This window comes from Canis lupus, chromosome 26 (assembly GCF_011100685.1).
Source record: "Canis lupus familiaris isolate Mischka breed German Shepherd chromosome 26, alternate assembly UU_Cfam_GSD_1.0, whole genome shotgun sequence".
Classification (NCBI taxonomy): domain Eukaryota; kingdom Metazoa; phylum Chordata; class Mammalia; order Carnivora; family Canidae; genus Canis; species Canis lupus.
The window spans coordinates 1,058,016-1,201,140 of record NC_049247.1 but is presented as its reverse complement, the minus strand read 5'-3'; the positions used below and the strand labels follow the sequence as shown (position 1 = coordinate 1,201,140).

At 50.4% G+C, this 143,125-nt stretch overlaps 1 protein-coding gene, 1 long non-coding RNA gene and 1 pseudogene across 4 annotated transcripts in view; 2 read left to right on the top strand and 1 right to left on the bottom strand.

Annotated features, from left to right (window-relative positions):
- Window positions 1–7,296, bottom strand: part of LOC111092602 — an 11,324-nt gene extending 4,028 nt beyond the window's left edge. Inside the window, exons 1-2 of one of the 2 annotated variants that reach the window (XR_005379070.1) lie at window positions 7,031–7,296; window positions 5,303–5,554 (exon numbers count right to left, since the gene is read on the bottom strand). This is a non-coding gene — a long non-coding RNA (uncharacterized LOC111092602). The remainder of the gene's footprint in view (window positions 1–5,302; window positions 5,555–7,030) is intronic. The other variant, XR_005379069.1, reaches the window with a different exon arrangement.
- Window positions 7,297–19,156: 11,860 nt separating this feature from the next.
- On the top strand, window positions 19,157–19,261 carry LOC119866283 (annotated as a pseudogene).
- Window positions 19,262–73,137: 53,876 nt separating this feature from the next.
- SFSWAP (splicing factor SWAP) lies at window positions 73,138–142,923 on the top strand. 2 transcript variants are annotated; one of them, XM_038574708.1, is made up of 18 exons: window positions 73,138–73,516; window positions 75,998–76,167; window positions 76,748–76,879; window positions 80,963–81,048; window positions 86,632–86,857; window positions 87,821–87,927; window positions 88,345–88,477; window positions 103,358–103,595; window positions 104,691–104,822; window positions 105,606–105,699; window positions 106,799–106,967; window positions 112,587–112,817; window positions 113,853–114,043; window positions 123,911–124,176; window positions 130,786–130,911; window positions 141,146–141,310; window positions 142,387–142,459; window positions 142,597–142,923. In XM_038574708.1, the coding sequence occupies exons 1-18, from the start codon at window positions 73,299–73,301 to the stop codon at window positions 142,660–142,662; spliced, it is 2,823 nt and encodes a 940-aa protein (XP_038430636.1). In that variant the 5' UTR covers window positions 73,138–73,298; the 3' UTR covers window positions 142,663–142,923. The 2 variants fall into 2 exon arrangements, with proteins under 2 accessions (XP_038430636.1, XP_038430637.1); XM_038574709.1 differs by having other exon boundaries at window positions 73,377–73,516; window positions 75,998–76,120.
- Window positions 142,924–143,125: the final 202 nt, after the last annotated feature.

The following is a 143,125-nucleotide window of genomic DNA, read 5'->3' as shown; positions in this document are numbered from 1 at the left end:
AGACTAGAGGGATCCCTGGGTGGCGCAGCGGTTTGGCGCCTGCCTTTGGCCCAGGGCGCGATCCTGGAGACCCGGGATCGAATCCCACATCGGGCTCCCGGTGCATGGAGCCTGCTTCTCCCTCTGCCTGTGTCTCTGCCTCTCTCTCTCTCTCTGTGACTATCATGAATAAATAAATAAAATCTTTAAAAAAAAATAGAGACTAGAAAAAATAAAAATGATCAATGAAAGAACAAGCTGGTTTTTTTAAAAGATAAACAGAATTGATAAAACTTGATCTAGACTAAGAAAAAAAGGGGAGAATACTTAGAATCGGAAATAAGAGACATGAGAACTGATAGCGCAGAAATACAAAGGATCCTAACAAATTACTACAAGCAATTATACACCAACAAATTGGATAATCCAGAAGAAATGGATAAATTGCTAGAAATGTTCAACATACCAAGACAGAATCAGGAAGGAATAGAAAATATGAACAGACCAATAAGTGAGGAGATTGAATGAATAGTCAAAAGCATCCCAACAAACGAAAGCCCAGGACCAGGTGGCCCACTGGTGAATTCTACCAATCATTTAAAGAATTAATGCCAATACTTCTCAAACTTTCCCAAAAAAACTGAAGAGGAAAGAATATTCAAGTTCTGTTTATGAGGCCAGTATTACTCTGATCCCAAAGCCCACTAAGGACAGACACTATAAGAAAACTACTGGCCAATATCCTTGATGAATATAAACACAAAGATTCTCAACAAAGTATTAACAAACTGAATTCAATATTACATTAAAATGATCACACACCATGATCAAGTGGGATTTATCCCTGGGATGCTAAGAAGATCTCACATACGCAAATCATACACATGATACACCACATTAATAGAAGGAAAGATAAAGATCAGACCATTTCACTAGACTCAGAAAAAACATTTGAAAAAAATACAACATCCTTTCATGATAAAAGCTCTCAATACATTGGGTATAGAAGGAACGTACATCCTCACAAGGAAGCCCACACATGACAAGCCCACTGCTCACATGCTCAACTATGAACGGTTGAGAGCCTTTCCTCTAAGGTCGGAACAAGACAAGGATGTCCACTCCAGCCACTCCTATTCAACACAGCACTGGAAGTCCCAGCCAGAGCAATCAGGCATGACAAAGAAACAAAATATATCCAAATCAGAAAGGATGAAGTAAAACTATTGTTATTTGCAGATGATAGGACCTTATATATAGAAAATCCTAAAGATTCCAGTGAGAATCTGTTACAATTAATCAATGATGCAGTTATGTTGCAGGATACAAAATCAGCACATAGAAACCAGTTGCCCTTTTATACACAAACAATGAAACTTTAGAGGGAAAAAAATAAACATTCACAATAGCACCAAAAACAATAAGGTATTTGGGAATAAATCTAACCAAAAAAGTGAAAAATCTGTATACTAAAAATTACAAGACCTTGATGAGAGAAACTGAAGAAGACACAAATGGAAAGCTATCCCATGCCCATGGAATAGAAGAATAAATAGGTTTAAAATGTTCATACTACCCAAAGGCATCTATAGATTCAACATAATCTCTATCAAAATTCCAATGACATTGTTCACAGAAATAGAAGAAAAAATCCTAAAGTTTGTATGGAACCACAAAAGACCCTGGATGGTTAAAGAAATACTGAAAAGGAAGAAAGCTGGAGGCATCATACTTCCTGATTTGAAACTATATTAAAATTACAGTCAAAACAGTATGGTACTAGCTTAAAAACAGATACAGAACAGAATCAAAAGCCCAGAAGTGAACCCATCCATATAAGACTACAACAAACTTTTAAAGAAGCAGGCTACACCAAACTATAAAGCCTCTCCACAGCAAAGAAAACCATCCACAAAATGAAAAGGCAACGTACAGAACGGGAGAACATGTGTGCAAACCATCTATCTTGTAAGGGGTTAATAGCCAAAATACATCAGGAAGAAAGAGGGTGGAGGGAGAGAGAGACCACCAAAAAAATCCCAAACAAAACCCAAATAAATCCATTTTTAAAAATGGTCAGAGGACCTGAATAACATTTTCCAAAGAGAACATACAAATGGCCAACACATACATGAAAAGACACTCTACTAATTATCAAGAAAATGCAAATCAAAACCACAGTGAGACATCCCCTCACACCTGTCAGAATGGCTATCGTCCAAAAGACAAGAAATAACAGGTGTTGGCGAGGATGTGGAGAAAAAGAAACCCTCATGCACTGCTGGTGGGAATGCAAAGTGGTGCAGCCACTGTGAAAAACCTTATGGAGAGTCCTCAAAAAGATAAAAATGGAGACATCAATACAATTTGGCAATCCTTCTGGGTGTATATTTAATGGAAATGAAATCAGGATCTTGGTGTTCAGTTTACCTATTCACATTAGGCAAGACATGGGAACAACATAAATGTCCATCTACAGAAGAAGGGACAAAGAGGTTGAGTATTCACAGACATACACACACACACACACACACACACACACACACACATTATTCAGCCAGAAGAAAGAAGAAAAAGTGTCCATTGGAGACAACATGGATGCAACTTGAGTGCATGATGCTCAGTGAAGTAAGTTAGAGAAAAACTCTGTGTGATCTCAGTTACAAGTAATCTAAAAAACCCAAACCCAGAAACAGAGGGTAGGATGGTGGTGGCCCAGGGCTGGGGGTAAACGGGAGCTGTTGGTCCAAGGGCACAAGCTTCTTGTCACAAGACCAATAAATTCTGGGGCTCTACCATACGGCATGGTGACCACAGTTCACAATGCTGTGTTGTGTACTTGAAAGTTGCTGAGAGAGATCTTAATTGTACAAAAAAGAAGAAACCAGTGATTATGTGACATGATGGAGGTGTTAACTAACCTAATTGTAATCATTTTGCAATATAGGCTTCTGTCAAATTACCACTTTGTACGTCTTAAATACACAGTGTTCAATGTCAGTTATAACTCAAACCTAGGTGGGAAACCAGAACATCTGTGTATTTCCTTTAAGAAATTAATATTTATTCAAAATAAAATAATATTGATTTATGGTTGCATTTGAAGAGAAACTAAGGGAATAAATAATCCATAAGTCTTTAAATGCATTGTCCTTAGGCAGAAACATCTGGTTTGATTTTCATGCTTCCTACTGAACTATTTAAATTAACTTTCTTGGGTTGTTAGGAAATGTACTTACTTATAACCATCTTAGCAATCTTTTTTATTAACATTAAATTTGTATGCAAAATATAAGAATTTAATGTTCTGCTGAAAGTTTAGTAAACTCTAGGCAAATGATATTTTTAAGTAACTTTTGAATGATATAGCAAAGCTGTATGTGAAATCACCAAATCTGACAGAGGGCAGAATAACAAATGCTTCTTCCCCAGCTGAGGGGTCCCTGGGACCTGCAGGTGCCTGGGCCCAGAGAGGGTGGGCAGATGGTGGTCTGAGGGCTGTGCACTTGGAACACCTTGGGACATTTACTGAAGTAGCAGACAGGGTGTTTGGGGCTTAAACCCCGGTTCCTAGTGGGGTCTGAGGAGCCGCCTGAGGTCTTCTCTGCAAACCCCAAGTCTAGCGCCCCAGCCCCTCAACTGGGTGGGGGCTCTCACAGGTAGCACTGGGCAGGAGGCAGGTGGGACACAGCTTCCACCCCCCCCCCCAGGAGAGTCAGTTCCTGGGGCATGAAGCGCAGGTGACCCTCGAGGGCTCCCAGGCAGGCCCCCAAGGGTGTTCTGGGGCCCCCACCTGAGAACTCTCCCCAGACCCCCTCTCCCCACCCCTGTGGGGCCTCTTCCAAGCTGGAGCGCTCCTGGCCTGGTCAACGGAGCTCACAGATCATCCCAGCCTCTATGCTGCCCTGGGGTCACCGTGAGCAGCCGGGAGTGGGTGCTGGGATCACTTCCTGGAGGCATCTGGGGCTCCCTCCTTGCCTCGGCCTCCAGGTGGATGGGCTCCCCCTGGGGAATAGGTTTGACTTCCCACATGGCATGCAGGGTCTGGGGGCCTCTCCTGAGACCTGGACTGGGTCCTGCCATCTCTGCGTCTGTCTACCTGCCAGCACAGGGAGCAGCGTCAGCTTCCTGAGCACCCGCCCTATGCACCTGAGCACCTTCTCCGCCCAGATACCTGCCCCCAGGTCCCTGTCCTGCCTCGGGGGTGAGGCCGAGGGGGGGCTGCCCAAGGGACAGGGTTCTCTAGGCCTCCTCCCTCCCCTTCCCCACGTGTGCTACAGGGACTGGGGGGCCCGGTTGACCTGAGCTCTGGAATCAGAAACCAGCTGGATGCCGTCCCTGCCCAGGGGTGGGGTGCAGGATCCAGGACAGAGACAGAGACCCCTGCCCTCCCAGAGCCCTGCCTGCATGGAGCAGGGGCCTAGGCCTGGGGCTCTCAGACCCCGGAGCAGCTGCAGAGGCAGGGGGTCCTCCATCCCCATCCCAGACCCCGAGGCCACCTTGGCAGGGAGGGCCCAAAGCTTTCCAGGTGCCACTGCACACATTTCTCATCAGGGAAGCCTCATGGGGACCTGGTCGGGGCCAGCCTCTCCCCGAGGACCAGGCCTCTGACTGCAGGTCAATCAGCCATGTCTGCTCGGATCCTCCTGGTGACGGGGAGCTCACCACCCCTGGGGTAGCCTCCCACGGGACTGTGGGAAACACCTCCCTGCTGGCCCAACTCTGCAGACAGCACTGCTCCCTCTGCACCCCCTCTGCCTGCTTTCCTGAGTCTGGTCATCTCCAGCTGAGCCCCCACCCCAGCCGCCCCTGCTCCCAGAGACCCCCAGCCTTGAGCAGGCAGGTGTCCCAGGACTCCTGCTCCGCTCTACCTGTCCCCACAGAGCCCCTCCCCTCGCCCCTGCAGCCTCAGGGCAGAGCAAACTGCCCACCCCAGGCCCCAGGCAGGGCTCCAGAGGACAGATCAGAGGGAGGGGTGGGGCTGAGAGGGATCCCGCCAGGTGCCAGGCTGGTTCTCTGCCTGCTCCTGAGCTCTAACCTGCCGCCACCTCCCTGGTGGTTCATGACGCAAGGGAAGGACTGACCCTCAGCCTGGGGTCTGGGCTCTGCTGCCCCCGACGTGCAGCCCCCGGGGTGGATCTAGGGAGCAGGTCACCCTGTGACTCCAATCTCAGGCTGGGCCCTGAGAAAGGAGACCTGCTCTACCCTCCTGAAACCTCAGAGCCCCACCCTACCAAGGAGCTCGATGAGCCCTCCTGACGTTCACCCTCCTCCGTCTGCTGCTCACACCTGCAGTTCAGGTCACAGAGCAGAGCACACACACCTGCCGAGCGTCCTCGGGCTGAGCCGCGGGTGTCACGTGGCCCCGACTCACACTCGGGGGCAGTTATTGCCAAGCCAGTCACCTGGGGTCTCAGGCAGTTGTGCATGAAGCCCAGGGACACACTTCCTGCCCCTTGGCCAGCCCTGAGTGCCCCAGGAGCAGAGGGCAGGGGCTTGGAGACCAGGTGTCCTCTGGGTGTTGAGCCACGGCTGGTACAAACCCCAGTCTCTGCCGTCCCACTCAGCCCCGTTCCTGCAGGCAGAGACATAGTCTGAGTGTGACAGCAGGGGACACATCATCCTCCCTCCCAGGAGACCTCGGGCCCCAGGCCTGCTCCCCATCAAGTCCGTGGGCTCAGACCCCCAAGGGCAGCTCTCCTGGGGCCTCACCTGGGGACGTGGGGTGTGGGGGGAGCCTCTGCTTCTGAGAGCCTCCCCTGGGGGATCTCACCTGGGGGAAACTCATCCGGGGGTTCTCAGAGGCCTGGATTGTGGGAAGGGGCCTGAACCCTCCTGGCTGCTCCTGAGGTGCAGGGAGGAGCATCTGGGAACTCCACAGGCCTCACACAGTGACCACTGACCCCAACTCACTCCCCATCTGTTGGGCTTGGTGTCAGGGTTCAGGGGCCTGGGCACCGCAGTTACCGGTGGGGCCAAAGACCCATCCTCAGGGCCCAGAAGGAACACTCCTCCCTCCAGGCCTTGCTGCCTGGGCTCAGCGGCTCGGGCCCAGGCGGCCTTGCGCTCACGGGACAGTGGACAGCAGACAGCGCAGCTGAGGGTGGGAGGGCCATCACCTGGCCTAGGGCTCAGGTGGGAGGCGGGGCTGTTCCTTGTTCATGTGGGGCAGGAAATACTCCCCCTCTCCCCCTCTGAGTCCCGGCTGAGGCCCTCCTGAAAGGCAGATGAAGCAGAGAGCAACCAGGAAAGCTCAAGAACAGTCATGCGGACAGTGCAGCTGAGGGTGGGAGGGTTGGCACCTGGCCCAGGGCTAAGGTGGGAGTTTGTCCACCTGCTGACGAAGGACAGTTTGTCTGCAACGGATTCACAGGTGGGGGAGGAGTCCTGAACTGAGTCTCTAGACTGGAGCCAGTGCTCCTGGCTGAGAACCACGGGCCTGTGGGCAGGGAGGGGCCCAGAGCACCTGCTCCGGGTGGTTCATAGCAATCCCTGATGGAGTTGGGGCCAGTGCAGGCCCAAGGGGCTCAGGAAACCAGTGAAAACACAGTGGGGGGCTGGGGACCACTGGGTCAGTACAGACAGAGCAAGGAGAGGAGGAGACTACTGGGTTAGTATAGACAGAGCAGATCACTGTAGACAGAGTAGAGGATGGGGAGAGACCACTAAGTCAGTGTAGACATGGGGGGGGGGGAAGGAGGATACCATCCGGTCAGTGTAGACACAGGAAGGGGGGGGCAGTATAAGTAAAATAGAGTTGGAAGGAAGATAACTAAGGTTGATGTAGACACTGAAGAGGAACCATGACATCCAAGGCCAGTGTAGACCCAATAGGAGTACTAAGGAGATGGCCCAGTGTAAGAAAGATCTCCAGTTCAGTATGGACACAGCAGGGGACTTGGGAGACACCCAGACCAGTGTAGATACACCTTGGGGTGTAGGGCCAAATCCCAGATCATCAACCCACCACGAAACTATGGAGACCTTCTTGGTCACTCACTCTAGATAAACTGGGGGAGCCAGGGATGTGGTCCTATTCCCTTTACCTGACCTGGGTAAACACAGCACCATCCTAGGTCCACATACATAAATCAGGGGGTCTCAGGTAATAATCCAGGCCCATGCAGACACAGTGAGGAAGCTACACAGCCTCAGTGTGAACACACTGGAGTAACTGGAGGGATATCCCAGATCAGTGTAGATACAGCAGAGGAATCAGAGAGGCATTCCTGATCAGTGTAGACACTGCAGGGCGTTAAGAGACATCTTGTTAGTGTAGACACAGGAGGGGGAGTAGGAAGACATCTCAGGTGGCCTGCGCTGTTCCGTAGGTGACCCGGAGGTATTCCCACACTGGGAGAGCCCTTTGTTAAGTCACAGATGAATTAAAGTGCCCACGGGCATCCTGGAGATACGGAGGAATCAAAGATGAAACCACTCGAGTCAGGTGGAGATATTAATTTCGACGTATCATCGAGCACTGTTAGGAGGACTCACTGGGGCTGAATAGGATTCAGAAGGTGGCTGCCAGGAGGGCCAGCAAGACCTGCCTGCAGAAGGGGGCGGGCATGGGGCCAGGCTGCGTCTGGTCTGTCCACAGAGCAGGAGACCAGCTGAGGCTGGGGAGGGGACCCGAGTCCAGGAGGAGCAGACGACCTTACCTGGGAGCCTCGCCCCACTGGTTAAACTCCAGGTCACTCCATCTCTGCCCCTCCCTGACTCAGCTCTCTCTTGGGGCAGGACAGATCAACCTGTAAGGGCTGTGGCTTAAAATGTCAGTGGTTCCTGATTTCCCACAGTTCTGAGGTCAGATTTCAGGTGGGCCCCAGCGGGTGGCTCTCTGCTCCACTTGGCCTGGCTGGGTCACCCCTTGGCTGCATCCAGCTGCTGGTTGGGTGGAGCTGGGAGGTTCCAGAAGGCTCTCTGGCACCTGCCACATTCTTTTCAGCAGGATTTCAAACAGCCCAGGAATCACCATTCAGGTGTCAATAGTTTCCTTGGAGACACATTTCATTACCCAGAGGGGAATTGCTGAGAAGAATCTATCAAGTGAATGAAAGCTGTCCAGTGTGGATTCCTTCCCATCTGAGGGGGTTTCTGACTCACTGGGCCTACGGCTGTTTCTCCTTGGAATTTGGACAGCCAGGAGCTCAGGTGATGGATCACTCTGACCTGAACTTGACACTAATTAACCCTGTCAAATCTCTAGGCCCGGCTCCTTGCCTCCTCCACTGTCTTGATTTCTTGTTCTCAGCTGGGAAGAAGGGAGACTGGAGACATTCTGAAAGACAGTGTCAGATTCACAAATCCCCAAGAAGAGCCAGAGAAACTCACTTTTAGGGAATTTTGGAAGTGGGAAGTTTATCGTGCCCTGGATGGAGTGAGAGGTCTCCCCATGGGGGTGTCGGGAGGAGCTGCCCAGGGCCCTCCCCTCCCTGTGGCCCTGCAGAGACTCCTGCCTGCTCTCCTCCTGCTACCTCCTCTCTCCTGGCTGCTCATCAGCAAGAACACATGCAGAGGACGCCTCTGCATGCTGAAATCCATATTTTTCTGCCTTGCTCACCCCTCAACTGCAGGCTACTCTGTTCCCACTTACGGAGAATCTTCCAGAGAGACTAGAACCGCAGGAGAATGTTTCCATGGATGATCTGAGTACTTTTCCCTCTCAGTGTCGCCTGTCACTCTGTGGTCACCTCCACCCCACATAGGTGGTCTGCATTTGGGGGCTCAGGGAGCATCACAAGTAGTGGACCCCATCCATGAGCCCATGCCCTCCTAACAGACTCCACGTTTGGGAACACAGCACATGGGACCTACATAGACTAAACATGACCTGTCATTCATGTGAAATCAAAGCATAACAGGCATTGTGTATTGGTAGTCTCCACATAACCACCTGAAGTGACATGGGTGCATCCCCATTGTGTCCCTCTGAAGCATCAGCTGCACGTTTGGATGTGCACTTTGCACCCTGACCTGCGTGTGTGGGGTTTCCCCTATAACCCCCTATAACGAAGAGGTCTCTGTAATGAGAACTACTGCTCTGCAGCCAGGGTCTCCTCACAGCCTGGGGGCCTCTGGTTGGCAGCTGTGTAGGACCCTGAGGTCTGTGGAAGAGCAGGTGGTGCTGGGGGTGCATTGTCCTGTCCCAGGCGCCTGGGGACATGCGGACCCGGGCCCACAGGGACACGCAGCAGTGGCTGCCCTGAGTATGGCAGGAGATGGTGGCCTCCAGGGACAGTGCAGAGGGAGCGTGTGAGGGACGAGCCTTGGAGGACGATGCAGGTCTGAACGATGGAAGTCTCGTACACTGAGCAACAGGAGCCCAGGTCCCAAACACAATCACTTGTAAAAATAAAAGTCTCTTGCCAGGATGAAAGAGATCACACAGGGTCTTCTATTGTATTTAAAATATATGCGCACCAAACAGCAATGGACGTTCTGCAAGAACACTTTCAAATAAAGAGACAGTCATTAACCACAGTTCAAGGATTTCCTAAGAAGGAAGTGTTAGTCTCAAACACACTCAAATATATGATAAAAATTCAATAAAAATGAAAAAGATACTATTTAACAATTTTATGATTTCCTAAGAGTGGGCATGGAATGGGAAAAGGGCATTAAGGAACTAGCAAAGCCAGTGGAAGGCACCTTCTGGCCCGGAGGACGCTTGGGATGCAGCAGCCAGGCTAGCCCCATCCTTCTGACCACGCCCCTCCGCTCCAGCCCCGCCCACGAGACTCCACCCACTGGGGGGCTCCCTGCCTTGACCCCACCTTCCCTGCCTTGACCTTTGTACCAGCCCCGCCCACCGGCCTGGCCCCATCCCTAGCTCCCACCTGGGCTCCGCCGGCGCACAGAAGGCTGCCCAGCGGCTTGATAACCTCGCCTCTGTTGGGTGCAGCGGTCTCTGCCTCTGCACAAGCCGAGGGAGAGGGGTCTGAACTCCCCATTGAGCCAACCCCGACCCTCCCGAGCTGGGTCGGTGCCCTGCTCTACCCCTGGCATCTGGTCCCAATTTCAGCCTCCCACTGCTGTCCTGGCTCCTGTACACCTGTATGAACCCCAGCAGGGGCAGCGTCCTCCTGTCCCCTGGAGGAGGGGGCTGCAGAAAGGAGGTCCCCGGAGTTCCCTCCCGATGTGCCCCACTCCAGCCGGGCCTTGGTGCAGGGAGGTTCCTGAACATCAGGACATTGACATTCTGTGCAGACAAGTCTAGAGAAACAGTAAAAGTGACGGATGGTGGCTGAAGCTATTTTGCCATCCACAGTTTCTTTCTGCATTTCTCATTTTTGTTTCATTTGACCTCAAATAGGAAGAGTCAAGACAGTGAGGCACCACATGCAGAGGTGGCCTTGAGAAAGGGCCTGGGGTCAGCAGGCACAGCCCCGGGCTACAGGTGGTTCCCCGTCCCAGTTACCAGGGCAGGTGGCTGAGGAGGGAGTGATGGGTTTCTGTCCTAACCTTTATTGAAGGTGTCTACCTCTATCCGTCTGCACTGCTGCCCGGTCCCATCCACCTTCACCTCTGCTGGGTTAACTGCATGCGATCTCCTGCTGGCTCCTGCCTCTGTTCACCACCCCTTATCTTCTGCTCTGTGTCAGCGGTCACCTCTAAAATCACCAATATATTCTGTGCCCCCTCTGTGGTTTCCCTTTGTACCCAAACCTCAAGTGCGGTGACACCAGCATCTAGACAGGAAAATGGGAAAGTGGTCACACAGATGGTGGCAGGGCTGGAAGGGCAGAGGGATGACCCACGCAGAGATAAGCAGAGGCAGGAGGAAGGTGGGCAGCGACCCCGGCCCCAGGAGGGGGACTGAGGGGTGTGAGCAGAGCCGGGGCATCCTGGACACTGGGCAGGGCAGGACCACCACCAGCTGCCCACAGCAGGACCCCTGTGTGGGACAGGACTGTGGGAGCCAGGCACCTGGGCAGGGCTACGATCCCTGGAGCGGGCTCTGCAGGGAAGCAGGGGAGCTGGAAGGACACGCCCTCTTCCAGAGGCCCCTCCCACCTGGGGCCCCCACCAGCATCCCTGGTGTCAGGACCTGTCAGGGTCCCACTCTGGGAGCCGGGGAGCATGTTTTACAGGGCAGAGCAGGGCTTGGGCTCCGAATTAGCAGGAGCTCCCTCCCCCCACAGGCTGACAGGGCCCTGGCCATCTGATCCCCACCCTGGATGCATCTCCCACCTCCCCAGAGTGGCTGAGTTCCAGATTCACTGGACCTGGTCAGTCCCAGGTCACCACACCCCTCCCTGCAAGGGCCCTGACCTCCTTCCCTCTGCCTGCAAGCCCTAGAGTCTCAGCTCCAAGCCCTGCCCAGGGAAGTGTTCCTGTCCCTGTCTCCTTAGGTCACCTCCCCTGGCCAGCCCCTTCCTTCACCTTCTCAGCACAGCCTACAAGGGCACATCTGGTGAAGACTTTCTACTTTCTTTTTTTTTTTTTAAGAGTTTATTTTATTTACTCATGAGAGATACAGTGGTGGTTAATGGGCTCTCAGGGCTGGAAGTGACCCCTGGGAGAGGGATCTGGATCCAGCTGGCCCCCCCACAGCAGCCCCCACTCACCCTGGAAGGCTTCCCACAGGGAGCCAGCCCTGCCTCATGAGGAGCAGGTGGTAAGAAAGGCCCTGCCGTAGGATCCCAAAAGCAACCAGGAGCCCCGTGGATCGCGCTACAGAGAGAGGTATCCAAACCCTGAGAAGCCCCACAGGGCACCCGTGTCCAGCAGCTCAGGGGACCCCACCCTGGTGAACATGGTCAGGATGCTTCCCTTGTTGATGAGACTGGGGGCTGGCAGGAAGGGGGGTCAGGAGCTGGTGGCAGAAATGTTGGTCCCCCAAGGACAGGATGGGGCAGTGTTACCCACTGGGTAGGCTCCTTCACTCCTGGCCAGGAGGGGACAGTGATGAGCCCACAGGGTCGTCCTTAACACCCCGTTCAGTCGCATCCCATCCTGTCAGTGAGGTCTGATCCCCTCGCCCAGGTCCCGTCCTGCTGTGCTGCCCAGGCCACAACCTCTCCCACCTGGGCAACCCCAGTGGCCCTTCTCCTACTGGGTGAGACTGTCACACATCCACACTGAAGTTCTGAATTCAGACACGCGCACAACAGTGCTGTCAGGAGGACACATGTCAGGGGACACAGGTGCTGGTGGACATCCTGCCACCAGGGCCGAGGGAGAGCTGCTGGGGATCCAGCCTGTTTCTCTGCTCCCCCTGCCCAGGAACAGAGTCCTCCTTCCACGTGGGCTCATGCCTCCCAGTCGGCTGTGTCCCAAGCCCGGCTCAGGGGTGCTTGGGCTAAACCACCTTACAAATGTGCCAGCTCGGGATCCCTGGGTGGCGCAGTGGTTTGGCGCCTGCCTTTGGCCCAGGGCGCGATCCTGGAGACCTGGGATCGAATCCCACATCGGGCTCCCGGTGCATGGAGCCTGCTTCTCCCTCTGCCTGTGTCTCTGCCTCTCTCTCTCTCACTGTGTGCCTATCATAAATAAATTTAAAAAAAAATTATTAAAAAAAAAACAAAAACAAATGTGCCAGCTCCCCCCTCACACACAGTACCCATGGCTTTGCAAAAAGCATGCAAAATGGATGCAAACAGTCCCAAAATACAAAATACATAAGAGTGGAACTGCGGAAAGGGCAGGAGCATTGCAGTGAGTTTCCTATTCAACGGGAATCACTTTTCTCACTGTCTTCTGGCAACATGCGTGTGTTTGAATTTTTAAGAACTGAATGGGGGTAGTTGCTGGATCTCAGTAGGGCCCAGGAGAACAGGTTCCACTTAATCCTGTGGGACAGTCTGAGCCTTGGCAGGTGCTTGCCCGCCATCAGCCACAGGAGACAATGAAGTGGTCCCTCGAGCTGGGCGTTCCATGGAGAAAGCCCCAGGGTCCCCAGGTCACATGACCCCCAAGGCAGGTTATCACCATCCTTGGTTTATGGGAAGAGAACAGTGAGATGCTGAGTAACCTGTTGTAGGTAACACAGTGAGGGAGGGATGGGGCAGGGCTCAGACCTCATAGCTGGATCAGGTCCCTGCTCTGGAATATCCCCACCTCTGTGCAGTTCCCAACCAGACCCTCCTGCGTGGTTTCTATCAGTAGTTCAGCTCTAAGTAAATACAGGTATGAGTAGCAGATAAATGAATGAATGACCCAACCAACACATGTGAATTGCCCTCCCTGGGGTGCCTGTAAGCTGAGCTCCCCCCACCAGGCCCTGGGTCCTTGGGAACACTCTGCTCAGAAATGTCTCTCCACGCAGCCAAGGACCCACCAAGTCTGTGGAAGCCTCTCTGCTAGGGCCTCCTCCCTCAGTGAAGCAGCTGATTTTCCTGAGTCTCAGACACAGAGGGCGATGGACAGGGAATTCTCTCTGCGAGGTCCGCAGGACAGGTGGGAACTGCCCTGTCTCCTCTGTCATTTGGCTCCACGGAGTACTAGGTGCCCAGGATGGCCAAGGACCTAACCCTCTCTGAGGCCAGGTTTGCCCCTGACCTGAGCCCCATCCATCCCAGTGTCCTGCCCCCAGCACCCCGTCTGTCCTGGAACCTACACACCTTCCAAACTGTGCCCACTCCTATCAGTATGTTACCCCGCCCCCCTGCCTGGTGTCCTCTCATCATTGGGAATATTCTCCATGATTCCTGGATTCCACCTTGTGGCTGAGGGGCCAGAGGTGCTGCCCTCTGAGAGGTTCCAGTCCATCCTGCTGCCCAGGGCCCCAGGGCAATGCATGCCCATGGGTGGCCTGCTCATCATTTCGGGCTAATACACTGACCTGAGGGCACTGAAAGTAGGAGCTCCAGCACATCTTCCTGTGTCTGCTCACACCCAAGCTCTGCTCCCCTGACCTGTGTCCACGCAGCTGGCCCTGCTGGGTCCTCTGGGGTCCTGCCTGGGTTTAGCCAAGGGAGGCAGAGGCCAGGGAGAAGAGAACAGAGACCGGACAGTGGCACATTTCCCCTCCTTCTGCCTCTATGGCTGTCCAGTCCCCTGGGCTGTGCAGCACCACCTCTTCCTGGGCCTCTGCCCTGGGCCATCATGGTCTTTTGCTGTTACTCCTCTCTGGTGACACTCAGGCCTGGTTGGCCACACAGTGCCTCTGTCCCTGGTACCGGGGTGGATGGGCACTCAGGGGCCTTCCCTGCAGAAGTAATTTCAGCACGAGTATCCAGCGCCCAGTCCATGTGGGGACAGGAGGTCCCTGGGGTTCTGGGGAAGGAAGAGCTCACAGAAGATATGGTGCCTCTCCACGGGCTGGTCCTAATCTCACCTCGCAAAAGGAATCTCAGAACTTGGGGTAAAAGAACGACGTTCCTCTAACAGAAGTCAGATCGATGTCTCTAGCATTGCTTGGAGCCCAAGGTAAGGTAAGGAGTGAACACTGGCTTTTTTCTTGCTAAACTTTTAAGTTCAGACATATGTTCCGAAATAAAATTTGTGTATCTTAGGTCAACAGCCTCTTAAAGGCTGTTATTAACTTTTGGAAAGATGACAAATCAGCATGAGAGTGACAAATGCCACTGTCTGCACAGACTTAGAGCACATACTCTCCCTAACAGATCTGGGAGCCTGAGGAGGCCAATTATAGCAGTCAATTAACTAGGTTTCAGAGTCGCTCAGAAAAATAAATAAGGTACTTTATGCTAGGTGTAGAAATAAATCCAAGTGAAAACCCGCAGTGGGAATAAATGACTGGCTGCCGATGTTCAGGCACTAAACCATTAATAGTTCCAACTCCATCCCAGTCCCCAGGAAACAGATCAACAGACATAAATGAACAGACAGGGTCTTGGGGCTGCCATCTTTCTCGTGATGGTTTCTTTTGGCTGTGAGGACCAAAGCCCGTGAGGACAGAACATTCCAGAACGTTCTGGCATCTGCACAAGGCTGACTGCATCTGTCTTCCATCTTCTGTGCAGAGGTGAGTCCCAGTGAGGGGCACATGGCAGAGCTCCCCAGAGGGTGTCCTGCTTGTCCCAGGAGGGGGTGGAGAGCGGGACCAGGAGGGTCTGAGCTGGTCACCCCTGCCCCCGGACCCCTCCTGAGGCCCTGTCCCCTCCCACCCACCTCCCATTGGTGCTGCAGGTGGGGATGCTCAGACGTGGGAGGGACAGACCTCCGGGAGTGACATTGAGGGCACGGGCACTTCTCTAGGCTCTCTCTGCAGTCAGGACAACCGGCTCCTAAAGCCTGTGGAATCCTGCCTCGCAGGCATGGGGTAGAATCTTTATGTGAAAACCATCATTTCCTCCTGCAGTTGAATTTTAATTTTCGAAGTATAGCCTCTGCTTGAAATATACACGTAATTAGATCCCTGCAATGATCTCCAGTGGTCCCATCTCAGCCACTGGATGATAACAGTGATTCCTCATCTGTCCTTTGCTCTCATATGAATGCCCCCATACCTTTTATAATTCTGCAGCAAACTGTGTATTTATGGTAGTGGGTGAATCTTTACTGATGCATCATTGCTGGTGAACACTTGTGAGGGGCCTGGGGCTCTGCTGGGAACCAAGACACCAAGGACAAGGAAGGGAACGCCTGCCTCCAAGGGGCTGGCCCAAGAGCAGCCAGAGGAGGTGGGTCCCACGTCAGGGAGCAGGCAGGGAGTGGGCACAGATGGCAGAAGGCTGGAGTGGCCGGCAAGGGTCAGATCAAGGAAGGTGGAGATGCACAGGGCTCGTGGCTTGTCAGACCAGAACAGAAGCTCTGGGGAGTGGTCTCCAGCTTTCAGGGGCAGTAGGTGACAGGATGCTCTAGAGGTTTCAGTGGACATGGCCTTCCCAAAACATCAGTCCACTGGCCTGGTGGGAAGGGGCCATGGTGGCTGCAATGCTCAGAACCCCACTCTCTGTAGCCCACTTATTTCTTTGTTCCACATGTTCTCATACTCAGGAGACTGAAGCTGGGTGGGACAGAGATAGGTCCTCAATTAGGACTCTATTTGTCAGTGACAGAACCAATTCCTAAATGGTTTTCAAAAGGGGGAGAGTTATTGGTCCACTTAAGTGAAAAGTGTGGACATTACCATCAGGCATGGCTGGATCCAGGTTCTCTGGTGATGCAGCCGGGATCTCCTATCTCCTTCAGTGACTGTCTGTATGTAAACAAGACTCTCCTGAAGAGCCAGCTCTGGGAGGTGGGAACAGGCATCTGAAACAGGCTGGGGCAGGCACCTCCATCATGGACAAGCAGTCCCTCCCTGTCCTGGAAACAGAAGACAGAGAATATGAGCAGCCATGAGAATATGATGACCCCAGAGCAGGTCAAGCCTCACCGTCCCCAAGCAGCAGAGCCCCTGACTACCTCGAGTCAGGTCTTCCATCCTGGTCCCCGTGTTTGGGGCTGTGGAAGGTGCTGACCAAGTGGGTGGCAGGCAGCAGGACTGAGCAGGCATTTCCCAACTTGGTGCAGTAAAGGAGAGCGTGCTCCTCCCTAGAAACAGGGACAAACATGGGAAATGTGATGCCGACCCAGAGGCTGTAGATCCAGAGGCCAAGAGAGACCTTATAGAGAAGGTCCCACCTTGTCCCCAGCCTGCGGCCTTGTCCTTTCTCTAGATTTCTCCCTAGTCTCTCTCTAGTCACTCTGACTCCTCAACCTTCTGCCCATGCAGCTGGGCTGTCAGGATTTCAAACCTGCTTCTGATGCAGATGTTTCCAAGCACACACTTGCTCCACAAAGAATGATAGCGACATGAGGCAGTTGTGTGTAATCCCCTAGCGTGGAGCGGCTTTAACTAAAGGAATCTCTCTCTCCCTCTCTCTCTATCTCTCTCTCTCTCTGTTTCTAAAATGCATAGAAAAAAAATCCCAACCCTTGCTTTGAAGAACATCGGAGTGTTTTATAATTGCTTTAAGAATTAGTGATTTTGAAACACTCAATGACAAATTAGCAGCTTGTAAGGTGTATTTATTGAAGTGGTTGGCTTTTATAATTTAAAATCCCCCCACAGTTCCAAACTTCCTTTTGCCACTGAAATGACTGCCAAGGGCACCATCTTCACCCTTATGAAGTGGCCTGCTCTGCATGTCACAGAGCATTGCACAAGGTTCACCATCCTAAATTATGGCTCAAATTACAAACAGGCCTCTCTAATAAATTATCTCAAGTTCTAAGTGCATAATTATGGTGTTTTTTTTACTAATTACATAATCAAGATGAGTAATTATATCATTAAAATATGACACTTAATCTGTTCTGCTGCAGCTGTTTGTGGAGGGTCATGAACTTCGTGGCCTGGGATGTTAGCAGGGCTCTGCCTGGGACAACCTGAAACCAGACACGCGGGCCTTTACCGTCAAATGTTGGATGCTCTGGCTGGTCTGGGGAGGAGACGTTCTAGGAGAGTCAATGGCATAAACGCCTTTTCTCTTGGGAGTATGAAGACAAACACCCCTTTAACTCCATAGCTTGAATTATCCAACCTCTGCATCATCTTGTCCAACCACTGACCTCAGTGCCCCCACCCTGGTGGGCCATGTACTCAGGCCTGCCACAGGGGTCTTCTCGAGAGGTGCTCGTCCAGCCCTGTTTGCCAACCCGGCTCTGGCACCTGAGACCTGGTGGAGACACGGGCTTGTGCTACCTTCTCTGCAAGGGACCCACAGACTGCATGTGGAGCAAGGGTCCACACCCTTCATGGTTTCTGATTCCCTCCACATCCCAACTCCAGCAGGGGACAGGCCAACATGGTTCCTTCCTGGTCATGGACACCAGCTGGGGTCTCCAAGCCGGAGGTCCTCCCTGTGAGAGTTCATCTTTTTCTACCGTCCTGGGAAGCGGGAGCTGCACTAGGTGAGCCATCCAAGGGCCAGCGAGGGTCCCTCAGCTGACTCCGAGGCCCCGGGCTTGGTCGTCTCTTGCCCACCCTGCTCTGCTCACCTGTCCTGAGGCCACCAGCTGCCCTTCTGCTGCTCCCTAACAATTTCACAGTTTTGGAAGGACATAAAGCTTTAGGATATTAACTGCAATGCTGTGGGCTTGCATCACCTCTCCTTCTTTATTTAGCATGATGAAAATGTAATTATATCCTTCATGGGAAATCTCAGCCATTTTAATAACTGTCACTCACCACAATGTAAGAGTCACACGTTTTGGGCTGCACGTGTCCTTTCAATGTTGTTTTTACAGGAAAAACCTGGAGTGTGTGTGCTCAGGCCCATTTGACATCAACAACAGAGAGGTGAGGGCCCATGGACTCTCAGAAGATTGCAGTGCACACATGCTGCTCCCACCTGGTCCCCAGCAGCAGCCAGGCCTGGGCAGGGACCTGGAGCCAGAGAGGTGACAATAGGGACGAGGAGATGTGATGGGCAGTTCATTCATCAAGTCATTCATTTATCAAGAAAAGATATTTCCAGTAAGACTCATCTAACCAGGAATTTCCTGTTCAATGATGACAACAGATCATTAAGTTGGATTTCATTTCTGTTCACGTTTCTGTAAGTCCATGAGGTCCTGCTTCACGGATGGCCTACAGAAATGAGCCACAGGGGCTACTCTGGGGGTGCTTGTGCTTAAGGAGTTTACATGTTGGGGAAAGGGGCAGGTAGTCTTTGAATTCATGCTCCTGGATAGGGTACCTCTACTCATCCCTGCCCCTCTGTCAGTCATTGATAATTGGGAACCTGATTCTGAATATCTGTCAGTTCTAAAATAATAAATAATAATAATTCTCCTGCGGGGAAATAATTCATCCAAAGGGAATTAATTTATTCACAGGGGAAGTATAAATTATCTGGGGCAATTCACTCGGAGATTACTTTCGTCCGGGGATGAAAACGTGAGGCAGACTGGTGCACAGACAAGACCAGTGGAAAGTCACCTCGGGTGTAGACGACGGTTGTCCGGTCTGCCCACTATGGGGATCACCATCATGGGACCGTGGTGCCAGTGGGAGATACCGCACATGCATCTCACCAAGATGGGGATGTGCGGGGGCCACTCTCACCAAGACGTGTGCCCAGCGAGGAAGGTGCCAGCAGGCCAAGCCAATTGTTAAAGCTTCCCGTTTGCTTAGCTGCATAAGCAATGCATATTGATGGCACAGGAGAGGAGCCTGAGAGACGCAGGGGGTCAAAGAAGACATGGAACCACCCTCAGTCCCACCATCAGAACCCAATCACCGTTACCAGGTCACACCACATCTTTCCCTTATTTCTACGAGGTCTTAGATAAAAGCTCAGCTAGCGACCTGGAACCGTACAGAGGATTAGCACGGCCCTTGCTCAAGGATGACACGCACATTCCCAAGGCGCTCCCCAGTTCTCGGTCACGGAGGCAGAGCGCACAGCACAGGGACTACAGTCAGTTAAGAGTCTAAGAACGTTGTCTGGTGACGGGGCAATGACACCCACCTGTGCTAGTAATGCACAGAACTGCTGAATCTGTTGTACACTTCACAGTAACACACGTGTGCTAATTATGCTTCACGAGAAAGAGAGCACACACACGGTGCACGAATATATACAACCCTCGTTACACCTGAGTGGGACCATCCTGGAAATGACACCTCACCTCCTGCCCGCTGAGATCACTGTGTAGAGATACCACGGATCTGCAGGACCACCTGGTTTCTGCAGAATGTGCCATCGAACTCTGTCCCAAAATGCACTGGACGGTCTGGAGTTGGCCCCACAGGATTCCCCAGGGTTTTGATACCCTACACTGAGATGCAGTGAGGGACCTCAGGTCACACGCTCACCCTTCAGCATGACCCTGGCGGCGGCATGTGCGCTGTGCACGGTGACACCTATGACCTTGTCACCAGGCTGCCATTTCCATCCTGGGGCTGAGAGAGGCTCTGGAAAGCTCCCCCTACACCTTCCCTGCCACGGCGACCATCCTGACCTAGCGGTGGGGTTTAGGAGGGAGTCAGGACAGGGGGCCCAGGGAGGGTTCTCGGGCTGCAGGGATGAGGCCCCTCGGTCCCCCGGCTCCACCCCATACGCGTGTCAACTCTCCTCTCAGCAGGGGCAGCACGAGGATGGGGCCTTGGCAGCATGCCCTCCTTGGGCTCCAACAGGGGAGGCACAGCAGAAGTTGCTGCCCAAGCACCCAGACTCCAGTCGAGAGTCACGGCTGTATGCGTGGTGCTCGGGGATTGTTTTGCAAAGCTCCCACTACACCCTATGGCGCGTTACTTGGATCTGCCCTGAATTTCCTTAAAATCTGCTCAATTACGTTTTTCGCATCAGTCCTAACACTGGCTCCAGTTACGTTAAATAGAGAAATGTGCATCTGGGCTCACCCGAGTCTGTGGACTCAAGGTCCGGGCTGCCTGGCAGACTGTGGATCTTCTATCAACTGAGACACACTCTGTTTCCCTCCATCCCTCCCCAGATAGGCTTCCCTGTGCACAGCCCCCTAGATCTGCACCCAGAGTGGGATCTCGTCCCCAAGCACCTGTTCCTGGTTTGGGCCTACGAGGTCAATTCTGTCCAAGGACAAGAGACAGGAGGCGTTGTGTGTCGAACGCTCAGGGTTCTCCATTTGTGGACAGACTCACACAGGCCTCCTGCCAGATCCCAAGGGCCGCCCCCCATCTAACGATGAGCCAGCGTGGCTATGGCTCCTGCCTCAGGCTGAGGTCCCGGGTCACATCTGACGTCACCCAAGCCATCCATGCAACGTGGGGTGTGAGCGTGAAGGGACACGGGGCTGGGGTGCACGGTAGGCAGAGACTGCTCAGACAAAGGAGCCCCAGGAGGAGCTCTGGGAGGGTACGGAGGCGGGCTCTGCAAAGCCTGCTTGGAGGCAGCCACAGACCCCCTGTGCTCGCCTCCGCAAATCCCCTCTTCCCCCGCACCTCCACCACCTTGGGGGAGATGCCGTGACTACCCCTCCCTCACGCTCTGTCCTTTCTGCTTTCTCTGGCCAGGCCCCCGGTGCTCTGTTCTTTGTGGGTGAAAACCTATCCAACCTCCATGTCAGGTGATGCTGACATGGACCGACCACAGACCTGCGACCTTCCACAACGTAAAGCACACAAAGTGTGTTACTTCCGTGCAACTGTGCAGGATGGATGGTTAGCTTGACTGGATGATTCTCCTCCGCAGTCAGCCAGGGACCCTGAGTTCTGGCTGCCTGTCCGGCACCAGCTTGAGGCTGCTAAGGACATCAGCACCTCACTCAGAATGTGGGCAGGAGACTCCAGGGTCCAGTCCTGGACGGGGGCCCATCCCTTCTGCTCACGAACCACTGGACATAACAGGGTCACAGGAACATGTGAATGCTAGGGAGACTGGGAAATGTAGTCCCACTGGGTGTCTGAAGGCAGGGGGGAGTGGATTTCTCCGGATAGCTGGAGGGGTCAGCCACAGCGCCTTACAAAACTCTGCTGTCTGGGCTAGATGGTGTAAACACACGCCCCTTGCTTCTCCCAGGAAATGCACCTACAAGCCTGGACTGAAGTGCGCCAAGCAGCTCTCTGAAAAGTCCGGGAGGTCCACAGTACAGGATGGAGGGGAAGAGAGCCAGAACTTCAAGTACAACCAGTTCAGGAGTAAGTTTCCTTTTTGCCTCTCTTGGTATCCAAGAGCCTCAACATACACAAGGAGTGAAAACGTGAACCACAAAGTACGATCACAGTAGGCCCTAAAACACGCACAGGGTCTGTATTCTGAACACCGACCTCATCGATGGCACAAGTCAAAGAAGGTCTAAACAAATGGAGGGATATACCACCCTCATGGATTTAAGGATCAGGCGTAGTGATCTCTTCTTCCCAAACAGTCTAAGCGTGTAATACAATACAATACAATTCTCGCAGGATCCACGGGGAGGGAGTGACAAGCTGATTCCAAAACTCCTATGAAAAGGCAAATGAAGTAGAAGAGTCACAATGATTTTGAGGGAGAAAAAGAACTGGGGGAATGCCCTACCCAATTTTAGTAATTCATATAACGTCCCAGTAATCAACGGAGTATGTATTGACAAAAAGCAGAAACATGAGGGAACAAAAGATTCAATCCAGAAGGAGACCCGTAACACTATGGAAACTGACTTTTCACAAAGTTGAGGGTACGTCAGCAGAACGAGTCTAGTCATTAGAACTAATGGTGTTGGAAAGACTGGACAGTCACCTAAAAGATCAAACATCGACCAGAAACCCCGTACCTTATACAAAAATACCGCAAAAGTAGACCACAGATGAAATGTTCCACAATTGGATGGAATTTACTAAAAACCATTGAGTTGTAGGCTCCAATAAGTCAATGTGTGGTACGTAGTTGGTACGTCAGACAGCATGTAGAAGTACCACTGCGTACCTACGAGAATGGCCAACACTTCCGACCCACGATACAGGGTGCTGCCGTGCCGTGAGCTGCCCGGAGCTCTCATGCCCTGCTAGTGATCCTGAGAGACGGTACGATTCCAGAAAAGTACTGGTGGCCCGTCGAACAGGTACACACGTCCACGCGACCCAGCCAACTCGCCCCTAGATTCTCACCCAAGGAAAATGAAAGCAAACGCCTAAATAAAACCAGGTCCACAGATGTGCACGGCAGCTTCGTTCGTAACGAGCCACACCGGAAATGACTGAACATCCACCCACAGCTGCACAGATCTACAGGCTGCGGCGCGTCCATGTGCGGACTTGCACAGCCACGGGAAGGGTGAACCACTGACACACAACTACATGGATGAGGCCACAACCATTATTTCGAGGAAAAGAAGCCCAAGTGAGGACAGATCGCAGGCTTCTGTTTATTCAAAAAGAAATCCTAGGAAGTGGAAATGTGTAATAGCGACGGCACACAGAGCGCTCGTCGCCAGGCAGCGGGCAGGGGCAGAAAAGGGAACAAGGGAAGATGGAGGTGATGACGATGCTCATCCTGCTGGCTGCGGTGATGGTTTCACACCGAGTTATCAGCATGAGCTTTGTTTTCTGTCCGCGGTAACTCAACAGAGCTGCGAGAAATAGAGAACAGAGGCAACATGGAAGATTCAGGGCTTTTCCCAGAACAGCGAGTGCCAAAGTCCAGCCTGCGTGAACTGAAGAAGCCTGCGCTGGGCCCGGGCGTTCCGGCCGCTGAGCTCTCGGGAGACGCTGAGCGGGGAGGGCCCCGCCGCGGCACCCGGGCCTGCCTGAGCCGCGCCTTTCCCCCACGACTGGTGGGGGGCACTGATATCTTCCACCGGCCAACAGCCCTTCCAGCCGGGAACAGGCTGCTGGGGGCTCGGCCTCTGCAGTGTGGACAGCTGGAGGGTCTGCCGGGCCTGAGCCTCTGCAGGTCGGATGAGCAAACCCATTGGTCGCACATCCGGTTCGTGCCCCTGTGGACTTTGCCGAGTGCCTACCCTCAGGAGAAAAGCCTCTGGAAGGGTGACTGGTTTCATCTCATGCGGGAGGCTTAGTCCACGTGTCTCATGCTGGAGAGCTGTCACTCAGGGCTTTCTCCCTGGCAGGGGGCAGCCGGTCCAGGCTTCCAGAGGAGGCCATCTCCGGCTCAGCCCTGACAGCTCATCATCCTGAAGGCAGGAGCTCTGAGCTGAGGGCAGGTGGCCCTCCAGGCCGTGGCCGCAGAGAAGTCATAGCTGGAGGGGCACAGCCTGATGCTCTCAGGGAGCTCAGCAGGGCGCACCCCGGTGAGGTGGGTGGGATGGACGTGGCTAAGCCAGGTGAGGCCCCTGGTGATCAAGGTGAGCACCTCCGTAGCCCGAAGGCCCGGGGTCAGCTCTGCACGTCTCCTGACCTCTTGGACCAGTGCGCGGCGGGCAGGCTCCTTTCACGGCTCATCAGAGGGTGTTTTCCTAGATGTGGTGACATCCTTCTGCAATGGGCCCAAACACATCGTGCCTCCGCCCAGTGTCAGGGGCAGCAGGGCACACTCCTGGCCGGCTGTGTCAGGGGAGGGGGACAGAATACTTGTGAATCCCTCCGAAGTCCTCTAGCCTCCTCCCTCACGCGCCATGTGTGGGCCTGGGGCCGCAGGCAGCACTCACAGCCCAGTCCTGCCTGTCCCCTCCGTGGCCTGGAGGCCCTGCCTCTCACCGCCCCTTTGAGGGGACGTGATGACTCCTGATCCCCTTAGGAGATTGTGCTGCTTCCTTCCTATGATGATCGGATAAGCACAAAGCATTTTTGCCAGCTCCTTACAACCTGCCACAGGCTCTGCTGCCTCAGGGGTCCCCGAATCAGTTCAGAGCTGGTGGTGAGGATTAGGAGTCTCTTCTCCAGAAGCGGGGTGACTTCTCACACGTCTGACGTGTCACCAGCTTGATCAGATCATCCCACTGAGGACGGTTTTCTGGGTATGCCCTGCATCTGACCAGAAAGCTCGCTATACCCTGATCCCTCACGGAGGACATGCATCGCACATTACTGTTCAGGAGCCTGGGCTGGAGACTATTCTTTCCCACCAACTCCTGAGCACACAAGGTCTTTCCTATAACACAGTCACAAAACCTTCATAAGCAATAATGATGTGTTTATTACAGGACTCGTAAATTAAGCGTCTGAAAAGCAGGGTAGCCCCTGCATGGCTGGTGTCCTGGGGAATGCAGCAGACACGAGGCTCCACCGACTGTCTCAGAGTTGCTGTCTCAGTGGGATGAGGGGCCCAGGTCCTTGCAGGACAGGCACGCCCATGTATTCCTGGGTGCCCAGACCGTGAGGGGGAACGTTGTTGCTCAGCTGTTGCCACAGAATGCTGGGTAACAAATCACCCTCAACCAGAGGCCTAAGCCAGCAGCCACGTGTCCTCACAGGTCGGGCGGCACACACAGATCTCACCTCACACCCAAGACAGCGGCGGGCTGCCTCTGGCCTGGCCTGGTCTGAACCTGCTCCGGAGTCTCCGTGCCACGAGTCTCCTGTCCCCTGGGACCGGCGAGCGAGCCCAGGTATGTCCTTCTCCTGACAAGAGCGGGCACGTGTGTGGGTCCAGGAAACATCAGTGGCTCTTCTGTCCGAAGCAGGGAGCCGGCCCCACCCCTTCAGACTCCGTGTCCTGGTCCAAGCACCACACATGTGCCAACTCAAAGTCCAGGCCCAGGTAGGACGCACAAGGGATGAAGATGAGGGGAGCACGCAACCTGCCATACACTCGACCCTGCACCTCCGACCTTTTCCCCAGATGGGCTGGTTCCCGTTACAAGGAACGGACAGGGCTGAAGGAGAGGAGGGCCATCACAGACGCAGATCACCCCAGCTATTCCGAGCCGCGCCGCCCACCCTGTGCTGGGAGTCGGGGTGTGCGAGCATGAGGTAAGATGCCTGCAGTTATCGTGTGTTTGAACCAACTATATCTTCATTCCACTTCTGAGGATGAATGACCCACAGGAGTCTTTGAGGGAAGGAAGGGGTTTTCTTTTTTGTTATTATTTACTACACGCAGAACAAGGGAGCAGTGTTTTCCCTACAGACAGAATCACACTGTCACACCTACAAAAGACGTTTAATGTCCTAATCCAGTGTGTTGTAATCCAGATTTCATTTTAATTTTCCCCGAATGTCGACAGAATTTTTCTGTGTTGGCGTCATACACAAGGCCCAGCCAGGCCCACCATTACTGTGAAAGCTGACGATTCAAGGGACAGGACTCCACCTGCACCTGTCCTCCCACACATGGCAGCAGAATGAAGCCACTGGGGGCGGAGGCAGAGGAGGGGGGGGTAGGCACGAATGGACGTCATTGTCTCACAGCCTCAATGGAACTGAATCCCTGAGCCAGGCCAGCTTTTCAACCACGGATGAGCCCACAGGTGGCCCTGAAAGGGCAATATTGCCTTCATGAAATCACAGACACCTCCGCTAGCCCCAGAGTGGACTCATCAGTTGTGTGAAGTTGTCCCACTTGGGAAATTTTGCTCATCAGATGAGGCTTCTCCCCAGGCCTGGCAACTTCTAGCACAGAAATCAGCAGCAAATCCACCAAAACTGGCAAGTATGAGGTGTGGCAGGTGTGGTTTATGGTTGTTAATTCTAAGCAAACAGACTCGGACCCGCAGAGCAGTTGAGCCACCCCCAACCTCCCACATGAGGGAGCTCCCACATGGGCTCCTCTGGCAGAAGCATCCTTCTCAGCAAGTGCTTCCCCAGGACACCCCCCTTCCCAGGCCTCACGGTGTCAGCCCCATCCCTGCCTAATCTGGAGACTCACAGGCCCCCCTGAGCAAGACCCAAATACAGATGCTGCACAGGTGAGAATATATTTATTGACCTGATCTCCAGAAGCAAAGGCCCGCAGAGGAGGGTGGACGGTACAGGGACCACACTGGGTGGCAGGGAGCTCTCGCTGATGACTCGGGCCTCCCGCAGGACAGCTTCCCAGGGGAGGAGGACACAGTTCTTGAGGGATAGGTCTCCTGCCCCATGGGACTCCAGATGGGTCTGCAGCTGAGCAAAGGGCTCACCTGCAGCCAGGCCCTTTCTGACCTCAGGGAACATTCCAGCAGCCAGCACCTGATTTCTTGCAGAACTGCAGAGACAGAATCTGAGACCGGATGAGGGGCATTTGTTTCCTTGCTGTGTCCACGTGAGGCCCGCTCCCCCGTGAGTTTCTCCAGGGCAGATCTCACCACATGCCAAGCTCAGAGGCCCCGAGGGGAGCTGATCAGAGCCAGACTCAGCCCGACCCTTCAGGGGGATGAGCTGGAGCTTACTGGGCCCCTGATACGTGCCAGGGCCTCACGGGCACTTCAGGTGGGAGCCAGCAGGAAGCAGCCCGCCCCGAGACCAGGCAAACAGGAGTGACGTGAACAGCTGACAGGCACCCAGGAGTCAGCACGTAGTTACTAGAGCCCCATGTGGACCCAGCTTTGTGGGAAAAACAAGACCGAGGCCCAGATTGAAACATTCCGCAGATACACATTATGTTTCTAGGGCTGGTGGAGTCTGCAAGTGCTAGTTTATAAAGCAGCAACAAATAACCTCAGATCTCAGTAGTTTACAAAACAGGGGCTTCTTCCTCATGCTTCATGTCCATTTCTTCTTGGCTGTGGATTGATCCATATCATCACCACTCCACAACCCAGGCTGATGAGGCAGTGTCTATTTGAAAGACTGCTGCTCACTGTGCAGGCACAAAAAGAGATGTGGCAAATGACACACCGGCTCCTACAGCCTCTATGCTAAGGGACACCCACACTGCCTCTCACCTTTTCTGGAGCAAATCCAGCACAGAGGCAGGAGACTTCCTTGGGCCTGAAGCTAACAGAGTGCGAGGTCTGGAGACACTGCAGCCACTCTGCAACCCTGAAGGGAGTCTGACAAATGGAGCTGATTCCAGACAGGAAATGAGACAGTGACACAGAAAAAGAGGTCAGGCCCGACAGTACCACTGCGTCTGAATCCAGCTTTGCAGAGGCCAATCTAGCCCTGGACTTCAGAGTTCTAGCTGCAGCCAACATTCAGGGATCTGCCTGGACAGTCTCCAGACACAGGACAGGCAAGTGAAGGAGTCTCTGATACAAGATGATCTCCTTACAGGCAGAGACTGTGGACCAGCACAAGGATTAGGGGCTCTGGTCTGGATTTAGTTGGCCTGGGGTGAAACCTGGTTTCTTCACTTGCTGCATGCAAACCTCCACCTCATGTTCTCTAAGCCAGAGATATAATAGAGCAGACCTCACAGGACTGCTATAGGATGAAGGCGATCAGACAGGTAAATGCCTTGTGCCTTTAAGTGCTCAGGAAAGGTCAGTTTGGCATGTTCCTGGGTCCCTAACACTCAGACCGGGGTCCAGAGTGAGTGGTTTCTAAAGAAATGTACAACAAGGCAGCAGGTCACTTACATGCTATGACCAACGTGAGGAGTGGGACCTCAGAGAACAGGTGAGCATGTCTCCTGGAAGAGGCAGATCAGGACCTGATGACCAAGAAACAGTGGGATTCAGATGGGAAAAGGGAGATGGGGCAGGGTCTTATCCCTTTGAGCAGTGATGAGGACAGATGGAAAGGCTTCCTGGGATCAGGCGTGAGAGCTCCATGTCACAAAGTACAGGTGGAAGGGTAAGAGCATGAACTATTTTGGCATCATTCAGTGGAAGAAGCTGGTTATGAAATACCATGTACTGTATTATCCTGTCTATTAGAAAAAAATGTTTTACCTATCTTTTCAAAAAACAAAAAGGAAACCATCTAAGTACTACTACTGAACATAAATTACTAGTTGTTTTATTCCACAAAATAATTAGTTTTATTTTCACAATATAAAGAGAGTTATTGCTGGCTCCCTTGTGACTCTATCTTGATCATCACAGCCATGTAGTTTCTGTGAGCTATGCCGTGGACATTGAGAGACCAGGAATTTCAGGTGATAGACACCTCCTGTGGCTTAAAGCCCACTGTCAGGGCCACTGCGGGACCAAAACAGGCTGTCTCCAGTTGTCCTAGAGAGATGCTCAGGACACTCAACTGAGAAAGTCTATCCAGCTGGAGACTCATCTCCTGGATCTTCAGGACTGTGCTTCAGGTGGTTCATGTCAAGATGAGACAGCAGCAGTGCTGTGAGCTGCTGGAGAGAGATGCTAGAAGGAGCTTCATGAGGTGAACAGGAAGGGAGCCTGAAGGATGAGTGTGTTGACAAAGGCCTGGGGGTGGGAGGTGGCATTCTAGGGATAGCCAGGTGACGACAGAACCCTAGTGACAAGGACCAGGGTTATCCATGGAGATCAGGGGTGTGCTGTGCATCAGAGAATGGCAAAGCACAAGGACTTGGGGCCAAGCTGTGGGCATGTGTCTAGGTTCTGCAGCTCACTACAGAGTGAGCTATGCAACATGGGGTGACCCTTTTAACCTCTCTTGCCTCAACTTCTTCATTCAAAGGGGACGGCAAAGGAAGAGATGCAAAACTGAATAGGAAAATTCAGTGAGGGAGACAATCCACGAGAGACCCTTGATTCTGGAAAACAAACTGAGGGTTGCCTGACGGGAAGGAAGTAGGGGGATGGGGTAACTAGATGATGGGCATTGGGAGGGCATGTGATGTGATTAGCACTGGGAGTTATACACAACTGATGAATTCCTTAAATCTACATCTGAAACTAATAATATATATTAGCTAACTGAATTTAAATTTTAAAAAATGGGGATGGCAGGGACATTATCTTATGGACCAATGATGACCACAAAGGAAAAATACACTGAAGCACTTAGAGCAGTGCCTGGGCCATGGTAAGCACCACTTCAGTGATGGCTGTGACAGTGCTGGTGATGTGCCAACACTGATTAGGAAGATAGTGATAGCAGTAATGATGGGGACTGTGATGATGACGATGGCAACATGACAATGACAGTAACACTGATGAAAGGTGTTACTGATCCAGGACAGATGTCCTCTCCTTCCAGAATCGCCCTCCAGAACAAACACTGAGACTCCCAGAGTCACCTAGAAGGCCCCGAGGGTGCTGCTTACTTCCAGATGCAACAAAACAAAAACAATCTCAATAAATAAGACAGATGTCTTTACAAAACAGTATTCCTTGTAAGGGCAGCAGGAAATGTAGTTTAAAAACAGAATTTCTTTTAGTCTAGACAAAAATAATGAGATCCCACAGAATTATAATTTAAAGTGTATTACACAATTCTCTCAAACCTGACTTCCTTCCCTTGTAATTGACTCATAGGTTAGACTTGCCTGCGAATAAATAGTATTTATAGCTAATTATGAAAAAAACTAATGCCCCCACTAGCTCTGTCAGAAACCCCTGCTAATGGACAATAACACTGCCATATCACAAACCTAGGGTCACAGCACATGGCAGCCCACTCTGCCCGGAGGACAAACATGCCCACTGCCAGTACACAGTGCCCTGGGTTCAATGCTTGTCACACCAGCCCCAGCCAAAAACCCATTAGCATTCGATCCTTACTACAGGGCAGCCTGGGGAACTGGGCCCAGTGACCCTCCCAGGCAGAAGCAGCAGCTCCAGCATCCATCCGGCCTGGGGCAGTGACTGCTCATTACAGGGGTCCTTCTCCCAAACCGGCCTCCACTGGCTGGAGGGTGTTTAATTCAGTTCAAAGGTTTCGTGCAGCAGAGAGACCAAAGTCGGGCAGGCTGGGTTCCTGTGTGCAGCTCCAGGGAAACTCGGGATCCAAGTCGCCCCGTCTCTGCCTCTGCAGGTGTGCGTGAATGAATGACTCTGATTTGCACGTGTGAGGCCCGTGTGTGCACCAGGGCCCAAGCGCGCAGGGTGTGCCCGGGCACTTGCTCGGGCCATGCGCGTGCTGGCGCAACCTCCTGACCACGGGTTTTCTCTGGACGGGTCCTGACCGCCCGCCCTCCCGGCCGCCCCTCTGAGCCAGCGGCAGGGGGACCCGCAGAGCATCTTCCGGCCCCGCTCCCCAGCAGTGCCTCCCGGGCCTCTGCGCCATCAGGTGCCGCCTGCACCGACCCGCCCGGGGCTGGGCCAGGGCACACAGCACGCGGCAGGCGCCCCCAGGCCAACGTGCACGCCCCGCCCCCGCGCCCGCGGCCCGCGGCCCCAGACGCACGGGGGCGGGGCGGAGCGGGGCGGGGCGGGGCGGTCCGGGCATGCGCATTCGCAAGGCGCAAGGCGCTCCAGGAGGCCGCCCGGGCGGAGGTGTGCGCGTCCAGGCGCTGTGGGGCGCGTGGTGGGCGGGGACTCGCGCTCGGCGCTTTGGCCGGCCGCTCCGCCAGCCCCGAGCCGAGGCCTGCAGCGCCGGGGCCCTGCCGGGCTGCCTTCAGGCCTGGAGGCTCACAGGAGGCGTTGGCTGGCGGGGCTGGGTGCCGGGGAGGCCGGGACAGCAGCGGGAGCTCTCCCACCTGGTGCTCACTCAGCATCAGGGGCGTGTCCGCTGTCCACGTGGGAAGGGAGCCCCGGGAACGGGGCTGGGCCTCCTCCACGCGGGTCCTCCCACAGGCCGAGCTGGGGACAGGACCGGGGCCCCGCCTTGCACCCAGCGCGCACCAGGCCCACCCACCTGCGTTTCTGGAGCATTCTGTCCCACATCTCCATCCCTGCCCAGCTCCGTGTCACACCCTCGGGGAGGCTCCGACGCGTCCCGAGCGGGCACCTCCAGCCCCCATGCCAGGACCCCTCACCAGGCCCTGAGCGCCGACCACACTGCACACGTGGGTCCCCCCTACCACTGCCCTGCCTCCTTCAACACAACAGCGGAGACAGGACGAGTCCTCCCTCACCCTGACCTCAGGACCCCAGCAGACCCCCCCAGATCCCCGCCTCGGAGGCTCGGGTGCACCTGGTGCATCTTCCGCACAGACCGCGGCTCCTCGGGGAAAGCTGTCCTGCGTTTCCCCAGCAGGTCCTAGCCGCAGGCTCCCGACTCAGAGCCTGGCCTCTCATGGCTGCCTTGGGGGGGGGGGGTGGCGGGCAGGGCCGGTGGTGATGGCAGCTGCGCAGACTGGTGACCGGTCCATGGCCTCTGACGGCAATAGAGCGTCCTCTGGAGACCGCTGGGGCAGCTAGTGATGCTTATGGGGTTTGTCCCCAGGAAGGCCTGGGGCGGGGGGGTCTCTGGCAGGACGTGTCCAGTGGGGGGTCGAGCCCGCTTCCTCCCTTGTGTGGGATGAGGGGGCAGCAAGGAGAGAGGATGGCGAGACACCTGCATCCTGGGGTGCTGTGAACATTGAAGCTTTTCACCTAGTTCAGCTCCTCGCCTTGGGGAGTTCCAGCATGTTCTATTGATCACCTGGTTCCCTTCTGAGCTTGGCGCGAAGGTGCTGCATCATCCAATTTCTCATCCACCTGAGCCACCTGAGACTGAGCTGCAGTCATTCCAGCAGCTGTAATAAATGGGCCTGGTGGAGGGTGGTTATAGGAGTGCACAGGGAGCCATAGGAAGCCCAAGGATGGTGAGCACGTTGCTATAAATAATAGTGCTTTCCACAGACCTTGTTTAGAAGGACAGATTTGCAGGGGTTTCCTGAGGTCTTCTAGAAAGTAATATTCTGAATTTACAAAATAAACCCTAAGGTGTTATCTGCATGTCACCTGCCAATGCGTGGGTTTATAGAATATGTCCTCTATGCAGGTCACCTGGGGCTCAGTCAGTTGCACATCCAACTCTTGGTGTAGGCTCAGGTCATGATCTCATGAGTTGTGAGATTGAGCCCCACCTCAGGCTCTGAACATAGCAGGAAATTTCCTTGAAAATTCTCTCCCTTGGCCCCTCCCCCCACTTGCTCACACATGCTCTAAGAAGAAAATAAATCTTTAAAAAATAAAGAATATGTCCTCTATGCAGGTCTATTTAGGCTGTGGGGTTTGATTGACTGATTACACACGGGAGTCATTAATCAAACTGCTAGGGTGCTGAATCCAGACCTCCAAACTGCTTTACTTGGACTCAGCATGGTCTGAACTCTTTTTTTTTGTAATTCACATGCTTTCAGGTGGGTCATGTGTTGCCCCCCCGCCCCCCACAGCCTATTCTCCTACACCTAGCCGTTTCACAGGTGTATGTGTCCTGCCTGGTCTCTGCGGACATGTGGGTTTGCAACCACTTATTAAGAGTCCTTGAGAGGGAAAATAGGGAGCCCTCATCTTCATAACTATGCCCCAACTGCTAAAAAAAAAAAAAAAAAAAAAAAAAAAAAAAAAAAAAAAAACTGTTGTCCCTTCCTTGTCAAGAGCACATCTATTGCAAAAGAGAAGATTCACATTTTTTTTTTGACCTGACAATTAATTGTGCAGCCTTTCCCACTTGTCTATTTTTTATTCAGGTATAATTAAGTGTTCTGTTTCAGGTGTGCCATGATTCAACAGTTCTCAGTTTGCATCACGGTAAGTGTTAAGGTTTTATGTGGGGTTTGTTTGTTTGTTTGTTTGTTTGTTTGAGAGAGAGTAAGAGCACGGGGAGAGGGGCAGAGGGAGAATCTCCAGCCGACTCCACTCTGAGCACAGAGCCCAACCTGGGGCTGAACTTCATGACCCTGAGATCATGACCTGAGATGAAATCAAGTCAGACTCTTACCTGACTGAGCCCCCCAGGTGCCCCCAATAAGTGTACTCTTAATCGCCGTCACCTAGTTCTCTATTTCAATAAAAGATATAAAAAGTTGAGTCTGTACTGCAGGATAGGGAGAACACAGTTTGCCAACCAGCATCCCTGTGGTGGCCCCTTCTTCAGGAACCCCCCAACACCCCCCACACACACACTTGCTCTCTAGCTGCCCCTGAAGTCCAACGTCTCCCTCTTCCACCCTCCAGGGGACTAATGAAGCCATGCACGGCAAGAAACTGGAAGTGGGGTGTATATTTTCCCTCCACTTCCTCTTCTAAGAAATTATATTTGCCAGCTCAAAGCACAAAACATTATCTTCATGTGCAATGAGAACCATGAATGTTAAATCAATTCAGAGAAACTCAGAAACGAGTATCAAATCTCTAGTGTCTGGTAGATGCCTTATGGCAAATGCAAGAACTCTAAGTGTCACCTACACAGCCTAACCCTCAGGCAGGAAACAGGACCTCATTTCACCAGAACTCCTCAGTGTGGACAAGAGCAAAGTTAAATAAACCAAGAGGTCTTTGCCACCATTGTCCGATGTTCCCTTCCTACTCTCCCCCAGGGTGCCAAGAAGGATTACGGATAAAGACATAGCCACCTACCCCCTTCTACCCCATCCCATCTCCACATGTCCCATCCCATCCCCCTACCCTCACCTGCCGATCCCCCACATGCCCCCTCCTATTCCCCTACCCCTACCTGCCCCCTCCCATCCCATCCCATCCCTCCTACCACCACCTGCCCCCTCCCATCCCTGCCCATCCCCGCCCACCCTCTTACCCCCTCCCACCCCCACCTACCCCATCCTATCCCATAGTAGTAGCGGTGCTTGCTGTTCTCTGAACCAAAGACCTTGATCACCATGCTGTAGAGATGTAGCCCTTCCACCAGCATCCACGCAAAGGCACTCAGGAAGAAGTAGTGCAGGAGCATGGCCATCACCCGGCAGGGCACCTGGGATCAAAGACACAGAGGGGACACCTCCCTTGGGGTGAGCGGTGGGTGAGCAGTGGGTGGGCTGTGTGGGGCATCTCTGGTCTCTGTCCTCCTGCCCCACCCCCAGGGGAGGGGAGGGGTCCCCGCGGTTCAGGGAGGGCACGTGACTCCCACACACTGATGGGCTCAGGAGAGCGTGGGCAATGAGGCCTGGCCAGTCAGCATAAAGGCCCCTGCCCTCTGCAGCCAGGTTGGCTGGGGCTGGGCACTGAGCACAGCAGCCCAATGGGTGGGCTTTGGGGGAATGGGCGGAGCCTGGGCTCTGTGGACACGTGGGGGCAGCAGCTGCCCCAGGTCCCTAAGCTGGACCTGCTCCCAGTCTGGCAGCTCTCTGGCCATGTCCATATGGGGCCAGGGAAGGGGGTGGGATAGAGGGAGGAAAAATAATAAGTTTAAATATCACCTTCAAAAATTACAGTAAAGAGGGGAAAATAAAAAGAATTAAAGACAGAGTCGGGAGAGGGTGTGATATCTGTCGGGCACCCCAAGCTCTGCAGTCATGGTGGTACCGACATCAGCTCATTCTAGGGAAGGCATCGTGTCCCCGGCATCTGGCTTCCCAGACAGGGCAGAACGTCCCCAATCCGCCCCAGGTGTGCACAGAGGAGGCAGGTGTCACAGGTGCAGCGCTCGTCCCCATGGCCCCTTCCCGGGGGCGTCGCTCACCCACCCACTGCTCCGGGACCGACCCGGGGGTCACCCCCAGTCCACCGCGGGCTCATCCCACAGGCCTGTCCCTCCAGCAGGACCTCGGAGCCCTCCCCCGGGGCTTCAGACAGGCGGGCCAGGGGTGACAGGAGCCCGGAGCCCGCAGACCTGCTTCCCTTCCGTGGCCTCGCCCCTCCCAGGGGGGTGAGTGGGGGGCTTGCACAGGCAGCGTTGGCGTCACTAGACACCTGATCAAAATTCGCAATTCCAGGCCCCACCCAGAGCTACAAACCCAAACCTGTGTTCTAAGAAAATCCTGAGTGTTGACACCTCCAGAGAATGAGGCTGGTTCATGCCTGGTCCCACTATGGCACCTGTGGGGCTTTTCAGCGGCCCCTCCGCTCCCCTAAACCTGCGAGGGAGGACCCCGAAGCCCAAAAGGGTGGAGCTCTCTTGCAGCAGCCACAGGACAGGCAGGAGATAGCCAAGGACCCTGCTGGGTCCCTGTGACAGGTGTGTGCCCTGACAGATGGTACCACAGGCAGGCAGAGGAGACAGAGCTGGGGCATCCTGGGCTAGCTCCCCAGGGGACCCGTCCCTGTGGGAGATGGCCCCAGACCTCTGCCTAGAAGACAGCATGATGCCTGGGTACCACTCCCATCAGGCAGGAGCCCCAGTCAGCCTGATTTTACCAGAATCCAGGGCCTTCTGACCCCCTCTTGTGGGGAACAGCTAGTCTTGCCTAATAATTGTGTTCTGAGAAATTCTGAAGAAGGAATGGGGCCATCCCATTGAGTTTCCCATATATGTAATCCCATTAGTGAAGACACAGAGGGCAGGTGTATGGCTGCAGAAATGATTTTTTATTCCTCTTTCAAGTTAACTCCTGGGCCCCTTACTGAAAGGGATTTCAGGCAGCATCACATGGCTCTGTCTTTTCCAGCTCAATGAATCTACATCAACAAGCAGTTCAACCTTTCTAGAATCTTCCCTGACTTTCCAGCTTAAGGATTTTCATAACTGGCTCCTACCCTGGCTCTCTGTTCTTTTTGTTTTCCTCCCTCTCCTACTGGATTTCCTTTGGGAGAAAAGACCATTGTCCCTAGACATGGCTCAGAGGTGTTGTTCTTAATGTCCCCACCCCAAGCCAAGAGGTGGGCATGTGGCTCAGACTGTCGCTCACTCACATTACTGTTCATGAAATGTTCATTTTTAGCATGGATAACTTCAAACCACTTTCAAATCAACCTTTCCTGGCAATGAATAGATGTGATTTGCTGCCACAAAGACACCCACAGTGTGTCTAATTCTGGTGTCTTCTACATTGAGTGGTGACAGATTTGGGGGAAAAGATATATTTAATCATAAATACCTCTGCAACTTCATTTTTTTAAATTGATGGACTGAGCTGCCTCCCTTCCTCCCTCTCCCATACACTCACACACAGAACTACCTGCTGAACATTTTCCCCCTTTGCTTGTGCCACCACCCAGCAGATCCTCCCACATCACAGAGGAGTACAGCTTGAGTTTATTTCTCCATACCCAAGGGGCTGAGAGGAGGAAGCCCTGCTCACAGGCCATCCAGGGTCATGGCTGCTGTCATGCAAGGGCATAATGTTACCTGAGTGTTCAGGAGGTAAATGACATCACGCATGAGGGACCCGAAACATTCTGTAGTCACCAGCCCTCCAGATGAGTAACAGGAATGTTCCAGAATAACAGCTGCAGAACCTGACTGAAACTCAGTCTCTAGACACTATGTTGGTGCTAAGCCCGCACCTACACTCAGAGCCTGGCACTTTGTGGATGCTTACATCTCACAAGGGATGTGATAGAGGAGCCCCAGCCCTTTTCTAGAGTAAGACAGGGGTGGGCTCAGTCAGGTCACTACCAGAGTGGCCCTCTGTGTGGACGTGCCTGAGCCTTCCCAGGACTGGTTCCACCCATCCCTCAACAGCCTGGGAGTACCAAACAGTCGCAGCAACTCAAAAACATCTTTCTAATGAGAGGCTCTGGTTGGGGCCTGGGCAACAGCTCCCCTCAAGCCTGGGAAGGGCGTCACTCAGAGGGATGCTCAGCCCGTGACTCCTCATGGGGACAAGACCCACCCCCACCACACCCAGGGGCCCATTCTATCCTGTGTCTCCACCTGACAGGCCACCTGACAAGGAGCCAAGCCTGCCCCTGCCTATGGATATGGAGCATGGGGGGAGCCGTGGACCCCCACCCCCAGGAATGCTCAGCACCAGTGAGGGGTGAACACTGTTCCCTGTGACCTTGTGTGTGCCTTTCTGCACACAGCCCACATGGGCCCTAAGACCCACACTCCCTGGGTTGCTCACTTTTCCAGGGAAAACCATAAGCAGAGTTCCCCTAGGGCTCCAGGCAGGGTGTCACCTACACCCTGAATCCTCCCTGATATGTCTCTGCTCACGAATTCCGCCAGCTGCTCCCTGGGGGTGTCCCCCCTGGCCACCTCCTGCACTCTCCCTCTGTATAAAGCCTCATAGGCTGGGTGTGCAGCATGATATTAGGAGGGAGACTGATAGATGTTGTTTCAGCATAACCTGGGAGTAATGGAGAAGCAGTTCCATCGCTCCCTGCCCTCTCCTCCCTTCCCTGATGGAGTGCTCATGGAGGACAGCCTCCAGGATGAGTCTCTATTTCCCACACAAATAGGCCCTTGAAGGGAGCACACACTGGATGCTCAGCTCAGCCCTTGAGTCCTGCATACCCAGGGCAGACCATCCACACTCAGGTGCTCAGATGCCAAGTGGGCTCTGGACATTTGGACAGCAGTGGTGGGACAAGAAAACCCCATGTCTGACCCACTAAATGGAGTATCACAGTTCTAAAAAAAGGAAACCCAGAAAAATTCCTAAGTTGAACACAGTCACATGTGGACCATATGTGAGTGGTGGAGAGGTGGGCAGTGCGGGGACACTGAGAACACGCCTGCGTGCTGCGCTCACATGCACACAAGGTCCCCTTCATCCCAGGCTGCATCTGGACCACAGGCACCCTCATTCAAGGCATCAGGCAGGTCATCCAAGGACACACCCAAGGCCCTGACCCAGGCCCCCCACCCCTTCCCCATCCAAATGCTGCCTGAACCTCCACCTCCCCCAACCCTTCCAGGCCAGAGGCCCCTTTGAGCTGGACACATCTGGACACAGGTCTGTCCTGTCCAGGGACATGTCGGGAGCACACGATGCAGACGTGTGGTGCTTACAGGAGCTCATGTCTGTCTTCAGGTGACAGCCCAACCTCCCCACCTGCCTCTTCCATCCACCTGCAGCTGAGTGCGGCCTGGAGGTCAGCACGCACCATGGCCAGCCCGGACCAGGTCAGAGATGCTCACTGAGCCCTGGGAACCAGGGGTCCGTGGGAACGTGGGGCTCGCACGACTCCAAAAATGAGTTTCCCTGTTTTTTTTCCACTGCCCTGTGGAATTCTGTGACACTCCAGAGGGAACTGAACTCCCAGTGCGATCCTGCAAGGCCTCCCCCATCCCCTGTCCTGAGGACTTGGGACCCCCGGTGGGGAGCTCACAGTCAGCACGTCTGCCGGCACCTGGGGGAGGGGGCGCACACGGGGGACGGTGCTGGCAAGTCCCACACGGTCTGCAGCCCACCTCGAGTCATCCCTGGCCCTGGTGACACCGAGTCCTGAAGCTTTCAGGGGAAAAGGTGCCGGACGGGGCCAGACGGGACCCTGTGTGCAGCATGGAGCAAACCAGGGGAGCCAAAGTGGGCAGGAACGCAGAGACGAAGGCAGCTGTGCATGCAATCTTGTGTCGGGGCGTGACCACCCCAGGGATAGCCACATCCCTGGACATGCTGTAAAACCTTTCATGGTGCCTTCTGCCAGCTCCTCCCCTGTTCAAAATAAATTCCGGGACCATCTTGAAGATACGGGACCATCATTTCAGGCACAGGTGTCCACTGCACTTGCTGCTCCCGCTGGTGGTGGCACTAGGGTCACTGTGATGTGGCCAGCGAACACCATGTGGGGACCTGCCAGCAGGAGAGAAGCCCTGGGTGTTCTCCACAGAGACAACAGGGAGACCTCACCCACCCTCAGCTGGCTGCAACCCCTCGTTTGGCCCCACCTCCTCTCATGGTGACCCTTGCCCCACGTCAGGTCACAGAACCCCTCCACTCCAGTTCTGCTCCTCCTGATGGTGCTGTCCGCCCACCTGCATGTCCGGGCCCTGGCCACAGTCCCCTGCCCATGCTCAGGCCCACTGTGACACTGGAGCACTTCTCAACCCCTGATGCTCCCATCACCCTGGTACCAAAGCCTGATTCTCCAGTAAGTCCCCATCCCAACTCACTATCACCCATGTGGATTTCCACATTAATTTTAGAATCAGCTTCTCTATTCCTGCAAAAAGGCAGCTGGAAGTTTAATAGACACTGCATTGAATTTGTAGATTACTTTGGGGATTGTTGCCGTCTTAACAATGGTAGATTCCAGAACAAAGCAGCCTTCTCTCTCTGGATACTAATAGCGGAAGAAATGTTCCAGCAGCAATGATATGGCCCTCACTTACAATAAAGAATGGGCCTTTTGGGAGGCCCAGGGATTTGTTTCCTGGAGAGAGTGCTTTATGCAGATGGCTAGGCATCTGGCTCTGAGGAATCTATATATTAAGGGGAACTTTAGGATTTAAAATAAACACAGACCTGAACCACCTTCCTTATACTCCCCAATCTTTCCTGCAGTTTTCTCCGGACAGACAATGGATCAGGTCTACAGTGTACTGAAGGGTGCAAAAACTAATAATCAGGAAGGAATGGAGTGCAGAGAGGTGATGGAGATGGGTTTCCACTCTAATGAGATGGCTCCTGTCTGGACTGTATTCAGTGAGGCACTGGCCCATCAGAACGGAGTAAGGCCAATCAGGTCATCTCTCAAGAACTCAGCACAGACAGAACAGTATGTCCAGCTGAGGATCTGTCATTGTGCCACAACTCCTGGCCACCCTGTTGATCCCTCCACCCCAAGAAGGTGGGTCAAGGAGCAGAGGTGCCTGGAGGTGTCAGTACCGCACCCACTTCTGCCTGCACGACTGGACACCCGCTTTGAGCCAGGGCTGCGTGGTGGTACAGGAGCCCAGGGATGCACTGCGTCTTTGCAGGAGTGTCAAGGCTTCCAAGTCAGCGTCTGTCCTCCTCTGACTGGGGTTTACTCTAGGACTAGCTGATGCTTCAGCCACAGAGTTATGCAGCTATGCCTGAAAGACCTGACCATATAAGTTGGGCGGTTAATTTTTTTTTAATTTTTATTTATTTATGATAGTCACACACAGGGAGAGAGAGAGGCAGAGACACAGGCAGAGGGAGAAGCAGGCTCCATGCACTGGGGGCCCGACGTGGGACTCGATCCCGGGTCTCCAGGGTCGCGCCCTGGGCCAAAAGCAGGCGCTAAACTGCTGCGCCACCCAGGGTTCCCGGGGGTTAATTTTTAATAGTCAATTGATGCTTATTGTAAAAGATGATCAGTTCTCACTGTTCACTATGTGTCTCATCCTTGAGATTTTGGAAAGAACATCATTTTAGTTACATATAGTATGAGTTTCCTGAAAACTTTGAGCTCTGTATTTAAGGTTGGCATCTGGGGATAAGTTTACAGCATTGCTTGCTGACTCCTGGCTGTATTGGGCTCCTTGCCCCGCTCTGGGTAAAGAACAGAATGGGGAGGGCCCCTGGGGAACGTCCTTCATGCCCTAAGCTGCTTTCAGGCTGACGTGGGGCTCAGAGCCCTGATGCATGCCCAGGACAGTGCAGCAAGTGGTCAGAGCCCTGCCGGACAGGTGGCGTCCCAAGGCTGGCGCTGGCACAAGAGCTGTGGTCCTCCAGTGGTCCTGGAGGTGTCCTCACTGCCAGAGCCGTGGCCTTCTTTTTTGTAAAGCAGGTGAACTGTCCGTTCTGGGGGGGACGGGGGGGTATATTCAACCATTCATCCACTTCCTATAATGGATCCGTGAGGTTCTGTCTCTAGCAGGTCGCAGACCACGCGGTTGGGGACCTCATCCCAGAGGCAGCGCACAAGGCCAGGCCCCAGCCAATCAGCGCCTTGCCTTCACCGGACTGATGATTGGCTGAGGCGCAGGGGCGTGGCTCCCTCAGGACCAATCAGGAGCGAAGACACTTTGCAGCTGAGTCCCTGATCCCTCTGTGCCTCCTACTAGCTCTGCTCCCTCTGTCCTCCCAACCTCATCCCTGCTCCCCATCCTTTCCTCCTGCTCCCTGGACCCCTATATCTGTGAGGCCACCACTGCCCCCATGGCATCGGAGCCAGATGTCCCTGCCCTCTCTTTCTGGCCACCAGCCCCTCCCCATACCCACTTCAGTAATCCCGCATCCACTTTCGCGCGTGACCCTCCAAAGGAGCACAGCCCCCAACCTCGATGACCTGCTCGCAGCCACACACCAGGGTGAGTCCGCGGTCCTTCTCTGTTCCCCGCCTACCGAGCTCTGCTGTGCAAAGAAGAAATGCGCTTCCCAGGCCTTGCCACGAGCCGTGAGATGGCAAGTGGGTGCTGCTGCCAGTGCGGAGTGTGTGGAAGCTGTTGCATGCCCTGGAGCCTGAGCAGCTGCTGGGAAGAGAAGCAGGGATGTGGGAACTGTCCCTCTGCAGTTCACAGCCCATTGGCCAGAGCGGGTCACGTGGCACAGCCACTGGCTGGAGCCTGAAGCACATGATCCTGGCCTGCGGATTGGTTCCTTAGGCCCGGAGGGTTACTGTGGTCAGTGTTCAGCTGTGGTCCAGATCCTCCGTGTAGAGAGGCAAGGTTGGAATGTACACGGCCCGCATCCCCCAGATGGTCAGGACCAGGCCCTTTTTGCCCGACTGCCCCCCACTACTGCAGCCTGGTTGCTTGTCCTACAAGCTCCTGCACATCATGGCTCTCAGGGTTCCCTTTGAATTGCCATCCCCGCACAGTTAGAACCCAAAGCCATGACACTCTGCGTTCTCCTAATGGTAGATGAAATCTCCCCATGACCCTACAAGGGCACATTGCAACCTATCTCCACTCACGGAGGGAATTCCAGACTGTGCTTACCTGGGCCTCCATGGGCTCTCCCAGCTCCAGCCAGGCTCTGAACACCGGGGAGATTACCCAAGGGCAGTGGGGGTAGGCTCTGCTGGGGCCCAAGGAGAGGAGGCGCAAAAGGAGCAGGGAGAGCCCTGGGAGACTTCACAGATTCACTGGGATGGGTGGGGAAGCCCTGGGGAGGCCGCCAACGGAGGAGAGCGATCCCCTACTCCTGGCAGCAGATGTGAGTTCCTGCTCCAGCATCCACAGGACTCCCATTCTGCAGGTCCGGAAACTGAGACACAAAGAGGTTAAATATCCTCCTGAGGGCACCTAGGAAATAGGCAGAATGAGGATTTGAGCATGGAGCAGCCTCTTCAGGAGTTCCCACCCTCCCACTCACTGTGTTTGGAGTCACAGACTATGTGGAGGACAACTCAGAATGGAGGGGACAGGGTGCAATCCAGAGGATCAGGGTAGGGAGACGGGAGGGGGGAGAGGAGGAGAGACAATGCCGTGGCCACCTCACAGGTTATCTGTACTATCATCTGGGTGGCTGCACAACTCCCTTCCTTGTGTGTAAGGGAACATCGCTCTTCAGACACCCCTATGAGGATGCGGGGGCAGTTTACATGCACACATGGAAGTCCAGAGAGGTGCGGTGATGTGGTTGGTGCACAGGGCAGAAAGATGGACAGGGCCTACGTGGACACTGGGCTCTGTGACACTGAGCACTGGCCACTACATAAAATTACTTATAGTGAATGCTCCTCAGTTGCACTGCTGCATTTTAATTTCTCAGTAGCACACATGTCTGTGGCTACACTCTGGACAGCACAGTTATGTAGGGTAAGTTGAGATCCTGGGGAGTCTGAGCAGGGAGGGCTTGGGTGACATATGCTGGGAAGGGTCCCTTCAGACTGCTGCGGAGAAGCGGGAGCCGGTGTACCTCACACAGGACCCAAGGCTGGGCATGAGAGAAGTCCAAGGTAAGATTATTACTATCTTAATTGGATGAGTGATCAAATTTAATTTTTTATTTTAATGATATGTTAATTAATGAATCATCTGTGACAGTAAATAGACCCCCTTGATGGAGACTTCCCTAATGGCCATTAACCACCGGTGACTGGGGAGCCAGCAGCAGGGATGGCAGGAATCTCATGACAGGCATCATTTAATCACATCTCATTATAAATAATTCACTGGCTGGGGCCACTTCTCCAGGCTGGGGCAGAGTTACTTTTGCTACATGTAGAGTCTATTTACCGGGTGTGCTGGAGACACAGATGAAGCAGAAAAGCAGGAGCCAGGAGGAGCGGTGCAGGCATAAGGTCCTGCTGTCCAAGCTCTGTCTGCAGGCCGAGCCACACCCCTCTGACCATCCTAGGAGGATTGGGTGATCTTTTTAAACAGTTGGGCCCACATAGAGCTGGAAGTACATTCACTCCGTCTCCCCTTTGCTAAGCTGGGTGCATGCATTCGAGGCATGTCACTGCTTTTGCTATTATACAAATGTTGGCAACTAGCTATGGGGAATTCTAGGTGGTTTTGTTTTCAAAAGTAGTTAAACAAAATAAGTATATATTATGCTTGGCCCATGGCTAACTTTCTAATTAATAGACTGCAGTTGAATCATCAAAAGCAAATAAATAGATCAATAAATATGCATGCGCACATGTGTTCAGAGATGAAAAGCAGGAGCTGAGATGGGACCCAGCAGAGTGATTGCCAGCCAGGAAATGAGCACAGGGCCAAGGGTGCAGGTCCTAGAAGCAATGAGGATGCAGGAAGTGGAGCTAGGTTAATATTCCTGCCATGGCCCCCAGAAGGGCAGTGAACAGAGAGAGAGGTCTTGAGTTTTGTAGGAGGCAGGGGTTTGTCTCAGGCATTCCCTGCCCTACATTGGGAGGTAATGTTTCTTCTCTGTCCTCTTCAGGTTACAATGGGTCAGTGCACATTTAGGTCCATGCAGGGGGGCACGAGGGCAGAGGGAGGGAGCCCTATGGAGCCTGCCTATGAGCTGGCAGCAGGGCGGGAGGTGGCAGCGGCCTTGGAGAAATCTGCCCACATGACCTCAGCCAAGTAGTGCCCTGGGTAATCAGGGATGAGCCACCTAGAGTGTATGTTAGGTGAGGTTCCCCAGGTGGTGGCACTCAGCCACTTCTCCCTCCAGGACACTCTTGATCCTCCCAGCTCCCTCAGAAGTTTCTGCAGACCTCAGACCTATTTCCCTTTTGAGTCCCCAGATGGAATCTTCTCAGCAGCTCCCTCCCAGGCAGGTGGACCAGCAGAGTAGCTTCCAGGGCCAGGCTGGGCGTTTTGTGCTATCAAGGGTTCTGAAAGCCGCTGGGACACCAGGGTGGAGATGGTCCTCCCGACCCACAGTGAGCACATGCCCGGGATACGGTGGCAGAACCAGATGTCATTTTAGTGATTCCTTTCAAGAGCTTGAAAGTACACAACCGAGCGATTTTTCTCACTAAAAAGATGCTTCTGAGCTTAAGTGTGAGGAGATAGTACCTTTATCTTGAATGTCCTCAGAGGTGGTACAGATTCGGAGACACAGACTCACAAGGCTGCAGACTGTAAGATCAACAGCAGTGGAAATAATGTTAATATAACTATGAGCCAACTCAGCAAATGTTTATCAGCCCCTCCCCATCATAACACTGTGCTGGGCATTCAAGGGCTTGTGAAGACATGTATGGTGAGGTGTTCGAAGGGTGATAGATAATAATGAGTCAACATTCAATATAGAATATGAAAGATAAGGTAATATGTATTACAATGCTGTCACCATCTAGCTGGTAAGTTTAGGAAGTAACTGGTCTTGTCAGAAACTGACTTTCTGAGAGCTCCCTGCCATCCCCTATCTAGGCGGAATTTGGGGTTGACAGGTATTAGCAGGACACCTTCGTGTTAGGCATAGTCTCCTATCATGATCCCACATCTCCATGAAGTTTAACCTAAGAGTTACTTTTGTTACTGGAGCTTTGGAAGAGAGTCGTCTGTGAGCAATATAAAACTCGAAGAAATGAAATTGTGTTATACCAGTTTTAGTTTCAAGTAGCAACCATTCTCTGTGTATGTGTCTCTCTGCCTCTGTCACATACATGCAATCTTCTCTTTCTTTCTTTATCCAAATTTCAGCATCTTCTACCTCACACTGGCTCTTCCCCATGAACCCCAGCCACTGACTTCCGTAGAGACTCATTCTTCCAACATAAGGCATAAACATCAAATAGGTAACATCTTTCCCTCTGGATCTGAGTTCAGAGTTCTCTATTTGGTCCAGTGGGTGTTGGCAGTCCCACTCTAGGTAATTACCACGGTGAGGAAAAGGAGTCTATTGAAAAGATAGAAACTACCTAAATAGGAGAAGCATCGTCCAGAATGAAATGATATGGTGCTTACTATTTCAGGGACACTGTATGGTAAACAGTGGCTGCGTGAGTGAGACATTGCTGAGTGCCCCATGTGGCCCCATCTCACTTGGCCCTGTCCTGGCAATTCTATGTGTGAGATGCTGTTTCATTCTTAAAACATCATTGCAGGGGAGCCCGGGTGGCTTAGTGGTTTAGCGCCACCTTCAGCCTAGGGCATGATCCTGGAGGCCCGGGATCAAGTCCCATGTCGGGCTCCCTGCTTGGAGCCTGCTTCTCCCTCTGCCTACATCTCTGCCTCTCTGTGTGTCTGTGTCTCTAATAAATAAATAGAATATTTTTTTAAAAAACATCATTGCAAGGTGCCCTAATTTGCAAGTGATTCTTATTCAGAGAGAAACAGTTGATTTTTCCATGCTGCTTCGCCTGCTACGTGGTGGGACTGAGATTCTCATCCAGGCCATCTGCCTGCTATGCCAGCAGGGATGACAGGCACGGTTATTAAACTTCTGCCTTTAATGGTCTTCCCAGGATGCTCACAAGTTCTTCTTCTCCATGACGACATCTCCTAACTGCACTCAAAGGTCTCTCTTAACACTTTTCACCTGTTTTCTCATGCACACTCATTATTGGCTTCAGATACTTCTACATGTTTTCATGGGCAGAGGAGGAGTAAACAGTGTCAGCCACCTCTAATGAACAGTGTATGTTCCTGTCACAAGGAGAAACAAAGTGTGACTCCTGACCTGGAGGAAAGATGAGCAAGCACACACATACACACTCACACCCAAACACATACATACCAACGCACACTCACACATGCACCCATGTGCACTCAACACACACATATACACTCACATGTATGCATGCATATGTGTGTACGTGCACACCGAGCACACTCAGACATGCACGCATACACTCCCACATGTACATATGTGCACGCATTTACATTCAGTGTGCATACTCACACATGCACACATAATCACTCACACAAATACACCATCAACTTTGAGGAGTCACCTGAGTATTTTAGGTTCCCCTTCCTTTTGAACACACATCTTCCTCCCCTTGTGTCTCATGCAGCCTGGGCTCAGGCACTATGTCACATTTCTTCCTGGAGGAAGGGAGCCAGTACACTCTGGCACACTGAGATGGACATGCTGCATGCTTTATTAATCAATGCTTAGCTCAAAGGAATGGCACCCTAATAGCCAAAGGCCACTAAATATATGAAAACAAGATAATATTGGTCAGGAACCAGGTCTTCTCCTGTCCAGCACCACTTACATTGGTGATGACTGTGTCCCCTATCTAGGGTTGGTCCTGTATACCTGATTACACTTTATTTTTTTTTGTTTTTTTTTAATTTATGATAGGCACGCAGTGAGAGAGAGAGAGAGGCAGAGACACAGGCAGAGGGAGAAGCAGGCTCCATGCACTAGGAGCCCGACGTGGGATTCGATCCCAGGTCTCCAGGATCGCGCCCTGGGCCAAAGGCAGGCGCCAAACCGCTGCGCCACCCAGGGATCCCCTGATGACACTTTAAAAGCAGCATGACATCCATGTGCATAATGTGAGTGAAGAGGAAATTCCAAGTTCTGCTAGCCCCCAGCTCTCCAGGACCAGGGGGTGGCCACTGATGAGTTGAGGGCTATGGCACCACACCATCCATCCACCCATCCATCCTTCCATCCATCCTTCCATCCATCCATATTAATCAAGCTCCCACTATGTGCAAGGAAACGCTCCATCCTGGTGTGCAAACAAGGATAAGAACCGGAGGTGTCATGGTCAGAGGCCAGACTGTTACAGGAACAGATCTTTGATTTATTTATAGCTCATGTGAATGTCATCAAGGTCATGCGTAGGGAGAAACCACTATGTTGAATGCTGCCAGCTGCTGTGCCAGAAGGAAAAGAGTCTCTAGGAGTCTTGCATGGCAATTCAGTGCTTTAACTAGATACAAGTGTCATTTCCATTCAAAACTCATTGGCCAGAACCAGTCACTGTCCCTGCCCAATCACAAGGGACTTGGAAGTGCAGTCCTTCTGTGTTAACAGAAGGTGAGAACCAGGCATACCTGGCAACTACCACTGCTATGCCACCTGGAGGAAGTGGGCTATTTTATCGTGGTTTCTGCTCTATGCTTTCCAGGGCTTGTACCTCACTCAGACCTGGAGCTCAGAGTATCTTTCTTTGCCAATAGTTTGGTCCCAGGGTTCTCTCAATGGAGAATGGGAGTCCTGCATTGCTACTTCCCTGTATGCGCAGTCCTGTAAGGACCAGAAATGAGTACTTATTGATGATCTATACCTATGGGCCACCCACTGTGATGAAGACTTTGACAATTCCTCGCCCCACAGTCCTGTGCTGGATGACTTCCCAAGATGCCCATGAGTGACATTTTTCCTGGGGGACACAGATGGTATGAGGTGACTAGGATGAATGTATGGAAAGGTCTTCCAATGACTGCGGACTTGCCTGAGACAGGCAGCTCATCTGCTGTGAGAGACTTGAATGTGGAATTATCTTTTTTTTAAGATTTTATTTATTTATTCATAGAGACACAGCTAGAGAGAGAGAGAGGCAGAGACACAGGCAGAGGGAGGAGCAGGCTCCATGCAGGGAGCCCAATGAGGGACTCGATCCCTGGTCTCCAGGATCACGCCCTGAGCTGCAGGTGGCGCTAAACCGCTGCGCCACCGGGGCTGCCCAGGAATTATCTTTAATTCAAATCCTAACACTTGGTTTCTTGTTTCTCTGAAACACTAGGTTGAAATGTGTCACTCACTGTTTCACAGAAGAGGAGGCAGACTTGTGATTGAATATCATGGAACCACCCTTCTGTCTTAAGTCTCTCCACTATTTTGGTGGAGATCTTTGGTCCTCAGGTTCAGTGTGGGGTCTCCTCCTGGGAGTGGGGGTGGCAAAGGAGCTTCTAAGCCCATGGCCTCTAGATGATATACTTTTCCTCTTGGCTGCAATTCCCAGGTATGAATGAATGAGCCAAATGAACTCTGTTTAGGGTTAATTATTTTATTTTATTCATAATGCCAATTTATTTTTCACAAATGCCATCAGTAGTTCACATTCCTCGCTGTCTATTACATTGCAGTGGGAAGAACCGCAATCCAGACAGGTATATGCCCCACCTCTAGATCTCACTGGCCAACTGTCTCACTCCTCTTGAGACTCAGGGACCTCCCCTGCTCAGTGACATCATCACACTTGGCTCTCAGGGCAGATATGAGGGTTAGAGAGGATGTCAGCTGATCAGTGTTGGGTGGATTTCCATTTGTGGCTCTAGCCTGAGAGTTATGGGGCCTCTAGAAACTCAAAGGTAACCCAGGGTGTCTTTAATTCATTTCCCCCAAGAGATAAGGTGTTCTTTACCTTCTTTACTTGCCCAGAGTGAGGAACATAGCTGGGATGCTTTGGGCAGCAACTCTGGTTGACTTTATTCCAATATCCTTTTAATCTGTTCAGAAATTGGATATATCATTTTTAAAACCTTTCACGACACTGACCAAGAATACTAACCAGGGTCTTATAAACTTGCAATATTCAAGTAGAAGCTCATTTTTTGCCATATTCATGAGAAGGATCAGAAGTGCCCACTGGGTGCGCCTGGGTGACTCAGTCAGTTAAGAGTCCAACTCTTGGTTTCAGCTCAGGTTGTGATCTCAGGGTCATGAGATCGAGCCCTGCATGAGGCTCTGCATTCAGCACAAAATCTCCTGAGAACCTCTTCCTCTCCCTCTGACCCTCCCCTCTGCTCTCTGTGTGTGTCTCTCTCTCAAATAAATAAATAAATTAATTAATTAATAAAATCTTTTAAGGAAAGATGGAGCCATCCCACTGAAGTCAAGAACCTAGTAAAGATGCTTGATATCACTGTGATGAACAGAATTCATTGGAGACTGGGGATAACACATGAGATAAGAACAAAATGTGTAAATATTGAAAAAAGAGACATGATCATCCATATTTACAGAACATATGATTGTGTACATAGAAAACCCAATTAACCAACATCATAAATCATTAGAACTTAAAAGAAAAATCAAAATACTAAAATAAAATCTGCCTTCGTGATCAAAACTAACCAGTTAGACAATTCAACAGAAAAAGTAGGTTTCGCTTTCCAATAGCAGTGAGACCTTCAACATCCATCGGCAAGCCTGATGAACACATGAGAACTTTACAAAGGTGCCTGTAAAACAGCCCTGACAAAAGGATGCTGACATTTTCTGTGTTTCTAAGCAGAAAGCCTCAAAATTGTATCACTGACCGTTCTTCCCATTTTAATTTGCATCTCCAGTGCAACACCAATCAAAACCTCAAGACAAAGTTTCAGGGATGTTGACAAATGGATTCTAAAATAAAATGAAATTAGTCATCAACCTCACATCATTTCCAAAAGTAATTTAGATAGATTGAAGACCTAAATATAAAACAAAACTGTAAAAAAAATCATTGGACAAAAATATAAGAAAATGTAACTTAGAAAAAAAAGAAAATGTAACTTAGACAAAAAAACATCGAACAAGAAAAAATGCAGAAAAAAACTCAACTCTAGGAAACAAACTGAGAGTCACTGGAGGGGAGGGAGGTGGAGGGGGTACCTAGGTGATGGGCATGAAAGAGGGCACGGCACATGATGTGATAAGCACTGGTGTTACACACCAGTGTTACACACTGATGAATCACTAAATTCTACTTCTAATAATACAGCGTATGTTAATTAAATTGAACTTAAATTTTTAAAAATACAGAAAGGTAAAATAAAGAACATATAAACTTGACTACACTAGAATTCCACATTTCTGTATGACTGAAGATAAAGCTGGGAGATTAACCACAAACTAAGAGAAAACATTCACGCAACATGGAAGGAGGGGTTCATTCACATGTACAATGTGTAATCGCTTTCATAGAGTAATCTGAGGAAGATAAGCAGCCCAGCAGAAACTCCGGAAAGGACATATGCACACAATTCATGGGAAGGAAATTACAGACAGACATTTAAAGTGGTCAACTCAGGGGGCACCTGGATGGCTCAGTCGGTGAAGCATCTGCCTTCTCAGGTCATGATCTCAGGGTCCTGGGATCGAGCCCTGCGTCAGGCTCCCTGCTCAGTGGGGAGTCTGCTTCTCCCTCTCCCTCTGCCCACCCTAACCTCCCCTCATGCTCTTTCTCTCTCTCCACCTTTCGAATGAATAAATAAATAGGAAAATAGAAATAAAATGGTCGACTCAGTATTAATGACGGAAAACAAGTTAAAACAAAAAGTTTTTTTCACCTATTTGATTGGCAAAAACAGAAATAATAATATTATCAAGAATTTGAAAAGAAGTGTGGAAACAGGATTCTTTTATTGTCAGTGAGAACGTTTAAGGTTGAAGAGCCTTTCGTAGGGAGCGATCTGGCCATGTGTATTAGAATAGAAACCACAGGCGCCACGTGGTTCACCAATTCTGCTTCTCAGAATCCACCGTGGAGAAATGTTCACACGCAGGCAGAGGAGGCAAGAATTAGGGTATCCACAATGATGTTGACAGAAATAATGACAGCCTGGAGGGGAAAAAACAGAATTACACATCTTGCAAGGGTTCACCGCAAGATTTGGCTATAAGATGATGAGTCTGGGTAGATCACGTTCACGCTACGGGGACTAGATGGCCCTGGGAGCTCGGGGTCGCCCCACTGTGTGTGGGATGGTATGATCACAGAAGGAGGGACAGAGAGGAAGCTGCCCGCGTCACTACAGTGCTGCAGCTGGCTCGGGGTCAGTGAGTCCTTCCGTGATGTAGGGGGCTGAATCCCAGGAAAGCATTGCGCATCTTCCCCTGGCTCCACCAGGACAGCACAGCAGGCAGCAACCTGACACCACTGTGTTGGCAGAGCTCCAATTGCTGTGGAACTAGCATTTCGGGTGGTCTGTCACATGTCAACGGGGATTGGCCGCCACTTGCGGGGATGAGTGGGGAAATGTAGGGCATCCTTTTCACTGTGGTTCCATCCTTCCCCATATTGTCTGCACACTGGAGGCATACAGTTCGTGCCCAGAATGCCACCTGGGCCCTCTGCCCGCATATTGGGCTCACTGTCTTCACATGCCCATGCTGAGACTCAGATTCATTCCCCACTGAAGTTTGAGGCAGAGGGATTGGGGAGGATTACCAGTTCCTCTCTTTGAGCACATTTGAAATTGTAATGAGCAGGCTTGGAGATGTATTGAGTGTATCTGATATCAACAAGAGAAATCACCCCTTTCCAAGCCAGCCCTGTACTTTCATAACATGCATCAGATCAATGTCTGGAAAACAAACAGTCACCAGGAGACCCGAGAACCATCCTGGGGAGTGGGGAGCCACCAGGGGAAATGCTGTGCTAATTAGCTGACTGAATTGCACAGTTCTGTCCTCGGGGGTCAACCGGAAGGCTCTGCAGAGTACACTCGAGTACTGATGACTTACAGGACAAAATGGGAACCTCCCACAGCCTCAGCAGGTGCCCCCCACAGGAAAAGAACACAGTGATGTCTGAGCCCCTAGAACTTTCCTAAAAGACAGGGGTCTGTGGACCAGCAGCATCAAATCACCAGAAACTTGGAAGTGCAGAATCCAACCTCTTCCCTCCATATATAAACCTTGGGGATTAGAACCCCACTGGGGTCAGGGCATGTGGTTGACCAGAACAAGTCTTCATTTCCCGACCGCCATTGCTGGTGAAAATGTGACCAGTACTGGCTAATGCAGTGTGAGTAGAGGTCATGAGAGGAACTTCCAGGTCACACCCTGAAAGGACTCAGGTGAGCCCTCCCTCCCAGCATCATGATCAGTGGCATTCCTGTTATGCTTTATTAAGGTCCAGAATGGATGTCAGAGGGCAGACCCATATTAATTGTTCATGAGCCACTGCTGTTCCCACCTCCTGGGGCATTTCTGGGGGGGACACGGGAGCTGCCCCCGCAAGGGAGGTGGGTCTGGTGTCCCAGGCTCCTGTCTACACTCCAACTATAACAGTGTGGACTGGGAGGGCAGAAAGGTCAGAGCCTGCTGATTATTAGGAAGGTGAGGCATCTTTTCTCAAGTTCCATGGGCCTTTCTCACCTTTCCTCACACATCCCTGGTCCTGATGCCTGGGCACTTCCCCGTCGCGGGGGCTCCGCACACAGCGCACACACCTCGCCTCCTCCGTCACACACCAGGCGGGCCTCCTCCTTGGCCGCCCTTCGTCCTCTCCCCTCCCTGCGCCTTGCCCTGCGGAGCCCACAGTGAACCCAAGGCTCTGAAATCACTTTCTGTCCCGCGTGTGCGCTCTGCTGCCCCCAACAACCAGGGGACGTTTCTCTGCCGCATCAACTTCAGGACAAAGCTTTGTAAAACCAGACGCCCAGCAGGAGAGAGGAAGTCTAAATAAAGTCATTTTCCTGGCAGAGTTTCCATTGGGACGCCCTGCCCAGGAGATGGAGTCAAGCCAGAGGGAGGCCTTTGTGACCAGGCCCGACTTCTTTTTTTTTTTTCCCACATCAATTTTCTTTTTTCTTTTTTCTTTTCTTTTATTTTTTTAATAATAAATTTATTTTTTATTGGTGTTCAATTTGCCAACATACAGAATAACACCCAGTGCTCATCCCATCAAGTGCCCCCATCAGTGCCCGTCACCCACTCACCCCCACCCCCCGCCCTCCTCCCCTTCCACCACCCCCAGTTCGTTTCTCAGAGTTAGTAGTCTTTACATTCTGTCTCCCTTTCTGATATTTCCCACACATTTCTTCTCCCTTCCCTTCTATTCCCTTTCACTATTATTTATATTCCCCAAATGAATGAGAACATACACTGTTTGTCCTTCTCCGATTGACTTACTTCTGCCCAGAGGTCAGGGGTGGAGTGGCCGTCACCGCGGGGGGCCGTCACCTGGGGCCAGCTCTTCCCAGGGTGCGGGAGGGGCAGGTGGGCTGGCGCCGGGGGAGGGCTCTGAAGAATCCACAGGGCACAGGGCGGCATTTAGAGGGGGTGCATTTAGAGGAGGATGCCGCTTGGGGGGGCTCCCTCTGCTCTGAGCTGCCCTCCCCTGAGCCCCCGCAGCCTGGTCAGCGTCTGGGTCCGGGCGGGGCAGCCCTGCACGCGGTGGACCTTCCCTCCCCAGGCTGGGCCGCCGTCTTGGTCAGAGGATGGCACGTTCCCCCAAGCCAGGGGTGGCTATGGAGGCAGAGCATCCGGCCCGACCAGTGAGGGGGCATTTGCTCTGCACTTGCCCGTCAGCAAAGCCCTGATGAGCAGTGGGGAGCTGGGCTCCTGTGCCTGGTGCCCCACTCCCCAGAGGCCAGCTCTGCTGGCTGTGGTGGGAGCTCCTGTAGGTCACTGGGGGAAAGCTCTGCGGTTTGGGGCTCCTTCGACCCCCAGGGAGGTGAAGGGGCCTGAGAATGGGGGTGACTGGGGGTCTTGGGACATGGGGTGGGCACACCTGGGGCCCTTCCAGCACCCGCTCCTCGTGCCGAGGCCTTCGTGGGGCCCCAGGACTGCAGGCTGCGGACAGGTTCCCGCAGGAGGTTGGGGAGGCTCTAGGAGGTCCCCCGCCCGTGACACCCCCTCCCCAACAGCCCTTGGAGCCGAGGGCAGCGCTGAGCCCAGGTCTGTGGACACAGGCGAGCAGAGCAGCTGGGAGCCTGTCTGTCCAGGGCGGCACCTTCCCGCCCCACCCTCCGTCCCGCTCTCCTGTCCCCACCACGGCCACTCACGGACAAATTGGAATAATCACCACGGTTACTCTCACAGGGGCCACCCTCCCCCACCGTCGTGCTAATCACACACGGTTTGAAAACAAATTCTTGAAGTAAAACATTTTGACAGGCTGGAGGAATGCACAACGCACGCAATGAATTAAAAAAGAAATGGGGGAAATGTATGCCTTATTTCATCCTGTGTCACAAAAATGAATGTGTTGCTCAGGCTCATAAATTTTGGGAAGGAGTTTTTGTAAAAATATTGCGAGCTTCAGCACGTTCTCTGCCTGCACAGCCGGACACCAGATCACAGCCCCCCTCAGACCCCGAGAAAGCCCTCTGGGCCCCTGGATGCAGGGACGTGCTCCCTGTGAAGTGAGCGGGACCCTCGGCGCTGGGTGTCCTGATGGGCCCGCGCTGGGACGCGTGGGACTCGAGACGTTTCCCAGCAGCCCGTGATTCAGGGAGGAGCTCGTCCCTTCTGGGAGAAGCTGACAGAAAGGGCACGAAGGATCGCAGTGCTGACGGGTGGCGGAGAGGTATCATGCTCCAGGGGAGACGTCCAGAGAGGGTCGGAGGCAGGGGGCCGCGCCAGTCTCCCCTGTGAGTCCTTCCCACCCCCAGCACCTTCCAGGGCCGTCCCCTGATCGGGACGCCCACCCTTGGGCCCACCCTTGGGCGGGGGTGGGGGCAACGTGCTTTACTGATTTCCACTGACGTCACAGGCAGCCTCATCCAGAAACAGCCACAGGAACATCGACCGCATGTCTGGGCACGCAGCCCAGCCAGGTCGACACGTGAACTGTCCACCAAGACCCTCGCCCGGGTTTGCAGAGGCCACCGTGTCTCAACTCTCTGCTGGGGAGTCCGTACCTGATGGGAAGCACAGGACCGGGAGTCCGGCAGGACGCAGAGGGCAGGGCTGCTCCCGGCTCAGGCTGCGGGCAAAGCCAGGTCCCGGCAGAGCCATGTCCCCGCGGAGGTCAGCCCCGTGTAGACACGGCTGGAGATGGTGGCCGGGAGCCATGTGGTCGTGTCCCCCTGTGGCAGCCCAGCCAGGGCCCTGCTCTCAGCTCAGGGTGGCCGTTGGGCCTGCATGTCCGCTCAAGCCCGGGGCACTCAGGTGTGAGCAGCGCGGGGGCTCCTCCTCCCCCACGAGGACGGCCTCGGGTGTGGGCAGGTGGCCCATCCGAGCCCATCGGATTCAGACAGTGTCCACACTGGCCCTGGGGCCCCGGCGAGGTCTCGCGCCCCCCCCCCCCCCGCCCACGCACACACCAGAACCACCGGGACAGCTGTGGGCATCGCTGCTGGCTCCAGGATTCTTCAGACTCAGGACTCGAGCACAAGTACATTGTTTCCTTGATGCTGACGATCAGCCCGAGGTCGTGAGAGCCCATGGCCTGGAGTAGAGACAGTGCCCCACTGTGGGGGGAAGCAGGGCAGCTGGGCAGTTTCCATTACCAGCCAGCGAACGCGCAAACGTCCCCGCGGGGGAGGCCTCAGCCTGGACCCAGAGCATTTCCCGCTGCTGCTGTTCACGGCACAGGGGAAACGCCCCGACCCCGGCTGTGGACGGGACCCCTGTGGGCTCTACCTGAGAATTTACACCCTCGCCTTCGCCACGGCACACCCGCCACGGGCTGGACACGGCGTGAGCCCGGCGGCCTTCACGCAGCGACGTCCCGGTGCGCTGCGCCCTGAGACAAGTCAGCGGGCGCTGCACCACTCGCCTTGGAGAGACTCTGATCATGTTTAAGTAGGCGGAATCAGTGAAGAAATGAGGGGACCCCGCTTCCCCCCCCCGTCACCCCGTGTCTCCCTCACAGCAGCGCTGATCTGAACAACTTACCCTCAGACCCACTGAGGATCCAGTCCAAACTCCTGCCTGAGACCAGTGAGTCAGGACACGCCTCCTCTCCCACCTCCTGACATCCTCCTCCTCCACGCCTCCCACCAAACTGGCCACTTGTGTCCCTGAGACACCCGTCTCTCTGCCTCAGGGCCTTTGCACGAGCTGTTCCCTCTGCCTGGGGCACTCTCGCTGTCTGGGCACTGAGGACACTGAGGCCCTGGCTCGTCCCGAGTCTGCTGGTGGCCGAGACGTGCAGTGCTGTGTGAGGAGCTGTCTGAGCGGGGAGGGCTGCCTGGAAGTGACATCCCCAGCTCTGTGTCATCCTGGCAGGACTACCCCACCACCACCCCCCCATTGCTGTGAGCCCAGGCCGGGGCCCTGGAAAATTACAAGGAGATCCTTCCTCAGACATGTGACTGCCACCTGCTGGGAAGCCACCCCTGTGAGGGCCTAACTCTAGGATGACAGCTGGGAATGTACTGCCGGACTTGGGCAGTGCACCACCTGGCCAACTGCACCTGGCAGGCCCACCTCCTCCTCCTCCGCACTCCCGGACTCTTCGTTCTGCCCCGGAGCTCCAGTCACCAGCCGACACCGCGTGTTGTATGAAATAAACGTCGCTCTCACGCCTGGAATATAACCTCCAGGAGGGCTGGGGTTTGGTCGGTCCCTTCACGGCTGTGCTTCCAGTGAGGACACGGTGCCGGCCCGAGGTAGGGAGTCAACAGATACAGATTCAGATGCTGAATAAGTGAGTGAATGACTGAAGGAACACGTTCTCCTTCCCGCACTGCCCTCCGGCCTGCCTCATGCTGGCGTCACTGGTTTGCGAGCCGCCCCAGCCAGAGCCAGCGCCGGGGGCGGGGTCCGGGGGGCCGGGCAGCAGGCTGCGGTCTGGCTGCCCTGGGCGCGAGGAGCCGCGGCGGGCCGGGCCGCCAGGTGCTCAGCTACCCTCGAGCGCGGCCCTACGCAAACGAGCCGAATTCCCTCATCTCGGAAATGTTCGCACAACTGCACAGGCGCCGAGGAGCCGCCAGTGAATATTCGAGCTCCGGAAACCGTCTGTGGCTCCTGCAGAATCAAATGTTTGTGTCCAACACTGACTTTCCAGCACGCGTGGCCGGCAAGGGGCGGCGATGCCGGAGGCGGGTTCCCCGGCAGCGGCAGGAGCGCGCCCCCCGTGGCGGGGGCAGGTCCTGACACCCGGATGTCCACCGGGCGAGCCCGGGTCGCTCAGAGCCTCCCGGAGCCGTAGCAGCTGGTGCTTGTTGTAAAGTTTGTGCAACTGCCAGGCGGGTGGGAGCCCTGCAGGGTCAGCCCCAGTGCCCGAGGCCCGCGGCCCGCGGTCACGTGACTGGCAGGTGCAGGTGCCCTCTGCCGGCCCCGGCTCTGTCCCCGTGTCGGAGCCTCTCTCCCCCTCCTGCGCTGTCCTCATCCGGCTGGACGGTCCCTCCCGGTGCAAGTGTCCACTGACGGCGCAGGACGCACCTGCCCTCCCCGCCACCTTCCCCCGTCCCCGATCCTGGAATCCCATCTGCCAGGCCCACCTGGGAGGGTCCCCACCCTAGTCCCCTCCTGTGACCAAGACATGGAGCACAGGGACTGGCCGGGTGTGGGGTCCCCTGGGGTCCTGGCTGCAGGCCTGGGTGTGCAGAGTCCAGCCCCAGCCCCCGAATGCCTGAGAGTCAGGTGGGAGGGGCTCCTCCCAGGGAGGAGGTGAACCCAGGGAGTCAGCAGATCGGGGGACGCCAGCTGCCCCCCAGCTCCCGGGCCAGCAAACAGGGCTGTGCATGGGGCCCCAGGCTGGCGGGAAGCAGAGCCAGTCCTCACAGGGCTGCCCGTCTGCCCGTCTGTCTGCCTGTCTGTCCGCCTGTCTGCCCGTCTGCCCAATTGCTCATCTGTCTGCCTGTCCACCTGTCTGGGTGTCTGGCTGTTTGCCTGTCTGTCTGCCTGTCTGTCCTCCTGTAGGCCCGTCTGCTCATCTGTCTGCCTGTCTTGCTGTCCGCCTGTCTGGCTGCCTGCCCGTCTGGCTGTCTGCCCATCTGTCTGCCCGCCAATCCAGCTGTCTGTCTCCCCGTCTGCCTGTCTGTCCATGTGTCTGTCCATCTGCCCATCTGCCCATCTGCCCACCTGCCCACATGCCCGTCAGCCATTCTGTCTGCCCAGCTGCCCGTCTGCCCGTCTGCCCAACTGCCCGCCTCTCCTTCTGCTCGTCTGCCCGTCTGCCCGTCTTTCTGTCCATCTGTCTTCTTGTCTGCCCATCTGCCCGTCTGCCCATCTGTCTGCCAGTCTGCCTGTCTGCCTGTCTGTCTGTAGGGCCCCCGTCCTCACCCCCTGGATGCACTGGCAGCAGCCGCTCCCCGCGGGGGCCCCGGTGTCCTACTTACTCACTGACACGGAGGCGAAAGTCCCGGTACCCTTGTGCGTGCCGGTGCCAGTGAGCACATCACACATCCTCCTGGAGCCGTGTCTGCAGCTCAGAGACGGTGGCTCCACCTCTGGCCCCGGGGGCAGCGGACGCTCGGCGCCTGGGATGGTGTAGGGACCGAGGGCCCGTCCCTCTGTCTCAGCCGGCCCCCTCCCACCTCCCCGTCCCCTGTCCTCTCTGGGGAGCGTGCCCCGGGGGGACACGGTCGGGCAGGAAAGGTCCCAGCGTGAGGGAGTCGGGAAGCCAGAGCGTCTGGAAGCCCTGGATGCCGGGGGACGACGTGCCGACTGAGGACGGGGCGGGAAGGTAAAGGCACAGAGGAATTTCGGACCATACAACGCGCAACAGAACAGCTACACCAGCACTCACCGAAGGGGCGCCCCACGCGTCCACACTGCTCCCTGGGCGTCACCCAGGTCGTCAGGGCTACCCAGCGTGTGGCTGTGTCTGTGGCTGGGGGGGGGGCGGGGGGCAGGCTGAGAGCCCAGCGCTGGCCTCGTTGCCCCGGGTCCCAGGGCCACCGACCCCTGAGCCTCGCTGTTGGCCTCCTCCTGCCCCAGGCCCGGGGAGGGAAAATGAGGGCCTGCCCCGCCTGCCGCCCCTCGGAATGGGCCCTGCGTGCCAGTGCCCAGGGACACACAGAAGCTCCGTCAGGAACCCGCCCAGGAGCCGCCCCTCCACCCCCACGTCCTCCTGCAGGAAAGGCCTCAGCTGTGGCTCGGGCACCAGGTAGACCAGGGCTCCCAGCCTTCTGCCAGGGCGCGCGCTGGAAGATGCTGTTCACGGGCTCCCCACATTCTCTCCTGGGCCAGCGAGGGTCTCAGGAGCCCAGAGAGGCTGCAGGGGTGGGGTGCAGCAGGAGGTCCTGAGTGCCAGGCAGCCTCAGGAAATGTCACTCTCCACAGCTGGTATTTGAGCTCTTCCTTTTCAGCACTCCTGTCCCTTCTAGTGATAGCCTTCCGTTTGGGGGTGAACCCCTCCCTGCTGTGGGTCCCTCTGGTCTAGGTAGGGCCCTTGCTGTTTCCTACATGTGAATTTTGTGACCTGGATCACAGAATAATTCATAGCAGTCCTGACCACAGTATGGTTTGGGTTTGGGCACATGACCTAATGTGGACCAATCAGAGTCCTACTAGGGCACTGGCAGGAGCTACTGAAGATGTCAGTGCTTTTTCTTGAGAGCATGTGAGGTTGGAGGTCCTGCAGTACTGGTGAGGTCACAGTGCGGGGTGGGGGTGTGCGGGGAGGGGGGCCCTGTGTGGCCTGAGGCAGAGGCCCATGCAGAGGAGGGCGAAGCAAAGAAGGAGAGAGGGTAGCTTCCTGATGGCTCACCCAGGGCCAGCCAGAGCATGTAGATTCCTTCGCAGTGTGCAGCCAGTACCCTTCACATGCGGACAGGGAGCCAGCCCAACACACTATCCATGAAGTGCCAACCAGGAGCCTCAGGATGGTGGCACTCCCCACCCCCGCTCTGCTTCTGACCCCCACAGTCACCGCAGGAATGAAGTCACCAAGAGCAACTACCCCAGCAAATCCCCTCACTTGTCAAAAACCCAAAGTTCCCAAACTTTCCCACTTGGCGATTTATAAATAATTGCTCATGAGACCCCCACATTGGGTCTGAGCAGCAGGACAGAGCCAGGTCCACGTGGGCCTGCCCCTGCCCAGCACAGCCCACCTGTGGGAGGCAGCAGTGTCCCCAGGGGAAGGGCTGGCTCCGCCACAGGCTAAGTTTTGGGTGGGAGCGTAAGTGAGAAGTCTCTTCCCTGAAGGAGGGGTCTTCCCTGGGAGGATCCTGTGCCACCTCCTCTGTCCTGCTGCCAATGACAAGAGGGAACTCCCTGGGGTGGTGGCGATGACATCACAGCCTGCAGGCAGAGGGGGCCGGGTTCCTGTGTGACCTGGCCGGGCCCTTCTTGTAGGTAGATGTGTGCCTCTGGTGTGCCAGTTGGCCTGTGCCCGTTTCTAGCACTTTTCACTGAGGAAGTTTGATGGATGCATCCGGGCTTAATCACCGGGAGGCAGGCCACATGCTCCTGCATGGAGACCACCGGGTAGGCAGCAGGAGGGTCACTGCGTGAGAGCACCAACAGGAACAGTTAAGTCCTCGGGTTCACTAAAACCCGCAAACTACATCTATCGACGTGGGTCATTGGGAAGGGAGTCTCCTCCCTCCCTGCAAAGGGGAACACAGGAAACCCCACACATGGGCGTGTCCTCCAGGTCCTTGCTGCCCGGTGAGCATGGAAGCCATGTTCACCTACAGTGCACTTGAAATAAAGCTTAGAATGTGTCCAATTGGGAAAATATTTACCCATGATCAAAGAAATGTCACATAAAAATCTGTTCAATCGCAGAAAATGGCTCTGTCCTTGGCACTGACCCCAGAAGGCAGGAGGGCCTGCCCAGAGCAATGGAGCTGTTAGTCTCCATCCTGCTCACTGGTCATTTATTGCTTCCTCTCCTGCCTTTGAGGTCATGTCCTGGTGGGTGGAGGGTGGGGGGGTGCTTCCTCCCCTCTGTGTAGAGTCCCTGCCAAGTGATGGCAGAGAGGAGCAGTTTGGGGAGGCGTGGCCACAGCCCTACTGGGACCCCATCCCCTTGAACATCAGCACACTGGCCACAGAGGACAGCACAGACAGGGTGGGCGTTCTCTGGAGGGACCTGACAGGGAAGGGTGGAGGGCGGGTCTGGGGACAAGTGGGGTATTTGGGGAGGAGGAGCCTTTCCCTCTGCCTATGCTCAGGCATTGAGCCACTCAGGAGAAGGCCCTGTGACCTTCCCGAGACGGCTCCCCCCTAGGCATGCTGTGACACCCAGAGGCTGGTCTGTGTCCACATCTCATGGTGAGCTAGACACCTCGATGCCCGCCCCACCGTGTCCAGAGGCTATGAGGCAGCTCTCACTGGGAGCCCAGTCAGAGGACACAGAGAGGTACCTGTGGGAGGAGTGGGTGCTGTGGATCTCCCAGGACTCCAGGGAGGCCAGAGGGAACAAGAGGAGAGGTGGGAGGTGGAGCCTGGATGCCCGAAGCAACTGGGAATTAGGACAAGCCATCCCTGGAGGGAACTCAATCCAGAGTTTGAGATCTAAGGCTCATCTGATCTTCTATAAACTCATTAAACTTCCATTTTAGCCACATACAGCAAGTGGTGCTCATGGGCCAGCATGCTGTGTCCTAGTCCTCCTCCACATCGTCATGTGGCCTCACATCCACAAACCCACTCACAGGGGACAGAGCAGGGCTTGGCCTCAGTCTCTCCGACCCCAAAGTCACTGATGTGCCACTTCCCTCACGGGGCAGGAAGGAGGGACTGGACACATGTGTCCATCAGCCCATGAGGACAAGCATCCAGGGCTCCTGGAGAAATGGCCAACTTGAGGCCTGGGTGGGAAACAGGTGAGTGGGGTGTATCTTGTGGGCCTGGCCGGGCTGGTCGTGTACCCAGGAGGTCAAGATGTGCTCACCCCATTATGTTTGTATGTTAGCTTATGTTGGGTTTACTTTCTCCCCAAGTTAAGTCTCCTGGTTATAAAGAGTCCAACGGGACTTGGAGCAGGGACTTTAGCCACCAACCAGCAGGGGTCTGAACATGAACACGCTTACACATCCTCATGTGCATCTGCACATCGTGTTTCTCCAGACAGTTGCACGCTTCTAGACATTTCATAAACCTCTCAGTGCCCTTGCTACGGGGAGACAGCAGAGTCCCATTGCACAGATGCCCTACGATTCAGGTGCTTATTTATCAGCCTTTTGTTACAATAAATAAGCCTACGATGGATGTCCTTGCACAGATGTCCTTGTGCACATTTCAGCATTATTTGTTAAGCATGCTTGGAATGCTCTGAGAATATTGCACAACAATTTACTTAAAGGATCCCTATTTTTAAAAATTATCTCCAATTTTTCCACCATTATAAACAACATGGCTATGATCATAAATCTTGTACACACTCCTGATTACTTCCCTGGGATGAATTTCTAGAAGGAAGCCCTGGAGTGCTTTCAACCTGAAGCTGCTTCCAAACCATATCGCAAGGGATGAGTCAGGGCTGCCCTGCCTGGTAGCACAGGTTGTGCACTGCTCAGGATGTCCCAGGCAGGGGGGTGTGGTGAGGAGGAGCCCATGGCACCCTTGGCAGGTATCTAGGTCCCCTGGAGCAGGTCCTTTTCCTAGTCTGCATGGAGGTCCTGGCAGGGCCCAAGCTGAGTTGTCAGAGGCAGAGTCTGAGGTTACAGGACCCTTTGACAGAGACCACCCCCCTCGGGCACCAGAGAGCCAGGGGGTGGGTCAGCTCCAAGGACTGTCCAGTCTCATTCAGGTGAGTCTGTGCACTGCCCAGGGTGAGAGCAGTGTCACCTCCCCTCTGTCACCATCCCCTGGACTGTCCCCGACCAGTCACCAGCTAACTCTTACGCTTCACCGTGAAGGCAGGGCCCATTGGTAGTGACAGTGGTCACCATGGGCCCACGGAGCAGGTCCTGGTGGGTGAAGACGGGCTTTAGGCAGGGGCTCTTCCAGGACGATGCTCTGGACCCAGGGGCTGCCCAGGCCGCGGGACCATGGACAAGGTGGTGGGGGCGTCCAGAGCCCTGGGCCCCTGTGTTTGGAGACTGGGCGTGCCAACCTCATGCAATCTCACAGCCCCGTTTGGATCCGAGGTGGCTCTTTTGAGATGATGGGTTTTTAATGATCACCTTTGGCCCTGATGGCTCAGTGACTAAATCTATGAGCAAAAGAGAGACAGAGAGACAAAGACATGGAGAGAGACAGAGACAGACAAGAGAGAGACAGAGATAGAGATGGAGACAGAGAGAAGAGCCAGCACCAGGATTGTCCTCAGGAGGCTCAGGGGGACCTGCCAGTCCCTCTGGCCTGGGGAGGTGGGGCCTGGCAGGCAGATGATCTTGCATTTTCGTACTTCCTTCCTCTGCACAGAGACCAAGACCAAAGCCAGAGAGAAGGGAGGAGGGAGGGAGGAGAAGCCGCCAGGGGTCTGCTCTAGGGACTCTGAGGCCCTTGGACCAAATGAGGGCATCAGACCTGTGAGAGGCCAGAGTGAGAACCGCTGAGGGGGTAGGCCTGGGATGCAGTCTGCTACCCCCACCACCGATGCCCCCCACACCCAGCTTCCCCAGGGGCTCTGAGCTATCACAGTGGTTAGAGTATAAAGACCTGAAGTATGCCTCTAGCATTTGATAATGGGCACTGCCCCTTGCCCCCTAAGTGCCGTGCACCTGACCTCTCCTGGACTCCTCCACAGACCCCTCAGGACTTGGCCCAGCAATGCTGAGTGGGGTGACAGGGGGTTGGGGGTAGAGCTGCAGTGTCCACAGGGATAGCCACACCCCTGCCCAGAACAATATCTCCATGCCAGATTCCTATTCTTCAACATAAGTTTCCAAATACGTAAATATTGCTTCAGATTTTTTTTTTAAATCCTGTATGGGCTTTGAGCCATCCTAGACTGAATACAAAATTCAGGGAGTTTACAATTAGACATCTCTACTCTCAAATCCACCCATGTCCATGCCCACAAAATTCTGCAGACCTCCCTTAGAGCTTTGTCAGGTCCCTGGATCCACCAATTTTCTCTATTTACACATCAGGTACCCTGGAGGTTCTGGGTGGGCTGGGTGGAGCCCAGGCACATGAGGACCTGGACCAGGGAGTGCTCAGGTGGGTTTTGTCCCAGTAAATCCCCACTTGCTCAGATGACCCTAACACCCAGCTTATAGGGAGGCGGGCAGAGCCGTACCAGCCCCGGAGGGGAGGTTTACCCCCAGCATGTAGAAAAAAATGGGATCCAGAGAAGGCTCAACTCTCCATGAAGAGTGTTTCCTGGGTGCTGGTGCAGGAAACAACCCCTATCAGCCATCATTTACATGGTAATCAGCCTCTCAAAGGCGGACACTCTCGGTCCTGCCAGGACCACCCCCTGCACACCTGCGTCTAGTTCCAGTACACGAATCCTGCAGGCCCTTGGCAGCCAAATTTTCCTGATTCTAGCCCCGGCCCCATTGCCTCTTTATCTCTTAGGTGGGAGTTGGCCCGTGGTGGGGGATGGGACACCCCTTTTACCGTGGAGCACATCCCTGCAAGGACGCCCTTCTCAGGGGACACCCCAGGACAGTGAGAGGGGCAGGTGCTCAGGTTTTCCTTGGGGTCTGAGAAGTGCAGAGCTCCCCCAGGTCTCTCTGCCAGAGCCCCCACTCTGAAATGCTATTCTGTGGGCTCAACCCCCTTAAAGCACTCAGAGCAGAGGCTGCAAAGTGCTGGCCTGGGGGAAAGGTGCTTTATTTGGTCTACTTCTTCCAACTTAAAAAAAAGGTGGGGGGGTGTCACATAAAAACCAGACTTTCGGCTTCTCCCAGAGCTTATGGGCATGACGAGGGTCCTCTTCTAGAGGAAGGCACCATCCACTCCCAATCCCCCTTCCAGCACCAAGGTGACACCACGTTCATTGTAGGCCTGACCCCTGCAGGCCTCTCTGTTTAATACCCCTGACTGAGGGGAGAGGACAATTTGCTGGACTTTAAAAACAATCGAGTTGTTTCAGGAAGATGTAAGGACATAGAGCTTGTCCACAACTGGGCTGTCACACCTGCTCCCTACGGAAGGAAACCGTTCAAGTGTTGGGCTCAGTGTTTCAATGCTTTATTTGTCCCTGGTTTGGAGGAGGGTTTTTTGTGTAGTACGGGCTTGTCTGAGGATGCCCCCAAACACGTGCAGTTTGAGGCCACCAAAATTTCAACTGGTCCCCTTCAGGGTCCATTGACAGCAAAGATTGTAACCTGCTACCATGCCATTCTACAAATGTCTTGATTCCCCACACGCTGAGATGGTACTCTGTGGTCCTAAAGTAAATTCCCCAGCAGCATCTGAGGCCAGATGCTCTCTGCAATGGGGCTGCACCCAGAGTCAGCACCATCATCTCTACACCAACCCTGGGTCTCACCCCATCCGCGGTCCTAGTTTCTGATCTTGACACTTGCCTATGCCGCCACAGCTCCAAGATGACCATGTCAGCTGCCCTGTTCAGCAGCAGGGGCACCTGGGTGCAGCTCCCAACATGTGACTAGGAAGTGCCCAGTGACAGAACAACCGGTCCAGAACCATGGAAAAGTCTGGCGGTATCTATTCCAGCTGACCACCCTACAGCCCATCCATTCCATCTGGAGGTGAATACCAGTATAGCTCTGTGCACCAAAACGCAGGCATAAGCATGGCCATAGCAACAGTACCTGTAATAGCCCCCAAGCGAAAACCAATCAGATGCTCATAAACAGCACGGTGGATAAATAAAATGACTCTATTATCACAATCAGATATTATGCAGTGGTGAGAATGAATCAACTGGAAAGGAACCTGATATGGATGACCCACAAATGTTATAATGAACAAGACACCAGATACGGAAGAGCACATGCTATATAATTCCACTTATCTAAAGTATAAAAACAGGCAAAACTTCTCTACCATGAGAAAAACCATGGGAATAATTAACTTTAAGAAGGAAACAAATCAGTATACCATGGTATGTGGAAAATACCATATATTTTTTAAAAGATTTTAATAAATACTTCACCAGACAATACATCTGGAGGCCTACAAAGCACAGAAAAGATGCTCAGCATCATTCGTCATCGAGGAAACACAAAACAAATCCACAGCACGATACACACCCACTAAAATGGCTAAAACCACCAGGACTGGCCACCGCGCCTGCCATGGGAACGGATGACAGTACAGCCATTTGGAAAGCAGTTTGGCAGTTCCCCAGAAAGTTAAGCATGGAGTTACCACACGGATTCATTTCCTAAGGCTGCTGTAACAAATGACCACAAACTCAGTGGCTTAATGCAACACAAATATATTTTCTTATAGTTCTGGAGACCAGAAGTCCAAAGTGAGTCCTAAAGGGGCTAAAATCCGGTGTAAGCAGGGCTAGTTCCATCAGGGCCTCTCCTTTTAGAGGCCACGGCATTACCCCAACCTGTTTGCATATTCCCAGGGTCTGCTCCCCTGACTTGGACATTCCCACCTTCCTCTTTTTTTTTTCTTAACAATTTTTTTTTATTTGAGAGAGAGAGAGAGTGCATGTACATGAGCATAAGCAGGGGGAGCAGCAGAGGGAGAAGACTTCCCACTGAGTAGGGAGCCCAACACGGGACGGGGCTCAATCCCAGGACCCTGGGATCATGACCTGAGCTGAAGGCAGACACCTCATCGACTGAGCCCCCCAGGTGCCCCTGCCTCCCTATTCTGAGGACCCTTGTGATCACATTGAGCCCACCCATATAATCCAGGCTCGTCTCCCCATCTCTAGACCTTAACTTCATCAAGTCTGCCAAGTCCCCTTGGTGGTCTGAGGCCATGGTCACAGCGCACATGTGCACACCAATACACCAGCATGTTTAATGGGAAAAGATGCAGCAGGAGCTCACAATAGAAGACATGGGGCAGTGATAACCAGGAATCTGTGGACCACACAGAGGTAACCTGAAGTTCCACAGGGCACCTCAGGCCCAGGTAACATCTGACCCCAAATTTATCACGATGGTTCAACTGAAATGCTGGCTCACAAACGATGCCTCAGGTTCAACCCAGATACAAGACCAACACCAACTGGTAGATGAAATGATGACTGGAACAATTTGGTGAGGAGTAAAATAGTCTCCTATCTTTAAACGGTGAATTTGTGCAGAAGGTGACCAAGGTCTCGGGCCTAACATGGCTGAGCCACACCAAGCCCCAGAGCCATCTACCTGCCACACACCCGAGCCAAGCGCCAGCCCAAGCAGGAAAGAATATGTTTCCTGATCCGCTTATCCACAATGGTCCAGAGACTCTCACTCCAAAGACTAGATTTCAGGAGAACAGAAATGCTAGATTAGGGGTACATTAGGGATGAAATGGGCCATTGCGGGGGAAATCGGAGCCTATGCTGCTGACCTTGTGGTGGTTTCTGAACTGAGCAAACAGTACTAGTGGAGAGAGAAAAACAGAAAAGAAGGGCGTGTGTTTGGACTTCGGGGTGTTGTCATTCTTGTTTTGAAAGAGTACTTATTCTTCCTGAGCTTTCAAAGCTTCTGGAAAGAACATGAAGGGAGAAGGCTGGGCAAGACAAGCATTGGTTATTAAGGGCTGAGCATGTGACACGTTCTTTGTCTTGACAACAAAACGTCACCAGCTGACGCACACACTGCCGTATTGGGCACAACCCTATTCCATCTTCATTCTCGGTGGTTACAATACCTGCTTGAAGATGAGGCTGGATCACACCGTGACCAAGACTCTCCATGTCGCGGTCGTAATGACAGTTTCGGAAGGAGAAAACGTCCTCCGAGAAAGCCCTCCCTCTGCGGTGCGTGTCTCCCAGCTCCGTGCCTCCCAGACGGGGGGCCCCCTGCTCCCAGCGCCAAGCCTGGCAGCCAAGGCTCGCCACTGTGGGCAGGAGCAAGGCTCGGGGAGGCCGCCCGCAATCTGCAGTGGTGGATGCTCACGAACGCCATGTGGCACCTCCTTCATGAGGAGGCTGCTAACAAAATTCAACTGACCAAATTCTTAAAGTCTTTCTGGCTTTATTCAACGATCCATGAATCAGGCAGCATCCCTCCAGCAGACAGGAGCTCGGAGGAGCTTCCACAGGAGCAGGGAGCAGGAACAGGCCATTACACCACACAGAGAAGCGGGTTGGTGGGGCGCCTGGACACTCAGTGGGTTACGCATCTGACTCTTGATTTCAGTTCAGGTCATGATCTCCCCACCGCAGGCTGTGCACTCAGTGCAGTCTGCTGGGATTTTCTCTGCTACTCCCGCTCATGTACTCACTCTCTCTAAATAAGTAAAATTTTAAAAATATATAAAAATACAAATAAAAGTGGGTTGGCTATTGTGACGTCACTCCCCCTCAGGGGCAGGCAGGGGTCTGTGAGACAGATGACCTAACTACAGCCGACCAGATGGGGCCTGACTCACTGGTTGAAGATTCCATTTCTGGAGATCTGTCATTGTCCTGGTTTGGGGACCTGAGGCTTAGTGTACATGGCTGTACCCGAGGCCTGTCACCTTCTTTGTAACGGGGCCTCGTAACGACCAGCTGGGGGACACATGTGCGGGCAGTTAGTGGGGTGAGGGTGCTGGGGGTGATGGTGGTGGTAGTGTGCCTACCTGCCTTGGGGTCAGGTTACAAAGGGTACTGCCTGAAGGCTGTCTCCAGGCCCCTATTCCAGCCAATGGAGGCCCTGCATGGGTGCCGGAGGGTGGGAGGGGGACTGGCTACCATGTCTCTCCCGCAGGTGTTGACCAGGTGACCAGCACCTCTGGGTCCCAGCATTCCGGAGCCCTCTCTCTCTGTGGTCCCAGCCTCGGGTCCCTGCTAGTGCCCCCACAGACCTGTTCCTCTCCCGCAGAGCGTGGCTGGGGCTCTGGGCTGCCTGGGCCAGCTGTTTGCCGCTCTCCCCAGGACTTTATTATTTGTTCAGGTTACTGACTTCTGCTTTCCCGATTGAAACCTGATTGACAAAGAGGCTCCTCAATAATAGGAGCCTCTATTTTTTTTAAAAGATTTTATTTATTTATTGGGGGGGGGGGTGGGCAGAGAGAGAAGCAGGCTCCAAGCAGGGAGCCTGAGAGAGAGAGAGAGAGAGAGAGAGAGAGAGAGAGAGACAGGCAGAGGAAGAAGCAGGCTCCAAGCAGGGAGCCTAACATGGGACTCGATCCCAGGTCTCCAGGACCACGCCCTGGGCTGAAGGTGATGCTAAACCGCTAAGCCACTGGGACTGCCCAGGAGCCTATATTTTTAAACTGAGCATTTTCAGATTTGCAGATTTAATGCCCCTTTACAGTAATTCTATGTTTATGTGAGTTCTCCTCCCATTTGATTACATATTGAGCAGGAATAATGTAAAACATGGCTGCTATGGCTCGTTGGGCCTCCCAATACCCATTCTTTGTTAGTAAGAGAGTCTTCCTTTTATTCAAGGAGGCAATGCATCTCACTAAAAACACAGCTCTCCTCCACTCTATCTGGCCCCTGGAGGATGCCATGTTTTTTGCTACTGAACAAAATTTCCAACTGACAAAGGGTCATTCATTCTTGTGGACGTTGGGATACAAATCCATGTTTTCTATTACCCAGGAGTTTGGTCCTGCAAAAGGCACCCATGAGCCTGACACATAGTGGGTGCTCAGGCAAGATGGAATGAGGGATTCACTTTTCATAACCCTGGATCCCAACTGGGACCCATTGCCCATCACCTTGATTTACTGCATTATTCACAGGAACTCTTAACAAATGTAGAGGATCAGATCACATTTAGTTGAAAAGAACAAAACTGCAAGAAAATGGACCTGGAAATCTAGACATATAGACCCGCTTCCTGTGACTATTCACTCCCTGCCTCTGCCTATCACTACAGGTGGTTTTAGGTCAGAGGCATGTGACTAGCTGGCACGCAGACAGGAACTCTACTACCTAGATTCTTAGTCCCACTTGACAGATGAGTAACTGGAGATCAAAGAGCTCATTTGACTGGATGGAGCCAACGTCCACAGCAATGAAAAGGGCTGCTATCCTTCTGCCATCACCTCTGCCAAAACCCACCCTCCCTGTATGACTCTGGGCCAAGCAACGTAGTCCTTGGTGGGTGGGAGGCAGACAGAGAAAATCTCAAGTAGATACCCTGCTAAACATAGGGCTCAATCTCACGACCCTGAGATCATGACCTGAGCCAAAACCAAGACTCTGACACTTAACAGAGCCACCCAGGTGCCCCTCATCCATTTTAAAATTATTTTTCTTATTGATTCGTACAAGCTCCTTAAATATTCTGCACTTCTCCCACTATCAACAACAAAGAATCCTAAACAAAATCTTAGCAAATCAAATCCAGCAATGTATATATAGAAAAAAATCTATGACCAAGGTGAGATGATCTGAGAAATCCAAGGTTATTTTAACATTAGAAAATCAATGTAGGGGTGCCTGGGTGGCTCAGTCAGTGAAGCATCTGCCTTGGCTAAAGTTGTGATTCCAGGGTCCTGGGATGGAGCCCTGCATTAGGCTCCCTGCTTAGCAGGGAGCCTGCTTCTCCCTCTCCCTTTGCTGCTTCCCCTACTAGTGAGCTCTGTGAAAGAACAAATAAATAAATTTTTTTTGAAAAAGGGAAATCAATGTTAATTCACTTATCAGATTAAAAGAAAAATCAGGGATCCCTGGGTGGCTCAGCAGTTTAGCACCTGCCTTCGGCCCAGGGCGTGATCCTGGAGTCTCAGGATCAAGTCCCACATCAGGCTCCCTGCATGGAGCCTGCTTTTCCCTCTGCCTGTGTCTCTGCTTCTCTCTCTCTCTCTCTCTCTCTCTCTGTCTCTCATGAATAAATAAATAAAATCTTTTAAAAAATCAAATAATCATCTCAATGCAAAAAGGGCGTTTGCTAAGATTCTACTTCCATGATTGTCTAGGTTAGAAATCCAAACCAAATAATAAGAAGAAATAATGAAGCTGGGATGCCTGAGTGGCTCAGCCATTGGACATCTGCCATTGGCTCAGGTTGTGATCCTGGAGTCCTGGGATCAAGTCCTGCATCAGGCTCCCCACAGGGTGCCTGCTTTTCTCTCTGCCTATGTCTCTGCCTCTCTGTGTATCTCATGAATAAAATCGAAAGAAAGAAAAGAAAGAAGAAAGAAAAGAAAAGAAAGAAAAGAAAAGAAAAGAAAAGAAAAGAAAAAAGAAAAGAAAAGAAAGCCAGCCAAGCCAGGCAGCTGAACACAAAATCACGGTTTAAAGACGGTCTTCCCAGCAATAATCAATCTGCAAAGTGGGACTTAAAAGGGTAATGGCACCAAAAAGTGACCTATCTAGGAACATATCTAACATGCTTAAGATTGTTATGGAGAAAAGTGAACATGATGAGACTTTTAAATAGATTTGTGCCAGTAAACTAGAGGAGCAAACACTGCGATCCCAGCACCAATGTGTGAAGGCTTCTGGGAAGAAGTGGACAGGCCAACTCTAAGATTCACCTGGAAATGCAGAGAGCCAACTGAGATTTTTTCTTCCCGTTTTCATGCTGTCATGAGCCCCTAAACTGATCCCATAGGCAGCGGTGGACTGTAGCCCACAGTTCAAACACCACTGAGCCAGTTCAGCACCTGACACCCCCTCCCCCCAACACACAGATGCTTCAGTGCTTCCTTTGAAAACGGTTGAGGAGGAACGGACACCCTTGGGTATCAGCTCTAAGATATCCAGCAGCTTTCTGAAGGACAGAGTTGTCTCCCATCCCATCTCCATTTTACAGAGAAGAGAGGCTTGGAAAGGGATCAGGACTAGCTGAACCCAGAGTTAGGAGCACACCCCAGCTCTTCAAAACCCCATGCCCAGCTGAAAAAGTCATCTGCACAGGGTCTGGAGGTCCTTCCAGAATCCCTGTAAAGTCAGAGGGGCAGTGGAGTTTGGCTCCGAGTGTTAGGCCCTCCCAGATCCCTGAACCCCAGGAAAAGCTCCAAGCAAACCCAGCATCCCCCCCAGACCTGCATGTGCCTGGAGCAATCAGGTGGGGCTTTCCAAGCAGTGGAAGAGCTATGGCCCACCCCCTCAGTGGGAGCAGGGCAGCCCGCCAGAGCCACATAGCACAATGGCTTGGTCACGTTTATTCTTCAGATGCAAATCTATACGTAGCCAACTGTGTGCCAGGCACCATCCCAGGCACTGGGAATGCTCAGGTGAAGCCATGAAAACTCTGCTCTCCTGAAGCTAATACTGGGGCAGGGGAAGATGGTGCTACATATAGGACATGATGTCAGGTGGCGGGAGTGCTCCGAAGAAGGGCCAGGCAGTGCAGGAAATGCTACTTGGCACACACACCTCCAGCCAGGCCGACAAAGGGACAGCGCCGAGACCTGCGCGGGAAGCCTGTCACATAAAAACCCAGAGGGGCGACTCGGCCAAAGAAATCACAAGAGCACAGGTCCTCAGGTAGGAACTGCTTGTGGCTTCGTTTTTTATTTTCTATGATAGTCACAGAGGGAGGGAGAGAGAGAGAGAGAGAGAGGCAGAGACCCAGGCAGAGGGAGCAGCAGGCTCCATGCACCGGGAGCCCGACGTGGGACTCGATCCCGGGTCTCCAGGATCGCGCCCTGGGCCAAAGGCAGGCGCCAAACCGCTGCGCCCCCGGGGCCCCCTCGTTTGCACACCCTATTACCATTCTTACGCATCCCCTCACCTGACCCTTACTAGCAGAAAAGCCGGTATTCTATGAAGGGAAGGGCCGCAAACCGCAACTGCACTGCCAGTTGTCAGCCCAGTGCGGAGAGCTCGGGCCGCGAAGACCGTGCCTCCGCCCTCCAGCCACCAGACCGTCAGGCCGGAGCTCAGGTCGGGCGAGAAGGTGCCGCTGTCCTGCGGAAACACCGGAGGGAACCAAGGCCCGGGGCACGTATTGGGGTGCAGCCCCCCGCGTGCAGGGGGCCGGTCTGGGCCAGGCCCCTTCTCTCCCACGAGGCCCAGGACCCGGCGCCCGGGGGCCGCGCGGGCTTCACGGCTCGCTCGGCCCTTCCCTTTCTGCTAAGGGAACCTTCCGAGGTGGGCGGGGGGGCGGCCCCCAGGACCCAAGTCACCGGGGCCCGGGGCCTCAGAGCCGTGAAGAGACTGCCCTGGGCAGGGCCTGGCCCTCCGACCTCGGAGGTCCCGGCCTCCGGCCCCAGAGCTCCTCAGCCCCACAGTCCCCTAGTCGCCCAGGCCCCCGCCCCAGGGCTCCCGGGTCCCGACCCCCGGGCCCGGGAAGGTCTCGCCCGGAGCACCGCACCCGCGCAGAGAGGAGGGGCCCCCGCGAGCCGCGCACTCGACCTGCGCAGCCCCCGCCCGGCTGGCCCCGTGCAGGTAGCGCGCAATCCGGAGCCGCGCTTTCGCCACTGCTCTGGACAACCGTCTGAGAAAACGAACGCTACGCTTGCGCTGTCCTCTAATCACATCAGCTCCTACCGTGGCGACGCCTCCGAATGCAAAAAGCAAAACCCGAAATTCTTTCCGGCGCCTCAAACAGCTCCGAGGAGTAGCGAATCCGCTGAACCTGTTCGCCGGAAGTAGGGCCGCCTCTCGCCGGAAGTTGCGCTTCCTCCATTTTGTTGCCCGCTATGGCGGCGATGTCGAGTTTGGGGCCGGGATTCGGCGCTTTTGACTGAGGGGGTAGGCCAGGCGGAGGCATTGGGGACATCCGCACGGCGCAGAAGAGGACCAGCCTGGACACCGGCGACGCTGTCATGTACGGCGCGAGCGGAGGCCGTGCCAAAACCGAGAGGAAAAGCGGCACGAAGGAGGAGGCCGGGCCCGGCGGCGCCGGTGGTGGGGGGAACAGAGTGGAGTTGCTTGTCTTCGGCTATGCCTGCAAGCTGTTCCGGGATGACGAGCGGGCCCTGGCCCAGGAACAGGGACAGCACCTCATCCCCTGGATGGGGGACCACAAGATCCTCATCGACAGGTCGGTTCCTCCCCCCACCCGTCGGTCCTCCCCTTCCCTCGCCCGCTTAATTTCGTCTGATGTTGACTTGATGGCCAGGACTAAAAAGGGGTACTGTGGAGCCAGCGGGGATCTGGGGGAGCCCTCCTCTGTCCTTACGTCCCCCTGGTTTTGGAGGGAGGGGGACGATGAAACCTGCCCTAAGGCACTGGCTGGAGTTGCGCGCCGCGCCTGTCGCCGGAGGGACCGTCTCTGCTCCTGCAGCCCCTCGCGACCCCTCACCCCTGTCGCTGGTTCCAGTTGGCCCCTCCACGCGGTGGAAGCTGCCCCTGCCCTGGCCTCTCCCGACCGGCGTTCCCACGACTCGTGTGGGGCACGCTGAGGCCGCGCCGCTGAGAAACCACTGGGACCCTGAGTGTGCCCCCGCGCCCTCCCCTGTGGAGCGCCTGTGTTTTGCCGGCTTGACCTTTGGTTCCGCCTGCCCTCCTCCCCCACCCGGGATAAGCTGACCGATCTGACTTGGTTCAGCCCCCGGGGTCAAGTTGCCAATCCATTGGAAGCCGGGAGACCTCAGGCAGATACCGGCTTTCTCTTAGAGGTAGTGTTCTTAGGGCTGGTTTCAATGTCTCTTAAAAACGAAGGGTGGAACGGGTCGCAGATGTGTTTCTTCTCAAATCAAACCTGCTTTAGGTAATCCCCCTGGAGGGTGTTTAGCCACTTTGGGCAGAAGGGTCCTGGAATTGGGGATTTCTAAAGACGTTTGATTTGAAAAGGATGGCATTACATGGTGTAGGTTGTTTGCTCCCCTCCCATATTTTCAGTTCCCCTTTTCTTCCCCTCCTTGGGGTTTTTCTTTGTTGGTTGGTTTGGTTTTTTGCCGGCTTGGCAACTCTACTTCTGGGGCCTGGACTGAAAAGCAAACGATGACCTGCCATTTATCTGTGGAATAGTCTCTCTGAGTGAAGGAAGCCTGCCATTTGATTAAAGCTGGATTCTACAAAGCCCTGGAACATGACCGTAGGGATAACCTCTGAGCTGGCCAGAATGGACATGTTAATGACCAAATAGGCCTTTTTACATCCCTGACATTTCTGTTTGGAGTTAGATCTAGACAACAGTGACTCTTGAAGGAAGGGTTGCCAGATCAGGCCTGGACCTGACACCCACGCTCTGCTCAAACATGCTGTGCCTTTAAGTCCTAACTTCCATTGACCGATGTTGCCTGTGTTGTCAGGCAGCTCGCTTTTCCAAAGTGTTACTTGTGATAGTTGCTATTATTAAAGTTTGGTAAGCAATGGAGTCTGAGCTTTTTATACAGTTTTCCATATCATTCTGTATGTGATTGGAGTTAGGTTTTCCAAAACTAACGGGGAGCAAACGCTACACATGTACATGTACAATATTTTCAAATAATGATCTACATTTGTAAGTTAAGGAGGTTTACATCAAAGTAGAAATAATTTTGAAATTTAATAAAGTGCAATAACTTGGCTACTCTGGAATTTTGGCCTTTTTTCTTTTAATGTCTTTTTTTTTTTTTAGTTACTTTTTCAGCGTCATTACAAAAGTCAGCATTAAAAAAAATCAGGCAGACTTTTGTTTGTCTGTGTTTGTTTTTGTTTTCACAGCCTTAAAGTCTGAGTGTTTCTAACTCACTCATTTACTATTTGATACTGCACATTGACAGCTTCACTGAATCTTTGTGTCAAAAGCATAACAAAAAGTGCTCTTCTTATTCCTAATTTGGCTAAAGTGCCTATTGGTCCATGCAAGTAAACATGGATGTGTCTTAACGTATGTTATTTCTGGGGGTATAAAGTTTAGAAGAAGATATTTATACTGCACCTTCTAATAGTTTTGCTCTGTTTCCAGTGAACCTCCTTAAACTGCATGTATATGTCACTGTTCCTTTGTATGTGTGTCTCTCTATCACATAACCCAGCACTTATTTCCTCAGCCAAGTGGCTAGGGGGCGAGCCTAGCCAAGATTTTACCTCCAATGGACGCAAGTTTCTTTGGTGAAGATCTCTCCTGAGAGTTCGGGACTAGCAGAAAGAAGCGAGGAAATTTCGACCGTTGGGTTCTTACGGATAGGTATTTATGTATTCGGTTTGTGTGAATGTAAGCTATGATATTTGACTTTTCAGAAATTTTTTTTTATTTTTTATTTTTTTGCAAATGGCATTGAATGGTTGACCAAACCATAAACGGTAAGCACTGCCAGTGAAGTGGGCACCATTTATGCTATTAAAGGATTGTTTACCTTTAATGATAAGTTTTATCATATTATACAAAGGAATTTAGACTTTGTTAAGATAACTTGAGATTAAAAGTAGGTGAGATATGACTAGCCAAATTAAATATAAATCTGAGAAGATTTTTTATGTTTGTTTTAATATTTTTATTTCTTTATTTTAATCGGTAAGTATGTATATAAAACATCACACACAAACCAACCTAGATGTTAACTTCTTTCCTTTGACCAGTGTGTTCATATTACAGATATGATGGGCGCGGTCACCTGCATGACCTTTCTGAGTACGATGCTGAGTATTCCACATGGAACCGAGATTACCAGCTCTCTGAAGAGGAGGCACGAATAGATGCCCTGTGTGATGAAGAGAGGTATTTAGCCTTGCATACGGACTTGCTTGAGGAGGAGGCAAGGCAAGGTACTGCTCAAGAAAAACTTACTTAAGCAACAAACTTTTTAAAATTTTTTAAGTATTTAAAATTTACTCCCATTCATTTTTTTATACTCACTCTTTCTGATATTATCTTGACAGTACCCAGTGGATTGGAAAAACAGGAGTCTTTGCGTTCTGAGAGGACCTCAGGATAGTTTATATATAGAGCCACAAAGAATTTTCCCAGCTTTTGAGGGCAGACTGGGATTTGAAAAAACAAAAACCAAACTCTTTAACTGTTCTTCTTTAACAGTATCGTATAAACTAAAATTGATGTTCTTGTCTTTGCCTTAACAATCTTTAATACAGTTCTTAATCCCCAAATTTCTCAGCAGGAAGAAATTTTCCACAAAAGACGTGTATTCTGCTATCTGTGGTAAACATGTACTGGCAAAAGTACATATTAATAGATGTGAGGTGTGAATTTTTAAAAAACATTTTTGCCTCAAAAAGAGGTTGAGAAAAGTGTGTTGTATGCTTTACTGATAGCTACAACTTTAGAAATATATAAAATTTTCTCAGTTAATTTCCATTTCTGTTAATAAAATTCTCATTTTTATTCAAGAGGAAGAATACAAGCGATTGAGCGAAGCACTGGCAGAGGATGGGAGCTATAATGCAGTGGGATTCACTTATGGTAGTGATTATTATGACCCCTCGGAACCAACAGAGGAGGAGGAGCCTTCTAAACAGAGAGGTAAGGGAGGAAAGCTGCCCAACAGTGACATACTGTTGGAGGTATACTGCATACATAACAGTGGCATCTTCAGATTATAAGTGTGGACATTAAGTAATTGTAATGTTGCTGTACACAGAGCATTAGCAATACTCCTTAGGGTAGAACAAAGCTGGATATTAGAAAACAAAGTGTTTGTGGAGGTGGAAATTGAATGCAGGCTGTTATCTGCCTTTCATTTATTTCTCTTTAACTTGGATAACTGGAAATTACTGTGGGTTCTTTGTTTCTTAGCTGGTAATATGTGCATTGATGTCTATGGTAATTTGTTCTTGGGGCATTGAGAAGATAGGTGTTAACTACCCTCGTGTGAACCTGATTCTTCACATCCTCTCCACAACTAAAATAAAGACAGGGCTCAGTAGAAGGACGCCTTTGGGGTCACCTGCTGCTCAACAGAAGAGCACAAGACGTCGTCCCACTTAGGCTTTGTAGGAGCCGTGACATGCACCGTGTCGTATGGTAATATTTATATAAAATTGAAGATTTTAAATTCTTCTCTGGATCGACTCTAGAAACCTTGAATGTGGAAAAAAAAAGTAGTGCTCCCAAAGTATCTGTGTAGTGCAGGAACGAATATTCTTAGTCACTTTGGTAAGCTCTGAGAGCACCATTATTATAACCTTGCATAATGATCAGACATTAACTATCAATAATGATAACACGAACCAAAAACTTCAAGGCTAGAGCACTACACTCAGGCATTCTGTTTAAGGGGAAGGAGAACTTTATGGGGCACCTGGTTGGCTCAATTGGTAGAGCACATAGTCATGTGATCTCAGTCTTGATCTCAGGGTCATGGGTTGTAGCTGTACGTTGGGTGTGGAGCTAACTTAAATAAAAATATTAAAGGGAAAGAGAACTTTAGAAACTATTCAGATGTTTAAAATATTAAACTAAAGTCACACATACAGGGATTTCATTTTAGAGCTAACACTCCGTTATTTGGGACTTAATTGGTTTCTCCTTAAGTTGCAGACTGGGCAGGTGTCACCTTGACAGGATGTAGGACAGTCTTGGCAGGGGCTTCCTTGTTGTCCTTCCCCTCCTCCTGCTCCTTAGGTCGTGGGCAGACATCCCTGCTGTGAAGCTCTGTCCCAGGAACTTGTGAAAAGACTTCTCAAATGTCATTGGAACTATGTTCAGTTAAAGCCTCGTTAAGGCATTTCACACCTTCAGAAGTTAGGACTCAGTGGAGATGTTCTTGCAGGTCCAGCCAGTAAGCACTCCTTCCTTTATCCACAGTGAGTCACCCATGTTAGGGTTCTGGATAGTTTAGAGTCTGTTGTCTAAACAACCACGTACATTATGTCTGTTTTATTTTATTTTTTTTATTTTTTTATTTTTTTAAAGATTTTATTTATTTATTCATGAGAGACAGAGAGAGAGAGAGAGAGAAGCAGAGACACAGGCAGAGGGAGAAGCAGGCTCCATGCAGGGAGCCCGATGTGGGACTCGATCCCAAGACTCCAGGACCATGCCCTGCGCGGAAGGCAGGCGCTAAACCGCTGAGCCACCCAGGGATTCCCCCATTATGTCTGTTTTAAATATGTAGTATTTTTGATCAGAAGGAAGGAATACATACTAGAACTTTGTACGTGAATCATTGAAATTTTTAAAGGCCAGATGTCTTTTGCAAGATAGAGTGATAATCTTTGGGAAAATCTTAGTATTAGTTTCTTAAGAATGTTAAGATAAGGGATCAGCAGACTACCACTGTAGGCCCAACCAGCAGGTTTTTGTAAATGAAGTTTCACAGATGCAGAGCCACACTCATTTGTTCACACAGTGTCTGTGCAGCCTTTGTGGCTCAACAGCAGAATTGAATAGTTGGCCCAAAGGCATTGTGGCCAGAGATGCTTACCGTCTGGCCTTGTCCATTGTCCAGAAAGTTGCCAACTTGTTACATGTGTCACAGTGTCTCAGTGTAATTAAACTTTGTCATAATTACTGCACTTTAAGAATTTCAATGTGACTTAGTTTCTCTTTGAAGTTTTACTATGCTTTCTCTTTACCATAAAGTTCTCTTTAGTGTTTTGTAACTTTTCCTATAATCACATTCTCAGTATTTGGCTTTATATGCTGATAAATTTTTTTTTGAAGATTTATTTATTTGAGAGAGAAAAAAACATGAGCAAGGGAAGGGGCAGGAGGAGAGGGAGGATCTGAAGCAGACTCCCTGCTGAGTGTGGAATCCCAAAGTGGGGGTGGATCCCAGGACTCTGACCTGAGCTGAAAAGAAGAGCAGGACATTCAACTGACTGAGCCACCCAGGTGCCCTGCTGATTAATTTGTTTTTTTTTTTTTTTTTTAATAAAAGTTGGGCCCATGTGAAACTATGTCTTGGCTCATAACAGTTTATGCAAACTTCGATGAAATGCCACGTATATGTGTAAAACACATGTACACACATGCTTAGTCTTAGAAGTCAGTTTGGTGCCTAGTACACTAACAATAAAGTTTTACTTCAGTGTTGCATTACTTTAAAAAAAAAAAAAAAGGTTTTTTTGTTTTCCAGGGCCATCAACAGGTCTAAGTATTCCTTAATTTTCAAAGTTACTCTACTGTCTTGGCATGTTTGTACATTTTAAGCTTTGTATTTCAAGCAGGCAGTATGGTGCCCCTGCATCTGTGAATCACCCCCTCTTCCTTTTGTATGTTAGAGTCTCTTGATTCTTTTTATCATTATTAAGTACCTTTTTTATGAAAAAAGAAAATTTGAATTTATATGAATTGCAGTGGTTGTATTTCGTTCTGTGCCACTAACAGCATCTTTTCTGTAAATTAAGGTGTGTGTAAGGATGGAGCAGCTGTGTATAACCCACCTGTTCCAAACAGCTCTTGATTTAGGCGCCTCTACTTCATGAGCAGCGTCACATTACAGAAAGGCTGTTTAAGAGAAAAATTGCCATCATTCTATCATTTTAGGGAGATACAATAAAGTCGTACTTTCATACATACACGTTTGGCCCCACGCCCAAAGAGACTGAAATTCGAAGTTGCTACTTGATGTATTGTAAACTGATGTCTCTGGTGTCCTCTAGTCACACCTTGGCATTTGGTCACTGGAGCTGGACATTGGGGCTGCTGATCACAGGAAGCTGTTAGGCCCTACTGGATCCCTGGTTCTTAGGGGAGAGTAAGGGTGCATAAGCAGAAACAGGTGGGGCAGGGTTGAGTAATTGTTACTTAGCAGTAATATATAATCTGCCTGTATCTCATCAGATGAGAATACCCAGGTTTTCAGGTACAGTGAAACTTGCTTAGAATTCCTTCTGGCTTCGTGCAAGAATTAGGTTTGGTAGGAACCTTGAAAATTGTTCATCAGGAAACTACATACTTGGTGGAAACATTTGATGATTTAATGTTTACTTAATGTCATTTTTTTAACAGAAAAACTTAAGTAGATCTTGAAATGCTAGTTTTTTTGTACATTTTACTATGTCCTTGTAAGTAGATAATGACCTGCGTGATTGCAAGGTGATGTGCAGGTCCTGTCTAACAGCCAGCAGACAAGGCGTGTGTGGAATGAAGTGTTTATAAATGGAAATGGGAAAGAAACGTCTGATTATTTGTGGTAGGGAGGTGTAGTTTGTATGAATGGAGGAGTCCTGGCAGATATACTTAAGGACCTGACAACTTAATGGTGAAATTAGCCCACCATCTGGGGATTGAGCACCCGAGCTGTGCCTCCCCGCTGGCGATCCTGCAGAAACAGCTTGAGAGGGTCTTTGTGCAGGTTAAACATACATGCAGATCAAAGAGCTGGGGGCTGGGCACTGCTCACCATGGTCTAAGTGCCTGCTAGCAGGGCACATTGTAGGGAGACGCCCACTGCCAGGTCTCCTTTTTGGCGGCAGGTGGTAAAATCACTCACCTGGCATGTGCTAGAGTAGAAGAAAAGATGGGAAAGTGTTTGTAATGATGGGAAGGTGAAGAACCAGGTAATGCCACTTGCTGCTGTCCCTCCGTTGTTGCTCACTATGGGTGGCTGCCTTCATTCCTGCTCATTGTTCTGAAGTTTTATCTTTTCTTTTTATACAGAAAAAAATGAGGCTGAAAACCTAGAGGAAAACGAGGAGCCTTTCATTGCCCCTTTGGGGCTGAATGTGCCGCCTGACGTGGAGCTGGTATGTATGCTTCCTGTTCACGGTATTGCTGTCGTTATCACTGGGTTGGGGCTCTACTTGTGCAAGAGCCCAGTCGTAGCTATGACAGCTTTGCAAGTTCGTAATGCTTTCAGATGATTTGTGGGGACAAAACCACACCTCACCCACTATTTTCCTCTTATGGGAGGAATTCCAGCAGAATCGGTAGACCAGAGCATCGGTGACTCAAGGATATGGCTCTCGGAGATCATAGGGTTGAGTGCCCACGTTTAGCAGCATGGAGAAACTGAATCCAAGTTAGCAGTGAGGACACTGTTAGCCACATTTAGGCATACAAACAGTCTTGATCAAGGCAGCATGGCTTTCAGGGCAATTGCTTTGTCCTGGTTTTGCCAGGGTGGCTTTTGTGGGCACCTACATTAAGTGTCTTAACCTTAGGTTTCCTTGGTAGTCTTTCACCGGGACTTCCTGGTCCTTGTGATTAAGGTCCAGCAGCATGTCCAGGCCACCCAGCACTCTGTGAAAACCTGGATGCGACTCCTCTTGGCCTGAGTGCTCTGCCACTAGAGCCTAGCATAGCTGAGTGGTTCATGCTCCCCTTGCACCAGTACTTGAGCTGCGTGAGGTTGAGGCTGAGTTCTGGGGGGGGAGGGGGGGGGTGCTGTCTCCTACACTCCCCCACTGCACTAGCTGCTCTGTATCTCCAGTGTCATGTAATGCCCACAGTCCCCATATGATAGCTGCTAGGACCATCCTCCTTTCACAGGCCAGAAGAAGGGAAGACAGTGGCTCTGTGGGTGGCAGGCCAAAGCTCACGCCCGTGGCTGGGCCATTAAGCCTTCAGAGTCCCCGTGCTTCATGGAATGTTTGCATGTTTCTTGGGGACAAGTAGAGTATTTGTGTTGCACATGCACACTCAGGCAGGGGGAGATGTTGGCCCTTGGTGTGGTTCACCTGTGGTGTCTTCCTAACTGAATTTCCAGGGCCACGGATTGGGCGGGGGGGGGGGGGGGGGGGGGGGGGGGGAGGCACTCGTGGAAAGAGCCTCCACCCTGTTTGCATTTATACCCTCACACCTCTCCTTCCTTCACTTTCTCTTTGTGCAAGTACACGTAAGAATGTCTGGGTATTGCTGGAAATTATTTACTGCTTATATATGCTTCCCCATTTCTAGCATTCAGTTAAATCTGAGGGTGGCATCTGAGCATTTGATATTCTAAGACTTGTGCTAATATACTTTCAGTGTGTTGTTCAGAGTTATATTCCTACTTGTTCTGGAATGCGCGCGCTATTTAGTCTACATGAGAGACCCATTAAAATCGGGTTGCTCGGGGCAGCCCCGGTGGCGGTGGCGCAGCGGTTTAGCACCGCCTACAGCCCAGGGCGTGATCCTGGAGACCCTGGATTGAGTCCCACGTCAGGCTCTCTGTATGATGCCTGCTTCTCCCTCTGCCTGTGTCTCTGCCTCTCTCTCTGTCTCTATAAATAAATAAAATCTTAAAAAAAAATCGGGTTGCTCCCTTATCTATATTTAATGTTAAAAGTTTTTATTTAAGGTTAACTATATAGAATCTTATCTATTTTTATGTGAAAATTATTTTTAAACTTTTATGCAGATAAAAACATGGAAGTATAATAGACTTTATTGCATTGTTTACTTTCTATTAAAATATTTAATGGCTGTGTATTCTCAGCCAGAGAATCACTAGAGTGTTTAATGGTCTGCCGGAGCTAAAAATAGTCACTAACCATTGGAGAGCAAAATAGTAATTTGCTTTCTTAATGTTAAAGAGTTTCTTGTGATATTATTACAGAGCGGCCTCTTGAGTAGGAAATTGTCTGATTATGTGGAAACTATCTGAATGCCTGTTGGGGCGCTGGTGTGCAGGCTTCTTTCCTTTGTGCTGTTGTCAGAGCTTGGGGGCAGCAGTTCCTTGTCTATGATTGACAGAGCGATGTCTGTTATGGTGGGGGTATAGAACACAGGGGTGCTTGCCTCAGGACTTTCATGTTGGTGATTAGATGCTGAAATTGCTGGCTTGTAGGTAGAGGGGGGATTGCTGCCTCCATGCGCAGGGGTTGCCCTCACTCGGTAAAGAAAGCAGGCACCTTAGGGAATTCTTGATGTTTAAACTAGGCTTTTGGCTTAGAGCCTGGTGATTACAGGTCTGTGGGGTTTGTGTGAAGAGTACAGAGTAGTTAGAAATCATGGCACTCGGGGAGGATGTTGGCAGGTGCTAGAGATGGGGCACCGCTGGTGCCGTCCTCCTCGATAAGACCCCAGCAGCTCTCCTGACTCCATATCCCACTGGACCCTTCAAGTAACCTCACAGCTTTGTTTTAGCTTTTCACAGTAATTCTGTGTATGTTTTCTTGTTTCACAAGAAGTAAGGACCTGTCCTCCCTGTGTAGCCTGGCATCATTTGTCCCAGCATTGTATTTTCAGCCATCTGTTCTCTTCTCAGGCACCTGGATGCCCGTCTTGGTCACCTCCTGAGTTCTACATACACATTTCTGAGTGTCCCATTTCTGGGTGTCCTGTGCTCTGTGCCAGTTTGTGTTATGTTGTATTGGCATCCTCACACCTGGTGCATACCTGGAGTACCACTAGGAAGGTGGAGGAAGTGTCACTCGGCCCCCAAGCCACCGCAGGTGCACCCTGTCTGGTCAGCCATGGGACTGGAAGTGCTGCTGCCCCATAGACCCTATTAGAAGTTTTTCTGAGGGAAACATGCTCATTTGAACACACTTGATGAACCAAAGGAAAAGCAGGGAAAGATTCAGTGTGTGATTGCCATCGTGGCAACATTTCTGTCTCTTGGATTAGTAACACCACACAGGTTTGCTGAATGAGTGCTGTGTACCAGGCCCTGTGCACGGTGCTCTGCTTCTGTTCTCGCTTAGTCCTCATAGTACCTAAGGGAGCAGGTGCCCTCCTTGAGGTTTAGAGAGGGCAGAGTAGTTGCCCAGGGTAAGCACGTGAGGCCTGCAGCTCCAGCCCGGGCCTGGCTCCAGAGCTCTAAGCCACAGAGTTAGGCCTGACTGATTGTTAATCAGATTAGAGTGTTATTTTCATCATAATTAAGAGGTTCTGTTGCCAGGGTTTGGAGGTGGGAAGCAAAAAGAAATGTGACTTATTTCTGCATTCCTATGGAGTTCTTGCCTCCTCTTTGGGGACTCGGAAGGACATCACCTGTGTGATGAGCATGTCCTGCGTGTGCCATGCATGCTTGTTCTCTAGACGCCTTGCCTTTTAACATCTCTTTGCTTGCAGGATGCAGATCATATTTATGGAGTCAACGTGTATCACTGTATCCCATTGTAGCAGCAGGATTTTGAATTTTGTTTTGGAACTCCCTTCCCACCCCTAAGATTTTAAAAATATTTTCCTGTTTCCTACTGTTGTTTATTGTTGTTGTTTTTTTTTTCTTTCTTTCTTTACTATTGAATTGTGACTTGATGTGATATTTATTTTGGGCTGTGTGTGAAGTGGGTATTTAATCTCTCCTCCCCTGATCATGGTGGAGGAGAGGGCCGGCCCACCTACTCCAGTTGTTCCTCGCTCATTCACCCTGCGCCACCCTGTCCTGCCCCCTCCCGCCTCTGGGGTCTGAGCTCCAGCATTTTCCAGAGCTCTGAAGAGACCTTAGATTGGAGTGGGCTTTCTCACCTCCTACACTATTCTCCCATTTCCCAGCATCTACACAGGTTTTAGAGCTGTGTCAGTGTAATTTGGGAGGACCAAGGAGGCATTAGTCTGCCTTGGGCTCAGTCACTTTCTTAAACCAAGGTTTCCCTGTGTAAGTAAGCCAAGCGTTGCCCCCTTATCATCAGTCTTTCTAACACGTGTATATATGTATATGTCCTTGAAGTGTCACTTTATAGTGGGGATAAGCGTGATAGTAAATAGAAAAAAATCTATGTAAAAGTCGTGTGATTTAAAAAAAAAAAAAAAAAAAAAGTCGTGTGATTAAGAGCAAACACTCTTTCCACAGCAGGTGCTTGTATGTTATCCACTTGCTCTGGGAGCAGGTCCAGAAGTATACTCGTCACGTGTTCTGTTTCTCCATGGTAACCAATGCTTTGGAGCTGCTTTTTAGCATTGATGTTGTATCATAAATAGGCCTCCTTTTAGATTTTAAACCAGCAGGTTAGTTTGGTCAGCAGAGAATGCCTGTCATGGAGTGATTTTAGTTTCCTTTTAAGGTCACTATTCTGAATTCACTGTTAATGATTGATGTGTGCCTAAACACAGTTTCAAAGATTAATCTTGCTCTTAGCCTGAGCCATTGAAAATCTGCCTCAGGATCCATACTCCAGGCACAGTGGGCCTTTGATGTAGAATCTAGTTTATTTTGGGATCAGTAAATTTTTGGAGCGGGGAGAGGGGAATCAGTAAATAACTTTAATTGTATGTACTTATCGTATTTTAGTGTGAAGGACTTTATTCAGGAATTAAATTTGAGAATTAAGGTGTTTATATTTTATGAGGGATATGGTTCTGGAATTACAGAAAGCATTGTGAATATTTAACCACCCATTTTTAATGAATAATTTCCCACTTTATTTGCCTGTAATTTCCAAGTGTTAATCACTTCGTTATTACTAAAGGCATTTTTCGGAGCATGGCTTCCAGTGTCTGGTCTGACAGGCTCGATTTGTGGGTGGGAAGTGCCAAGCATGTCATGTAGTGGAAGTAAGCAGCAGCATGGACAGGAAACCAGCAGGGTCTGATTCCTGTGGTAACCTCACTTGGAGCCAGTGCTATGATTCACTCTGTTCCTGTGAGCAAGCCCCTCCCTGTTCTGGCCAGACCACACCCACCTGGTGTGGAGGTGAGTTAGGGGGAGGAGCAGGTGAGAGCAGGTGGCTTTCCTCAGATGTCCAAAAAGGCTATTTTCCAAGCTATGAAAACTAGTCCCAGCTAAGAAGGAAAGAGGAATGATGTGTAGACCATTGAGAAACTAGGTGAACATGTACCCCCTCCCTAGAAAAATGCAGATGTACCTAATTTGCATACAGCTTCTGAGGGTTCACAGCCTCCAGCCACATCACAGAACCTTGTTAAGGACTCGTGTTAACATGGAGGTACAGTGACTTGGTGTAAAAAAGATTGCCTCAAGTCGGTTCTGCTCAAAGCTGCAGTGCCCGGCCTTGGTCCGTGAATTTTCTTGCCATAAAATACTGCAGAATCCAAAAATAGACCCAAGTGTCTTGGAACCAGGGGCTATCCCAAGGTCTGTTCAAACTGGGCTATTCTAATTGAAATGTTTCTCTCTCTTTCTCTCTTTTTTAAAGATTCTCCTCACTTATTTGAGAAAGAGAAAGCCCAGGTAGGTGGTGAGCAGAGGGAGAGACACAAACATAACTCCCCAGTGTGGGGGGCCCAACGCAGGGCTCAATCCCAGGACCCCTGAGATCATGACCTGAGCCAAAAATCGAGAGTCCACTGCTTAACCAACTGAGCCATTCAGGCAGGCACCCCTTGAAATGACTATTTCATATAGTCAACAGTAAAATCAGAATATTTTTCTGTGTTTTAAGTCATGTGGCCAGTGGAAAAGAGGAAAAATTGATCACGTGAATGTGTGTGTTTTTTCATAGCCACCAACAGCCAAAATGCATGCTATCATTGAGCGCACAGCCAATTTCGTGTGCAAACAGGGAGCACAGTTTGAAATAATGCTGAAAGCCAAGCAGGCCCGAAACTCTCAGTTCGACTTTCTACGTTTTGATCACTACCTCAACCCCTACTACAAATTCATCCAGAAAGCCATGAAAGAAGGACGCTATACGGTGCTGGCAGAAAACAGAAACGAAGAAAAAAAGAGTATGTGAGACTGTGTGTCCTGTGTGGACGCAGGGCCTGTGCGGGATAGCCTCGGGGAGGGGATAGCCTGCACTGCAGGACTTCCAGAATGCTCATGCAGCCCCATCACTACATCATGCTAATTAACCCTGCTGGTGCACCCAGAGGATGGGTAAAAGCTCTTCCTGAGTGAGTCTGGAAAGTACACCAGATTCTTAATTAATATTTCCAGAGAGAGTGAAATGGAATTAAATATTGATGGTATCAGAACATAATCCTCTGGCTTAGAAATTTTTCCTCTCATTTTGGCTGTTTACCATTTCCTGGAGAAAAGAATAATCTCCTGCTCCGTGGGATGGGTGCAGTGGTCCATGCATGTGGATTTAGGGCCAGGGTTAAATACATGTGCACAAAAATGGAACAGTTAATTTCTCTCTACCTCTTTTATTCATTTCTACATTCAGGTTGTTTTTATTAAATATCTAAATTTGGAATTCTTACTACAAAGGCCAGTGAATGATTTTGAATAATGTGCAGGGACGACAGTTTGCAGTACCTGCTGTTGATTTTTTTTCTTTTGAGCTGAAACCTGATTTTTCAAATCATTTGTACAAATCTTGCTTACAGATCTCATTTTCTCCATATGTTCGTTTTTTAAACTATCTGTTCTCATTGTCTACCTTTCATCAGTCAGGACTTTTGCCCTTTTTCTAAACAGTTAAAACACAGTGGTTCTGGACTAGGGGTGCCAGAAGGGTGTGCTGGTCAGGTGGAGGGCACGCGCGTTTTTGTGGCCCCTGCTTTCTGCTGAGCGCCTTGGGCCACTGTGCCCGGGAGCTGTTTTCCAGAGGTGCCTTTGGGGCAGATAACCACCAAGTGGTAATCTGCAGCCCTGCCTTTGTCTGCTTCTCAGTATTTACATCATGTATTTGTGCCCTCTCTCTCCCCCACACCAGAATCTTGAAACACGCTTTTGCTTTCCAGAGTCGGGGGTCAGCTCTGATGATGATGATGATGAAGAAGATGGAAGTTACCTGCACCCGTCTCTTTTTGCTTCCAAGAAGTGTAATCGCCTGGAGGAGCTGATGAAGGTTTTGATTCTCTGTGTTTTTTATGCTGTAACAAAACTTCTGCTAATCTAGTTTTGGGAAATCTTTAAGCAGCCATTCTTTTGTATCTTATCACTGACATCTGTTGTGCATTTTCGTTGTTGACTTGGTGACTGACACTTTTATTGGTGACAGTTTAGTCCTGCCCAGCCTTCCTTCCTTTCCTGAGTGGTTACTAGGAAGATGGAAGCCATCTATCTATTCACTCACTTCCTCTGGGAGTGGAGTACAGCACAGTAGTGCAGGCCTTTTGTGTGTGTGTGCCAAGGGTTTCCTGGAGCATGTCCACCGTGCCCTGATATACCATGTTCTGTGGTTGAGTTGAGCCTTCTTGGCCACAAGCATTCTCTGTGACTCAGAGAACGGGAATGGTGTGATCATGATACTCTCTGTCTGCAGCCTTTGAAGGTGGTGGACCCAGATCACCCCCTGGCCATGCTGGTCCGTAAAGCCCAGGCTGACAGCCCCGCTCCTACCCCTGCCACAGCAGACGGCACTGCGCAACCCTCCCAGGTGGAGTACGCCACGGACTGTGAGTACCTCTCTGTGCGTCTCCTGGCCTGCAACCAGCTGTAGAGCTCAGCCAGCCGGGCAGCGTGATGGGTATACATGCAGTGCGGGTCTGCTAGAGGTGCTGGGGGGACTCGATCCCTCAGGTCTTCGTGTTTAGTCATCTTTGGCGTGTGGCCTCATCCTTTAGCTTGTTACCTAATGTTGACAAATGGCTGCTCTGTCTCCAACACCAGCTGTGCCTTCCAGGAAGGATAAAGAAGGGCAAAGGCAGAAAGCAGACTGTGCTCATGACTTTGCCCTTCTTCGAAGGACTCCCCCTTCCCCCCACCCAAGAAGCTATGCCTGGTGCCTCCCTATAACCCTCACAGAAAGGATGGTGTTGTGTGGTCCACCTGGCCTGCACTGGGGACTGGAATTGGCCATGTTGCAGCCCTAACCAGAGTCAAGTTCTGTTAAGAAGCACAAGGAGAGCAGACTTTGGTTGGCTTGGGGTGCTGTCATGGTTGCTTTCCCGCAAAGGCCACAGCTCAAGCTAGCATGTGACATGCACCGTGGAATCACAACTGATTACACTTCTTGCCTTTTCTGGTTGATTGCTAGCCTTTTGTATTTTTAATCACTGAAAGATTATGGACAGAAGGTAAATCTTGAGGTTCTAGTCAAGTAATCATTTGAAAGTATTTGATCTCAGTCTCGTTGTCCAGTCTTTTTTAAATTACTTAGAAGTTAAACACTGAGCAGGAGAACAGCCTCTAGGATGCCTGCAGGGATTTGTCTGTTGTCCTTCACCTGCAGACCCGATCAGATGATCCACCCATAAAGTCGTCACTGTCAGAAGGCAGAAAATCAGCCCGAAATTAATTCTTTTAGGACGTAGGCTGCTCATTATGGGAGTGTCTGTCAGAAATGGTGCCATGACTCCCCCACCTCTCTCCCAGTGCAGCATGCAGCAGCACATGACTCTGATGTGCTGAAGTCACATTTGCAGACTTTAAAAGTCAGCTACTTTAGTGAACTTAATGTGCATATCCTGAAAAAGCCTCTTAACAGACTTGGGGTTTGAAGTGCTCAGACAAAAAAAAAAAAAAAAAAAAAAATGAAGTGCTCAGACAGGGAGTGCTGTTGTGGATGCTCAGCTGCACAGGTGAATTGGGAGTCGTGAGGGAGCAGTGGAAGTTTGCTGAGTGGGATGTCCCTGAGCGTCCTTGTTTTCCTGTTTTAGACCTGTCATTGAATTTTTGCATGTTTAGCACCTTGTCCGTGTGCATCCAATAGATCCGTGAAGCTATTACTGTCTTGCACGGGAGAGGAGAGGAAATTCAGGGGCAGGGTGACCATTACCCAATCATTCGCTCCGTTTATCATGGGTGCACATACCTTTAAACTCCAGGGCAGCAGCAATGAGGCGTGTCCCAGCCCCCACAGCACTGGGTGGGAGGGAGGTACGTACCTGCTCTGTGACTCAGGCTCTCTGCGGTGTCCAGAGCCCCATTTACACCAGTCCCTCCATGGACAGACATCAGGTGCACCAGGTTTGACTTCTACCTGGACCCCTGCCCACCTGCCCCCAGAAGTGCTCCGTCAGGGGGTGCCAGTTAGTGACAACTTCTCCTCCACATGCTGTTGTTTTGACAGCTCTCTGGTACCCCACATAGTGCAAGAGTGATAGGCAAGTGTGCTTGGTGTCACAGCCTCACAGCTGAACTGTCTAACCCAACAGAGACCAAAGAATCCGTGCTGACAGAACCCATGGCTGCATACTCATGGATTGCTACTGTGCCAGAGGCAGGGACCAGATTGCAGATTTTGCAGAGAAGCAAAACATGTAAAATGTTTAGGTGAAATATCTCAATTTACAAGTGTCAGCAATGAATTATTTGTATTTTGTAAAAATATAAGGCAGTCAAAGAAAGCACATGACAAAGTCAGTGCTGCTTGTAGGCATCCCCCTGCATCCAGCCTCTGCTGTGCATGTGGAAGGGGGCATGGGCGTGAGGGCAGTGAGGTAGAGGGGTGTCACATAGTTTTTCTGTGGAGACTGCTCAGCAGTGCTCAGTGCTGCCTAGAGGCTAGGGAAGGGGGCTGTGAGGTGTCCAGATTTCACATAGATACCTCGTTACCAGAAGTGAGCGCTGTTTCACGGACGTGGGGAAGACAGAGGCTGGACTGCAGTGGGGCAAGAAGGAAACAGGGTATGGAAATGGACGCCTGAGCGCAGACCCTCTGAAGCTTGGCTGTGCAGGGGAAGAGGGGCCATGCCTAATGAGGAGTGAATGTCCCCCTGAGAGCACCAGCCCTGGGGTCACTGCAGCAGCCACGTGTCCAGGGCTCATGGAGTGGGAGGCCTGGATGGTTAGACACATACTGATCCGGTTTCTAGGAAGAACCCCGAGCTTGAACTTTGAATCCAGATCAGAATAGTGCCTGGCCCAACAAGCGCATGAGAAAATGCTCTGCATCACTGACCATCAGGGAAATACAAATCAAAACCACAATGAGATACCACCTCACACCAGTGAGAATGGGGAAAATTAACAAGGCAGGGAACCACAAATGTTGGAGAGGATGCGGAGAAAAGGGAACCCTCTTACACTGTTGGTGGGAATGTGAACTGGTGCAGCCACTCTGGAAAACTGTGTGGAGGTTCCTCAAAGAGTTAAAAATAGACCTGCCCTACAACCCAGCAATTGCACTGCTGGGGATTTACCCCAAAGATACAGATGCAGTGAACTGCTGGGACACCTGCACCCTGATGTTTATAGCAACAGTGTCCACAATAGCCAAACTGTGGAAGGAGCCTCGGTGTCCATCGAAAGATGAATGGATAAAGAAGATGTGGTCTGTATATACAGTGGAATATTACTCAGCCATCAGAAACAACAAATATCCACCATTTGCTTCGACGTGGGTGGAACTGGAGGGTATTATGCTGAGTGAAATAAGTCAATCAGAGAAGGACAAACATTATATGGTCTCATTCATTTGGGGAATATAAAAATTAGTGAAAGGGGGGCAGCCTGGGTGGCTCAGCGGTTTAGCGCCGCCTTCGGTCCAGGGCCTGATCCTGGAGACCCGGGATTGAGTCCCACATCGGGCTCCCTGCATGGAGCCTGCTTCTCCCTCTGCCTGTGTCTCTGCCTCTCTCTCTGTGTCTCTTATGAATAAATAAATAAAATCTTTAAAAAAAAAATAGTGAAAGGGAATAAAGGGAAAAGAGAGAAAAAGTGAAAGTATCAATGAGGGTGACAAAACATGAGAGACACCTAACTCTGGGAAATGAACAAGGGGTAGTGGAAGGGGAGGTGGGTGGGGGGTTGGGGCGACTGGGTGATGGGCACTGAGGGGGGCACTTGGCGGAATGAGCACTGGGTGTTATGCTAAATGTTGGCAAATTGTACTCCAATTAAAAAAAAAAAAAAAAAAGAATAGTGCCTGGCACAAATAGAGCAGAGCCCCTGTCTTCGCGTTTTCAGAGACGTTTGATTTCATCTGTGGGTACATTCTGTGGTTACCTAAGAAAAAGCAGCAAGGATGTGAAAAGTTTGAAAAGAAGGCACAGTAAAGGGAAATAAGCGGTAACAGGTAGTAAGTGAAATCTTAGAAGACATCCCAGGGCCTGACTAGTTTAGTTGGTGGTTTAAGCAAAATCCCTGGTAAGAACAGATCTGAAACATCTCGTAACTTAAACACAATGTGTGCTGTTGACTAGTCGCATAACGTGTCTTTACCCATCCTGTGCATCGTGCAAAGCTGCCTCTCTGCTCTGGGTGCTGTGCAGTCAGTAGAGTGCTGACGCTCCAGAGCAGACGTTGGGTTGCAGTCTGTGACTTCATGACTCTCACACCCACTTCCCCTCCTTGTTCCACACAGTCTTGTAAGCCGTTGACCTTTTGTCCATTTGCATAAAATTTAATTAAATATGTGATTACAGAAGTTTAATTGGAAAAAAACATTTCAGAGAAGAGATCTGCTGTAAGAGCAAACAGGCCCATCCTGCTGAAGAGGAGCCTCACTGCTGGCGCCCAGCAGGAAAACCAGGAGCATCTTTGGAGGGAATGTGAATGAGAGCCCTGAGGCAAAGGCACGTTTGGAAGTGGGTAGGAAAGGAAACATGGCAAAGTAGCAAGGAATGGAGACTCCAGGAAAGAGCCATGGATCTCAGGCCCTGGTAGAGCCTCGCCTTTTACCCTGCAGGACTGTGGCTTCCAGGCAGCGGTGCTGGATGGGGCAGCACTCAGCAAAGGAAGGAGACTTTAACTGGTGAAGAACTATCTCCTTTAAGCTCACAGACAACATTATATTCTGTTAATAGAAAAAAAATTTTTATCAAGCAGAAGAAATGCCTAACACACCAACAGCTTTTATAGTCAAATGGTGGTGTGGGGGAACCCCAGCAGAAACACAAGCTCTACACTGTGAATAATTCAGAAAGGTACAAATGGCCATGCAGTTTTTTTCAAAGGTTTCCCTTCACTGCTCACCCGAATGGCTTTTTATTTGCTGGCCTTACAGCCTGATTCCTGGAGAATGCAGGCCAGTGTCGCAGCACACGTGTGAGGGTACACAAGACTGTGTCACAGTCGAGAGGCCCACCCTGGCTGGCACCAAGAACACTTGAGAATATTATTTTTAAATTTTTATTTTTTTAATTTTTTAAAAATATCTTAAATTTATTTATTCACGAGAGACACGGAGAGATAGGCAGAGGGAGGAGCAGGCTCCCTCGGGGAGCCCGACGCAGGACTTAATCCCAGGACACCAGGATCATGGCCTGAGCCAAAGGCAGGCACTCAACCACTGAGCCACCCATGTGCCCCACACTTGAGGATTTTAAATCTTGGGATAAAATCAAGGTTTCTGGATTGTTGAAAATGTTATTCATGTTTAGTTTTAATTCCTTGATAATTACAGAGGTTAAAGGAAAGCACAGGTGGAACCTACCGTGCTATGTGGTTTTCAGCTGTGTCACAGGCAGAGAGGGAGAAGGCTGAGAGGCATGCCCTTCCTGCTGGTGGGAGCGTGTGTGGCTGTCAGAACTCAGTATGCACGTGCCTATGGCCCAGGATTTCCTACTGTAATCTGCAAACACGTATGGAAGGAGCTACAGGAATACTCATCACAAGGGAGATTTCTAGTGCTGGTGGGAGACTGAGATCCCCTTGTGCCCTTAGGAGAGAGGACGGAGGGGACAGTGGGGACAGCTGTCCGTCCGCACAAGGCGGGACCAGTTGCAGAGGGGCAGGTGTCAGTGGAGACCTTCATGTTGGGTTCGGATGTGGAGGGATATGTCTCCGCCTGGTCACGTGAGAGAGCCTGCAGGAATGGGACTCTGTGGCAGGGGGGCCACTCCATCACCTGCCTGTCTGCGCCGCTTGGACCACGTATGTGGGTGACTAACTCTTTCCAGAAAAAGTGCAATCGATGCGATGCTTCTGATACTGCTCAAGTATTCTGAAGCGGCTCTTGGAGGGTTGTGATGTGAACACATGGTTTCAAGACCATCTGTTAGCTACCCCCATCCCAGCTCTTCCCCAAGAGAGCCTGGCACCCACTGGGGTCACCAAGCTTTTCCAGCTCTTTTTATTAGTGAGTGGTTAAGAATTACCTCAGGATGCACATGGCCATTCTTTGTGATTCTTTCTGATGAGAGATTTTCCTGGATAGGCAGCCTCAGAAGAAAAGCATGTGTTTAGTTTGAAAGAATTTTTTCTAAAATCTCCTTAAATGTAGATGTGTAAAACTAACAGTTTCTTCCTTTTATTAGCTTGACGGTGATTTTTTGTTGCTTGGTTGTCTCCTGCTGTTTGGCTCTAAATCTTTGCCGAAGAGGGTCATAAATGCAGTTAATTATGCAGGAAACCATAATACTGAAATACTGCCCACTGGTAGAGCATGCAGTTTTTTAAAAATAAAACGCCAACCCAGTTTTTAAAAATGTTTTATTCTATAAATAGCTGAAGTGAAATCAAATTGTGTTGTGTGGCTAGACTGGATATTTTCTGGCTTCTGCTCTGGTGTTTTTTAAAATGTGATTTTTGCTGCTGTTGTCATGGCATTCCTTTTTTTCTGCAAAATCATGACCTTCAAGTGCTTTGCTTACCTTCTAAACCGTTTTTTAAAAATGTCTTTATTGTAAGTGAAGTAGAAGGAAGAAAGTAAAATATTACCCAAGATTGCACCACCTAGAAACAGACATTTTTAGCACTGGGTGAGCATCCCTGACTCAGTGGGAATCACTGACATGATTGAGGAGGCAGTGGAGAGCAGGAAACTCCAGGCCAGGGGTAAGAGGTAGTGTTTATGCAGAATAGGGAGTAGAAGGTTGGGTGTACAGATGGAAATATTTGTGTAAAGCAGAAGTCAGCTTTTTAAATTTTACTTGAATTCAGCAGAAGAACCTATAATCAAAAATCAAAGAAAGGTAATTGCTGATCTTCAGATAAAAGTTTCTTCCATACTTCAGGAATTCAGTTCTATAGATTAGAATGTTAAAGATGTTGAGATGATTATTTTTTAAAGCTCTGTTTTTATCCTAGACACCATTAACTGAAACTGGAGGAAATTAAAAAACTCATAAGATGCCGCCAGTAACTCCTGATTTTTAGGAATTAGTATGTCTGTTGTAAGAGTGTGAGTGATACTGATGTTGGGTCTATCCCACGCCCCCCCCCCCCCCCCCCCCAGCTAGCTGGCCTCCATCCTGGAGGTGAGGGCTATACCAGAGTGCCTCTGCTCCACTCTCGTGGACCTGTGTTGTGAGGCTTCTACTCATGCATCCTTGTGTGCTGGGAAGTGCCTGCCTTCCCCACTGTGCGGAAAGGGGTAAATCTTTCTCTGAGGTGTTTGTAAACTGCTGTCCAGCCTGGTCTCTCCTGTGCAAAGAAGCCTGGCTCGGCCGGCTGCTGCCCACATCCAGTTGTGTGGGGCTGCTTGGCTTTCGCTCATTGCTGTTAGGTGCTGTTCACTGAGCTCCCCCATGTGGGCAAGCACCCAGGTGAACGGTACTGTTAGGCGGTCGCATGCCAGGTTGAGTTCTGGACTTGGCGCTTGCTGTGAAGAGGAAGGGGCCACTTCACTTTCCCCGCCCCCACATTCAGGCAGGATGCCTGGTGACCTGGGGCGTTTCCCAGTCATCCTGGGGCATGTCCTGCACCCTTTCAGAAGTTCAGTTCTCGTTCTGGGAAACTTTCCTCATGTGCCTCTCGTTGCCAGTTCTCTTCTAGTTGTGAGCTTCTCTGCTTAAAAGATATCAGTGTCCTTTTGTTTCATTTTTTTCTTCTGTACCATTTTCTGTTTTGTTGTGCCCTGGTTCTCCTTGGTGTTTGGAGTGTGTCTGTCCATCTTCCGTGTCACTGCTTTCTTAGTCACATTTGTCCGCTGCAGTTTAAAGTGTGTTGGTTCCATAAAAGTGTGGTTTGGGGGCCTCTGTTCTCTCAGGGCTGCAGCGAGCTCTGCAGACTTGCTGGAAGTCTGGATGACCTGTCAACGCCTCTGCCATTGCAGCTGGACAGGTGTCTTGGACAGGTGGTCCCAAGGGGGTGTGGCCAGGCTGCACGAACACCGAAACTTGAATTTCCCAGAACGTTTATGTCATGAAATGTGTTGTTCCCTCCTGTATAAACATGTCAGACCCTCCCTGGGCTCTTCCGGACTGCACAGAGACAGGCATCAAGTGCAGTCACCACACAGCATAGCTCGGCCCCTTCTGTCTCAGTGGTGGCTTTCTTTCCTTTTCTTTGTGCTTGATAGAACTGTCTCACTCGGTTCATCTGTGGCTCCCAAAATTCAAGGTTGCTTGCATTCCGTTTCCATCCAGACTGCGGTCGTGGCTGCCTTGCCTGACTGTGGGGGCCTGCATGGCTCTGCGCCCTTTCCTGGTCATCTCCCAATCCTTTGCTCTGGCTGCTTCCTCCTTATCCCTGTTCCTGCTGCCTTGGAGATCCTAGAACCTGTGTTTATGTAACAGGCCTTCAAACCTAATACAGTACTAAAAACTTGAAACTTTTTACATGAGTCACTGATAAAGACTTTAAGTAATGGGTAGAGACAGGCCTTCTAAAAGAAGGTTTTATTTGCCAGAAAGAGAGCAATTGCTTTTAAACAGTGGGCTAGTGGGATACCTGGGTGGCTCAGCGGTTTAGAGCCTGCCTTTGGCCCAGGGCATGATCCTGGAGTCCCTGCATGGGCCTGCTTCTCCCTCTTCCTGTGTCTCTACCTCTCTCTCTCTCTCTCTCTCTCTCTCTCTCTGTGTGTCTCTCATGAATAACGAAATAAAATCTTTTAAAAATAAAAAAATAAACGCTGGACTTTAGCCAGCTGATTGGTTTGGGCAGTTTCCCAGCTTTACAGATGACATTCTGCATCACTGCAGAAGCTGTTCAGATTTTCCTAGTCTACTTTGGTGACTGAGACAAGGCTTCTTTTGTGGGAGATTTTTTTTTTTTTTTTTTAACACTGGGTTGTCTGGAGGTCATAGGGAGTAATTAAAAGGTGACTGGGAGGAGCTTTGTGGTAACAAGTAATGAGTTTGGACATATTCAGATACATTGTGAGATGATCCAAATAATAAATGCTTTCAAGTATTTGGGGAGATGGGCAGGGCATTAATACTCTTTTACTTAAAAACTGTCAACTTTGAATCACTGTTTTTTTTTTTTTTTTTTAAAGATTTATGTATTTGAGAGAGAACACAAGCAGCGGGAGGGACAGAGGGGGAAATGCAGACTCCTCACTGAGCAGGGCTCCATCCCAGGATGCCAGAATCATGACCTGAGCCAAAGGCAGATGTTTAACTAACTGAGCCACCCAGGCACCCAAATCATTATGTTGTACACCTGAAATTAATTTTTAAAAAAATTTTTTACACCTGAAATTAATTTATGTTGTGTGTCAATTGTACTAAAAAAATTTTTTTTGCTTTAAAAACACAACTGTAGGGGAGGTGGGCAGGGGGTGGGGGTGACTGGGTGTAAAAACACAACTGTGAACTTAGCATAGTAGGGATTGTTGGCTTGACTGTGGTTTCCCCAGGACATGAGATTCTATATTCTGGAGAGCCAGCAGATCAGCACCCTGCCTGAAACACAGTGGTCAGAGGGGCCCTTCAGGAACTCGCACAGATGGTCCAAGTCCATGAGGCAAAGCTGGAAGTCTTGGGACTGGGGTGAGCAGTCATCGAGTGAATGAGAGGAATACAAACCTCAATAATATTAGAAATCACTGTTGAATTATGTTCTTGGGGCCTAGTGTTTGACTTCTCCTGGAGTAAAGGTCCTCAGTGTGAAGAGAGCATAGCTTTTTTAAGTGTGAGCAGAAAAAAGTCTCCAGTCAACTAGGCTGCCTGTGAGATTGATACTGACCAGGATCTGAATCTTTAGATGCTGATGAAAACCTTTTTTAAGGTTTATTTTCAGCAGAAGGGATAGTCTTACAGAGTCTTATGTTATATAGTGAAATCACCACGAAAGTGACTTATTCCACTGGTCTGTCAGCAGGTGACTACCCGGGAAGGGCTCTCTGGCTGTGGTCCTGCTGTGGTGGTGAAGAGTGGGGCGTTTACAGGGAAATCAGGCCCGCCCACCCCAGTGTTCGGGAATATGCATACCATCCACTCCATGGAATCCACCCATGTCAGAAATCTCTCATCATATGGTCACAGAAGGGAAGGGAATACAGGAAAGCCCACATAATGGTGGGGAGTGAGGACCGGTGTTACTCCTGTGACTTTTTCATAGGCTTGAAAATAGTTTTGAAGTTATTAAGCATTGAGGTTGTAAGAGCATCTCTAAACAGCCCTTCAGAAAAGTTTGACTTTTGGAAAACAGAAACATTCCAGTTTGTGGAGAGGAGGGGCTGGCATAGCTAGGGTGACCAGAAGCTGCCAGGTGGGCAGTGCATGGAGTGGGGGGGGGGGAGGGACACACTGCATTCTTCATGAAGAGTTCCATTCTTGCCATTCATATACTTGTATTCGTCTCCTCCCAAAAACCCACTCAGATATTTTTATTATATTTGAAATTTCATCCAAAATTCATTAAAAAATGTGTGGGAATTAGTTTTTTCTTATTCTCTGAGTATCTATATCATGCCCCCACAAAGAGTAGTAACATACTTACCGTCTGGCTCTTTTTGGAAACACCTGCAAGCCCCTGCTCTATCCCAGAGTTGGTGAGAGACTTTACTTGAATATGAATGTCCTCATTTCGTTTTTTTGTTTGTTTGTTTGTTTGTTTGTTTTATAGAAGCCCTACGGGCTTTAAAGTTATAGCAAAGACCAGTTTTGGTAAAATCCAGGTCTTAAATATGTTGTTGTTTGCATTCTTAGGAAATGTTCCCACATACTATCAATACAGATCTGCATCTATAGCCCCAGCCTCCCCGCCTACTTGACATCGCCCCTGGGCTATACGGTGCAGGTCTCAAATCCACACAAATATTTTAGTTCTAGAATGTTTGACAATGCCCTCATTCTGCTCTTGCATATGGTAGGTAGTTTGAACAGGCCTACAGTTGTGTACTGAATACTGTCCCTGGGCTTTGGAAGGTTTGGGCCACTAGGACATGGTGGCCCTTGCTGCTGCAGAGAAGCCTTCCACCATTCCACTTCTTATCCTTGTGCATGTAACTCATAGTCACTAGCAGATTGGCATTGTGCTTGTGCCATGCTGGGACAAGGCTTCTTCCATCATGGACATAGTCAGGGAGGCCCTCCAAGCCAGGGGCCTGAGGAGAATGGGACACAGGAGCAGTGGGACAGGAGGCAGGGAACTTGGCTTGGGCCCTGGGTGGGGAGAGATAAGAGGGTTCCAGGCAGGAGCAGCTCTGTCTGGTCCAGGCAGGGCTCCTGGAGCCTTAGAGCAGGGGTCTGGGAGGGAGTGTACAGTGCAGCTGACCCACCAGAAGGAGGCATGGCACAGCCACCTCCTGAGCCAGCAGGTGTGTGAGGAGGAGGCAGGGATCCTGATCTGGCCCGAGCCCATGTGAATCGTTTAGGAGATGGCCCAGTGGGGGTGTGGAATGGTCAGTTCATTGTGGATAAGTTCAACTCAGCTAGAGATAGGACTTCTGGAATCCTCAAGCACAGAGAGGACTTAAAGCCATTAAGCTGACGGAAGGTCCCTCAGGTGCATGGGGAGGCCATTTGCTAGTCCGGTGGAGGCAGCCCAGAGGCCAGGTGCTCACCTGGGCTTGGACAGGTAGGGCAGCAACATGCAGGCCTGGCAGCTGTCTCATTCATGGCTGCCGCTCACAGACGCTCCATTGGTCACATTCCCTCGTTGTGACATCTTGTATGAATAAAATAGATCGATTTTTTAAGATAAATTGTTTGCTCCACAGCATTTGCTAAAGGCATTTTCTTTCTTTCTTTTTTTTTTTTTTTTTTTAATTTATTTATGATAGTCACACAGAGAGAGAGAGGCAGAGACATAGGCAGAGGGAGAAGCAGGCTCCATGCACCGGGAGCCCGACGTGGGATTCGATCCCGGGTCTCCAGGATCGCGCCCTGGGCCAAAGGCAGGCGCTAAACCGCTGCGCCACCCAGGGATCCCCCTGCATTTTCGTTCTTAATACAGACACATATTTGTCTTCTCCAAACTGGCTCTTTACACAGAAGGGATTGCTCACCAGCCCCCCGATCTACAAGAACCCTTTAAGCACCAGGATTCCCTTCTTGGAGTTAAATTTATATGAGATTAAGATTGCATGAAATATCAGCAAATTGGCTCTGATTTTTGTGGAAAGCCAGTTGAATAGAAGGGGTTTGGACGGTAATTAGGCATGTTTATCTGACCTTGTGTTACGTCGCGCTGTATGTTTCTGAGCAGGTGCAGAACTGAGAAGGAGGTGCACTCGGATGTGCTTTACACTCTGAAGCAGCTTGATTTTTTTCATAACAGCTACATTTGCCCTTACAAAAACATAGATGCCTATTGGAACTTCCTTCTTGGATTCATCTGGAGTAGGTATTTGTGGTGCTCATGATGCCAGTAACGCCATTGGCATTCAACTTTCTTGTAAAACCCACTCATCTTTCAAAAATTCAACCTAAAATCCGGAGTACAGCAACCCTAGTAAGGTGTGTTATGTCACGGAAGCCCAGTGGTAAAGAGAGTGGGAGGAGCCCTTTGGGACTTTGCACCCTGTCATGAAAATGTGATGATGAGCTTAAGGAAGCACAAAACCTGGTGTTCGTGGGAATCTCTGAGTGACTGCACTCTGATGGTCATTTTAAAGGGTCTGTGGCTTCAAGTGCATTCACTCTATAATAAGAGTGATGAGTCAGTGAGCCCGCATATCTTAGCACAAGGGTATTTGGGAAGGCTCACAGGCCTTGCTGGCAGCTGGCTTCACTTACTAATGCTGGGCAACTGCCGGCCATACACTGGAAACCTCAGATGCTAGCAGTGCCGTGGCACTGCTGTTTGCAGGGAAGTGCCCTGTGCAAGCAGGGGCCCCTAGAATGGACAGACCTTAGGTGGGGGAGGTACTGGCAGTCAAACATAGGGAGCTGGAGGGGCAGGGGGAGGACACAGCATATAGAAGATACTGTGGATGTGCTGGCGTCAAAAGTGAGGGAGCAAGGTGACCCAGAGTGGGAGTGAAGCCCAGAGGCTCTGGGAAAGGCGAGGCATGGGTGACGGGCTGTGGTTCACCGTCAACTGTCACACCCGGGCCCCAGAGTAACCCATTGCATTCCATAGCAACAAGTCTGCTGGCCATTGAGCCTCCTCACGTCTCACTAGACAGTGACATTGGGTGGCTGTCAGCATTGTTTTTTAGATAAATGGAAATTGTGAAATTTCCTGTTTGCCTTTGTGGAGTGTGATGAAGACTCTGCTAGAAGCTCGCCGCATGTCTGTCTGAGAGGGTGGAGTGGGCTGCCTGTGCAGGCCTGCTGGGGATGCCAGGTCAGGGTCTCCCACTGCGTGCAACCTCCTACTGTGGTCCTGGGGCAGCCTAGGTCTGGGGTGCATTTAGGTTCAGGTGTGCAGTCTTATTTTCATACCTGGCAACAAAGCCTTCTGTTTTTGTAAGCTCAGCACTCAGAGTTTCTGCTCTGTCTTAGCCAGTGCCCCTCAGCCAGTATTCTGAGGGTGGATTCCTGAGATAATCTGCCATCTTGCCAGGAGTGCTGTCTTTAACACTGTTTTGATTTAGCATGATGGTCACTTCAGGAAAGTCCTATGAACTGATGGTTAATCTGCGTATGAATATATTCAAAGGGACAATGCTTGGTTTTGAAAACCATTTATTCTGTTACATGAAGAATGCGTTATATTGCAATTGCCTGACATACACTGTTAGTCAAAACCTCTAAGCTGTTTTGTTCTTGTGAGTTCACGTGACTCACTGGTTGTGACTGTGATTTAAAGTGTATTCTGGCTTGATATCAGACTGACTATCTGGACTGACAGGAGTGGAGTGTCCTTCCACGAGATGTGACACCCTGGGCTAGGCAGTAACAGGAGTCCCACCCCCTCTCCCAGAGACGCTGGACTACATACAGGTTGTTCTCCAAGGCAGGTCAGGGTTATGCTCTGTTCTCACCGAGGCCACATCGTCTCCCTATCTGTGGGGTGGCTCTGCCTAGGGACTGAGAAGAAGGACTCTGGTAGCCTGATTGCTTAAAGGCGGGTACATGGGAACTGCAGTTCCATTCCTACAAGGAGGATGCTGTACGTCACAGGCATAGGCTGTGTGTGAACGCCTCGCTTGGTGAGGAAAAGCTTCCATTGGAACCGGTGCATCCATCTGTCCATCCGACTAACGCTGCGTGCTACATGCTATAGAGCGAACATACCTTCCCTGCCATCCCCACTGCCTCAGCCTCTGCCTCCAGCCAGCGGTTTCAGGTGGTCCCCGCCCTCCTGCAGCAATGTGATTGAGAACTCTGTGGGGACCTTGTGTCTTACCATAAACTCTCAGGATGCCATTGTGAATATGTAGCCATGGCTGGTATGTGACATTGAGAGAGAACAAGCTGGGAGTTCACACATGCAGGTAACAAGGAGCGAGCTGTTAGCAGCTGTGGGTGGGCCTGCAGCCACTTCACTGGTCCCTGGTTCCACCCTCAGGTGGTAAGACTGGGGCCTCGCTGCTCATACTGCTGTCCCACTGCTGTTTGCCAGTGTAGCACACATTATTGGGAGCCAGGGTCAGGGTGAAGCATCTGCTCTTGCTAAATATTCTTGTTTTATTTTTTTTATTTTTTTTTTTTAATGTTCTTGTTTTAAAGTTAACTAATTGAAAATCAAAATAAAATTCATTAATTGGAAAGATTTTTTTCGTTCTCCAACAAAAAGGAAATTAAATCTCAATGTAGTCAGAACCATTTGCATATCCACAATTCTTAATTGGATCATTGGTTCTCCCATGATTTAGCTGGTTTTGAATTTTTCCAAAAAAAAGAAAAACAAATAAGCTTATAGGACTTTTAATTATTGAAACAGTGGGCTGCTGCCCTGCAGATACTTGCAGGGGCCCAAACTACACAGGAAGCTATTGTACATTGCTGTCTGTGACGGCAAAGCCACCCAATGGCCTGTGTCCGTGAGGATGTGGTAAATACACTGCCACGCATTGCGGGGCCAGGATGCTGGTTACAGATGCACGCACACAAGGGAAGTGTCACCCAAAGGAAGTGCAGCGCCCAGAAGATAACTGGGAAAGGAGCAGAGCACTATAGCTGCATGCGTGCTCATCAGCACGGTGGCCAGCTGCTGCTGGAGAAGACTTTTCTCCTGTCTGCATGTTTACTGCTATTGTCCCCAGGGGTGTCCCAACATTGCCTGGCTCCTCCACATCACGTGTCTGGTGGGCAGCCTTTCTTGTATCAGAAATATAGAACACAGTGTAGTTGCAGATGCACAGAAGTGACATTGCACGTGTCTTTCCACAGCGACCGTGGCTGCCATGTATTACAGCTACTACATGCTGCCAGATGGCACCTACTGCCTGGCACCCCCCCCACCGGGGGTCGACGTGGCCACTTACTACAGCACCCTGCCTGCTGGTGTGGCTGTGCCTAGCTCTGCTGGGGTGACGGCCACTGCCCCACCGCCCCCTGGGACCACACCCCCACCGCCGCCAACCACAGCAGAGACGAGTAGTGGGGTGACCTCCACCATCACCACAAGGTACGCTCACTTCTTCCCATTGCCTGGCACTTCTCTACTCTCATTCAGGGTCTTCAGTTTGCGTTTCGTGGAGGGTCTCTGTTTCCTGAGGGTTTAAGTATCCAGATACCCAAGTTACAGAGTTGATGGTGCAACTGAAATTGTCATGACATGAACACTTAGAAAATTAATTCCCAGTCAGCACCCCCATGTCACCCCCAACTCCTGCATCCTCAGCACCCCACTACCACCCATAACCCCCACATCTTACCGTCCTGCACCCCCCATAATCCCCATGTCCTTAGTGCCCCACAACCCCCATATAACCCCTGCATCCTTAGCACCCCATGCTGCCTGACCCCCCTACATCTGGGCTTTCTGACGTGCTGATGTCTCAGTTGGGCACTACTGGGTAAAATCAGGGTGAAATGAAGCTGCAGTTACTTGTAGGAAACGTAGAATTTTATAAAGTCCATAGAATTGACTCCCAGAAGCCATGGGCAGATGGGGACTGGCCACCAGACCAGCTGAATGTCAAACAAAAACCACAGTGGGGCAGGGTTGGGCCCCAGCATCCAGAGGTCTGTGGTGTAGGTATGTTGTCAGCACTTTGTTAGGGGCTCTGGGTGCCTGTGGTTGATATCTGACAGAACACATGGGTGTTCTGCATGGTGACCCACCTTCTGACCGTGCTGAGAAAGGGGACATGAGGTGAGGATGTTGAGCTGCACTGCCCACGTTCTCTGTTTTAACGTGAAAAAAAATCAACAAGTAACTTATTCTTGGTTGCTTCTAAGAATTGGCTTATAACTGGAGGGAAACATTAGGGGGAAAATAAACCTGTTTCCACGGTTTTAAGTCTCATTTTCCATGAAACCCCATTTTCACTGTTGGCAATGATATTTTGGCTTGTTCAAGGAACTGACTTTGATGAGCTGTTTGTAGTTGAAGACATGCTCAGAGCCTCCTTGCATGTGTGTGCGTGTATGTGTGCGCGCATGCGTGTTGGGGTGGCCTGGGACACCCAGAGCCCTCTTGTAGCGTGCTCCACTGGTGCACCTGCTGGCAGTCTCAGGAGGTCCCTGCCTGTGAGTGTGATGAAGCCCTTCTCTGCAGTGCACTTGCTCCCGTGGCGGCCATCATCCCCCCGCCCCCCGACATTCAGCCTGTGATTGACAAGCTCGCAGAATACGTGGCTCGGAATGGCCTTAAGTTTGAGACCAGCGTTCGCGCCAAAAATGACCAAAGGTGAGAACAGAATGTGGGTGTGTGGGTACGCATATGCATTGTACTAAGCTTGTTTGTAGTCTAGCTACGTAGTTCTTTATCATTTTTACTCCCTGTTTATGTCAGCACAGCTTATATGATGAATTGCTTACAGTTGTGTGGTGTGTTTTTGTTGGTTTTGTTTTGTTGAAGTAAGAACGATGAAGCTATCTAAAACAAGGCTTGGGTTCATGCTTTTCAAGAATCTGCCATTTGCGGGGGTGGGGACGGGTGAAGCAGGTGATGGGGATGAAGGCGTGCACCTGTTGTGACGAGCACTTGGTGGTATGTGGAAGTGTTCAATCATTACACTGTACTCCTGAAACTAAGATGACACTGTATGTTCACCAAATGAGCTGAAAATAAAAACTTAAATCTATATGATATATATGTCAGATAGAAAAATAGTTTAAAAAAATAGATACATGTTTATAAACAAACACAAAACAAGAAGCAAGGGGAGAAAAGTCTGCCATGTAATCAGCGCTCCATGCATCAGGTATAAGCCATTCAGCAGTTGCATGGATCCCTGTGACCACCAACAAACGGTTTAACCTCCCCATGCTTCAGTCTCCCTTGCCCAAGGAGTGGGTAGGATCCAGCCATCCTACTGCGCACACAGCTCTTGTGGTAACGGGCTTGAGTCTGTCATTGGAGAGTGTGTGTACGGTGTCTGCTTGCAGCAAGCTGTCAGTAGTAGCCCTGGTTGCTACTCTTGGCACATGCGTGTCTGCGTTAATGATTCGTCCTCATCTCTGCTCCTAGGTTCGAGTTCCTGCAGCCCTGGCACCAGTATAATGCCTACTATGAGTTCAAGAAGCAGTTCTTCCTCCAGAAGGAAGGGGGTGAGAGTGCACAGGTATCTGTCTGCAGGGATCTGGGAGACCAGGATCCTCAGTATTGGCTGGTGTATAGGTGTAAGAATAGTTTGTACTTATTCTCAGGACATAGCAAACAGTTCATTGGTTCTACTATGTCTTGGAGGGATGTGCCCAGCAGACGCTCTCTATAACTTTTCGCACCTCTCAGAGTTGAAGCCTGGTTTTGGGGTTTATTGAAAATTTTATCCCTATTCATAATTCATTGATGATCAGCATGTTCTAAACAAAGAATCCTATCTCTTTAAGCATTTGATGTTTCGGGGCTATTATTTTTGTCTTTAAATTATTTATTTATTCATGGGAGACACAGAGGCAGAGACATAGGCAGAAGGAGAAGCAGAAGCAGAATCCCTGCGAGGAGCCCGATAAGAGACTCAATCCCAGGATGCCAGGATCACAACCTGAGCCGAAGGCAGATGCTCATCCACTGAGCCACCCAGGCATCTCTGGTTGGCTAATTTTTAACAGCTTTTAGTGGAGGCCATGTACCATACTTCTTTTGCATTAAGATATACATCTGTACATAAAATAGAAGTGTGTGTGCTCACAACTAACACTGGCACCGCACAGCGCTGTCCATGGTGTGGCTTTTATCCTGGGGGCAGACCGCCGCCATGCAGCGCTACCATGTGGGACTCTTAACACCTGCTGGATGCTGCTCCTCCTGTCCTTGTAATACTTTCTCCTGCTCCACTCCCTTCAGGGGCCTGACATTTTGTTCAAACCTATTCTGGTAGATGTTGTAGGCCTTGCTTATCAGTGGCTTTCTTCAGATTGTTATCTGTAATTGCTCAGACTAAATAAAAATGATTCATGTGCAGGCGATGGGCATGATCTGATATTCTGAAAGGATTCTCAGGCATCTGTCTCCAAAGAAAAGACAGTGAGTGGTTGGTCCCCAAGACGGTGTTAGAGCCTTTAGAAGCATTCTGTCCTTCCAGAGGGGAAACCTCCTTGTGCTCCTCTCTGTTGTCTTATATCAGAAGGTGGCAAGCCTGAGTTTCAAAGTGAAGTCTGTCTGTGACAGACCCCATGCAGTTTCTAACAGAGCCATTGATAGTCACGTTTAATCTCTAGGCTGTGTCAGCACCAGAAGAGGCTCCTGCAGAATCTGCTCCCGAAAAGCCAAGTGACGGTGGGGAGGAAGGTGCGTGTGAAGATTCATCTGACGCAGGAAGAGGCGGCCCCACAGGGAAGAAGGAGGCGTCATCCAGTAAGACTGTCGCAGATGGGAAGCTGGTCAAAGGTACGCCATTGCCCATCTCATCCTCACAGATGTTATGTCAGGTCATGGAGGAGGGCGCCCCTAACCACAGGAAGTGGAGTTACCACTTCTGTGAGGTTGCTGTGATAAAGCTTCCCTCGTGATACTTTCCTAATTTGGAATTTGGGGCCATTTGGATATGAGCTCGTCGTATACCTTTGTTTCATGGTCTGTTCTACCAAGTTTAATGGAAACGTTCAACGCATTGCACAGGATGTTTCATACCTCCTGGGGTGCCTGAAGCCACAGTCATGTGCAGAGTCACCAGTGAGATAGTTGTCTTTCTGTGTCCTGAGGCCCTTGACCAGGCTGTGCTCTGCTGCCTCCACTTTGTCACCTTTTATGTTCTCTGAAGGGGTTTTTCATCTGTTAGGACAGGTATACACAGAAAGAGCCAATACAGTAAAAAAAAAACGGTGGTGGGGGTAGGGGAGCTGGCATGGGGCACATTAGTGGGGAAGTCAGTTTGGGTCATACATATGAAGCTGCAGCGAGTCCCACATGGTGGGGATGAGAAACTATGGAGAGGAGGGGTGCGCGGTGGTATTGAGAGTGTCCCAGACACCCCAAGACAGGGCTGCGATCCCAGGCAGAGCCCACGAGGCCGGAGCTGCATGCAGGCTCACACAGGAAGTGTGGTCAGAGTAGTAGGGGGGTGGGGGCCTGCAGGGAACACCCTGGAAGGCAGCCAGGACCAGGTCGTGGGGCTCAGGGTCTTTGGTCCTCTTCAGGTGCCAGATCAGAGAAGTGACTGTATCCAGCTGGTGACTTTGTGAGGACACCCCACAGAGGACCACCTAGAGTTGTTGCTGGGACTGATGGGAGCACATAGAGCTGTAGGAGAAGGGAGGCAGAGGCAAACAAGTACGGGATAGGAGGAGGTAGCGACTGCAGAAGTGCCGGTGCTTTCCATCGAGGGGCCTTGCTTTGTAGGGTGGTGATGTGGAGTAACCAGACCAGCCCCATGGATGACTGACTTGGGAAACTCTTCAGATCAGAAGACCACAAAAGAATCTTTGAGCCTCCCATTCCAGGACTTACCTAAGCGAACCTATGAAACTCTCGCCCTTCCTGGACACTTGCAGACTCTCAATGAAATAAAGGAACATCATAAATAGAGAATAAAATCAGTTGCTGCAGATGTAAGGGAGGTACTTACAATCTGTGTTAGAGAAGAACAAGCAGCTCACCTGGAATTTCAGTTGTAGAGAAGAGAAGGACACTTTGGGACTCAGTGGTAGTGACCCCCAAACAGCAACAGAGGGACAGGTGGGAGTCCAGAGCAGCGGGAGCACCCAGAGGGCAGCATGTGGGTTGCTGCCCTTCAGCCAGGGCCGCCACCACACTGCCACAATCATCTGGCAACAACGGCAACTGAGACAACACAGCCACCTTCCCTCCTGCTCCGCTCAGAGCCTGAGATTTGGCAGCAGCATGCCATCTCGCCTGATCCGGCCCGTGGTTCTGGACAATTGCCACACCTGGGACAGTCCGGAGTTGAACCTCCAAGCACATGGGTGCCTGGGAAGCAGCGTGACTGAGTGCCAGGACCTGCAGCTGATAGTCTAACATGTACACAGGTTGCCTAGGAACAGTCTCCAGATGGTCAAATACAGCGAAAGCCTGAAAATCACACCAGATGAGGAGACAAGTTGAAGATTGCTCTCAGATTTCCAGGGGAGGAGATAGAGGTGACGGGGAAGCATCCAGGGAGAAAAATGGGCAGGTTGTCCCCCAGCTGGAGAAAAGGCAGATTGGCAAATCAGACCCACATTTGTAGCATAAAGTAGCTATCTATAGTAATAGATAATTAAGGTGTTTCTGAAATTCTGAATGAAAAGTACTCTGGATGCTCTGGGCACAGACATTTACGATGCATCAACATTCCAAAATAATTAGAAAAAGTGAGATTAATGAGTATTTCTCCTCCTCCTCTATTTTATTTTTAAGTAAGCTGTACATGCAACATGAGGTTCGAACTCAACCCTGAGGTCAAGAGTCACACACTTACCTGATTGGGCTGGCCTGACACTCCTAGTGAGAATATTTCACGTAAAAATTATCAAATGCAGTGAAAACAAACAAAAACTTACCTAGCCTTGTATGTTTATGTGTAAAATGAGTCTGAGGAACACAGGAGAGGGTGAACAGCGCATGTCAAAGCAGGAACCAGCAGGGATGTAGGAAGAGGCCTATGGCACATTCTGTTGTGCAGCCTGGATCCAGAAAGAAGCACAGGGAAATATATAGCATACAATGGGTGAGGAAAATCAGATTTTCCAAGTCCACGAGAACAATACACATAACCCTAAATTTGTATGAATTTGAAAATAACTGAAAAAATTGGGAAAGTATAAATTGATAAAACTATGTCAGGAAGAGGTAGCATGACAGATGTTAGGTCTGGAAGAACTTAGCATGCACTGCTCAGCGACATCCTGGGACACAGGCGGCAGGCAGGACTGTGTCGGGTCGAGGTTGTTCCTGAGAGAAAGAGGAGCCCGTGCCACCAAAGCCCCTTGGGAACACAAGGCAGCCTGGAGCCCCAGGCTTAGCAGCAGTCTTTGGGCACCACCCCTGGCAGGAGCAGACAAACCACCCGTCTCTCTAGCAGCGGACATCCAGCAGGCGCCAGTGTGTCCACAGCGTGAGTGGTGAAGCTTCTCCAGGGCAACAGTAACTGGCCCTCCCTTATGGAGGACAAATAAATTCGACTTCTACCTCACACCCGACAACAATAGTTCCAGACAGGTTATGTATTTAAATGTAAAAAGAAACATGAAGGGTCGCCTGGTCTCAGTCAGTTCAACATCCAGCTCGATTTCAGCTCGGGTTGTGATCTCAGGGTCCTGGGATTGAGCCCCACATGGGGCTCTGTGCTGAGTGCGTGGTCTGCTTGTCCTCCCCTCTGCTCCTCCCACTGCTCACGATCACTGGTGCGCGCTCAATCTCTCTCTCTCTCTCTCAGATAAATAAAATCTTTTTTTAAAAGCCCACAAAGTGGGGATCCCTGGGTGGCTCAACGATTTAGCGCCTGCCTTTGGCCCAGGGCGTGATCCTGGAGTCCCGGGATTGAGTCCTATGTCGGGCTCCCTGCATGGAGCCTGCTTCTCCCTCTCTCTGTCTCTCATGAATAAAATAAAATCTTTAAAAATAAAATAAAATAAAAAGACCACAAAGATAGAAGAAAATAAAGGTAATTTTTTTTGTAAGAATTGAAGCCATAAATCCTAAGGAAAGAGTAGGAGGTCTGACGGGGGCAGAATCTGAATGAAATTAAATGACGAATGTCAAAATGTTGGTGATTGCTCACATGCAGGAGGAGGGGGAGTGTCCACACTGTAGGAAGAGCTCACTGGCTGATGAAAAAAGACAGTGCAGCAGAAAATTAGTAGACCCAGGACACAGGAAGATCCCTAACAAAGGAAGAAAGTAAATACAGTTTTAAAATCTCTTCATTAACAAAATGCTGGGTTTTTGCCTCTCAACTTGGTGAAGTTCAACATAATGCTCAGTGAGGTAGAAGCTCAGGGCAGCAAGGACTCTCACTGTCTTTACAAGCATAGGACGCGGTCCCTAGAAGCCTGGCCACTACACGTGGATGCCCTCGCTCCCGGACCCATGTGGCCCAGCCCAGCGTCCAGTCCAGTACTCACCACAGGGCTCAAGGACTCCTAGAAATAAACCTTCAGCAATAGTCGTGGAAAACAAATAAATTGGAAGTTACTTGGCCTTGTAGCCTTGGTTCCCAGTCTGCAAGCAGGGAGCCTGACAGCATCCCTGGTGAGGCTGCAGGTTGGGTGAGGTGAGGCCCATGGGTTATCCTGTTAGTCCGTTCCATTACCAAATTGCTTTAGAGTCTGCATCATGTAACTGTTCTTTGGCTTTGTGTTTTGCATAATGCCAAATGTCCATATGGGTGTTGTGTTAGCACAGAACATGTTCAGAAGCTTTTGTTTTAAATGATGCATTTATTGATGGCTGATTTTTCCAATTTGGAGGAAGAGATGCTTTGAGAATGATTCAAGTTGTGTTGAGCTATAATACTGTAGCCCCAAACCCATGAGCTATTTTAATGAACATTTAAGTGAATTTTTTCACCTTTAAGTTCAGTTGATCCTGTGTTCATTAAAGAGTTCATATTACTATGAGCAATAAAGGGTTAATATTATTAATTCTTTTTCCTCATAGAAAATTTGAAAATGTGCAAAAGCAGTGTGCTGTCATGAGCACACTACCCCACTCCACCAGCCAGCCCCAGGACTGAGCTTGAGTCCACCCCCAGAGTCCCCAACCTTGTAGCATTTCATCCGTAGATGTTTTAGTGTATCTGCAGAAGATAGGACTGCTTTTAACATAAGCGCAGTACAGTGATTAATGTGGACTCTCCTGACTGTGTTGTGACCCTTGTGTGGTCTCTGAGCAGAGCTTGTTGTGCAGCAGCGCACAACACTGTGCAGGCAATACAGAGCTGATCTTCCATTTGACTTTCCAGCTCTGCCCTTCCCAGCATTTAGCATCTGGGTGTCCCAAGTTTGACCTGATTGTGGACAGACGTCATTGTATGTCAGAGGTCTGGAGTGGGGACCTACCACAAGGCTTGCATGGCTGTGGTGCCATACAGTGCTGATAGTAGGACCCTCGGGGGCCAGCTGGGCCATACCCCTCCCCACGTGTGGTCACCCACAGAGCTGCCATTCTTAGGGACAGTTTCAAGCATGTACAAAAACTGCGTCGTGTGATGAGCACACCTACCCAGAACCTACTTCCTACATTCTCAGAGTTAGCTGATTTGCGCCGCACTTTAAAATTTCTCTTCGCTATATTTTACTTGAATATCCTTCGTAAACAATAATTCATGGTTTTTAAAAGTAAAATATTGTAATATGATCAAATAGGTATCATTACCAACTACCTTTACCATAGTGTCTATAGGAGTGAGTGACTCAGGAGTGAGTGTTGAGCGGATGAAGGGTTGGGGAAGAAGATTGTTTCCCTTTGGGCCTTTGTATTTCTCTTAAAATTTCCAAGCATTCTTGAGAACATGGAACCACCTAAAAGTTTGTGACAGCCATAAAGTAGTCTGACACGATGCCCCACAGAAGTGGATGCCCCTTAAAATGTTTGCTGAATGAAGGAGTGGATCCTGTAACTTCTCCTTTGTTTGAAAAGAGTATTTACAGAGTTGGGATTTTTTAGAAATACCTTTTCATTAGTGGAGTTGCGTCATATGCCTGTTTGACCTATGCAAATTCAGCCATATGCTAAGCCCAGAAAAAGAAGGAAAACCCCAGTGAAAATTGACCCTTTACAAATGTAGCAACCCTGACTTGCACTCAGCACCTGCGTCCCTGGCAAGGCTTGCATGGGGTCCCTCAGTGAGCCAGCCCAGCCTCCCTGCATGCAGCGTGCATTTAAAACAGCCCACTTCGACAACACAGGTGTTGCTCACTTTCTCTAGAACCTCCTTTGCGTGACATGTGGCTCGTCTCAGGACATTACCTCGCCAACTGATGATCCTGTGTGTGGTGGGGCCTATGAGGGTTTCTGCTTTGTGCTTCCACATATTTAAAACTGTATCACCATTTTCACTCTTTTCAGCTTCATTTGCTCCAATAAGCTTTGCAATCAAGGCCAAAGAAAATGATCTGCTTCCCCTGGAAAAAAATCGTGTTAAGCTAGATGATGACAGTGATGATGATGAAGAAGGCAAAGAAGGCCAAGAAAGTTGTAGTAGTACTACAAACACTAACCTGGCAGTCGCCCCACCCTGTGTGGTAATTGAGGAGAAGCGGCCTCAACTTACCCAGGAGGAGCTGGAAGCAAAACAAGGTTTGTCAATACATTTTCACCTTCTTGAAAGAACAACAGAGCGTAAACACGAGATTAACACATTAAGCCAGCAGCACAGGGACTGAACTGGCCCCAGCCTTTGGACATCAGGACCATGGGGGTTCAGGCAAAGTTCTCTATTAGAGCAGCGAGCATTGCTCTTCCTTAAGCATCAGATGCAGTGACACTGGCACGTGGTTTCTACAGAAATGAGTCTGCCGAGAGTGCCTTTATCGAGGGTGGGGGGCCTTTGTACTCTGACAGCAGCCTTGGGGGGAGTGCTCAGCGTGTGTTCCTGGCTCAGATCCTGTACCAGACAAGGACATGCCCTTTTGTGAGCCATCAGACCCTGCAACGTAACACGGGCAGGAGCTGGTTTCCAGGCTGGGGCTCTCCTCATGGGTCCTGGCCAGCCCACCATTTGCCCCCAGCACCACCAGCGGTATGTGCACAGGCGCCCCATAGGCTCCCACCCCTCCCCCAGAACATATTCTGTTCTGCACTAAAATAGTTCATTAACTCCAGCCTCAGCCGCTCACATCTGTTCTTCCTGGGTCTGTATGCTCTTTCTGTATGTGCATGCATGAATGAAGCAGCATTTATAGACGGATGCCTTACTCAGGCCTGGCATTGTGCAGAGTTGCCCTCTCAGCAGGCTCAGCTCTGTGCATGAGTCTAAACTGAGCAATGTGTCGAATGATCTGGAGTTGACACTTGTAGCACAGCATTCCTTGTCAGAGAGGAGTACTTATGCTGCATGTTGATGAGCGCCACCCTGAGGTTTCCATGATTCCAGCTCTTCCTGGTATGGAATCCCATCAACCTTCTGACTGATTTTGAAGGTGAAATATTAAAAATACTAATAATATACATTTTGAACTAATTCTCTCAAATTTCACTTTGATTATCCTGAAATTTTAGAACAACTGCATCATATTTCATGACCCTTTTATGCCTGTGAAAATTAAGACAGCAAGGTGTTTATAAAATACCACGTGTTCTAAACCTCACTTTCTTCTGTGTTTATTCCTGAAGCAAAGCAAAAGCTGGAGGACCGACTCGCGGCTGCTGCCAGAGAGAAGCTAGCTCAGGCATCTAAGGAATCCAAGGAGAAACAGCTTCAGGCTGAACGTAAAAGGAAAGCAGCTTTATTTTTACAAACCTTAAAAAATCCTCTGCCAGAAGCAGAAATCGGAAAAGTTGAGGAAAATCCTTTCAATGTAGAGGTGAGTTGAAAATCCACATCAGCATTCCAGGTAAAAGCGAGTGAGGGTGGGTGCCTCTGGCCCAGGTGCAGGATGTTAGCAGGCCCTGCTCTTCCCCCATGGGGCTGGCACGCTTCTCCTGCCCCACGGCAGCCTCTGAGGGCTTCCCTGGAAGGAACGTGCATCCGCCTGGGGACATGCTCTGCCAGAGCACTGATATCTTGGGTCCGTATGAACATCAGTAATTAACTTAAAAAGCAAAGTAAGATGTGTTCACAGGGAAAAAAATTTTATAAAAAATGTGTTCACAGGCCACGTTCTCTGACAAGGAACCAGCCTTCCCAGCTCCTTACTGAGCAAGGGAGTCCACTTAGCCCCATACACGTTTCCTCCCGTACCCCTGGGCTCAGGACAAGGCCTCTCCACGGTCCCCAGCTTGCCCTGCAGTGGTCTTGCCCTGTAACATAGAAGGGGCTATGCTCTTTCACTTTGATCACAGTGATGATTCTGAGAGTCTGGGACCATCACTCATTGCGGATTCGGGCTGTAGGTGGCCACTAGGTCTGTTTATTAGGTAGGAACCAGCACCCTGCATGCCGGGCTCCTGCCTCCTGCTGCAGGCCAAGCTTGCTGTCTCCCATCTCAGGTTGGTCTGGAGCTCCATCAGGAACAGGCAGAGTCAGACACACCTCCAAGGGAATGCTCATGGCTCCTGGGGGCAGGGGGGCTCTGAGTGGGTGTTGTGTGTCCCTGCACTATTCTGATGCCGTCTGTGCGCTGAGAGGTGTAGGTAGTGGACATCTGCATATGGACGTATGTAACCATTATATTATGTGGTCACATCTGTATTTCCTAACAGTGTTGTGTTTTGTTTTTTTAAAGATTTTTTTTATTTATTCATGATAGACACAGAGAAGGAAAGAGAGGCAGAGACACAGGCAGAGGGAGAAGCAGGCGCCATGCCAGGAGCCCGATGCGGGACTCGATCCCGGGACTCCAGGATCGCGCCCTGGGCCAAAGGCAGGCGCTAAACTGCTGAGCCACCCAAGGATCTCCAACAGTGTTGTGTTTGAATGAAAACTCGATCACAACCAGAATTGTTCATCGTTAATACGCAGTTTTCCCCAGTCTACTGTGTTACCCCTCACAGCTACCAGAATTATTTCCCTAAACATCAGATAGGCTGCAACTTCACTTTTTCCCTGTTGATACATAGATGGCACCTCCCGTCCTTGTTGGTTTTTTTTTTTTTTTTTTAAGATTTTATTTATTTATGAGAGACACAGAGAGAGAGAGGCAGAGACATAGGCAGAGGGAGAAGCAGGCTCCATGTAGGGAGCCTGATGTGGGACTCAATCCTGAGACTCTGGGATCACGACCTGAGCCAAAGGCAAACGCTTAACCGCTGAACTACCCAGGCATCCCACTGTCTTTGTTTTCAGGCATGTGTTCTGAATCTGTAATATGTAGAAATGAGTGTGTATGCTTCTTGTTGAAGTCACTGGATCAGTCTTCTTGCATATCTAGTGGGAAAGATTGTAGCCCCTAAACTATTTCAACAAAAACACAATAGTAGTTAACAGATGGTAATAAATGTCTTTAATTGCTTTGAAACAAAAATACTTTTAATTACATTGGCAATTGTCATAAATGGGATTCAGCCTCCGAGTATTTTAGCCTAAAGCAGCTTCTGGAGACAGGTTACCCTGCCTTCGTGGAATGTTTTGTGCGCACTTCACTTGCGGGTGTTGAATTCTGGCATGCATGGGGCTGTGAGAGCTTTTGGGGCTTGGCCTCCACGTGCCCAGCATGAGGAAAAGGGGGTCAGTCAGCAAAAGTGGATGACACCCCAGGTCTGTGTGAGCAGCTGTATGTATGGAGGGCAGCGTGGGGACACACCTCAAAAGGCCTGGCCCAAATCCTGGCAGGACTTGCTGCAGTTCATCTGCCCCAGGGTGCAGCAGTATCTGCTTTCACTTCTGTTAATGCAGTGCATGCACATGATATAAAACGTTCACATGCGAGGGAGAGGCAGTTTTCCCTGCTTGTATGTTCTTGTTTTACAATTCCTATGGAAATACCGATATCTTACTTATTTTAGGGCTTTTTGTGTAAAATAAACATACGTACGCTTTATCACTTTAAGCCTTTTTAAGCACATAGTTCAGTGACACTGAATACACTCCCATCATGTGCAGCCACCACCATCCACCTCCAGGACATCTTCATCCTCCCAATGAGGTGCTGCCCCCTGAATTGCTGATGACCCAGCGCCTGGCGCCCACACCCATGCTATCCATCCGATCAGCCTGGCTGCTCTCAGGGCCCCGTGGATGAGGAGCCTGACCGTATTGGTTCCTCTGGGACCAGCTTACATCACTTCTCACTACATCCTTTAAGCTGAAGAATGCTCCATTGTATGTGAATGCTGCCTTTTATTTCTTGGGTATTCTCAAGGGAAAACCATCAGTTTCTATGGGTAGACTAAAATATCACAATAATAGGATCACATCCTGTGCGTTATTCTGGCATACGGGTCTTCTCACCTCTTACAGAGCCCATTCCTATCCATGGTGGGGTTGCGCTTGAGTGTTTATTGAGTAAGTAGCTGTCAGCCCTGTGCCAGCCAGTCTGTGGTAGGCATGCAAGCTGTTCATGGGTCTTACCACTAGAACCATGCTGCTTTAGTCTGTTCCTGTGTCCTGTGCACTCACTTCAGTGTGTGTGTCCATGTGGTAAATCCCTGACCATGGAAATGCTTTTAAAATTTCATGCGCTGCTAAATTAGCCCCTAAAATGATTATAGAAGTTTTTGTCTGTCTCCGGGGGGCCATGAAACCCCTACCAGCCCCATTTGTCAGTAGCCTTTGATTCTTGTCGGTCTGACAGGTTGGGAAGTTTGGTGTTGCCTCTGTTTGTAGCTGTTGGTGACACTGACTGACTTCATGGGCTGCATGGCATTCTGGCCCCTGCCCCCCGAGGGCTACTCTCGTAGCCACCCTCATTTCCCCTGGCTGTCTACCTGACTCTCCTGTGACCAGTATCATAGAAGCTTTTCCTCTTTGTCTGTTGTGGCTTATCCCACTTGCAGCTAGTTCAGCTTGAGGAGCATGTACCAAACCACCTGATCCCTCACCTTTACCCTTGTATCAAAGGCTACCTGGCGAATACACCAGCCTCCACCTGCACCTTGACCCTTTCTGTCCCCTCTGCCCACTGTATGTGAGGAGAGGGCATCTTATAATCAGGCACAAGCTTATGTGACGCTTTAAAGCGTGTTCATCAACATGGACAGGTACTGACCATACGTTGTTAAGCAGTGTGTGAGATACAGAGAAGCATGTATGTGAGTACTACTTAGAAATCCGTGTACACATTGTGGTTTTGGTGTGTGTTCTTGATCCAAAATGAAGAGAAACCAGAGGTCTTAAATTTGAGCCCCTTTGAGTTACCATGTGGTCATTTGTACAGGAACAGCTCATTTAAAAAAAATAATAAAAATAAAATAAATAATAAAAAGGAACAGCTAGCTCATTTCAGGACACCCTTTAAACACCAGCAGTTTGTTGAGGTTAACAATCCATAATGATGCCAAGTTTATAGGCCCAGCAAGAGTTCTCAAGGAAATGAGAACAAAGATCAATCTGGCTTCTATTGTACTTGAGGTGCCAGGACCCTTTGGAAGACAAATTAGAAGCCTGTTTCTTATCCAGTGACTACATGATCACATGTGTCCACCAGCATGGTCTTGCAGCACACACAGCAGCTGTGACTAGATGGGAGTGTGGGTGATGCCCTGGGGCCTTGGGAGGTGGAGAGGGGATCTGGGCGGGGCTTTGAGGAACCTTGATAATGCTGAGAGGTGACAAAGTAGAGGGGGCCCTCCAGGGCCAAGGACCTCTGATTGGTGGAGGTGGGCACAGCCCTGTACCCAGGTGTCTGGAGGAGAAGGCACAGTTGGCATGGTGATGCAGCAGCTGTCTGGTGGAACCAGAGTGGGACACAAATGAGGAAGAGCATTTCCATAGGAAGACTGCATTCTGTGTGGACATAGATGACTGGGTAAGACCAAGGTGCCCACCCACAGAACATGCAGCGTCGTCTTAGGAAAAGCATGGGCACTCTGCTCCTGGCTGTGGGCTCGTTTCAGAAGAGGAGCTGCCATGCAGGCAGGACACATTGCTTGACGGGCAGTATTAGAGGATGCGCTTCAAAGTCTGAAATCTCAGACTTACAGTAAAATCTGGAGACCTATGCAGAACTGCCTCATTTTTGTAGTTAGTGTAGTGTCATTTCACAAATGAGATTGTGTTTTAAAGTACATGTTCATCTGCTTTGAGCAATTCATTTTCCCCCAGCAGGCCATAATAGTTGTCAGTTTTGTGCTAATTTGTTGGCAAATACTTCATTGTGATCAAAGGACTGACTAGTGTCATTTCCCAATATCCGTAAGTTAGGCAGAGTAAGTTTTTAAATACTCTCATAATTTTCCAAAATTTCACCTTTGATTTCTCCCAAACGCCACTCAGATCAAGTCTGTGTCCTCCCCTCTCCCGTGGTGGTTTGTACTTTGATCATTTTTGCTGGGATATTAATATCCCATCCCAGAAAGGCAGCTCTGCTCGTTTGGTGCTGGTCAGCATGCACGCCAGTGGCTATGCCTCCTGGAGGCATTTCCTTTATTTTGTTTTATTTTTATTTTATTTCATTTCATTTCATTTCATTTCATTTCATTTCATTTATAAGAGACGCAGAGAGAGAGACAGAGGGGCAGAGACACACGCAGAGGGAGAAGCAGGCTCCATGCTGGGAGCCTGATGTGGGACTCAGTCCCGGGACTCCAGGATCATGCCCTGGGCCAGAGGCCGGCACTAAACCACTGATCCCCCCAAAGACATTTCCATCAGCCTCTCATTGATGACATGTACAGAGGGTTCGGCCAGGTATCCTTCAGACACCAGAGCAAGAGGTGTGGAGCCGCAGGCAAACTCTGTCTTCCAGGGTGCTTGTGTGTGCCATTCATGTTAGCAAGGCAATAGGGACTCTGGTGAAGCCAGAAATAGCATTTATGCGGAGTTGTTTTCAAGGTGCACTGTCCATTATGGTAGCCTCCAGCTACCCATGGTTAATTTAAATGTAACTTAATAAAGATTAAATAGGGGCGCCCGGGTGGCTCATTTGGTTAAATGCCTGCCTTCGGCTCAGGTCATGATATCGGGGTCCTAGGTTCAGCCCTGCATTGGATTGGGCTCCCTGCCCAGCGGGGAGTCTGCTTCTCCCTCTGCCTCTCCCACTCCAGCTTGTGCATGTGCATGCACACTCTTTCTCTCTCTCTAAAATAAATAGGTAAAATCTTTTTTCATTACATAAAATTCAAAATTCAGGTCCTTAGTCATACTAGCCACATTTCGGGTGCCCCAGGAGCCACTTGTGCCCAGTAGCTAACTACAGTGGACGGACAGCACAGGCACAGAATGCTTCCATTGTTGCCACAAAGTACAGAGTAAATAGTGAATTGGGTATTAATTTTATTTTCTAGTGCTTTGAAAGTCTGGATTGCTGTACTGGTCAGGCTTTAATTTCACAAGTCAGTTTCTGCCCCCACATGGCTTAAGGAAAACCAGTAGAGAGAGGGGCTTACATTCTGAGTTCTGAGGGTGGTATAGCTCACTCGGGGCTCAAAAGGTGTCTCAAGGATTCATCTCCAGGTACAGCTTCCCCTGGCCAGCTGTGTCCTCCCACTGTGCTGCCTGCAGCCCCTGACTCCCCTCATCACCCACTAAGAAGGAAGTCCTGAACAGCTTGCTTCTTCCTGAATGTGGCATGATGACCAGGGAGGTGACACACCCTGGTCTGTCTCCTGCTCAGATAGAGAGCACTTCCTCTGGAATTCATGGATTAAGGGGGCAGACAGGGCCATTGCCCCCACAGATAGTATTTACACAAGTAGGGAAGCAGGTTTCCAATGCACTTGTCCAAACATCTTATTTCCGTTAATAGTTTGGCAGCCCAGTTGTTATCATGGGTCCACAAGACATACTTCTCTCTATAGTCCTTGAATCCTGTCTTGCCGTGTAGCAGGAATCCCTCCAGGGTAGTTGGAGAGGCTGGTGATGCACTCTTGTCCCTTAGCAAGTGATAGGAGTACCTGCCCTTCTGTTCGCATGACTAGAGCCTCAGGCCTCTGCCTAGACCTTCCGAACCACCCCTTCATCACCATCATCCTGTTCATGCAGAACAGCCATGGCCCATAAATCTCTCGAGATGGTACATCTTTGAGCTTGGTACTAGCACTTGCTTGCAGGGGGAGGCATAACTATGGCTTAATTCAGCTCCTTCCCAGGCTGCTGGTGACCTGCATGAGGGTCATGACCAAGCCTACTCCTTCCCTGCAGAACACAGCTCATCACATGGTGATGGGGTTGTGGGAAGGTCAGGGCCTCTTTACCTTCCCAAGTACGTGGCAGCCACTCAGCTTCAAAAGTGGCAGAGGTGTGGAGGGAGGTCACCAGGTACTTGTGCCCTGGGACTAGCTGCTGGATGGCAGTAACTGGGCAGGTGGTATTTGTTACCTTTTGTTTTGTTTGTTAAGTCTAATTGCTGAATTTCTAAGTATTCTCTTGGTACTTTAAGCTGGGGTCATCACAACCCTTAGTTCATTTGGGGAAAGCCCTCCCCCCATTGTTGCTGATTTTCTCTTTAATGGTGAACAATAATCATCAGAATAAATAGATCCCATGACTCGATTACAATTTCTGTTTTGAAAATGTTGCTTTAGGGACACCTGGGTGGCTCAGTGGTTGAGCATTTGCCTTCAGCTCAGGTCATGAGTCCCGGAATTCCGGGATTGAGTCCCACATTGGGCTTCCTGCATGGAGCCTGCTTCTCCCTCTTCCTAAGTCTCTGCCTCTCTCTGCATGTCTCTCATGAATAAATAAATAAAATCTTAAAAAAAAAAAAAAGTTGGTTTAATTACCCGTTGCCTCAAATGGAGTACTAAACTTCACCCACTGTGAAGCATCGCTAATGACAGGCAGTATGTTGAGATGAAGACAGAGAAGCAGTACTAAGTTCAGAGATGGGAGCTGCCAGGTTGGCAGTAAAAATGTAAATAGAAATTCAGCCCATGGGGCGCCTGGGTAGCTTCGTCGGTGAAGCCTCTGCCTTCAGCTCAGGTCATGATCCTGGGATCGAGTCCTGCATTTGGCTCCCTGCTCCCCTTCTCCCTCTGCCCCTCCCCCGCTTGTGCTTGCATGCACACACGCTCTGCCTCTCAAATAAGCGAATAAAATCTTGTTTAAAAAAAAGGAAAGAAACAAACTCATCTTGAGAGCCACGGCACACACTTTGTGCTTCAGGCTGCACTGCAGCCCTTTCCCTCATTCCAGTGGCCAATGGCCATGTCCCTAGTGAGTGCCATGGTTCTGTCCCGTAGAAGTACAGAGGGAGAGTCCTGAGAGAGATGCAGCCCTGGGTTTCCCTGGGAGTCCCAGGGCCTCCTTTGCTGGTCTCAGGAAGGACCAGAGGTGGCTCCACTGCACTCCTTCCTCTGCTTGTGGCGTCAACACTCATTTGGCTTTCACAGGGGGCTTGCATGCCATCTCTGGGTGCTGGGTTTGTCCCCAGCTTCAGTCTTGCCTTTCTTGCAACGTGAGTCCCTAATTCATTGGGAGTTTTTAAAACTACCCCAAGCTGATTTTCCTGCTGCGCAGCAGCTGAGTTCTCCCTCACTCTGCATACCTGTACCATGCCCACAGCACCAGGCGGGGGCTGGGTGGCCTCCCTTTCCTCAGCCTCTATAAAGCTGCAGAGCTTCCTGCACTGGGTTGGGGTGTCGTGTAATCTGTCACGGACAAGTCTTGACCAGTGCCTGAGCCCAACTGAGTGTTCTCAGACATGGAGGTCAATTTCCTGTCTAGGGTTGAGATGGGCACCCTGAGCCAGTTTAGGCCAAGCTTTAGAGACAAGCCCACAGTGCTGCTGCCATGGAAGGTGGGGAGTGAGGACCAGAACAGGTGCCATGCAAGGTCTTTGCCCTCTTCCTGCTGGCTTCCGTTACTGTGTTACCATGGGTGGAAGAAACTGCTTGGGACAGGGCACTTTGTGAACAGGACATGTTCTCGAGCATCTCAGTCTTGCTGGCTTGTACATATGCCCCCTTTGGGCCTCTGCTCACAGAAGGGCAGGTGGGAGAGAGTGACATGAACATCAGCAGGAAGTGGGGACATGGCCAAGGGGTGAGCACATCTCCATTTGATGAGCACCTTGCTTTTTTTTCTCAAAGCCAAAAAAAGTGTAGCTTTAGCAGGAAGCACTGTCCCCTCATCCAGCAGGCCTTGTCCACATGGACCACAGGAACCCAGGGAAAGGAAGGGAGCAGTTGCACAATCCCACAGACCCTGTCCCACAGGCACACCCCTCCCTCTAGTTCAGCACCAGCCTTGAGCTATTCCAAATGCAGAGTCTCAGTATGTCTTGCAGTGTGTAGTGTTTAATGGCTGCTGGTAAAGCTCACTTAAAGTGAATTGAGGAGTGACCTTCTCAGGGACAACAGGCAAACAGCATGTGGGATGGTGTTGGGGGTTCGGGTTTTGGTGGGGTTTGAGGTTTTTTGTTTTTTTGTAAACTCATTATTTTATAATGTGATGTGGGCAAATGTTAATGTCAGTGGAGGTCGGATTACCACCTCATTTTTAAAGGTTGAGCACTCTTTCACTGTCCAGATGCACCCTGTGAAACCGCCTTTGACGGTCATTTGGGTGGTTTGAAGGTCTTGGTCATTACAGAGTAGTGTAGCACAAGACCTCGGGCATGCATCCTGCACACTTTGGATGAGTGCTCTTTAGAAGAAATTCCTGAAACTGGCATTGCCCTGGATAATGCTCACAGCTGATCAGCTACCCACCTCTGAGTCTGTGTGCTGGAGTTCCCACTGTGGGGATTCAGGGTGAGCGGCCCCTCTGTGTGTTTCCTGTGGATGAAGGGGTTTATGGTGAACGATCATTGAGTGCAGAAGTGTGCAGTGTGCTAAATCAGCATGTGCAGACTGGGTCGTGGCCATGGACTCACCTAGTTAAGGACTGCCACGTGTGCATTGTTTTCCCTGACGTTACTGAGCAGTGACTGGCGCGCAGCACCATGTGCATGAGATCCACGACATGATTACTTCACTTAGGTGTATTGCAAAGAGATGACCACAGGGTTTAGTTAATATCCCTCAACTCACACAGGTACAGGAAGGAAAGAAGGAAGGTTTTTCCTTTTGACAAAGTTTTAAAAATCAAACAGGAGGGATCCCTGGGTGGCGCAGCGGTTTAGCGCCTGCCTTTGGCCCAGGACACGATCCTGGAGACCCAGGATCGAATCCCACGTCGGGCTCCCGGTGCATGGAGCCTGCTTCTCCCTCTGCCTGTGTCTCTGCCTCTCTCTCTCTCTCTCTCTCTGTGTGACTATCATAAATAAATAAAAATTAAAAAAAAAAATCAAACAGGAACCTCTTCTGGTTCAAGGCTTTTTTAAAAAATTATTTTCAGATTGATAGATTCATAAAAGCATAATGCTGGAGGTTTGAAAATGTCTCTATCCCTGGAAAGTCACAATTATTTTTGAAGGAACAAGCACGGCTTTTTTCCTGACACCGTGTCCCTGGTACCACATTCGCTTCATCAGGTCGAGCGCTGCCGGCGGGGGAAATCGTCATGTATACTCCTGGTATCTGCAAAGCCACCACTTCTGCAGAGATACGAGGGCAGTATTTTAGAGATGTGGTCCTAAGACACGTTGGTGCATTAAAGTGTGTGAAGGCCCCAAAGTAGAAATTGTATGTATGTGCATTTTAAAATGTCCTATTTTCCCTCTTAACATTCAGATGTTTGCTTCTGTTCCCAGGAAGCCAGTGTTGTGCCCTGTCCTCTACTGGCTGGAGGCAGACCTCAGCCAGCTTCAGATGTTAAAGCCCCAGAAGGACCCTCCAGCAAAAGTAAAGACCCACCAAGAGAAGAGGAGAAAGAGAGAAAGAAAAAGAAGCATAAAAAGCGTTCTCGAACAAGGTCACGCTCCCCCAAGTACCACTCGTCATCCAAGTCCAGGCCCAGGTCCCACTCAAAAGCAAAGCACTGTCTCCCCAGCGCCTATCGGACAGCACGACGCTCCAGGTGGGTGCGCTGGGCGCCCGTGGTACAGGCCTGACGTGGGTGCTGGGCCCTCCTTCCCCGGCGAGGTGGGGGCAAGTGCAGACCTTGGGAATGCTTGCATGCGGATGCAGCTTGCAGACCCAAATGGCGTCTTTTCAGGTTGTTTTTTATTTTCATTTCATTTCCTTTTTTTCTTATTTATTTATTTACTTATTCATTCATTCATTCATTCATTCATTCATGAGAGACAGAGAGGCAGAGACATAGGCAGAGGGAGAAGCAGGCTCCCTGCGGGGAGCTGATGGAGGACTTGATCCCAGGACCCCCGATCACTCCCTGAACCAAAGGCAGATGCTCAACCACTGAGCCTCACAGGTGTCCCTATTTTCATTTCTAAGGCTCATCAACTATGGTCCAATTTTTTAAAAACAGAATATGTTTTAATAGATCTTGGAGGCAAGTCTAGCACATGTGTTCACTATCTGACTCACAAGGGTGGCATGTCCTGTCTTGTTGGAGTGGCCTTTCCCGTGCACATTCCCTTTACACGCATGCACATTGTGACAGAAGAAAGTGTGACCATGTGGGCTGTGCGCAGCTCCTCTGCACAGTGTCCATGGCAGCACCCACCTTTTCCCTCCATCGATTTCCCTATGGCCTCCCGTAGGAGGGCTGTTACTGGCCGCCTGAGAGAGCAGATGAAGACTTGAGGCCACAGATACAAACACATCCCCTAAAGGATCACAGAGTTCACTGCTCAGTGAGGCAATTCCATTTTGTTTCAGGTAACTGGCTTGCAGGAGGTTTGAAAAGTAAACATCTGGTTTTAAAACCTGCATCATGCATTGCGATCTATTACTAAGTATTGAGTGTACTCTGTCGGCTTTCTCTCTGGTGCATCACTTGGACTCCTGGGATCCCGTGTTTCTTCTGTAATTGGTGCTGGTTCCCCTTTCCCTAGGGAAAGTGCAGATACCCTGCACTTTCTGTATTTAAAACGCATTCATCTATGAATATATCCTAAAAACAACAGGCTTTCCCTGTTTTTACCCAGACTGGACCTCAAAGGCTTTACAAGCATTGACACTTACCTATCAATAGTGAAATTGGATTTGCCTCCACGTAAAAACACTTGATCCTTGAGTGTCTGCAATTTTAACACTTTAGAAGTTCCATCATGACAGGCACACACCCCACACAGACACATACATGTGCACATACCGTACATATGCACATGCAGACACACACCCACACACCTTGCTGTTTTGTTTTGTTTTGTTTTTTAAGATTTTATTTATTTATTCATGAGAGACAGAGAGAGAGAGAGGCAGAGACACAGACAGAGGGAGAAGCAGGCTCCATGCAGGGAGCCCAATGTGGGACTCGATCCCAGGTCTCCAGGATCACACCCTGGGCTGAAGGCGTTGCTAAACTGCTGAGCCACCAGGGCTGCCCCACCTTGCTGTTTTTTAATTAAATGAACAACTTTGCTGATACAGTTTCAATTTTGGAAGCTCCCAGGAATTTATATATAAACATCAAAACATTTTAAAGTTTCTTTTTTGATAGTTTCTTACATTATCATGTAATGGACATAAGTAACATAGGCCCACATGAGCCCTCTGAGCAATAACGTGCACAGTAAACTCCAGCCAGCTGTCCTTCACTGCAGGACTCTAGCAAAAGAGACCATAATTCCCTCCTAATCCCTAGTCTGGGGCCTGGCAACGATGAAAGCGCCTCACCTCACATCTTCAGTGTGATAGGAGTTCTGTTCTGACATTGATGTTCAACAAGTACAGTGTGAAGTATGGCCCATCCCCAGGGGTGAGGAGGACAGCATACTGGCCACAAACATTTCCCCATATTGTTCTCTTTTCAAGTGGAATGCTCGTCTAACACTTGGAATTTTAAGATTCTAGGTTTTATGTTCTTTTTATTGACTATAACAGAGTAAGTCATTTTATATGTTATTTTAAGACTTTTTATATAATTGGGGGGGGGGTGTTTGTTTTTTAAGATTTTATTCATGAGAGACACAGAGAGAGAGGCAGATACACAGGCAGAGGGAGAAGCAGGCTCCCTGCAAGGGAGGATCCGGATCCCAGGATCATGTCCTGAGCCAAAGGCAGACGCTCAACCCCTGAGCTACCCAGGTGTCCCTTGTTTTTGTTTTTTGAGAGAGGAAGAGGAGGAACAGAGGGAGAGAGAAAGAGAATCCCAAGCAGCTCCGCACCCAGAGCAGGCCCCACAAGGGGCGTGACCTCACAACCCCCCCGCCCCCGCCATCATGACCTGGGCTGACTGAGCCACCCAGGCATCCCTAAATGTTTTAAAAAGATTCAGAGCTATGTATTTTATACACAAATAATATTTTATATTTTTCTGTATGTTTAGTACTGACAAATGCCAGAAGCAAAATCCTCATCTTTAGTGTGTAACCTTGAGTTACAAGAAGAAATTAAGTTTAAAATGTTCTGTGTATGAGTTCTGTGGTGGCAAACCTCCAGCTTCACCCTAATTTGACCTACAGTTAAAATTAGCTGTCCGGGAATGGGTGACAGGCACTGAGGGGGGCACTTGACAGGATGAGCACTGGGTGTTATTCTGTATGTTGGTAAATTGAACACCAATAAAAAATAAATTTATTATAAAAAAATAATAAAATGAAAAAAAAATTACCTGTCAGGAGAGCTGAGTTTATAACTCTCCGAGTGTTTCAGTCCCAGGGGCTGACTGTAGTTACGAAAGCTACTTCTCAGTTCAGTGGCAGTCAGATCTCCGGTATCCGATGTTGCCGTTCATGTTGGATATCAAGCCAAAGTGCAACTTCATCATAAGATAATAAAAATTATGACACAAACCTTCAAAGTGTTTGGTCTTCCCTGATGTTTTGCCTTGAAAGCTCATATGTAGCGATGCTTTTTGAAGCCAGAGCCTGGGACTGAAAGGAGAAACCAGTTGGCCTTTGGCCCAGGGATGGCTCCTTCTACGGGTCGTGGCTCAGAACAGCATGTCTGCTTTGTTTGGTAACGCTGCGTGTTTTCCTAAGCAGCTGTAGACCTGCTTTCTCAGTCTAGGCTCTGCCAGTGCTGATAACTTCCTGGGCCCCAGGGGACTTACCCTGCAGCAGGTTCAAACCGAGAGTGGTTGGTATTCTCGGCAAATGAATAGTTGACATGTGAAAAATTTGGTTTTAAGCAAACATTGAGGTTGCTAATGATGCTGTTATAAATTTTTCTTTAACTCTGTCTTTTCAGATAGAATTACCCATTACAGACATAATATGTGCATAGGTCCTAATGAGATTTGTTTCTTAGGCCTGACACACAACTTAAATCAATTGTTTTAAAAAAAAGATTCCTGCCAGCTCCAAGCAAAATGCACATTTGTTAATATTTGTACTTGTAGGGTTCTGTGTTTGAAATGTATATTCTTTTATGTGTTAAATTACTGAAGTGCCTTGTAGGATGTAGAAAGTTAGGGTTAGAACACCCTTTCCTAGCAGAAGTGATCTCTCTGTGAACATAGGTAATGTCTGCGTGTCTGCAGTCCAAGAAGCCAGTTTGTCCTAGGTGTAGGTTGGTGACTCTAGGTCTCCAGAGGTGACCTGGTCATAGAAGAACCTTCAGTTCTAGAAATCAGTATGGTGCTTCTCAGAAAGCACAGTGAGGGATCCCTGGGTGGCGCAGTGGTTTGGCGCCTGCCTTTGGCCCAGGGCGCGATCCTGGAGACCCGGGATCAAATCCCACGTCGGGCTCCCGGTGCATGGAGCCTGCTTCTCCCTCTGCCTGTGTCTCTGCCTCTCTCTCTTTCTCTCTGTATGACTATCATAAATAAATAAAAAATTAAAAAAAAAAAAGAAAGCACAGTGATTACCACACAGTGTTTAGTGTCTTTTAAACCAATATTAAAGTGTAAGACTTTTTTTCCTCTGGTTTTTTTTTTCTTTCTTTTTTTTTTTTTTTTTTTTTGAAGATTAATTTATTAGAACGGACATGCAAGGCAGGGAGGGGCAGAGAGAGAGGGAGAGAAACTCTCACAGAGCCTGATGCAGGGCTCAATCTCATGACCCTGAGATCAGGACTTAAACCAAAATCAAGAATTGAACGTTCAACCTACTGAGCCACCCCAGGGCCCCACTCTGTGTTTTATGTTTATATCTCACTAGGTTCTGTGCCATAAATGGAATGAAGAAGTATTTATGCCGTTCATTATCACCTAAAAATTCAGCTTTAATAGTTCAGGTCTTTTTAAAATCTTGTAAGACTAAAGCTTGAAATTAGGTTTCCTTTAACAATATTTTATAAGGTTGCGGGCAGCCCCAGTGGCGCAGCAGTTTGGCGCCGCCTGCAGCCTGGAGTGTGATCCTGGAGACCTGGGATCGAGTCCCACGTTGGGCTCTCTGTATGATGCCTGCTCCTCCCTCTGCCTGTGTCTCTGCCTCTCTCTCTCTCTCTGTGTCTATGAATAAATAAAATCTTTAAAAAAAAAAAGAATATTTTATAAGGTCGCCTTTGATGTTTGTTTCATTGGCTAGCCAGTGTTTAAGGGGTGTCAAAATGGAGGGAGATTCCAGAACAGCTTAAGCCAGCAAAATTGGGGTAATGACCATCATTAATCTCCTCATCCTACATTAGATTCCCAAGAGGTGATGCTGAGCACTTAGTGTGCTGGTGAGGGCCAACTGTTCTTGTTCTGTGGAGCTGACCCTAACCCAGCCCTGCTGCTGCATGCCCACCAGGTGCTACTCTGGAGTGATAGAGGGGCAGGGATGGAGGAAGTGGGGTGGCTCTGGTGGTTAAATGTTGGAAGGAAGAAGGCTCATTCTGCCTTTATTTGAAAGCAAACTGTTATGATTATTCAATAAAAAGTATCTGTCTCATCATACAGATGATTTACTTATAAAATGAAACTCCTGTTTCTTGCATATGTTGTGATAGCATTATTAACCACCTAATTAGCAGAATGAAAGCATTAGTGCTTCTTTAATTAAAATAAAACCTAAGTATTATTTGAAGCTTACAGCTGCCAAAAGTAGAATCAAGATGACCTCAGATCTACTGGTGACAGCCACTTCACCTCAGAGCCCTCTCATAGTCACTGCAGAGTAATGTTGCATCAGAATTATGAATTTACAGGCCCTAAAAACTTTCACTTTTCCTGATTATCAGATTTATTGTAGAACTCTCCGTGTAAGCATTCCACGGTGTAGAGGTCTGATTAAACAGAGCTTTCTCCCGGGCTCTGGGGACTCTGAGCTTGGAGCTCAGGCTGGGCCATTCACCAGGGGCAACAGAGTTGACTCCCAGAGCTCTTTGCTAAACGTCAAAGTGTCTGATTGACCTCACCCTTATAATTTGTCACATAAATCTTAGGAAAGACCTGGGAAAAAAACACACAGTTGTGCTAGAAAGGACTCTAAGCCGATGATGGTTTACCTGGAGCAGGTTCATTCTGTGGCTGATCTTTTTCAGGAGTGACTCAGGGTTTTTTCTCTGTGACGCAGAAGCATGGAATATAATGATAAGCTGATCTTTGGAATAACAATGTGTGTTATTTAGGAAGTTTATTATAATTAAAATGATTTGGTGTAGAATTTTTCATGGCAAAATCATACTGCTCTTTGTATTATTTTTGAGTGGGTTGTCATAGAAACAGAAGGAAAAGAAATTGTTTTTTTGTCCAGATTTCTGCTTATTCTACATCTTCCTGAAACAGTAATTTCACAGAGTGAACAAAAAAGAGGAATCCTTTTTTTTTTTAAAAGAGGAATCCTAAAGTCATCGTTATGGGACCCTCCTTGGAGGGCCTTAACCCCCAGTGACTGAGGGTCTCAGTTGGGTGGAGCTCTGAGCACTGGAAGCCCTGAATGGACTATATCACTGCATGGATAGAGTGAGGAGGGTCTCCAGGAACATGGAAGGGGAGAATAAAATATTTTAACAGATGGTTTTGCATCCAAAGAATCTCCTAAACTTAGATTCTCATGAGAGATAGCATGTTCTGAATTGAATTGCTACGGCTGGTTGGTCGTTCACACCAAGAATCTGTATGATTAGTATGAACAAGAGAGGCTTCCAGATAGCGCTCTGATTTCATTACGCTTTAGTTTCTTCCTGTCGCCAGCATTCAGAACAAATAGAAATAACTCACTTAGATTTCAGTGCTTTTCCTTATGTCATTTTTTTTTAAATTTTTTTTCCTTATGTCATTTTGATCAAGATGTCAGTGAGCTGAAAATCCTTGAGGGCAATAAAATGCACCGAGTGTAAGGATGGGAAGCTGCAGGCATGAGTTAACCGTAAATCACCTGGTCAGACCTGGAATCGGGGAGGATTGGTGCCGCTGACCATTTGGGCCAGCAACATGTAGCCTTAAGTGTGTTGTGCCCTAGGTAAGTTTAGCGTTGGTGTGACACGTGTTCCGAAGTGGGAGCAAAGTCTCTATCTCTGCCTCTGAGTCTGGATTCGATTCTGTGTCTAGAGTAGTAAAGCCGGAGGGACCTCCAAAAGGACAGATGTGACACCTGTCAGCCCACAGACACAGACCAGGCTGATCATTGCCCTAGCATGGAAGTGATAACCTGGCATCCAGATGGAGTAAAACCCCTCGTCTTCCTCTATCCAGGTCACGATCCCGGTCCCCTCGGAGAAGAGCACACTCTCCTGAGAGACGGAGGGAAGAAAGGAGTGTCCCCACTGCCTACCGGATGAGTAACAGCCCAGGCGTCAGCAGGAAGCGGACCCGGTCCAGGTAGGCATCTGTGAGTTCCTAGACACAGAGTCTGTGCTGTCAGGGAGTGTGAGGATTTGGCACACATATGTCTGAGGAGGGCTGGAGATAACCAGGGGAGCCACCCCCAGCAGATGCTCAGCCCTTAGCAGTTTTTCCATTACTCTTAGAACTGACAGCACAGGGAGTTCCATCTCAGAATCAGGATGGCATCAGGCAGTGCCCAGCACTAGCCCCTATGTCTGGCTACCCCACTGGACCCACACACACAGCTCCTTACTCTTTACCTGGTGACGGGGAAAGGAAAGGTAGTGATAGGAGACAAGAAGTCAGAAGTTTGAGTCTTGAGTGAATCTCTGCTACTGCCCTAGTGGCAGAGCCAGAGTCCTCATGGGGCCTAAGAGCAGAGACAGGCTCTGTCCTCTGACCCCTTGACTGCTGGGACAGACCTGTCTTGGTTGTGGAGAGCTAGAGAGACTGGCTCCCATGTTCATTAAAGTAGGCCTCTCAGCCATGACGCCTGGCCCCCAGGCCTCCCATTCCCAGCCAGCCAGTGTCCTCAGCTCTTCCAGGGAGAGAATGCCAAGGCACTCCACTAAAAGCACTAATACCACACCAACTTGATGGGACATGTCTGGGCCATCTGTGCCTCTCTCGGACCTGCTGGCACCCCTCACCAGGAGCATGGTGGTGGACAGGGCCACAGAAGGGTGTTTCCCTGACAGCTTTACATCACTTAGCTTCTTTGTTTCATTCTCCCCAAAAGGGAGGGGTTCTCATTTCATATGTTCTTGCATGGGAGTTAGCCCAAGCCCCGGCTCTGGTGGGTGGACAAGAAGCATTGTTCTCCCCGTGACTGAGGTGCCCAGAGGAGGCGGGTGGGGTTGTGCACATCTTAGCTTGGGTTTCATAACTGCTGCCGAGTGTGTGCAAGTCAGGACACTCGGGGTTCCTGAGCCTCCCAGATGACAGGCCGAAATGACAAGTGTTAGGGAACCAGCCATCACCTGGTCCTGGCTGTCTGCAGAGGACATGGGCTGAGCAGCCTCCTGGTGCCCTTCTCAGTGGTAGTTATAGCGGTAGCAGCTCTGGAAATACATTCCTAATGAGAACATGTTCCTGTAATCTGGCAAGTTCTGTGATAGCTCTATTCGTTGGTAAAACGTGATCTTTCTCCTAAAGCCACAGAGTCAGCAAAGGAGCTGTGAGGCTGGCAGAGTTGAGCAGATGCACTGGATGTGCAGGCTCACTCTGCTCGCGTGCAGTCTGTGCCTTGCCAATCCTGCCTGAAGTACCCGCCCCCGTGCCGGGATAGCATGATGGAAATCCAAGTCCATTTGAAATCGTATTCCTTTACCAAGAAATTATTTAACATTTGAAATTCATCTTCACCTTCGGCGTATGTAAAGGGCATGGTCTAAAATTAATTCCTTGTAGCAAAAGATCTCTCCCTACAGAAGCATTCTTGCTCTGCTCTCAAATTAACCTTGCATTAAAGAAGCTGTCTCTGGAGAAGATGGTGGTTCTATTAGGAATGGTGGGAATGAGCTTTAATGAGTCGTACAAAGCAAGTGAAGGCTCTACGGATACAGAGCTGTGCTACCTACCCGAGCGGCAGGATCACCCCAGGAGCCTGACTCTGGGTGTTGGGAGCTGTGCTACATCCAGTGGGGGCCCAAGGGAGGGCATGAGTGCAGGAACGTGGTCCAAGCATGTTAACCCAGCAATCAGCATGTCCCCTGCAGCCTTCCACTCAGAGCAAGTGTAGAGCCACTGCTGTAATGTGACGGCGGGTGGCTGGTTCTCCTGCCAAGTCCGAGTTGCCCTGATCCTGTCTGATCACCCAGGCCTAGGGAGGAACTGCCTCCCACCAGAGTTGGAGGATCATTTCTACAAGCTGGTCTTTGAGTGCCGCTTTCACTGACTTCTTGTTTTGACATTTTTTTAATTTGCTAGACAGTTCTGCACTTTTTTAAAGTCCAAGGAACACTCATATGCATGTAACCACTACCTGAGTTCAGCAGGATCAGCATGTTTCTATTTGGCTGTCTCTCTTCCCTCCCTCCCTCCCTCCCTCCTTCCCTCCTTCCCTCCTTCCCTCCTTCCCTCGCGTGTGTATTGGGTGACTGACAAGTCCAGGCCAACCGTGTTACAGAGGGTTAAGTTGTCTTAGCTTGTTCCCATGGCTGGGTTCGTGCTAAATATTTTGGCAGGAGTGCTGCACGGGTAGTGTGTGACTTACCTTTGTGTCACATGAAGCGTCTGTCATCACACAGTGTCCATCTGTCCCATTATCAGTGATGCTGCATTCGATGGTGTGGTCAAGGTTGCGTGCCCCTCACAGGTCATCTGTCTATGGTTCCGTGACACAGCACCAACATCCCACTGCTAGCTAGCCACACTCTCGTTGGCCTAATCATCCACTGATGCTGAATTGGTTCTTATATTGGTGATGGCAGTGTGGTGGCTTTCACATCCCATCCCTTGTTCGCTAAAGGAGACACACACACATACCCCTTTGTTTGGTGTCCCTGTGGACTTTAGGTTTTGGGGTTTTGTTTTTTCATCTGTTGTACACGAATCCATCAACAGTATTACTCTGATGGCAGCATCCATCTCACATTTGGCCTTGTTTTTCCCAAAGCACTTTGTTGCTTTTTAGCACAAGATATTTCAGGCTTTGCTGGTGCTTTCCCTGCCCCAGCACTAGGGCCAACTGTTTATCCAGCTCTTTATTTTGGAGATCAGGATATGGTTATATGGAACATTATTTGAAGAGTAGAATGCCTGCAAATGTTTGGCCATTTTGTACCACAGCGCACCTCAGCAGGATGTCCGGTTGTTTTGTTACAGTAAATAGTACATCATTGGTCAGAGGTGGTTTGCCATTGGACACTTTTGGCTCAGCACCATGCCGGGCACATCACAGGTGTCGTGTGAATGGATGGGGCTGTGCTGTTATTACAGGCTCTTACACATTAAGTGTTACTGATTCGCAGTAGACTTTGTCAGTGAAGCACACATGTCTTCATTCCCCAGGGCAGCCACTAAAAAGAAAAGGGAGGGGTGCCTGGGTGGCTCAGTGGTTAAGTGTCTGCCTTTGGCTCAAGGTGTGATCTTTTGGTCCTGGGATCGAGTCCCACATCAGGCTTCCACAGGGAACCTGCTTCTCCCTCTGCCTATGTCTCTTCTCCTCTCTCTGTGTCTCTCATGAATAAATAAATAAAATCTTTTTAAATAAGTAAATAAAAAGAAAAAGGAGGTAAGAGCCAACCAAGAGCAGACATAAGACAGAACCTTAAAAATGCTTCACTGGTTGAAAAGAAAGCAGAAATGTGAGGAAGGGGAAGAAAAAGAATGAAAAGACAACAGAAAACAAGAGGATTGTAGACTCAACACAACCCTCGCAAGTCTGTGTGTTAAGGGCAGCCCCGGTGGCCCAGCGGTTTGGCGCCACCTTTGACCTGGGGTGTGATCCTGGAGACCCGGGATCAAGTCCCATGTTGGGCTCCCTGCATGGAGCCTGCTTCTCCCTCTGCCTGTGTCTGCCGCCCCCCCCCCCCCGCCGTCATGAATAAATAAATAAAACCTTTAAAAATAAACAAACAAATAAATAAATCTGTGTGTTAAATGCAAGCAGATGAAGGACTGATGATGAGGGAAAGGGTCTAGATAGCATTAAAAAGCAAAAGCTAGTGCTAACCTGCTTATAGAGAGGCTTTCAGTGCACAAGTCAGTTAACAATTAGATGGGAAAGGACGATCATGCAATGCTCTGAGCAAGAAGGCAGGTGGCTGCACTGACGGGAGGTGCCACAGAGGATGGCCAGCCTCCAGTGGACATGGCTTCTCCAGGTGGGCACCAGGGGAGAGCACTTTATAAGGTACTTGAAGCACGGGTGCCAGGGTGGCACAACAGGTTGGGCATCCAACTCTTGATTTTAGCTCAGGTCCTGATCTCAGGGTTATGGGATTGAGCCCCATGTTGGGCTCCCTGCTGGGCATAGAGTCTACTTGAGATTCTCCCTCTGCCCCTCCCCCAACTTGTGCACTCATGCGGCACTCTCTTTCTTAAAAAAAGAAGAAATACTTGAAGCAACATGGAGAGAGCTGGGAACAGGCAGACAACAAGACAGTGTGGATGTAGAAACTATACACCTCCACTGCACTAGCTCATCCACCTGCTGTTTGTATAAGGCTCCAGAAGTCCTGGAAGACTCAGATGATGCAGAGTATATCCCCTAACACATGGCAGCAAGTCTAGAAATCTATAAAAAGGTATCTGGAAATCTGCCAAATGTTGGGAAGTTTTTATCAAAGACAAAATCAAAAGGGAAAGTAGAAAATATTTTTAAATGAATGACAGTGAAAATGTAACATAGTCAAATCTGTAGTGTGTAGGTTTGCCTAGAAGGAAGTACTAGTAGCTTTAAATGTATCTGAGAAGAAGAAAGGTCTAAAAACAATGATCTAATCCTCTGTCTTAAGCTACAGAAAGAGCAAACTAAACCCAAAGTAAGTAGAAGCAAGGAAATAATAAAGGTAAGATCAGAAATCAAGAAAATAGAAAATGCAAATAATCTTTAAGTCTATATGGAACCACAAAATACCCTGAATAGCCAAAGCAATCTTGAAAAAGAAAACCAAAGCTGGAGGCATCACAATCCCAGACTTCAAGCTATATTACAAAGCTGTAATTATCAAAACACTATGGTACTGGCAGAAAAACAGACACAGAGATCAGTGAAACAGAAGAGAGAACCCAGAAATGGACCCTCAACTCTATGGTCAACTAATCTTTGACAAAGCAGGAAAGAATATCCAATGGAAAAAAGACAGTCTCTTCAACAAATAGTGCTGGAAAAACTGGACAGCCACATGCAGAAGAATGTAACTGGACCATTTTCTTATACCATACATAAAAATGACTCAAAATAGATGAAAGACCTAAATGTGAGACAGGAATCCATCAAAATCCTAGAGGAGAACACAGGCAGCAACCTTTGTGACCTCAGCTGCAGCAACTTCTAGGTAGACATGTCTCCAAAGGTAAGGGAAATAAAAGCAATAATGAACTATTGAGACTTAAAAAGCTTCTGCACAGCAAAGGAAACAGTCAACAAAACTAAAAGACAACCTACAGAATGGGAGAAGATATTCACAAATGACATATCAGATAAAGGGCTTGTATCCAAAATATATAAAGAATCTATCAAACTCAACACCCCAAAAAGAAATAATCAAGTTTAAAAATGGGCAGAAAGTATGCCTGGGTGGCTCAGTTAAACATCTGACGCTTGATCTCAGGGTCCTGAGTTCAAGCCCTGCATGGAGCCTACTTTAAAAAGAGGTGGGGAGAGAAGACAGGAACAGATGTTTTTCCAAAGAAGACATGGGGATAGCCAACAGACACATGAAAAGATGATCAACATCACTTATTATCAGAGAAATACAAATTGAAACCACCATGAGATACCACCTCACACCTGTCATAATGACTAAAATCAACATTTCAGGAAACAACAGGTATTGACGAGGATGTGGAGAAAGGAGAACCCTCCTGCATTATTGGTGAGAATGCAAACTGGTGCAGCCACTCTGGAGAACAGTATGGAAATTCCTCAAGAACTTAAATATAGAACAAAAACCTACAATCAGGTAATCACACTACTGGGTATTTGCCCAAAGAAAATGAAGATCCTGTTTGGAAAAGACACATGCATCCCATGTTTATTGCAGCATTATTTACAACAGCCAAACTGGAAATAGCCCCTATCAACAGATGACTAGCTAAAGATGTGGTCTGTATATATACACAGCCATCAGGAATGAATGAAATTTTGCCACTTGCAATGAAGTGGTTGGAACCAAAGGGTATTGTGCTGAGTTAAGTAAGTCAGAGAAAGACAACTATAGGCTTTTACTCATCTGTGGAACTGTAGAAATGAAACAGATGAACAAAGAACAGACCCACAGATACAGAGAAAGAACTGGTGGTTGCTGCCAGGGATGTAGGAGGTCATGGAATGAGGGAGTCCTGGGGACGAGAGGCCCAGAGTCCAGTCACTGGTGTCAGTAACAGATGGCAGCTGGGCCTGTGCGTCACTGTGATTCGCCTGAAACTAGTGTAACACCGTGTGCTATCTGTACTTCTGCTTTTTTTTTAAGAAAGGAGGGAATAAAATAGGAAACAGCCTAACGGTAAAACTAAAAGATGGTTCTTTGATCAAAAACTGATGTCTTTATTTAGATTTAGGAAGAATGAAAGAGCCTACAGACATAAAAAGAGAATTAGGAAAGAAGTCTTTTTCTAGTGAATTTGACAACTTGGGGGAAATAAATTCCTTGAAAAATACAAGTGACCATACTGACAGTGGAAGAAATAGAAAATCTAAATAACTTTGTCTGCCAAAGAATTTATTTATAACTTAAAACCACAAAACTCCAGGCCCAGATGGCTTTCATCATTGAATTCAAGCAAAGGTTCAAGGAAGAAGAGATACCAGTCTATAGACCATCTCAAAAGAACTTGGGGAGCACTCAGCAGCTCCTGAGGCACCATGGTTGTGGCTCCTGAACAAGACATAGGCTGGTGGGCGTGGGAATATCTGCATGTGTGCACACGGGAGGGGCACGTTTGGAGTGGTGTGTGCATGTGGACAGGGGCATGTGTGTTCTCAACCAGAAACGCTCAAAAACACGGGTGCACAGACCCTACAGAGTCCTGTGACCAGCAGCATATGCAAGGACATGCATCCCAACCAAGCAGACTGGCTCAGGACTGTGAGCGAGGTTCTTGCGTCTGGCAGCAACCCTTGTATTCACTGTATCCACGGAGTAAAGGAGGAACTCCTAGGACATCCCAGCAGTTGCAGGAGAACCAACACGATCTCCACTGTTCACTAAAAGAAAAACACTTTTTTCTTTAAAAGAAAGAGACTAAGCCCTGAGCAAAGGGAGTAGAAGGAGGCGTCTGGTGGGGACTGGGGCACACTTACCACCTCCAAGACCAGCAGATGGGTGGTATTCGCTCTGCCACAGAATGCCTGGCCCAGACAACAAAGCAAGAGGAGGGAGAAAGGACATGTCTGCCTGCACCTGCCAGCCTGGGACAGTGGGGAGGGTGACGTGGAACATCGAGAAGTACGGAAAACAATCTCTCTGCACCAAGAGCCACAAACAACTGAGAGAAGAATGCTAAGAATCATCTGCACAGAGGCCCTGTGCTTGAGGCTGGGAGCTCAGTGTCACTCAGAGGTCTCTTGACCCCAAGGTGCTCTGTCCATGTGGTGCCACCCCAGCATATTCCACGGGTGTTTTATAGAAACCAGTGGACAAGAACTCTGCCGTCGGTGTGGAAACAACAAGGACTTAGAGTAGCCACAGCTACAGAGTAGGGGGCACTTACTGCCAATCCTGGACTCACCAGGTAGCCACCAGGTAAGACCGTGATTGGACACCCTCAAACAGTGCGATTACCAGGCGGTTCCAGAGGAGAGCTCTGCAGCGAAACTTGCTCCGACAGCTGGCTGTGCAGACAGAGGGAAGCAGCCTGTTCTGCAGGCACACAGCTTACCTCAGCCCGGGTCACAGACTCCCGGCAGAAGGTCCCTGAGCATGCAAAAACCCCACCAGAAGGGTGGAGAGTGCTGAGCGAAGTCTTGCTGAACTCCACTCAGGAGTCACAGCCAAGAGCATGAATAGGCAGGCCACACCCTGGGAACACTCGCGGTGTGTGTCTCCGACAAAGGCCCGTGTCCATTCCAGATGGAAACAGTGAGCGGGTAACTCAAAAGACCATCCATGAAAGAGTACACAGTTGTAGCCCATGGACACGCCTCCAAAGAGCAGCTGGGTGCGCTAGCCTCTGTCGGGTTCAGTGCAGGCTGACCGCCATGGGAGCCTCACATGACACCAAGCACCTGCTCTGCCACCCTGCTGCCCGTCCCACTGTTCACCCTCCAGGAGCATTTGACCACAAAGCCCCTGATTTGTAACTGCCTCAACTGGCAACAGCACACATGCCTGTTCCGGGAGAGAGCACAGACGTAGTGTAGTTTGCCCCCACTGATACTACAGCAGCAGGAAGAAGTACTCTGGGCACAGGCTCATTGTGGCGGAGCGACAGGAGCCAGACATGGAAGCGCAGTGCTGTGTGATTCTGCTTCTGTGAAGTGTCCATCAATGGTTCAGAAATCAGAGCACTGGTACCTATGAGGGTGGGGAAGGGGTGGCAGAGCAGGTGCTTAGTGTCATGTGAGGCTCCCACGGCGGTCAGCATGCGCTGAACCCCACATGACGGAGGCAGCAGGGTTGGAATTTTATAGAAAGATGGGTGGTTTCTGATTGTGAGACTAGTCTGAGTGTCCTGGTGTCTGCACTTGCCAACACGCATCCAACAACACTTAAGACCTTCGTGTTTCTCTGGATGTGAAGTGTACCTCAGTTTTTCTTTTAAAAAAAAAGGAATGAATGGGATGCCTGGGTGGCTCAGAAGTTAAACATCTGCCTTCTGCTCATGGCGTGATCCTGGAGTCCCGGGATCGACTCCCACATCGGGCTCCCTCCATGGAGCCTGCTTCTCCCTCTGCCTGTGTCTCTGCCTCTCTCTCTCTCTCTCTCTCTCTGTGTGTGTGTGTGTCTCTCATGAATAAATAAATAAGATCTTTAAAAAATAAATAAATACATAAATAAATACATAAGTAAATAATAAAATAAGTTTAAAAATGAAGAAGGAATGAATGATTTAATTCCTGAAGCAAATGCTGAGGCAGGTTTGCCATGTGACACAAGCTGTATTCAGACTGAACCTGATACACAGCCCGTGCTCCTTAATTCATGTGCATAACCACAGAGACCCAGCCAGATTGGGGGCTTAAACCATTTTGGACTTGTCACAGGCTGTGGAATATTTCATTTCTTTGTCTTTGCAGCTTGCTCTGAAATCCTAGCACATGTTTACAGACATAAAAACCACACGCAACTTTTGCAGTTGACAAACTAGGTGTGTGGTGTGGTTTCCATGTCCATGTGTCCAGTACTGAGGGCAGCCTCTCCATTTATAGACCTGTTTTCCTCTGTACTGGCTGTCAGGCCACCCGCCGAGACCCAAGCTCACCAGGGATGCTGCCGCTTGCAGCTGAGGGGCAGCTCCTCGTTAACACAGTGGAGTCCGAGTGCCCCGAGCTGTGCTGCACTGGCATATCCACTGGCTTCATCAGTGCACATGGGTGCCTTTGCATGAGAGCACTGTGGGGAGCCTGGGGGCAGGGCAAGCTCTCAGCCCAGTCCCCAGGGAGAGGAGGCATGTAGACAGGCCGTAGGGTGTCCCCAAGTGGGGAAGGGTCTGTGAGCCGACCTGTATCCCAGAGGTGCCGACAGAGTGGGCTGAGTGGGAATGGCCCAGTACATCATGCTCCCTGAAGACACACATGTTCCCACCATGGTGAGATCTCTTCACCCACAGGACTCAGATGGGCACACGTGATGGCTTCATGACAGCACTCACTACATACACTAAGAGTCTCCAGCAAGCACTTGGGTCACCCATAGGTCACCCATCAGTCATGTGTGATGGGATACAGTTTCCCAACAGCAGGTGACCATCATTTCTGGAGGAAGCAGAGGGGCCGAGAGCAGGGATGCCTGGCACCTGTCTGGGCCACAAGTCGCTCTCACCTCCTGCATGTGTTCTCCTTCTTAAGTGTTCTTTGAGGAGTCACAGGAGGGTCACAGGGTACAGTGTGCACTGGAGCTTTGCTTGCTGGGGGGTGAGGGTGGGCTGGGATCTGGATGGGGATAAGGTGTCGGATGGATGGTCCTGACAGGCAAGTTGGGCAGAGTCAGCTGCTGGGCGAGCAGGGATGGGCTCCACGGTTCCAGGAAGCCAGGTCAGAGAGCAGAAGCCGTTGTGCACATGGCACTTGGCTGTAATACTTCCTCATCTCCTGCTGGAGGTCCTCATCATGTAAGCGGACACACGGTGTGAACAGCACTTGGTTGCTCTCCTTGGGTTGTTTAAATGCAGATAAAGTGCCGACCGCATTTGAGATCCCATAGGCCTCTTGAAGTGGGGATAGGCATAGAGAGTGGCCTGCCTTCGCTTCTGTGTGACTTTTCCTGCATCTGCCAGTTGTGAGTTCAATAAGGAATTAGCATGTATGGACACCTAAACCTGCCAGCTGTCCCTTGAAAAACACTCGAAACTCCTCGTCCAGAGCCCTCTGTGTCTCTGTCTGAAACTACTTTCCTTGCAGAAGCCCCCACGAAAAAAAGAAGAAGAGGCGCTCACGGTCACGGACCGAGTCCAAGGCCGGGTCCCAGTCGGCGTCCCCAAGCAAGCAAGCCACACGTCGGCACACGGCCCACTCAGCCAGCATCTCTCCCGTGGAGAGTCGGGGCTCCAGTCAGGAGCGCTCCAGGTAAGCCCACCTTGACCCCACCCCAGGGCTCCCCACTCCCCACATGCTCCCCACGTCCTGCTCAGGCAGTGAGTAGGAGGTGGACACTGCAGCTGCTCAGAACTGGGGTCAGATCTTAGGTGTGCCAGCCCACCAACTCCCCCTGGGCCCCACCTCCGGCCAGAGAGAGACCTGGAAAGCCCGCCCTCTTGGTGGCTGTCCCTGGGCTGAACAGAAATGTGAGTAGGGGTGGGGTGGGCCAGCCACCTCCCTCAGGTGCCAACTAGAGGACTTCCCACCATCTGATCCACTGGAAAATCGTGCTTTAGCAGGATAGCAGCTGTTCTGTAACCACCCGACAGTGGTGCCTTTGTCCTCAGCAAGGGCTGTGTGCAGTGGGCATGATCGCAGGGGAGGCAGGCACGGGGGTCCACAATAAGTGCGACATAGACTTCCCCCACCCCCACTCCGGTCACACCACTCACCCCACGCCACAGAAGTTGGGTCAAACCAGCACTGCATGACTGGACAGGCCAGGTGACATCAGAGTGCACTGCTGTCACGTGAGTGGCCTGTGGGGCAGCACAGATGTATGTGTCCCCATTGCCCATGGCTGTTAGAGGGCTTTTTCCAGACACACACACACACACACACCCCGCTGCACACTCAGAGCCAGGGGTTCGGAATGAGGCTCACTCACTGGCTACAGACATGCTGCCTTCGTCCATGTGGGTCATAGGCCCGAAACTGTAGCACAGGCTCATCAGTAGGACAACACATAGCTCACTGGAGGTGGGCAGAACCTAAGACGTAGCTTGTTTGAAGGTGCAGGTGAGCGATTGTGTGGCGGGGTCCCGGCTCGGTGAGGCTCCGGCTTTCTGCTTCCCCTGTCCTGTCCATACATGCACCTCCTGGGGTGCTCACAGGAAAACGTTTTCTGAATTAGGCTGCATTTTATAAAATACTTAAGGCATCTGTAACGTGACATGTAAAAGCAAAATAATATATTTATAATGATCTCTTTTTTAAAGACACTAGTAACAAATATGACTTAATGTCTATTTTTTAAGCCTGTGACCTCTCTTTATTCATATTAGGGGAGTTTCTCAGGAAAAAGACGGCCAGATCTCCTCAGCAATTGTCTCCTCTGTGCAGAGCAAAATAACTCAGGTAAAGCGATGGCCCCCTCCCCTCCTCCTCCTACCCGTAGGGCTACAAGGTCCCCACGGTGGGCCTTCCTGTGCCTGCAGGCCGCCTTCCAGGTCTGAGCGGGAAGCCACAGGGACCCCGTGCGTCTCTCTGTGCAGGACCTCATGGCCAAAGTGAGGGCGATGCTCGCTGCTTCCAAGAACATGCAGACCAGTGCCTCCTGAGATGCGGGGGTGCCACTGGCCCAGCGCCAGGCTGGGGGCCGGAGCGCCGAGCAGCTTCCACGCACAGACCATCGATCGCCGTCCATCCTCCTCCAGGGACTCCTCTGGGCAGTTGGTGGTTTTTGTAAATTAATTTTTGATGACATTTTCAGTTTAAGATTTTTGACCAGCAGTCTCTTACCTGTATATTTGTAAATAATATCATGTTTCTGTGAAAATGTATTATCAAATAAAATGGGAGGAAAACACCTTTTCTAGCCAGCGACTGTGGGCGGTTTCTTCCTTATTTGGCCTGTCAGTGTGTTTTTACCATTTGGCGTCTGTCATTGGATTCCCGTCACGTCCTTACATAGGCGGCGACCTGTGGACAATATCCCCCCACCCCCCAGGCAGCAGGAGGAACAGGCACCCGCGATCTGTGCCCTGTGTCCCCCAGAGTCACAGGGCTGGAGAGCACATCCCC

Bases quoted from the DNA above. Each gene is read 5' to 3' on its own strand.
- SFSWAP (XM_038574708.1), top strand. From the start codon at position 73,299: ATGTACGGCGCGAGCGGAGGCCGTGCCAAAACCGAGAGGAAAAGCGGC. The intron at 73,517-75,997 runs GTCGGTTCCTCC...TTCATATTACAG, and splicing joins CACAAGATCCTCATCGACAG to ATATGATGGGCGCGGTCACC. The intron at 76,168-76,747 runs GTACTGCTCAAG...TTTTTATTCAAG, and splicing joins TGAGGAGGAGGCAAGGCAAG to AGGAAGAATACAAGCGATTG.